The following is a 144,179-nucleotide window of genomic DNA, read 5'->3' as shown; positions in this document are numbered from 1 at the left end:
GAGGGCGGTCTGTCCGTGACCCGCGCCCTCTAAAATCATCTGCCGCCTGATTACCGCCGCTGCCCGGGGCCAGAAACACCTCTTCCCGAAGTGCCGTCCTGATCGGAGCTGCGGGGCCGAAGAACGAAGCCGCCGTGCTCCCATTGGTTGGAGGAGCCGAGCCCCCTCACCAACGGCGCGACGGGATAGGCCCGTGCGGCGCAGCGTCATCAGTGTTGTTGGGCCGTGATTGGCCGGAGGAGCGGAGCGTCATTGCTTGCCTGTCCCGGGAGCCGCACTGCCATTGGCTGACTCCCGGGTGCTGCTGGAGCCTCGCCCCATTTGCCGCGACAGGATTGGTCCCCGTCATCGGGACCTCTTCGAGTGCGATCTGATCACCGCCGGGACCAGGGAAGACTGACCCGACCTCGCCGAGGGAATCCAGCGAGTGCTCCCAGCCCCGGCCTGCCGTCTCTGCTCCCCGCTGCTCCCTGAAGGACTGAGAGCGGGCGGAGAGCTTCCTGAGACCGGCCGGGCCAGAGCGCGAGTGAGCGCTGGAAGGCGGGGAGCGTCTGAGGCCTGACGAAGTGCCGGACGAGGGGAAGGGAAACCCCCCCCCCCCCCCCAGCATTCCGGTGAGGCGCGCTTGTAGCGCATAGGGCCCCTGACGCTAGGGGCTGATTCTTTTGGTGACTTTAAGAAGCTGGCATTGTTTTCACAGCGCTTGAGGCCCATTGCTTTGCGGGCTGGGAATAATTCTGGCATTGCGCAGTATGCTCGTTTTTTTAGAGCTAATTGAATATAAATCAGTGGCATTATCTTTAATTACTGATTAAAGAGACTTGAGACATTTTTCATGAGAACGTCCTAACAATTTAACTGCAACCATTAAGAAGTGCAACATTTTTATAATGAAGTAATTATCGTGCAACTGCTTGATTTACCTTGCTGAAACTAGATAAAGATAAAGTTATATATTTTTATAAAATATACTTACCTGTGTGGTCTCAGTTTGTGGTGGATTGGGGATTACTGTTGGTGTTAAGTGCAAATGTTATCCACATTGCCTCTGTTTAGCCTAGACTGCTCGTGCCAAGCTACCTAGAGGGTGAGCAGGGGTTATCTCAGAGGGTTATTCCTTCACCCTGACTAGAAGCAAGGGTCCCTACTTGGTCTAAGGTACTTACCTGTGCCAACTAAGGACCCCCAGTTCTAACAACGATTATTTAAGGTTTGTTCCTTCAAAGTAATGCAGATGCCGAAGAAAGATAATCGTTTGAACATGAAATGTAATTATGTTTTTAAAAATTGGTTTTAAGACACCCAAAAATTGAGTACTAATTCTCAGGTATTCAGAACATAACCAAACCATCTTCAAGGAATAGACTTCTTTCATTTAGGTAAGATTTGAAACTAGAATAGTAAGATCAACTAGGAACAAGCTTTATAAGAATGAGATATTTAATCAGTTTTTTTCTCAAACTCTAGCTGGGCTGGAGAAAGTGTCAAGCTAACCACCAGTTAAAACCTGAGAACTGGAAGCTCAAAGGAGCATTGAAGTAGAATCTGAAGAACACCCTGAGGTTTTGCAGTTGGAGAGCTCTTGCTCTTCTCTTCCCAATCCCCTTCCCCTCACTGGGCTATATTCAACCACTGGCAAAAATAATCCATTGGTGGTGGGTAGTCCAGTAAAGGAACTGGAATCCAACAACTGATGGATCCAATTCACTCTCACAGGATCAAGCACATGTTAGAAATGAGCTGTTTTGACAGGGCGTCCAAGTCTTTCTTCAACGACTGGGAGAAGACAGATGATGATACAGTAAATACTTGTGTGAGTCTACAGGAATATGTGGTATTATAAGAGCGATAGTAGCTCCAACATCTTGCACAAATATATATGTGACCTTACCAGCCTTTTTTACTGGCAAATGGAAGCATTACACACATTTCCGGTGGGTACCAGGGACCCTTGCATTATGAAGGCAGATATGACCGTCAAATATCTTCTTCTGCTCCAGGACATAATGGGTACTTAGGAGCACGGGACAGTGTCTTCATAGGATTTACTTTAATGTGCACCAGCTCCGCTGAAATAACAAAATCTACATAATTAACATGTTCGGCCATAAAGCAGAAGAAACTTGATCAAGTATATCAAAGATTGATTTAGGTACATCAGTTTTACTTTTTAAATTATCTGTATAATCAGTAGTTAACTAAAATTAAGCACAAGATGTTTTTTTTTAATTATTTTTTGCCACATTCAAATTACACCATTATTAGTGAAACAAAGAGTACAGAATGAGAAGGCATGCTTATCAGTGATGGGAACTAAGGTTAAAGAGATGGGGTTGGTAATGTGGTGTGGGACACTCATATTTCACATGCCAACTGCATCATGGATAAGCCCAAGAGAGATGGAAAAGGGAATTCAGAGGTTTTGTAGGTGTATTGAGTAGCACCGATGTCGATAAACCATGAGATAGGTTTTCCATTTATCACACATTTCACATAGGGGCCATTTTGACTTACAGGCCTCAATGTATTTAAGTAGCAGTCTGCACCACTTGGGCAGTCCTAAAAGATATGATATTGTCTTTGAGGAAGTTGAGTAAACTTGGGTTGATCAGCTTAGGAAAGTACACCAGAATTTTAATAAGGACAGTTGTGTTTCCAAGGGACCCAGCTGTCCACAAATAAAACATTAGCCTCAAAGAGGAGCCGCATCTCTCTGATCCGGTCCCGGATTTCACCCAACTCATCCACCCCTTTGCCCACCTTCTCATTCAGTGTACTCATTCCTCTTCTTCCCCTGCCTTTTACGGTTTGTTGAAATTATGACATTGGTAAAGACATCAATCTAGATTTATTTGATTTAATTTTCCTTTCTTGTACTGCGTACCAATGGTTAGCGACAGAGGCCGATTGACTTAATACTTTATTCTGTACCCCAAATACAGATGGTTCAAAGTTGTTCTTGGACAGCTTGGAAACAGAAGCTGAACAAAGGCGGCACACACAGCTTTCTGAGCATTCTCAACCAGTTGGGAAATACCAGAGTATATCTCAAACATATCCTTTCTCTGGCAAAGATTCTCCTTTGTTTTGCTTGCAGTTTGAAATTTTGGTCCAATCAGTCTTCACTGGACATACTGCCATTTCAGGATTTAACAAACATCCTTTCCAGATGCAAGGACAGTGGTGTCATTAGAGGCATGTCACAGCAATTTTTTTGTTCTATTAATTGATCTCTAATTTAACTTGGTGCGGTAAATCGCAACAGGTGATTCACATCAGCCCAATGAGTGTTGTAGCACTCAAGTTTGGAGCTCCTCATGGAACTTCATGAGATTTTCACAGATGTTAGATCGAAATGTGTCTTAGTATCCACAAGGTACTGTAAAGAGACCGAAGGACATGAATGGTAACCCTTGCTCCCACCACCAGTCCAGACAGTGACAGGGTGCCAAGCATAACTGAATTCTATAAGTGTGTGCTGTGGTGGAGTCAGACTCTGGTGGCGCAAACAGTATGCCGTCCTCTAGTGCTTCATGAGTAGTCGCTTGCCTTTTTATATTTTTTTTGTCCACATGTGCCTTGTTTGCAGGCAACCCTCTTGTTTGCGCTGCCATTTCCAGGTGCTTCCCAAGGCACACCTCCCTCATGAGGAAACTCAAAACTTCTAGTAAATCCCCCTCCTTCTCTTGTACCTGATCAGCATTTTTGGATATGATTTGGGAAAATAAATATAGAGGAGGCCGGGCAGTAAGGGTGCAGGACATAACCTGTCCTTAAAGTGTTAATATGGAACCCGAGTCTCTCACCAGTCTGTTTCATCCCTTGTACCTGAGACTTATGTTTGCATTTATTATCTTCACCGTACCAATTTAGGAAGAATGGCCACTGTCCTGCATCTATCTTACTCTTGGTTTATTTTGGTCCTTTTCTTAGATTATTCAAGTGCTGCAGATCAAAGGTACTTTCCTCTTGAATGAATTTCTTCCCATCCCTGTTGGTGATTCCAAGGCACAGTTTTGTATGCCTGAAAATGCCTCTATCATACTTGTGGTACACAGTATGGGCTAGAGTCCATTTTGGTGGGGGTTACTCTGGTTTCAACTTCTTCAGACCATCCCTGTTACTGTTTCCACCTTCACAACCAGTAAGACTTTAAGGATCTTCCAGCCTTGTGCTGAAGCTCATCCCTTGGAGAGGAGTGGAGTAGAAGGGACGCAAATGCAAGTGGAACAAACAGTTATTTTTTAACTGGTTTTGTAGAGGGAGGGAGGGAGGGAAGTTACTTTCATGCTTGTTCACTCATCTCTTGATTTTGCCCATCTTTTATTCACACATTCTTCCACTAGGATCTGTGCTGGGGTCCTGGCAAGCCAGTCTATCTTCCTCTGCTTGCACTGTTCTAGCACCATCTGCTCTGCCCCATAGATTGGATTCATACCTCTAGCTCTTCATATTTGAGGGTGGGACTCCCCTGGTACCTACCCAAACCAGTGTGCCCTTTTGTCTATTGTCCAAACGACTATCTTGAGTTCCTTAAAAAGCGCTACAATTAATATAATCAGACCTCACACAATTCTTAGAGATTTAAAGGTGCCAACACTGTCTGACCTGATTGGAGGGTGGAGTGCTATGTCATTCTTCACCCAGTCCTTCTTGGAGAATATCTCCTTACCTTTTGGAGTCATGGTGTAGAGTCCAGTCCCGCTCTCAGTTCCCGACTTCAGCCGTAGCTGTTCCTGGTCAAAACACCAGCCTGTTGAAGAAAGATATGCTCTCCTGCCTACAGGAAGCTGGAACACGTTTATGTCATAAGTCTTTGAATCACAGAATCGGGCGTCAAGAGGTCTCCCTTGAACCCAGAGAGCATAAGGGCTAAAGCACACATGTACATAGTACAAATGGATAGGTTTTTCACAGGCAAGAGTAAATAAGAATCATGTGGCTGAAACTGAAACAAGGAGAGCATTGCAGGAGTGAAGATGCATCGCAAAGACCCCATGCTATAAACAAGCATTGGCAAAGCCAATTGGACAGGTGAGAGGGGATATAAAAGCACACGGACAACAGAGGTTGGTCAGGATGGTTTGGAGAAGCACACAGACAATGAAGGTCGGGTGGGAGAAACTGGGGAAGCACACAGACAATGGAGAGTGGGCAGAAGTGGAATAGGGGAGGACCATGAAGGGGGAGAAGTAAACTAGAGAGACAGCTGGAAAACAAACACACTATCGTAGCGTGATTAAACCAAACAAAGTGTGCATTGGCAGGACACAGTAATGTGCCCATGCTCCAGAGGAGGGACAAACACAAGCAGAAGAAGGCATGTCTATGGAAGATGACGAATTAGAAGTAAGGGAGAGCTACAATGAAATTAAACTATGGTAAGTAATGGGATGGTGCAAAGTCCACTCTCAGGCAACAAAATGTGCTTTCTATGGGGAGACCTAAAAAAGACTTTGGAAACCTCATATAATAAAGTTAGAATAGTGAGATCAGAGACCATAAGATTTCCAAGATTTCTCATGGGGTTGTGTGTCGAAGATACTAGTTCTGGAGGCTAATGAGTACTGGAGTGGTGTAAAGGACTGGTTCCAAATAGTGAGGGTCTTTATTTTTTATGACTTGACTTTCAGGCGGTTGTGTGACAACCATTGGCACACAGAAAAAAAGTGATGGGTGGAAGACCTGAAGTAATCTCAGCTTCTGGTAATTACTTGGGCGGCATACATTCTATAATTAGTTTTGCCCACTATGCCATTCTAGGCAGGGGAAAGCCATATTAAATCTGAATTGTTCTCCTCCAATATGAATATCCTAGTCCGAAATGCAAGGGCCAGTAACACTCCAGACTGGAAAGCAAGTAACCCAGACCTGTTTCTTATCCATCTGTACACTACTACCAGGCTAGCAACCTTAGAGGAAGAATTCGGGGACTGGATCTTTTTTTAATTTATCCAGTGTTTTTGTTTAAACAATTTTGCTTTCCTGCCTAAATATGGAGGGCTGGTATGTAAGCAGTAATCTTCTGTAAATACAGCTGCTGTGTTGCCTTACTCTCATCTGTGCCTGTGTGTTTTAGCATGCAGCAGGTCAAATGCCTTTTAGGCGTAATACGTCCCTGTTAGAAATGGCATTTCTGGTTGGCTAGGGCTTGCGCCTAAGCCAAGCAGAAACCACCACTCTAGTCAGGGCAAGGGAGTTACAGGCCAAAGATAACCCCTGCTCACCCCCTTGGTAGCTTGGCACGAGCAGTCAGGCTTATCCCAGAGCCATGTGTAAAGCATTTGCACAACCCACACAGCAACAACATACTAGGCACACCACAAAAGGAACTCCACACCAGGTTATATCAAAAATAGCCTTTGCACTATCATAAAACACATTAGAATAGTATTCACACAATATACACTGTGCCAACTGGCACTGGGCAATATTTACAGGGGATTATATACACATGACAGGGCCACCTGGACCACTGTCAGAACCATCACTTAGTAAATAGAGAACATATAATAAGCATAGAACACAATCAGTAATTACTGGCAAACACTGGACTCCGCATCATCCTGTAACATAAATCACATTATGCACAGTATCACATTAGGAGTGAAATATATCCTGCGCCAACCTCATAAGCCTAAACATATTTGACCATAACCTCCTAAGCATAACTCACCTTAGGAAATAATCTCACTAGCATAAACCACAGTAAAGGATAACTCAAACATAAATACAGTATGCAAAACCTCATAATCATAAACCACATTTATAGGCATAAAACAAGGTGCGTAAATCATACTACATAAATCACATTTCCTAGCACCACATCCATCGCATTAGGGCCTTGCTCCCTACAAACCTAACAGTCCCCCTGGCCAACTGACCTTCTCAAAGGGGTTCAAAATGCCCTATGTCCAAAGTGTCAGGGCGGCTGCCAATGCAGCAGAATCCATGTGCGCAATTGCGCAGACCTAAACGTTGCAGCTGGCACTAAGTGCTGCACAGCTGTGAAAGTACGGGTCTTAAAGGCGGGCACTCAGCGGCACAGCTCCTCAGCTGCAGCGGCTCACAACAGCGATAGCGATGATTTTTGTAGCACGGCAAATGCGGGCACCCAGCCGCACCGCTCCTCAGCTGCAGCGGTCCAAAATAGTGGTAGTGAGGATTCTCGTAGGACGGCAAACGCGGGCACTCAGCGGCACAGCTCCTCAGCTGCAGCGGTCCAGAATAGCGATAGCGATGATTCTCGTAGAACGGCAAATGCGGGCACTCAGCGGCTACAGCTCCTCAGCTGCAGCGGCCCACAATAGCGATAGCTATGATTCTCGTAGGACGGCAAATGCAGGCACTCAGCGGCCACAGCTCCCTAGCTGCAACGGCCCACAATAGAGATAACGATGATTTTGGTAACACAGGCAAATGAGGGATCTCAGCTGCAACAGCACCTCAGCTGCCGTGGCCCACAATAGCGATAACAATGACTTTGGTAACACAGGCAAATGTGGCTTCTGAGCGGCAACAGCTCCTCAGCTGCGGTGGCCCACAATAGCAATAACGATGACTTTCAGCCCGCATTCCATGCAGTAGAACCACAGGCTCTGGAATTCTCAACAGAGGCCTCACCTGCGAGGAGAATTCCCCTCAAATAGGAATCCGGATGGCTGATGGGGGAAGTCTAATGTCCCTGAGACTTCAGCAGGAGGCAAGCTCCAATCAGGCCCTTGGGTAGTTGCTTCAGCAAGATGGATGAAAGTTTCAAAGTCCTTTCCCTCTAATTACAGAGACAGTGGTCCATCTGGAAATCCAGAAGCAACACGTTCTTCCTCCAGGAAAGAATTAAAATATAGCGCACACAGGGCGCAGGGAGCCATGGCTCCAAAAGCAAAAGTCCTCAGCAATCAAGGGGGAAATGCAGGGCCCAGGGAGGCAAGCCCTCATGGCAGTTCCTCCTGGGTCACAGCAGCAGCATGTCCCAGCAGGATCAGGAACACGAACTGAACAATTTCATGGGGTCACAGCCCCTTTATTTATACCACCAAAAGTCTTTGTTCTCAAAAGTCACAAGTCACAAGTCACTGAACCCAGCCAGAACCAGTTCTGTGTGGTCCTGGAGCACTTTGTTTACAAGGCTGCATCCTGCCTTTGAGGAAGAGGGGTCTGCTATCAGACGCACAGTGAGAGGTGGAGCCATCATTCACCTTGCCAGGCACAGCCCTGCGCAGATCAAAGGGCCACCCATACTCCAACTGCAGATCTCTCTATTCAACCCACGTCTGGCTCAGCCTGCCCTGTCCCTCTCATAATTTCATACGTACCAGACTTGACCATACTGATACTCTCATAACAGGAATTACCGCTGCTACACACTGAGCAGGGAATCCTTCATGCATTCCTATGGGAGGGCAGGCCCCTCTCACTAAATGTACCACAGAGCACACACACTTTACACTGGACCACAGTGCTAAAGTGCCCAGAGGCCTAAAACCACTACCACTACACAGAGAAAAAGGCTGGGAGAAATGCAAAAAGTTTAGGGGTGAATCTGCAAAAACGGCCAAGTCCAACACAACCCCCTTCCAGCCAAAACACAGGGTAGACCAATCACTACCTTGATGGGCTTCCCTGTTTCGGGCGATAGAACACGGATGCGGGCCCACACTGCAGGGACACCCTCTGGTTCTACGGCACTCTGAACCCACGTGGTTCCCTCTGAAAAAAAACTCTCTACTAAGCTACCCCACTGGTACTCCCTAGTTGTCCACGGCCAGGACCAGGCTCTCAGCCATTCAGATGTCATTGGTCCTTGCCAAAACACAGAGTGGGGGCAGTAACCCCTGGCACATAATAGCCATTCTCCACTCTCCCTCCCAGTGTAGCTCCAAACTACCACCGATCCTTCAACCTAGGGTCCGCACCCTCAGGCTGACCAGAGGTCACGGGTGAAGCATCTTCTCACCCTATCTCTACTTCTGGGGTTCCGCAATCTCCCAGGAGAAGCACCCACCAGAACACAACTCTCCCACCAGTTCATGACCTCTCTCCATCAATTGGTCTACCACCTGGGATCCACATTTACCGGCTGCACAGGGTCAGAGGTGATGACTCCCTCCCTCTGCACCCCCTTCCAGAGCCCTATTCCCTCCCTTCTGCAGAGCAGGGTCCCTTCACTTAAGATGGACCCCACCTGCTCTCAGGGTAGTACTACCCCACTCAGCCAGGGACCCTAAAGATCCCGACTAGGCCTGTACCACCCTTCTGGAGTGGTGCCCCTAGAAGGCAGACCGGTCAGGACACTGATTACAGTTACCCTGCCGTCCAGGTCAGGAAAACGCCTGCTCCTGGCTTCCAAACCAGGGACGGTACCCTTTGGTCAGATGCCCGGCAAACCAGGACTTCATGGGGAGCACGCATGCCCTCCCCCCCAAGGGTGACACATACCTAATGTGTCGTGTGACAGTCTGCCTGGCGCAGAGATTGCGACCTCCTGTCTCTCCAAAAGTGCACGAACATGCCCCAGGACAGAAGTGGCGTCACCATGGCCAATCCTTGGTGTCTCAGCCCTCCTGGCTGGCCCCTGACCCAATGGTTCTTCCGCTGGGGACTCTTTCCCTCTGTCACCCCTCAATCTGGACTTCCACACCCTCCACTTAGGAGTGGCACTGCCAGACACCAGAACTGATGGAGGCCTGATTACAGACACCCAGCTCACCTAACAAAGGGGATATCCCCTTCAAAGAACGGTCCGAAAGGACAGACTAGGCTCCTTACCTGGTGTTCCCTCTAAGAACCATCCAGTACTGGAGACTGAGGTTGAGGCTCCAAATACGGCCCAGTCTCACACCTTCCACTGCGGGACAGGATGTGAAGCCTTGCAACCTCCTGACTTACAAGGTCACCTAGCTGGGCTACTCTGAACCACTGCCACCACTTTGGGTTGGAAGACACCTGCAACATAATTCTCATAATTCATACATACCGTACTTGAACATACTGCTACTCTCATAACAGGAATTACCACTGCTACACACTGAGCAGGGAATCTCTCATGCATTCCTATGGGAGGGCAGGCCCCTCTCACTAAATGTACCACAGAGCACACGCACTTTACAATGGACCACAGTGCTAAAGTGCCCAGAGGCCTAAAACCACTACCACTACACAGAGAAAAACGCTGGGAGAAATGCAAAAAGTTTAGGGGTGAACCTGCAAAAAGGGCCAAGTCCAACAGTCCCTATCAACGTTTCCTCATTACTGGGGGTCATACACAGTCTGAGCACTCTTACATGGCCTTTAGTTGATGCAAAATGCTACTTTAAATACCTCAGAGTACTGTTCAATCATGTAAGTAAGCCTTTAGACTAAAGGCCTTATTATAAGTTTGGCGGGCTGATGGACCGCCAAACCCACTGTGGCTGTGTGGCTACTGCCGCACTGGGGGTCCGAACGCCCTATCACAAGTAGGGCGGTTGGACCAGCATTGGACCGCTGCTGCAGCCAGGGATCTGCAATCCCTGGCGGTCTTGTAGCGGTCTGAGGCCCTAATATGCTGGTTTTGCCTCTGTGGCCCTGCCAAGCATACTAGCAGTTTACTCACGTCACAGTTTTTATGTCAGTGAGCCCACCATGAAAAGTGTTGCTGGGAGGAAACAAAGGGGGCTCTAGACGGCCCCTCTTGCCTCTGCGCCAGAGGATGCATGCAGGGGGGCACATGGTGTGCCCCCTGTATGCATACACCCCCAGTTCCTGCAGGGTATTGACTTAACAGTCCATGCCCTGCAGGAAATGCCGTTGATGCTCCCATTGTGGTGACTTTTTCATAGGCACCGTAGCGGGACCGCCAAAGAACAATCCACCAGAGAAAAAAAAGTTGTAATCTGACAGGCGATTTCTTATGGCTTTGGCGGCTTTGGAGCGGGGCGGCAGTGTGGCGGCCCCCCTCGAAGACCGCCAAAGTACTAATAAGGCCCTAATTCTATGAGCATTATTTGATTTTTTTGTACATGTATTTGTTTTTTTCATGATTTCAATGATATACCTTTTGGTGGTGTCATTAATTTGAGAGATTGTTGGCCATATGCTAAATAGCTCTCACTCCTGAGAATGTAAAAAACGTGCAAGCTCTGCAGTGGGTTGAGGAGCTTTTTGTGGCAGGGTGGAAAATTGCTATATCAATGGCAGCTTGGACCTTTTGCGAGAACCCCAGGTATAGAAACATACGTTTAAGACCCTCCCGCAGGGGGAAGCTCAGTATTGCCATTTGTTTGATTGGTCTGTATTATTCCACTGCCTATCTGTAAAATGTGGTTACAAGATGTTTATGTTTTCACTGGGTTTGGGTTTCAAAGAGTCAGCAAAGCAAATGCAGCATAGGAGAGCGATTTAAAACAATTCGGAGGAAATGCTGTATCAGGACCACCCGAATTTTAGTTATATCAAAGCAGCAAAACTCTCAAATTTCTCAGGTCCGTGGTTGAGCAGCTCATCCAGTGCAGATTTATGCTTTGCATTTGAGGCAAGTAATTAAGGTATTAAATAAACTAGCTAGAATGTTTTGTCTCTTGCCAATTAAAAAATTGGGGGAAAAGCAGTAAAATGTTGCATTGTTTACCTTTTGAAAACTAAACCTAAAACAGCAAACTAATGAAAAAAACACATAAAAGATTTTGACAGCAGTTCAAATAATTTTAAGGGGTTATTAAAAAAAACGGAGGGATACTTGCCATGTTGCAAAAGCAAACTGAAAATGTTATTGCTTTATTCTTATGCAAAAGTTTTTTTTAACTTTTTAGTGTCTATATGTGTGCCATTTCAGTGTCTTAAGTGTGGGATTTTGAATGACACATGATCATGAGTAGAATAAAGCAGCAATGTCTAATGAGATCAATTTCAGAAATGCATTGGAAATGTCGAGCTGCAGTATCTAGCATGCCCCCCCCCCCACCCCTTGTACCTATGCAAAGGCTAAAACGCTGTATACCACTCCACTCACTGTATGCCCACGATGCATTCTACATGTGTGCACCATGCACGCATTATGCAAGGCTAGTGAAGTCTATGTGCAGCTGTCAGTCCTCTGGCACCCTAATACTTGCAGTCAGAGTGCTGCAGCCGTTGTCGTGCTGTGAGATAAGATGCCACCTCTATTAAAAGTACTGGTCTGTGTAGGAGTAGTAGTGTGCACATTTTCCCATAAAATACAGAGGAAATATGTGTGCCTAGGCAGGTGACGCTTTGATAACTTAAAAAGCTGCCCTGCAGCTAAAGCGCCCCCCCCCCCCCCCCCCCCCCCCCGGCTCTCAGGGATGGTGTCTAGAGGCCATGGGGAGGGAGACGCTTCCTTGTTCCAATTGCAAGGAGACCATTCAGAGACACTAAGGGATGCCATAGTCCAGCATTTTAGCGCCCCCACAGTTTTAACTTTTAGCCCACACGCAATTCTCACACGTATAGGGCTGAGGGTGTGAGAATTGTTTTTGGGCTGGAAGTTAAAACTGTGGGGGAGCTAAAAAGATGGACAATGGGCCTCCCGCAGTGTCTCTTAATGGCCTCCTTGCAAGGGGCCACTTATCTAAATTGGAGGGGCCTCGCACATTCCCTTTTTGCCCAGGGCCTCGCAAATCCTAGAATCGGCCCTGACTCCATCATCCAATAAACCCAACAGTAAGGAACCCCTGGTACCCATAGAAGGCTGACAGCAGGCAGCCATCAAAGGGGTAAAAGGGGACACCCTGCCAGCGAAGGCTATTTGAGTAACCTCACATGTTATTAGATGAGTGTGAGAAGTAAGTAGTCTCATAGAACTACCTGTCTATTATGTGGCTGCAAAGATGCAAAGCGGACCTAGGTCATGTATCATATGCACGGCCACTGCTGTGTTTTTGCTCAATCACTCTTTGCATTCTGGAGTTTCTTAACCCATTCTCTATCCTATAATGAGAAGAGTCACAAGTAGACTTCAATGCCTGTGATGCTATGAGAAACAATAAGTTGAACATCCACTCCACTTTGTATAACTGACTCCATTTTCTCTGCTCTCATTCAGTTGCAAGGTGGGGGGGGGGGGGGGGGAATGTTTTAGCTCTTTACCTGTTTTTGCTCTCCACCGTGCAGAATAAGCTAGATCATATCGTGTGGGATGTGCACTTGGTACCGTTCACAGAGTCGAGATTGTTTTTACCTCAGAAATTTGCTAAATGTACAGCTCTTCCTAGAAGTAAACACGGGGGCCTGGCCAGCTTCTGTGAGTGACCTCTATGCAGACCGGTATGGCCAGCCTTGTTTTTGCAACAGAAGGAAGGAGGAGCGGTATCTATAAATCTCTCCTGGAGTTGAGTAAAAGGCATTAAAGACAGGAAATCTTGGCTCTCAGACAGGAGCTCAATGTAGAACAGACGTGTTGCTGCAGAGAACTATTGGTGGTCCCAGTGGAGACTTCTGCCTGACTGTAAGGGCTCCCCAGTCATGCTGGCCAGACTGTTGAAAGACACTCTTTCGTGATGTATTTCTTTTACCTATTTTGTGTATATATGCTATAAATTGCATTGCTCTGTGTATATATTTCATATGTTTTTATGCTATGAATACATACTCTTTATATTTGGCCTTTTATTTGACATCTGGTAAGAAGGTGCCTTGTTGAACATACATGTTGTCTTTCTTTTAAACGTGTGCTACTAATAAATACAAGTTTCATTTTAAATGCACCCGAATCAGTTTGCCTCATTTTGAGAGTGCTGAGTTCCTTTTCTATGTGTGTCATTTAAAGGTGAAGTAACATACATTTGCCTCATTTTGAGAGTTCTGAGTTTAAGCGTGGTCTATCGTTTTAAGTCAGAAACTACACAATGCTTCAGGTGGCCCGGCAGTAGTCCCAGTAGTCCACTGTTTCTAAAAGTATCTGTATCTGGGCTGCATTTGTTCACATTCAGGAATTGGAGGAAAGTGCTTTCACACAGTTGGGGAAATGCCCTTCTTTACCAGCCAAAGATCACAGTCAGAACAAATGCACAACTCTTCCTCACAAAACTGATGCTATGTGCATGACCCCATTGTAGACCCAATTATTCCAATTTTGCTTCCACAAAGACATCACATTCTTGCAAGAACACCATCTCTCTCCAAATAAAAATGTTGAAGGACATCACTTTTTAATTCTGAGCTTTTGTTTTACAATTTATTGTTTTTACATATTTGAGTCAGCTTAGTTTAATAGAAACAAACGAGACAATTCCCAGTAAGTATAGAGTGGAAAAGAAAAATTATTCTGACCTGAAGAAACATGGGCACCCAAAATAAAATACATAAAGCAAGTGCACCACCTCACATGCTTTGCAAATGTGTACCACAACCACTATACACCACAATTAAGATTGAAGAAAGGGCACAACCAGTGTTTGTGAGACAAATATTACACATGTGCTAAGTTCATCTTACAAAGCAAAGATTTACAAAATTATAATCAATGCAGCTGATGCTCAACACTAAACTATCAGTAAATGGTGCCACACAACAGGTACTTCTGTGATTGTTATTTCTGCTCTTCCAGCACTGGCTGATTTCCTGTTACAGACAAGTGTGAAAGGTAAAACTGACACAGAGTTTGTGATCTGAAAAAGCTGGGATTTAAATGGGTGGATAATGGGGCCTCCTAATGTAGATCTTCCCACTACTTCAAAACAATTATTTTTTTCAATCTCTTCATCGGGCAACAGATCTTTGTCACCATATTGTGAATGGAAGCTAAATTGAATCAATTCACATCATCAATATTAATTTACAATTAAGTTCAGTCAATGATGAGAGTTTTCAATGAGTTTTTAAATGTTTATTCTCTTTAGGAGATTAGTAAATGTATTTTTATTTGTCTTTTTATTCAATTAGTAAATCAGATAATCAATTTACAGAATTCATCAAGAAGGAATATAGCTTGGGTCATCAATAATGCAAAATAACAGCATCCTCCATAAATCATTTAGTCCCTATTCTAGCTCAAGGAACCTATGCTAACAGAACCCCTAAAGAGTTCCTGGAGAAGAGTCCGATCAAAGGAGAATCAAATTGAATTTTCTAGAAAGTAGTTGAACTCGTCGTAAAGAGTAGTTCTCGAAACTCAGACGAGTCCTGTCTACTCCAAAGGTCTCAATATACAGTTGCAGTAGCAGACTGTACAAAAACATTCTCAATCAAAAAAATAGGAAAAAGACACACCAGTAGTTGTACCTGTCAACGGGTGAAGGAATATTGTCACCTACAAAGTGTCAGTCAACAGCAATCATCATCAGCAGTGGCTCACAGCAAGTGGATAGGAGTGGGGAGCAGTCAAGGAAGAATGAGAGCTCTAGCTAACTACAGACACTCACTATATTAAAAGGCATGTGAATATTCCAACAACATTGTTGCATTTCAGTCTGCTTCGGTCCAATGAGAGGACATCGACCGACATCTTCAGCACTTAGTTCTTCATTCCCATGGCAAACTACATAACGTTCACTATTCACTAGTAAAATGCATCATATTACTTAGCACATTTGAATAACTGGGGCAAGCTAACTTTGGTTCCCAGGGAAGAACATTGCATCATTCATTCTACCATCTATCAAATGTTTCACTGAGGAACAATGAACTACACTAAAGACAGAAACATTGGCTTACAGATTCTCCAATATAATAGTGACATTCACATTCTTTATGAGCATACGTTTTGTTAAATGAATAAATCTCTATTCAATATTGTGTAGAAAGTATGGTGGAATAGGAAGTTCATTCTAGTTTGTTCGGAATATGAAGCTTCAGTACGAAATACATTTTATAAACTTGGCACATTCTATAGTTATAACAAAATCTATGTCATGTTAAGGGCAAGCCATCAAATTCACTCATGCATGGTTCAGCATTTCTTTAAAGCATTTATTTATTAAAGGCAAAGAGCAGATAAAAGGGAAAAAAAATCTAGCTGAGGCCTACCAGTGGAAATGAATGCCTCGTGTTTTCTGCACCATTTGTCTACGCCTCATTTTATATGCATTTTTGTGTTTAATATCTACGCCAAGTTAGCATTTGTGTTAATTAATTTTATACAGGAAGAGGTGTGATGCAGTGCCCAGGGTGTTTGACTCTGGACCACGGGGTTCACCAAATGATCCCCGGCGACAGTTTTGGCCCAGCACCATGTGACTTTGGGCAATAGCTCGCTTAATCTTCTTTACTTTTTTCGGAGGTAGCTGTGCGCTTTACAAATGCTGGTATTTCATTTCATACACATATTTTCTACATTATCACAATGATCTTTGCATTTTGATGTTTGTTGGTCATGGTACTTGTAGCCATTCCTATAGCTCAGTCGGTTGAATGCCTTCAGCAGGCATGTGTGTTTAACATGAGGGTCACAGGTATGAATTGCACTAAGGCAGATTGTACCTTCTTTTCTTGAGAGGTGAACAAAATAAGTTTCATGATTTTACTAGGTAATTTTGGCTAAAGGAAATTGACACATTTCATATTGTGTTTTGCTCTCTATCAAATGGTAAATTGAATTTTATTGCAAGACCGGAGGCTCCTATTATGCTCTCTAATCTTGCTTTATTTTTAATAGCAGCAGTCCTGATCTAAAAAAAAACAAAACCTACAAATCCCATAAGGCTTAGCCGATGGCATGAAAAAACATAGTGCATATAATCAGCCAACAGCAACCTAGCAACACCTATAATACCTAGCTTGACTGCGAACAGTCCTCTTTTCTTGCTGCTTGCAGTCAAGATAAGTATTATCATTTTACCTTTACGTTTACTGTTATGTATTCATGCATGTCACTGTCATATTTGCTTATTTTGACTTTTCATTGTTAGGATTGAGTTTGTCTTACTGTCTGGTGCTCCCTTCATGAGTCGGCACATTGCTTCATTAACTGTGAGTGCTATTCATTCGTGCTCTGATACATCTTGGACTGTAGTTGCCATTTTATTGCAGTCCGAGATACACATCCTGTCATCTCTGCTGGTCATTTCGCCTTTCCTGCAGGCTGTATTTGGGGTCTATTTTACTCACGTTTTCCCCCCCCGGGGGTTCTCCTGCTATCCTCCTTGCACGGCATCTGCCTCGCCTCAAGCTTCTGTGACATTTAGGGCTGCAACCTATGTTCCCACCTCCGCCCTTCCTCGTATAATTTCTCCCAGCCTCTGGTACACACGTATAGTAGGACCCTGGGTTTTTCTCCTCTTCCCTTCAATATTTGTATCCTTTAATCCACAGTTCGAATAAATATTCTAATGCTTTTTCCTTTTCTTTCGTTGTTTTTTCTACTTTTTGACACAATGGAGATTGATAGTTCTCCTATTATAGAAGATAATAATGAGGAAGAGAATTACCTCAAAGACAACTTAAATGAATTCATACAGACTTCTCAGTGGAGCAGACTGTTATAGCCCCTATGGACACTGTTACTAAAAACATAGAGAATTCAGCCATGAATTTAATGTCAAAGATGATTCTGGCCCATTCTGCGGGGGAAAGCATAAAGTACAAAGCAATGAGATTTACTCCGTTGGCTAATATTAAATACAAAATGAAAAATACTGCTGCGCTATTGAGTGGTGAGGTTTCCTCCCAGGCTTCTTACTCAGGAGGGGAATAGCCAAAATAAAATAAAAAATACTTCAAAATTGTCTTCTTCCAATAAAAAACAAAATCTAAGAACTTATCATCTCCCATAGTAATATCTCACATCCCTGTTACTGATGATGACTTAGGTGATCTGGAATCTGATCACGACAAAGATGGTGTTGGTGACATCTATCCTTTCTCTGCCCCTTCCCATAAAAAACCCAAGATGGCCTCTCCCTCTTATGACCCTTTTAAGGCCAAATTGGTTATCGACTTGAAGGGTGCTCCCATGTTTGAACCCAACCTCATTCATCACCCTAATTCCACTGAGTGGTTCCCTGCTGATCATGTGGGAGAGTATGTGTCTTCCAGATTGTGCTTGCCTCTGGACAAGCAAACAAGAGCCAAACTCAAGTCCGAATGTCCCCGTCCTGCCCTTCCTTCCAAAATTAATGCTACTCCTGCCATAAATCCTTCTCTGCTCACTTTCTTCTCGGAATTTAGGAAAGATCCACGCAAGGAGGTGGACAAAGCCCGGTCCACTTGCCAGGACAAATTCTTACATATGGTTGGTCCCTTGGCTCCTATTTTTGATTGGGCGGAGTCTGCAAAATTTGAAAATCCTCCCATTGACCCCGCAGACCTCTCCCTGTGTGCGCAATAAGCCTTCTGTTAACTTGGCAGCGCCAACTCTGCCACGACACACGAACGCAGGAAGGGACTTTTGTTAAAGTTGGAACCAAAACTGGTGAACCTTGCATCTATGGACCCCGGTATTAAAGCTGAGGGCCTTCTGTTTTGAGATTCTTTTATCAAATAATTGAGTAAATATGTGTCTACTTTTGCATTGTTGGACAAGGCACAACAGTCCCTATGAAAACTATTTTCACAACGTGTTTTTGCCAGGGCCGGTCAAGGCAGGAGTTGCTTTATCGGCAGCAACTACCATAACCAAGGCTTTCAGCGGTTCCTTCAATTCCTCTTATCAGGACTACGAGCCTCAGTTCTACCCCAAGAGATGTTGAGGCTTCCGTGGCCGGGGAAATAAAGCTTCCTGATACAACTCCCAGACAGGTGAGTCTCCCTTGTGGCCTTCCTTCCATAGAGGTTCCTCTTTCTTTGTTCCGACCGAAATGGTGTTCCATAATGTCAGATTCATGGGTGTTAAACACTGTTCACGGTTATGTTACAAAGCTTTACTCCAAGCCTTTCCAAAGTGTGTTTCCTTGCCTTCCACATTTCTCTTCAGAAATATCCAAACTCATATTTCTAGAGATTCAGACCCTGTTATAAAAACAAGGAATACAGCTTTCTCCTGCAGACCCCTCTGAATTCTTCAGTTCCCTTTTTCCAGTACAAAAGAAAAACAAGAAGATGAGATCAGTCATCAACCTCAGACAGTTCAATCAATTTGTCATTTACTGCCACCTCATAATAGAAAATATCATTCATCTCAGAGATTGCCTACTCCAGCATGACTGGATGGTTCGTTTGGATTTACAGGATGCCAACCCCATGGTTCCCATCCTTCCAGATCACAGGAAGTAGATCCTATTTCAATGATTGGGACAAACTTAAAATTTTTCATCTCTACCTTTCGGTCTTTCTTCAGCACCATGGCGCTTTACCAAACTTATGAAACCTGTTGAACTTGTAGCATCTCTCAGGGCCCAAGGTGTCAGACTGATCATCTATTTAGATAACATTTTCTTAATGAGCCAAAGCTTTCTCTCATTGCAATCTCAATTCCATCTAACATGCTCCCTTTTGTCAAACCTGCTCTGAGAAATCTCTGCTAACTCCTGCAAAACAAATAGAGTTCTTGTGTTTCCTTTTAAACTCGTCCACCGCCACTCTTCATCTTCAGTCCACGAAGGTGAAAACAGTAAAGTCCAAGATTCTCCAGACCCTTTGGAGTTCAGTAATTTTCCTCAGAACTCTAGCCAGAATAGTAAGTCTTCTCTCTTCTTCCATTCAGGCCATTTTTCCAGGCCCTCTTAATTCTCAGGCTCTTCAAAGATTAAAAATGTGTCACTTACAAAAAAGCCTCTCTTACTCAGACACCATCTCCTTAGATCAAGAATCCCATCTAGAACTTCAGTGGTAGATAGACCATTTAGATGCCTGGAACAGCAATACTATCTTTACATCATCTTGTGTTAGAATCAGATGCAAGCCGAACTTTCTGGGGCGCCCATTGTGGACCAATCTCGACTAAGAGTACTTGGCCACTAGAGGAGTACAAGTTGCTTATCAACTGTTTAGAGATGCTTGCCGGCTCCTTTGCAATCAAAAGCGTAGCAAAGAATAGGGTGCGTGGCTCCATTTCTTTTCGGATGAACAACATTTCTGCCGTCTGTTACATCAATCATCTAGGCAGCACCAGATCAAAACGTTTACCAGAACTGGCAAAGGGATTTTGGCAATACTGCCTCTTAAACAACATTCCTGTACACACAGAATACTTGGGAGGAAATCTCATATCTGTAGCAGACTGGCATCCCTGACATCTTGGAGATTCCAGCAATTGGAAACTTCACCATTCAGAGTTCAATTCTTTACTTCACAAAGGGGGCCCTGTTAGATTTGTTTGCGTCCAGACTGAATTGCCAGCTTCCTCAATTCTTCAGTTGGAACCCAGATCCCTTAGCATTAGCTTCAGATGCCTTTCTTCAAGACTGGTTCCTCTCGATCAATTGCACTTCTCCACCCTTCCTCATGATGAACAGGGTTTTATCGCAGGTCAGGCGTCAACAAGCAATTCTTGTCCTAGTAGCTCCATTATGGCAATCGCAGGTGTGGGTCACTCCCCTGCTGGTATCGACTATGGACTTTCCAGTTCTTCTCCCTTCCTTTCCCGACCTCCTCTTGGATCCCTCAGGCCTTCCTCACAATCTGGTGCTAGACAACTCTCTCATTCTTGCATCTTGGAAGGTCACAGGTTCTCCCAATCTTTCCCTCTCATTTTGTCAGAAGCTTCAAAGTACATTAATAAATCCTGGGCTCTAGGAACTACAAAAGCTTACAAATCAGCTTGGTCTCTTTGGGCATGCTGGTGTGTGGGAAAACATAGTGATCCCTTTTCAGCGGATATAACTTTCAACGTTAATTTCTTGACAGTTGAAGCTAGCAGTGGAAAAACGTACCATAATATCAATCTGTACTGATCTTCTATCTTTACCAGTCATTCCCACATCAATGGAAAACCAGTGGGAGAACATCTGCACGTTTGCCGACTGTTGAAGGGATTAAACTTTTGTAATCCTCGTATTCCTAAGTACAGTACATTGTTGGATTTGGATGCGGTTTTGAAATTGTTCCTTTCATGGCCCGATAACGCTCTCCTTCCCATGAAAATCCTATCAGCTAAACTTACCATGTTATTATGTCTGATTTCTATCAAACGTTTGTCTGATGTTAGAGTGTTAAATACATCCTCTCGTCAGTTTACTCCTACAGGAGTACTTCTTACTGTCCGTAAACACACTTAGACAAATTGATCCTCTGTTTTTTATCCCTACTTTCCAGGTCAACTGTGTTAGACATTGCCTCAAAATATATCAGCAGACTACTATTGATCATACAACGTCCTCAGACACTCAACTTCTTATTTCTTTCAGAAAACCCCACAAACCTGTCTCTTCTCCTACTCTTGCTCCCTGGGTCATGTCCTTGGGGGGCATCAATACCTCTATTTTTGGTGCCCATACTTTCAGAGGGGCCATGGCTTTCAAGGCATTCTGGGATGGCTCCTGTCTTGAGGACATTCTGAGGTCAGCTGATTGGTCTCATGATACTGTGTTCAGAACGTTCTATTTCAAACCTGTACTTATGGCTTCTTCTGTTGTAGTTAACATGCTTTAAACAAGCATGATAGGAGCCTCCGGTCTTGCAATGAAATGTAGATGTTCCTAGTTATTTATAAAGGATAGTCTTAATTGTATTAGAGACACGGAGGTGAGTATCATCCTGCATCAACATTGCTTAATTTCATGTTTCTTTCCCTCTCTGACAGTGGCTTCGGCTCCTCCGCCTTCTACCTCCGAAGGACTTCTCATCTCATCCTGGGTCGTCCCTTCAGTTTATTTCAGCTTCGGACATCCATGGTGCTTCAGCGTCTCCTACAACTTCCTCTATTTGCCTTGGACCTAGAGTTATGAACTTTTGTTAAGTACTTTTTTCCTTGACTATGGTATTCGCTATTGTGTTGGCTTTGTTTCTTTGTTTCATACTTTTTAACTTATCGCACAAAAAAAGAGGACTGTTCGCAGGTAAGCTAGATATTATAGGTGGAGGAGTGTGGCTCACTGATTAGAGCGGCAGACCCTGATGCAGAGGTCTGGCCCGGGACCAGGGTTCAATTCCCGACGCGGCAGGGTCCTGAGCCCAAAATGTCCACGGACTCGATAATTCTCGCCTCGGTGCCTATTCTAATCATGGGGTCCCACGCTGCAACTCTGGGCAATAGTTGCTTAATCTCCACTACGGCGGCCCACCCGCTGCGGGATGCCTGGCTTTCACCCTGGGGATACACAGTAGGGGTTATCTCACAGGGAAAAGCCAGGACGGGTTCCCAAGGCAAGCGCCTTGATGCCTTCGGGTGATACGTGCGCAATATGAGTCGCAATACATAGGTGTTGCTAGGTTGCTATTGGCTAATTATATGTACAACTTTTTTATTACCATTGGCTGTGCTAACTAAGCCTTATAGGATTTGTAGTTTTTTCTTCAGATCTTGACTGCTGCTATTAAAATTAAAATATTTCAAAAGGGGGTGGTGATGGACAGAGTATCTGAGTTAATCAGAACACTCCTACCCAGTCAACAGATCAGGGCTTGATCCATCACCATTTTTTAGCTCACTGCACCATCCCAGTTCAGAACCTGGATATATGCAAATTAGTCTGTCCCTGGCCCAGTGCATCATGGGAACAGGGCAGACCAAACTACCAAGCCAATTCTTCACTGGAAAGGAAACAAGCTTCCGGGGACCGGTTTCTGGCATTACAGCCGTCTTCGGCCCGGCTTGCTTGAATCCTGATGGTGCAGTGAGCAAGGGACTCATGTCTGAGCATACCCTTCCACACATGTGGTGGCCAAAATATTTCAAAAGGGGGTGGTGATGGACAGAGTATCTGAGTTAATCAGAACACTCCTACCCAGTCAACAGATCAGGGCTTGATCCATCACCGTTTTTTAGCTCACTGCACCATCCCAGTTCAGAACCTGGCTATATGCAAATTAGTCTGTCCCTGGCCCAGTGCATCATGGGAACAGGGCAGACCAAACTACCAAGCCAATTCTTCACTGGAAAGGAAACAAGCTTCCGGGGACCGGTTTCTGGCATTACAGCCGTCTTCGGCCCGGCTTGTTTGAATCCTGATGGTGCAGTGAGCAAGGGACTCATGTCTGAGCATACCCTTCCACACTTGTGGTGGCCAAAATATTTCAAAAGGGGGTGGTGATGGACAGAGTATCTGAGTTAATCAGAACACTCCTACCCAGTCAACAGATCAGGGCTTGATCCATCACCGTTTTTTAGCTCACTGCACCATCCCAGTTCAGAACCTGGCTATATGCAAATTAGTCTGTCCCTGGCCCAGTGCATCATGGGAACAGGGCAGACCAAACTACCAAGCCAATTCTTCACTGGAAAGGAAACAAGCTTCCGGGGACCGGTTTCTGGCATTACAGCCGTCTTCGGCCCGGCTTGCTTGAATCCTGATGGTGCAGTGAGCAAGGGACTCATGTCTGAGCATACCCTTCCACACTTGTGGTGGCCAAAATATTTCAAAAGGGGGTGGTGATGGACAGAGTATCTGAGTTAATCAGAACACTCCTACCCAGTCAACAGATCAGGGCTTGATCCATCACAAATTTTTAGCTCACTGCACCATCCCAGTTCAGAACCTGGCTATATGCAAATTAGTCTGTCCCTGGCCCAGTGCATCATGGGAACAGGGCAGACCAAACTACCAAGCCAATTCTTCACTGGAAAGGAAACAAGCTTCCGGGGACCGGTTTCTGGCATTACAGCCGTCTTCGGCCCGGCTTGCTTGAATCCTGATGGTGCAGTGAGCAAGGGACTCATGTCTGAGCATACCCTTCCACACTTGTGGTGGCCAAAATATTTCAAAAGGGGGTGGTGATGGACAGAGTATCTGAGTTAATCAGAACACTCCTACCCAGTCAACAGATCAGGGCTTGATCCATCACCATTTTTTAGCTCACTGCACCATCCCAGTTCAGAACCTGGCTATATGCAAATTAGTCTGTCCCTGGCCCAGTGCATCATGGGAACAGGGCAGACCAAACTACCAAGCCAATTCTTCACTGGAAAGGAAACAAGCTTCCGGGGACCGGTTTCTGGCATTACAGCCGTCTTCGGCCCGGCTTGCTTGAATCCTGATGGTGCAGTGAGCAAGGGACTCATGTCTGAGCATACCCTTCCACACATGTGGTGGCCAAAATATTTCAAAAGGGGGTGGTGATGGACAGAGTATCTGAGTTAATCAGAACACTCCTACCCAGTCAACAGATCAGGGCTTGATCCATCACCGTTTTTTAGCTCACTGCACCATCCCAGTTCAGAACCTGGCTATATGCAAATTAGTCTGTCCCTGGCCCAGTGCATCATGGGAACAGGGCAGACCAAACTACCAAGCCAATTCTTCACTGGAAAGGAAACAAGCTTCCGGGGACCGGTTTCTGGCATTACAGCCGTCTTCGGCCCGGCTTGCTTGAATCCTGATGGTGCAGTGAGCAAGGGACTCATGTCTGAGCATACCCTTCCACACTTGTGGTGGCCAAAATATTTCAAAAGGGGGTGGTGATGGACAGAGTATCTGAGTTAATCAGAACACTCCTACCCAGTCAACAGATCAGGGCTTGATCCATCACCGTTTTTTAGCTCACTGCACCATCCCAGTTCAGAACCTGGCTATATGCAAATTAGTCTGTCCCTGGCCCAGTGCATCATGGGAACAGGGCAGACCAAACTACCAAGCCAATTCTTCACTGGAAAGGAAACAAGCTTCCGGGGACCGGTTTCTGGCATTACAGCCGTCTTCGGCCCGGCTTGCTTGAATCCTGATGGTGCAGTGAGCAAGGGACTCATGTCTGAGCATACCCTTCCACACTTGTGGTGGCCAAAATATTTCAAAAGGGGGTGGTGATGGACAGAGTATCTGAGTTAATCAGAACACTCCTACCCAGTCAACAGATCAGGGCTTGATCCATCACCGTTTTTTAGCTCACTGCACCATCCCAGTTCAGAACCTGGCTATATGCAAATTAGTCTGTCCCTGGCCCAGTGCATCATGGGAACAGGGCAGACCAAACTACCAAGCCAATTCTTCACTGGAAAGGAAACAAGCTTCCGGGGACCGGTTTCTGGCATTACAGCCGTCTTCGGCCCGGCTTGCTTGAATCCTGATGGTGCAGTGAGCAAGGGACTCATGTCTGAGCATACCCTTCCACACTTGTGGTGGCCAAAATATTAAAAAATTAAAGCAAGATTATAAAGCATAATACTAGGCTCTGTGTCTTTAATAAAATTAAGACTTTCGTTCATGAATTACTAGGAAAATCTATATTTGTAATGCCTTGTTCATGTATGCCCATACATACCAACTCTCCTGATTCAGGCGGGAGACTACCGATTTCAAGGCTAATCTCCTGCCTTTTGATTCCTGTATGCAAAAACCTGATTGCTCTGCAGGCTTTTGCAGACAGAGACTGCTCTTGTGTGAATTGGCGTATACACTACCAGTAACCTGTTCCTGCAGGACAGTGCACAAAATTTTTGTCACGCTCTATCTGCCTGCCGCAGCACTTTCTCCGTGCTCCTGATAAGTAAGGAAAAAACCTGTATATGTACATTAAGTTCCATATATGACAATAAACCTGATCGAGGCCTTGATAGAAGTAATTAGGAGAAATACATTCTCCCGGTTATTTAAAAAAAATCTCCCACTTTCCTCTCCTAAAATGTTGGCATGTATGTATGCCTGTGGTTACACAAAAGAGTAATGGTACATCAGCTGCGGGTGCTTGGGTGCGGCATCTGCCTGGGGAAAAATGCGGAAACATATTGACATTGACAAAGCCAGATAGCTTTTGTCTTGCCGAGACCTATCGGCTTTCCCAATGCTTCTTCTATGTTGCACGAGTGTTGCATGGGGTTAGTTCATGCAGCTGATGGAAATTTGTAACATCGTACGTCACAGTACCATGATATGTAGATTTTCCTAGTTGTTATGACGGAAAGTCTTAATTTAATTAAAGGCACGGAGGTGAGTATTATGCCTTCTTATCTTGCATTTATTTTTACAGCAGCCAAGATAAGTGTAAAACTACAGTTCCCAGGGGTCCAAGGAAACAACCTGGCCAATGAGAATGTAAGAATAACGATATCACATAGCCAATGGCAACATAGTAATCCATAAAACGTCACAACTGACTGCGCAGCTTCCTCTTTTAGCTGACGAGCAGATCAGATAACATCAAGAAACAAAGGAACAATTGCTAGTATGATAGAACAAGTCAAAGTCCAGGAGCAAACTTTTTGAGCCACATTAATCCAGGAAACACGAACAGCAGGAGGCGGCGAAGAAGGCTCCGATCTGGATGGAGATGAGAGTTGACGGGGAGAAGACCATATCTGCAGAAGAGCAGGACCCTTACGACGATGCAGGTGGTAAGGCCGGAGTCGCTGAAGGGAGGGAGAACAAAGGTTATTAGTGTAGTGGTGGGATAATACTCGCCTCTGTGTCTTTAATAAAATTAAGACTTTCCGCCATAACAACTAGGAAAATCTACATTTTATGGCAAGACCGGAGGCTCCTATTATGCTTGTTCAAAGCATGTCAATCAGTAAAGAAGCCACATTCTCAACCGGTTTGCAATAAAACATGCGAAAAACACTGTCATTAGTCCAGTCTGCTGATCTCAGAATGTCCTCGAGACGAGAGCCTGCCCAAAAGGCCTTAGAGGCCATGGCTCCCCTAGTGGAATGAGCTCCGAAAACGGAGACATCAATGCCAGCAAGGGACATAACCCAAAGCACCCAGCGAGCAAGGGTAGCAGAAGAGACAGGGAGGTGAGGTTTACGGAAGGAAATGAGAAGTTGAGAGTGAGAGGGCTTTCTTTTGTTCATACATTTTTAAACATTGGCCAACACATAATTTGGGGTGAGAGGGGAAATAAGGGTAAAACACTGAATTTAGATTAGTCTTAGTTCTTCTATGAATCTTAAACACAACTCCCGTAGGAGAAAATTGCCAAGAAGAAACATCCAAAGCTTTTACATCAGAAACACGTTTGATGGAAACAAGGCACAAAAGCATGGTGAGTTTAGCAGATAATATTTTTAGAGTTAGTGCAGCATTGTCTGGCCAGTCAGAAAACAGTTTAAGAACCACAGAAACAACCCATAACTTGGTATAATTAGCCAATGGTGGTTTGGAACAGCGAACTCCTTTGAGAAGACGACAGATTAAAGGATGAGCACCTATGGGCTTGCCGTTGATAGGAGAATGGTTTAGAGAAATGGCAGACCTATATAGGTTGACAGTACGATAGGACTTACCTGCACTAGCTTCTGCAGCTAGGAAATTGACAACAAAATTCAGAGGGGCTGAAATGGGATTGATATGCCTTTCCAGACACCAGCTTGCCCAAAGAGACCAGGCGGATTTGTAGGCTTTAGAGGTCCCTGGGGCCCAGGCTTTGCTGATAAAGAGATAAGCCTCTTGCGAAATGATGAAGTCAGCAGGAAGAGGCCGGAAACTTTCCAGGCGGACAGCACTAGCGACTTGTCCAGAATGAGATTGTGTTGTAAGCCCTGCTGGTTCAGAAGTAAGTCCTCTCGGGCCGGGAGGAGAACTGGAAAATCCACTGACATCTCCAACAGGGATGGGAACCAAATTTGAGATTGCCAAAACGGGACTACCAGAACTAGAATGGTCGACTGGCGACGAACTTGGGAAAGGACTCTGCTGATCATGAGGAAAGGAGGGAAAGCATAATTGAGGTGAAGAGACCAATCCTGAAGGAACGCATCCATAGCTAAGGCTGCGGGATCCGGACGCCAACTGAAAAATCGTGGTAATTGAGCGTTGAGACGGGAGGCAAAGAGATCTATGAAGAAAGGGCCCCGTTTTTGAGAAATTGATAGGAAGACGGATGGAAGAAGCCTCCAGTAGCTGGAATCTCGTAGGAAACGAGAGTGCCAATCTGCCACGGAATTGAGATTCCCCGGAAGATATTCTGCTGTTAAGGACAGTTGATTGGCCGTACAAAATTCCCAAAGGCTCTTTGCCAACTCCGCTAGGGGTTTGGACATGGTGCCACCAAGATGGTTGATGTAACGGACCGCAGAAACATTGTCCATTCGAAGAAGGATAGAACAGCAAACTCTGTTTTTTGAAAAGCTTTGGATTGCAAAGGAGCCTGCAAGCATCTCTAAACAATTGATATGCAATTTTGACTCCTCGAGAGACCATGTACCTCCAGTCGAGATTGGACCACAGCGGGCGCCCCAACCCGGCAGGCTGGCATCGGATTCTAATACAAGATCTGGGGCCGAGGCGAAAATAGTTCGCCCATTCCACGCATCTAAATGGTCGATCCACCATTGGAGCTCTGTGCGAGATTCTAGGTCCAACTCGATAAGGTCCGTATAGGCCAAGATGTCTGATTTTTAGGCGTTGAAGGGCCCGGTAATGTAGAGGGCCTGGAAAGATGGCCTGAATGGATTTGGAAAGCAGGCCTAGTATTCTGGCCAGAGATCCCAGGGATAGGGGAGAAGTCCGCAGGACCTTGGAAATTTCTGTTTTGATCGTAGCCACTTTTGATTGTAGTAAGAGAAGAGAGGCTGCAGCGGAATCTACCAAGAAGCCCAAGAACTTGATGGTCTGAGAAGGAATAAGCATCGACTTCTCTACGTTGAGGAGGAAGCCCAGATCTAAGAGGAGGGACGGAGTGGTATGAAGGTCTGACAGAAGGAGCTGTTTGTCTGTGTTCATGATCAAAATATCGTCCAGGTAAATAATGAGTCTGATCCCGAGGGATCTCAGAAACGCAACCACTGGACGTAAAAGCTTTGTAAAGCACCAGGGAGCGGAGGAAAGACCAAAAGGGAGAGAGGTGAAGCGATAGGTCACGCCGGACCACTGGAACTGGAGAAACTTAGAATGGGAAGGGTGAATGGGAACCGTGAGATAAGTGTCCTGAAGATCCAGGCGGACCATCCAGTCGTTCCGACGTAGGGTATCTCGTAAGTGAAGAATGATCTCTATTTTGAAGTGACGGTACACCACAAACTGATTGAACCATTTTAAGTTGATTACTGGACACAATTCTTTGTTCTTCTTCTGTACAAGAAAAATTGAACTTAGGAACCCGGAAGGATCGAAAGGAGCGACCTGGATAGCTTGCTTGAGAAGAAGGGACTGAATTTCTGAAGAGATTAGAAGAGATATCTCTTTTGAATAAACCAGAGGAGGTGGAAGGACGGTTTGAAAAGGCGGCGAATAAAGCTCTATAAGATAGCCTTGTACGGTATTTAGAACCCAAGGATCTGCGCTGACAGTTTGCCACTTTGAAAGAAACAGTTTTAAATGTCCCCCTACAGGGGGAGGGGGAGCAAGACCTACCTTGTTGGTTGGAGTAATTGTTGTTTCGGTAATTCTTCTGTCCTCTACCGCGGAAACCTCTGCCCCGCTGGGGATAGAACTGGGGCTTGAATTCCTGTGAAGAGTTGTTAAAGGAACCTCTGGAGCCTTGGTTACCGTAGGAACGGCCGGAAGAGCGACCCCTACCTCTGCCGGCCCGTCCAAAAACCCGGGAGGGAAAGACCTTTTTTATGGACTCTTGCGCTTTGTCCAAGGAAGCAAAGGTGGACACAAATCTGCTCAGGTCCTTAACCAAAGTGTCGCCAAAAAGAAGACCATGTGCCTTGTTGCCGGGGTCTTGAGGAGCTAAATTGGCTAATTTTGGGTCCAATTTGATCAAAAGGCCTTTACGGCGCTCGTGAGTAATGGCCGCATTTGCATTTCCAAGTAAACAAAAGGCTCGCTGAACCCACATGGAGACCTCCTCAGCCGACAGATCCGAACCGTCTAAGCGGGCGGACTCAGCCAAGTTGAAAATGCGTGCCAAGGGGCCTACAACATCAAGAAGTTTATCCTGGCAAGTGGACCAGGCTTTGTCCACCCCCTTGCGAGGGTCCTTGCCAAATTCAGAAAAGAAGGTCAGCAAGGGCTGATATATAGTGGGCACCATGGTAACCTTGTCCGGTAAAGATGGCTTGGGGCAGTCAGACTTAAGACGGGCTCTGACAGAGGATTCCAAAGGCAGCCTCAACCTGGCCGAAATGTACTCCCCTACGTGAGGAGAGAGAAACCATTCGGTAGAATTTGGGTGTCGGATTAAAGCGGGATCAAACATAGGAACTCCGTCCACATCAAACACAGGTTCAAAGTCAAAAGAATCAGATTTAGATTTTTTGAATGGGGGGAAGGAGGGTCAGAGACAGCAAAAAGATCATCTGCGTCCTGCATGTCATCGTCCGTGTCCAAAATAGAAGTAATTACCAATTTCTGCGGTGGCTGTGCGTGCTTCGTTTTCATTTTGCACTTGCCCTCGGTACCTAACAACCCCTCCTGAGCAGGAGGCCTGGAAGGCACTTGGTCCTCATTCAACTGCGAGGAAACCTCGCCAACCAGCCTTGACGCAGACTTTTTTGTGAGCAACGCAGCAGAGGAACCCACCTTTTTGTGTCTGCTATGACCCGCAGACTGGGCCAGAGCCTTGGACAAGAGGCTCAACATGGAGTTTTCCATGCCCTTGGACATGCGTCTCATTGACACCACCACAGCATTCTCTACTGAAGTGTTAATAAATGTATTTAAATCCTTTTTGAAGGCTTCACCCTCTTCATTAACATGCCCCGACTCTGGAGAGCGATCTATCTCCATTGTACACCTAATGCAGGCAGGAGGAAGGAAAGGGTTAACCCAGGAGCTGGAGGAGGAGCGGAGAGAGAAAGAACACCTCCAGGGGCGTGTCCGAAGAACCGGAGCTTTACTGGGCTTCGAGAACGTGGCGAAGAACTGCAGGGACAAAACGGCTGAATACTGAAAGCGCCTCAGCGCTGCTGCCACCGGAGCAGAAGAAGGGGAAAAACTCCACACACCGTCCAGGGGAAAGCCGCGCTCGACGCTGACCAACGAAAACGAAACGGTGAGCGCGAGCGGGAGAAACCCGCGGGGGTGGGGAAGAGCGCGAAAACACTCCCTTGTAGCGCAGCGGAGAATGGGCACAGCAATAGGCGTGCAGCAAAGCGTGCAACAGTAAAGCAAGTAATTAGACCATAAGTAGACAATAAGCGTTACAATAAACAGTAAATATACATTAAAGTGGGAGCAAAAAGATGAGTCCCTTATCTGACTGCGAGCAGCAAGAAAAGAGGAAGCTGCGCAGTCAGTTGTGACGTTTTATGGGTTACTATGTTGCCATTGGCTATGTGATATAGTTTTTCTTACATTCCCATTGGCCAGGTTGTTTCCTTGGGCCCCTGGGAACTGTAGTTTTACACTTATCTTGGCTGCTGTAAAAATAAATGCAAGATAAGACGGTATAATAGGAGCCTCAGGTCTTGCCATAAAATTCTAGGCATTCATTTGAAGGGGTTATGTGTAGAATGTCGGGGGATTAATGACTATGAGGTCTTTATTTATACCTTGTGAATAAAAGTATATTTCCGACAAGATTCAGGTTTCTGAGCTATCATCTTGTCCCAACAATTATGGCGATAATTTGAGGATGATAACCTACGTTACGGGCCCACCAAGTGAACAACGCTGGGAGTATAACAAACTGAAAGGAAACACGAAGTCAGAAGGCAAGTGGTGCAGCGCTGTAAAATGTATGTACTATAATCAAAGGCTACCGGAACGCATAAATAATTATACGAAAATGTTTTAGAAATATTGACTTTAAAGAGTGTCTATAAGTTTTTACCTGTTTCTTCACACGGCGGCTCAAAACATTACCTCGCGGTAGAGCGCGCACACATTCAGAATGGCTTGTCTGAGTCACTGTGACTTCCGTTGTCCTGGCAACGCATTCAGCATGCGGAGTACAGCTTGAATGAGCAAAGCTACTGTGAGAGTAGCACACGTCTGCAGAAGAGTTTTGAGAATTGACAGAACCTGTACAACGCATGCGCATTAATTTAAATGCGCGTTGGGCTGTTAAAAGAAAGGTTAAAAGGCACAGACAATGGGCGTAGCCTAAATCTGACACCCAGAAGCGAGAAACTCTATAACAAATGGTGTTGGGAAGCAGGAAAATAAAGCAGATAGGTTTCTTTACAACTTTCAATGAAATTTAATCAAAAAAAGAGAGAATTATCAGTCAAGTACAAGAACAAAAATAACAGGAGTAATAAAAGTATATATGCAAGGAAACATTATATGCAGTGTTTTACAAGCTGAGCACAACATGGCTAGTTCTAGTTCATTTCAACAGCCAAATTTATTTTACAAACTCCTGGAAAACCAACAATGAAATTGAAGAATTGGCATAAGTCATTTGAAAAGTATTTAATAGCAATTGATGGAAAAAAATATGATCTTGAAAGGAAAACAGCATTAATGTATGGGTTACTTGGTGTTGCGGGTCAAGATGTTTTTGACAATTTGCCAGAGTATGAGGCAGCAGCTGGTCAATTTGCACCATTAAATGAATATGAAGCAGCTATAAAAAGGTTGGAGAAGCACTTCACGGAAGCACCAAGTGGGGTGGAAGACCGACATACGTTTTATATGAGAAAAAAACATGAACATGAAACAGTTCATGGTGTCGGATGAATTTGGAGACATGATGTACATTTATCTTGGGTATCAATTTGTACTTCATTGCTTTTCAAAAAAAGTACAGGAAAGAATTCTTGCATGCACAGACCGATTTTGAATAAAGTCATAGACATAGCGAAGGGAATCGAAAGATCTCTTATTTCAACAAAACTTTTGGCATCACAAAAAACACTCTGAGTCAAGCAAGTGTATGCGCAGTACAAGAAAAGAAATTTGAAATGAGAGGTGGGGGCCCATCTGTAGCTGCAGTTTCAGAACGAAACAAGTATGCCAAACCAGGTTATAAGAAAAATGTAATGTTACAGGTGTGGTTTAAAAGCACATGTAGGACATTTTGCTAGTTGTCCAGCGCAAGGAAACAAATGTTCTGAAATGTCATAAAATTGGGCATTTTGTGTGAGTTTGTAGAAATGCCAAAATGTATAACAAGGTTAAAGTAAATTCAATAGAAGAAATAAATAGAAGAAATGTGTTCTAACATAGTGCTTACAGTTGACAATAAGCAGGGTGGATTTAGAGGGCATCTAGATATAGTACAATCAAAAATACAGAAAAAATCTCCACCCTTATTGAATCAAAAGGGCGCTAAGGAGTCGCCAATAATTAACTCTCCCTCCCAGCGAGCACTGGCCTAAGAACAAAGATGAAACGTGTTCATAAATTCAACATTAATCAAAATGTATTTAGAAATCAGTTCATTGTTATTAATTGATACAAGATAACAGAAAAAGATAAACATCCCCACAAATCAATCATTCAACCATTCAAAACAAACACACTCATCACTCAATCATTTTCATTCGTTCTGATCCTAGAGGATCCTATCATTCCAGCAGCATTTAAAACTGTTTTGAAAAAAGCAGGGAACCACAATAGTAAATAACAATCATAAGTAACAATAAATGTCCTGAATGGATATCAATTTATCGAGGTGTCTTAAAAATCGATCTTTCAGGATGTCTCTAGGGTTCATTTAGTACAGATTATAGAGTCCAACAAGCTGACATGGATATAAACAATATAAAGAAAAAAATATAAAGAAAAAGCAACAGTTTATACTGATATATTACCTACTGGCGGTCGCCAGTAGGTAGTTATAGTAAGGACCTTGTTACATAGGAAATCCGCAACATTCTATTGGGAATAATTTGGCGCCGGTTGAGGAATTTGCTTGTACTTTTCCCAAATTTTGGCCAGCTCCGCTGCGCTCCTTCCCTGAAAGTCTCGGGTAGATTCGTCAAGCGGGGGCCGAGAAAAAAGGGGGGTCCCAAAACGTGTTTTCCCCATGTTAATTTCCATAGGACCTTTAGACACGGCTACAGCCCGAACCGCTGAACGGAATTACACCAAACTTGGCAAAATGGTAGAGTCTGGTATGCAGATCACGCTTTTGGTTAAATAGTGTAAATCCCTCCAGTAGTTCCTGAGAAAATTAAAGTTGAAATCAATTATATATCTATAAGCGCGCACCGTGCGCGCACCTTGCCGTGCACGAGCTTCAGGCTGATTGGCTGCCACTGTCTGTCAACACTCCAAAACAGAAATGGATGGCAGCCATCTTGTGCCTCAGTAGACTGAGGCACAAGAAAGCAGAAAAAAAAAGTGTAGAACTCAAAAAGGGGGCAGGGTAGAAGCACCCTGACCCCCTAGGCCTGCTCAGGAGGTCCCACAGGGACCCCCAAGGTGAAAAAAAGAAAAAAAAATGTTTCGAAAAATCGTGGGGTGCGCGCATGGTGCACCCCATGATTCCCCCCCCCCCCAAAATGTTGTTTTTTTTTGCCTTGGGGGTCCTTGTGGGAACCCCTGAGCAGGCCTAGGGGGTCAGGGTGCTTCTACCCTGCCCCCTTTTTGAGTTCTAAAACTTCTCGAGCACGAGCTGCATGCTCATTGGCTTTCAACACTTCAAACCAGGAAGTGTTGGCAGCCATCTTGTGCTCGGTATCCGAGGCACAAGAAATCAGAAAAACAAACGTGTAGAACACAAAAAGGGGGCAGGGTAGAAGCACCCTGACCCCCTAGGCCTGCTCATGGGGTCCCACAAGGACCCCCAAGGCCAAAAATGTTTTTTTTTTAAAACCCGGTATGTTTATTTAAAAATTACCCCCCAGGGGGACCAAATTGTGGGGGCATAGTGATAAAGAAGTGTGGGGGGTGCCCAATCCCCCCCACACTGCCCCGGGGACCGCCGCCCTCCGGGGCAAAGCAACGCAGCCCCCTGGCGCATACTGGAGGCTCCTGGTGGGCTAGTTGCCTCCCAGGGAATTAGTTCCCCCTCTGCAAACGCGCCCGTGGGCTGCGCTGCAGAGAGGTGTAAAAAAGGGTGTGGCCTTATTACACCTCTCTGCAATGCAGCCCCCTAGGAAATACTGGACGTTCCTGGTGGGCTAGTTGGCCCCCAGGGACCCCCAGTATGCAAGGGGAATTAGTTCCTCCTCTGCAAATGTGCCAGGGGGCTGCGTTGGTCACTTTTGTGACACAGCGGCGGTGCAAAAGATGCACCATGGTGCGTGTTATTTACAACGTGATGCATCTGGGAGATGCGTCACGTTGTAAAGCCCTGTGCCTTAATGAGGCGTTATGGTGCAGGGGGGGATGTTCCTGCGCAGGAACGCCTGCTATAAATGGCTAAGTGAAATCTACAAGATTTCACTCAATCACTTTTAGGCCAATGCTATGTCAAAACCCTGCACCTGATTGAAGCAGGCGTAAGGTTTGACGCAGCATTAGTTGAATGGGCCCCCCAGGAGCATTGCTGGAGCTGCATCGCGCATGCGACGCAACTCTAGCAATGCGACACCTTTACGGCACAGATGCATCACGCATCTGTGCCGTTTTTGTCCCATGGTGTGCCACATTATAAATGTGGAACATCAGTGGGCTTGGGTGGTTTTGCTTGTCGTAGGTTACTTGGTGCATCGCTGCTGATTTGCAGAGATGCACCATGTAACGTACATCTGCCTCATGGTTTCAGTCACTCTTTTACTTCACTTTCTTCAGTCACTATACTTCCTTTACCTCACTCATTTGCTCAGTCCCTTACTCCATTTTTGTCATTCATTTCAGCTAGCCATTTATACACTACACATTCATTCAAAAGAAAGATGACACAGTGCACAAGAAATAGAGCTCTTTTTTGAAAAATGAGTTTGTTCTGAAAAGAACTTTTTTTTTTGGTTTTGTTATTTTGTATTTTTTTTTTAACAAAGTTTTATACTTTTTTTGGGTTTTTTGAAACGCAAACAGAAATCCTGAACTTCAAAAGTGTTCAACAGGAACAACAAAAAACTGAAATTTAAAAAAATTATCGCCTTCTTGTGCACACATGCTCCATGATGCGCTTTTCAACAAGCATGGCTTTGTTCAGAGTATACAAGAATTTCGTTGCACTTGTTGCACCTCATGTGCACCTTCTTTAAATATGGCCTCAGGTCCAGTTCGGCAGTTGAAGGAGATGGAGGTGTTGCCGATGAAGTGCTGGCCACAGCTGGTGGCATTTGTGTGGCCAGAGCTCTAGTGGATGCCTTCGCAAACTGCGCAGGGTGCACTTGCCTCACATGTCTCATCATCGTGTGAATTGAAAATGAATATTTTTTCGAATGGTTTCCCCTAGAAAGGACAGTGTCACAAATGGTGCACTTGACTTTAGGTGCATTCACCTTCTTTAGTCCTTCAGGATATCGAAAAAATTGCCAAATAAAAGATTCCTTCACTCGCCGTTGAGGAAGTCGATACTGTTCATCAGAATCAGATGATGATGATTCCTGTCTGGCTGCCATTTCAGTTATTTCTCAGAGAAGCTGGAGAGGGTCCTTCTTCCACGAGATTGAAACAGATAAAGAGGGAAATGGGTGGGGTTTTTGAATATTCTAGAACTGAAACTACTATGAACCATTGAAAAGTGTTGTTTTTGGGTCACATGACTTGACGTGCGCACCCGGTCGCGCACGTCACTTTAAAATGGCAGTCTGCCCGATTTACATAAAAGTTTCAAAACGTAACAAGCATTGGAAATGCAATAGGTCTCGCAATAGAATAGTTAGACATTTTTCTTTTTGCAAATGGAAGAGTGGCGTTGCGTGGATGAGTGGCGTTGCGTGGATGAGTGGCGTTGCGTGGATGAGTGGCGTTGCGTGGATGAGTGGCGTTGCGTGGATGAGTGGCGTGTGTGAGTGGCGTTGCGTGTGTGAGTGGCGTTGCGTGTGTGAGTGGCGTAGCGTGTGTGAGTGGCGTAGCGTGTGTGAGTGGCGTTGCGTGTGTGAGTGGCGTTGCGTGTGTGAGTGGCGTTGCGTGTGTGAGTGGCGTTGCATGTGTGAGTGGCGTTGCGTGGATGAGTGGGGTTGGAATGCAATAAGTATCGCATTAGAAAAGTTGTAGTTATTGGTCTTGTAAATGACAATTTTTTTTTTTGTGATGTTAAAATAGCTATATTGATGGCTTTGTCATTTACAATGCCAATAGTTATAACGTTAGCAAATGTGACACCTATAGCAGTTTGAATGCAACATGTTTAGTATTTACGTGACTTATATGGCAGCTCTGGTCGTTATGCTACATCTCTAGATAGTTTTATCATCTGCAAATGTGACACCTATTGTAACACAATATGTGTTGTGAGGGTGAGGGGTTGAGGGTGAGTGATGGTGAGGGGTTGAGGGTGAGTGAGGGTGAGGGGTTGAGGCTGAGTGAGGGTGAGGGTGATTGAGGGTAAGGGGGTGAGGGTGAGGGGTTTAGGGTGAGTGAGGGTGAGGTGTTGAGTGGGGGTGAGTGAGGGTGAGTGAGTGTGAGGGAGGGTGAGTGAGGGTGAGGGGTTGAGGGTGGGTGAGGGGTTGAGGGTGAGAGGGTGAGTGAGGGTGAGGGTGAGGAGTTGAGTGTGAGTGAGGGTGAGGGTGATTGAGGGTGAGGTGTTGAGGGAGGGTGAGGGTGAGTGAGGGTGAGGGTGAGGTGTTGAGGGTGAGTGAGGGTGAGGAGTTGAGGGTGAGGGTTAGTGAGTGTGAGGGGTTGAGTGTGAGTGTGGGTGAGGGTGAGTGAGGGTGAGGGGTTGAGGGTGAGTGAGGGTGAGGGTGAGGCTGAGAGGTTGAGGGTAAGTGAGGGTGAGTGATGGTGAGGCTGAGGGGGTGAGGGTAAGTGAGGGTGAGTGAGAGTGAGGGTGAGGGTGAAGTGTTGAGGGTGAGTGAGGGTGAGGGGTTGAGAGTGAGTGAGGGTGAGGCGTTGAGGGTGAGTGAGGGTGAGGGTGAGTTTGGGTGAGGGTGAGTGAGGGTGGGTGAGGGTGAGTGAGGGTGAGTGAGGGTGAGTGAGGGTGAGTGAGGGTGAGTGAGGGTGAGTGAGGGTGAGGGGTTGAGGGTGAGTGAGGGTGAAGGGTTGAGAGTGATTGAGGATGAGGATTTGAGGGTGAGTGAGGGGTTGAGGCTGAGTGAGGGTGAGGGTGATTGAGGGTAAGGGGTTGAGGCTGAGTGAGGGTGAGGGTGAGGGGTTGAGTGTGAGTGAGGGTGAGGGTGATTGAGGGTGAGGTGTTGAGGGTGAGTGAGGGTGAGTGAGGGTGAGTGAGGGTGAGTGAGGGTGAGGGTGATTGAGGGTGAGTGAGGGTGAGGCGTTGAGGGTGATTGAGGGTGACTGAGGGTGAGTGAGAGTGAGGGTGAGTGATGTGTTGAGGGTGAGGGGTTGAGGGTGAGTGAGGGGGAGGCTGAGGGGTTGAGGGTGAGTGATGGTGAGGGGTTGAGGGAGGGTGAGAGTGAGGGTGAGTGAGGGTGAGGGCTTGAGGGTGAGTGAGGGTGAGGGTGAGTGAGGGTGAGTGAGGGCGAATGAGGGTGAGTGAGGGTGAGTGAGGGTGAGTGAGGGTGATTGAGGGTGAGTGAGGGTGAGGGTGATTGAGGGTGAGTGAGGGTGAGTGAGGGTGAGGGTGAGTGAGGGTGAGTGAGGGTGAGGGTGAGTGAGGGTGATTGAGGGTGAGTGAGGGTGAGTGATGGTGATGTGTTGAGGGTGATTGAGAGTTATTGAGGGTGAGGGGTTGAGGTTGAAATTTTTTTTTTTTATTAAAATGTCTGACGCAAAGCGCCACCTTAACGCTACCTACATTTACCAGGTTAGCGTTCTAGTTTTTTTTTTCTTTTCCCTACCGTTACGTATTTTTTTTGATGGACATTTTTTTTAGCCAATCGGAGCGCGACGTTTTTGACGTCGCGTTCCGATTTGCATACGTAATCGGTGGAATTCTGCAGAACATGGAGAATAGCCGGATGCGGAAGGCGTGTTCCTGTTCGTGTGCTGTTGGTGCGTCGTATGATAGGTAAGAGATTTCCTCGACGTGTTTTTTTAATATAATTTAAAGTAGTATTGATAGTATGCATAAATTAGTTAATAATTACGAGTGTATTTATATAAATAGTGACATATTTTGTTAGCGATTGTAATTATTTTAGTTATTTATGTAATTTATATGTAATTAAGTGTTTTATTTACTACATATAGTATGTTTAAGTTAACGAATGAATAGGAGTGTATTTTTAATAATGTTGACATTGTATTTTTTTGTTTGTAATATTTCGAAATGATTATTATGTCGTGTAATTAAAGTCTTGTTTTTATTATTCGATATGTAATGTATTTATTTTCTTAAAGTGTTATGTAATGTATTATTAGCAGTTGTTTGTTATTTGACGTACAAGAGCTGTTCTTTGAGTTTCTAAGTACTCTTTTCGCCATGAATATTGTACACTTAAAATGTATTAATTGTATTACGAGTTGTTTTGTGAAGCTAAGAGACATATGTAATGTTTATTGATGATGTTAGCGCTGAATCCAAGTTGCGTAATATGTTTTTAATATTTGATGTAATTCCGTGTGATGAACTGCTATTGTTATATGCCTACGGCTTTTTGTGTAACTCATGACAATTGTGTTTAATCCGTCCCATTTACGGGATGAATAGTGCTTGTTTATTACCCAAGTTAAAAATAGGCTGTTTTACTTTTGTGTTTGTACATCCTAGTCCTCGCATCCTGACTGATATTTCTTCGTTCTTTTGTTGGTGTTATTTTGTCCTAATAATTGTTGGTTTGGTGACCTGAAGCTTGATAAACATCATTGCGCGTATTTTTACTTTGGTTGTTATTTTCTAGGATGTCTTTCTGTTGCGTATCTTGAGGGTGTATTTGTAGGGTGAATTAGGCTGTTAGTTTATTAGGGTGAATTAGGACTCAGGATTTCTATCTTGGAGTTAGAGTGTGGATTAGGATAGTTTATTTCTATTCTTCCTTTTGTTGTTGTATGTGTGTGTGTGTGAGGGTGAGTGAGGGTGTGTGAAGCTGAGGGTGTGTGACGGTGTGTGAGGGAAGCTTGCACTGCTGCTGTCGGTGCTGTACCTGTTCCATGTGTAAGGGAAGCTTGCACTGCTGCCGCCTGTGCTGTACCTGATGTATGTGTGAGGGAAGCTTGCACTGCTGCCGCCTGTGCTGTACCTGATCTATGTGTGAGGGAAGCTTGCACTGCTGCTGCCTGTGCTGTACCTGCTCTGTGTGTGAGGGAAGCTTGCACTGCTGCTGTCGGTGCTGTACCTGTTCCATGTGTAAGGGAAGCTTGCACTGCTGTTGCCTGTGCTGTACCTGCTCCGTGTTTGAGGGAAGCTTGCATTGCTGTTGCCTGTGCTGTACCTGCTCCGTGTGTGATGGAAGCTTGCACAGTTGCTGCCTGTGCTGTACCTGCTCTGTGTGTGAGGGAAGCTTGCACTGTTGATGCCTGTGGTGTACCTGCTCTGTGTAAGTAAATGGAGAGGAGGGAGAGAGTTGGAAGAGAGAGTGAAAGAGGCAGAAACGTGGAGAGTAAAAGAAAGAGCGAAGGAATATGTAAGCTGAGAGATGTGGCATAACAGAAGGATTGGTAGTGCGGGCACTGCTGCTTAGGGTTTCTGCGAGATTTGTGTAAGTAAATGGAGAGGGGGAGAGAGTTGGAAGAGAGAGTGAAAGAGGCAGAAACGTGGAGAGTAAAAGAAAGAGCGAAGGAATATGTAAGCTGAGAGATGTGGCATAACAGAAGGATTGGTAGTGCGGGCACTGCTGCTTGGGGTATCTGCGAGATTTGTGTAAGTAAATGGAGAGGGGGGAGAGAGTTGGAAGAGAGAGTGAAAGAGGCAGAAACGTGGAGAGTAAAAGAAAGAACGAAGGAATCTGTAAGCTGAGAGATGTGGCATAACAGAAGGATTGGTAGTGCGGGTACTGCTGCTTGGGGTATCTGCGACATTTGTGTAAGTAAATGGAGAGGGGGGAGAGAGTTGGAAGAGAGAGTGAAAGAGGCAGAAACGTGGAGGGTAAAAGAAAGAGCGAAGGAATCTAAGCTGCGAGATGTGGCATAACAGAAGGATTGGTAGTGCGGGCACAGCTGCTTGGGGTATGTGCGAGATTTGTGTAAGTAAATGGAGAGGGGGGAGAGAGTTGGAAGAGAGAGTGAAAGAGGCAGAAACGTGGAGAGTAAATGAAAGTGCTAAGGAATCTGTAAACGGAGAGATGTGGCATAACAGAAGGATTGGTAGTGCGGGCATAGCTGCTTGGGGTATATGCGAGATCTGTGTAAGTAAATAGAGAGGGGGGAGAGAGTTGGAAGAGAGAGTGAAAGAGGCAGAAACGTTGATAGGAAAAGAAAAGAAAGAGCGAATGAATCTAAGCTGCGAGATGTGGCATAACAGAAGGATTGGTAGTGCGGGCACAGCTGCTTGGGGTATATGCGAGATTTGTGTAAGTAAATGGAGAGGGGGGGAGAGTTGGAAGAGAGAGTGAAAGATGCAGAAACGTTGATAGGAAAAGAAAAGAAAGAGCAAAGGAATCTAAGCTGCGAGATGTGGCATAACAGAAGGATTGGTAGTGCGGGCACAGCTGCTTGGGGTATCTGCGAGATTTGTGTAAGTAAATGGAGAGGGGGGAGAGAGTTGGAAGAGAGAGTGAAAGAGGCAGAAACGTTGATAGGAAAAGAAAAGAAAGAGCGAAGGAATCTAAGCTGCGAGATGTGGCATAACAGAAGGATTGGTAGTGCGGGCACAGCTGCTTGGGGTATGTGCGAGATTTGTGTAAGTAAATGGAGAGGGGGGAGAGAGTTGGAAGAGAGAGTGAAAGAGGCAGAAACGTGGAGAGTAAATGAAAGTGCTAAGGAATCTGTAAACGGAGAGATGTGGCATAACAGAAGGATTGGTAGTGCGGGCATAGCTGCTTGGGGTATATGCGAGATCTGTGTAAGTAAATAGAGAGGGGGGAGAGAGTTGGAAGAGAGAGTGAAAGAGGCAGAAACGTTGATAGGAAAAGAAAAGAAAGAGCGAATGAATCTAAGCTGCGAGATGTGGCATAACAGAAGGATTGGTAGTGCGGGCACAGCTGCTTGGGGTATATGCGAGATTTGTGTAAGTAAATGGAGAGGGGGGAGAGAGTTGGAAGAGAGAGTGAAAGATGCAGAAACGTTGATAGGAAAAGAAAAGAAAGAGCAAAGGAATCTAAGCTGCGAGATGTGGCATAACAGAAGGATTGGTAGTGCGGGCACAGCTGCTTGGGGTATCTGCGAGATTTGTGTAAGTAAATGGAGAGGGGGGAGAGAGTTGGAAGAGAGAGTGAAAGAGGCAGAAACGTGGAGAGTAAAAGAAAGAGCGAATGAATCTAAGCTGCGAGATGTGGCATAACAGAAGGATTGTTAGTGCGGGCACAGCTGCTCGGGGTATCTGTGAGATTTGTGTAAGTAAATGGAGAGGGGGGAGAGAGTTGGAAGAGAGAGTGAAAGAGGCAGAAACGTTGATAGGAAAAGAAAAGAAAGAGCGAAGGAATCGAAGCTGCGAGATGTGGCATAACAGAAGGATTGGTAGTGCGGGCACAGCTGCTTGGGGTATCTGCGAGATTTGTGTAAGTAAATGGAGAGGGGGGAGAGAGTTGGAAGAGAGAGTGAAAGAGGCAAAAACGTTGAGAGTAAAAGAAAGAGCGAAGGAATCTAAGCTGCGAGATGTGGCATAACAGAAGGATTGGTAGTGCGGGCACAGCTGCTCGGGGTATCTGCGAGATTTGTGTAAGTAAATGGAGAGGGGGGAGAGAGTTGGAAGAGAGAGTGAAAGAGGCAGAAACGTTGATAGGAAAAGAAAAGAAAGAGCGAAGGAATCTAAGCTGCGAGATGTGGCATAACAGAAGGATTGGTAGTGCGGGCACAGCTGCTTGGGGTATATGCGACATTTGTGTAAGTAAATGGAGAGGGGGGAGAGAGTTGGAAGAGAGAGTGAAAGAGGCAGAAACGTTGATAGGAAAAGAAAAGAAAGAGCAAAGGAATCTAAGCTGCGAGATGTGGCATAACAGAAGGATTGGTAGTGCGGGCACAGCTGCTTGGGGTATCTGCGAGATTTGTGTAAGTAAATGGAGAGGGGGGAGAGAGTTGGAAGAGAGAGTGAAAGAGGCAGAAACGTGGAGAGTAAAAGAAAGAGCAAATGAATCTAAGCTGCAAGATGTGGCATAACAGAAGGATTGTTAGTGCGGGCACAGCTGCTCGGGGTATCTGCGAGATTTGTGTAAGTAAATGGAGAGGGGGGAGAGAGTTGGAAGAGAGAGTGAAAGAGGCAGAAACGTTGATAGGAAAAGAAAAGAAAGAGCGAATGAATCTAAGCTGCGAGATGTGGCATAACAGAAGGATTGGTAGTGCGGGCACAGCTGCTTGGGGTATATGCGAGATTTGTGTAAGTAAATGGAGAGGGAGGGAGAGAGTTGGAAGAGAAAGTGAAAGAGGCAGAAACGTGGAGAGGAATAGAAAGAGAGAAGGAATGTAAGCTGCGAGATGTGGCATAACAGAAGGATTGGTAGTGCGTGCACCGCTGCTTGGGGTACGACAAACAGGAGATGGTGACTAAAGTTTCAACCATGAGGTTGGAAGGCAGTGAAGTGAAATGTGAGGAGGCACCTCTTCAAATTGTAAAACAGACGGAGGGCATTGCTGTGGGGAGGGGGTGTAGGAGAAATGCACACGGCGGGCAGGGGAGGGGGCGGAGCGGGGAGAGCGGCATGTGGGTGTGAAGAAGCCGGGGCCTTTGAAGTGAAGCTAAGCTTCACTTCAAAAGGTGTCGGAGGAATGCGGCTGAGGGAACAGACGGCGATTGCGGCTGAGGGAACTGATGTGCACGCGCTTTTAAGCTCAATGCACATGCGCATTGAGCTTAAAAGTCACGGGCACTGCAAGGAATCGCCAGGATTCCTTGCTTCTTAGTTAAAGGTTGTTTAAGCCGCAATAGGCTCGCAAGCTCGATGCGCATGCGCATCGACAGGCGAGACCTAAAAAGGAGGCAAGGTAGAGACACCCTGGCCTCCTAGACCTTCTCAAGGGGTCCCAGAAGAATCTCGACGGGCCAAAAAAACGTTTTTTTTTGTTGAAAAATAGCGGAGTGAGCGTAACTCGATTTACATAAAAGTTTCAAAACGTGAGAAGGAGGCTTGGTAAACACTCCCTGACCCCCTAGGTATTCTCAGGGGGTCCATTAAGGACCACCAAGGCCCAAAAAATCCTTTATATTTTTACTAAAAAGTTGCGGGGTGCGCGCACCCGGTCGCGTACGTCGGAATAAAATGGCGTTTTACCCGATTTACATAAAAGTTTCAAAACGTGAAAAGGAGGAAAGATAGACAGTCCCTGACCCCCTAGAGTTTCTCAGGGGGTCCCAAAACAACTCCGACGGGCAAAAACTTTTTTTTTTTTTTTAAATGTGCGGGGAGCGCGCACCCGGTCGCGCACCTCACAATTGAATTTAAAAAAAAAGTCATGTGACTCAAAAACAACATTTTTCATTGGTTCATAGTAGTTTCAGATCTAGAATCTTCAAAACCCCACCCATTTTCCTCACTATTTGCTTTATTCTCCTGGAAGAAGGAGCCTTTTTGGAGCTGGAAGCAGAAAAAAGAAAAGGATGGCAGAAAGACAAGAAACATCATCTTCTTCATCTGACTCCCACATGGAATATCGCCAGCCAGCTAAGAAAGGGAAATCTTCTTTTATTTGGAAGTTTTTTACTTTTCCTGAGCATCAAAAAAAGGTAAATGCCCCTAAAGTAACGTGTACCCTTTGTGGTACTGTTCTTTCAGGGGGAAACCCTCTTAAAAAATACTCTTTTTCTATCCATACCATTGTAAGACATGTAAAAAATGTGCACCCTGTGCAATATGCCCAAGCAGCCACAAGAGCTCTGGCCCAGCAGATTCCACCAGCTGTGGCCAGCACATCTACAGCTCCACCTCCATCGCCAGCAACAGCAGAAATGGACGTTAGGCCATATTTGGCACATGTGCATATGCGGTGCAACAAATGTTTTGATATTATTGTTTATGGAGAACAGAGCCTGAATCTAATTGAACGCAAGATTCAGAATCATAAATGCTCTGAAAGGAGATAATTTTTTTCTATTTTTCATTTATTTTGTTCCGGTTGAACAGTTTCCTTGTTGCAGTTCCTGAATTTTCTTTAAAAAAAAAAAAAACTCAAAATTTAAAAAAAAGGAAAAAAAAATATATAAAACAACAAAAGAAAAAAACCCAGTTCTTTTCAGAACTCATTCAATTCTCTAAAAAGAGTTATATTCTTAAACACTGTGTCGTTCATTTTTTTGAATGAAAGCGTAGTGCATAAATGAGTGATTGAAATGACTGAGGAAAGGAAGGGACTGAGGGAAAGAGTGAGAAAAGGGGAGTATGGTGAGTGACAAAAGAGGAGTTGAAGAGTACCTGTAAGAAATGGACTAAGGGTAGGGGAGTGAGTTAAGGGGACTGAAAAACTAAAGGAAGGGCAATAAAGAAAGGAGAAAAAAACTACTTTCAGTGTTTTGATGTTGTATTTAAATTCATAATAAAAAAAAGAATTTTACACGTTTTATTTAGGGGTTAGCATTTAAAAAACCTTGCAAATTCACAACAAAAAACATAGGTTTTACACACGTTATAGTTAGGAATTAGCATTTAAAAAACCTTGCAAATTCACTGAAAAAACCATAGGTTTTACACACGTTATAGTTAGGAATTAGCATTTAAAAAACCTAGCAAATTCATTGAAAAAACCATAGGTTTTATATCAGTTATAGTTAGCTGGACAATTTACTCATACAAAACCATTGCAATTCCCACGTTATAGTTAGTTGTACTCACTATAACTGGCGCGCCCGCAAAGCACTGCTAATGACGTCACATATTACATCACTCATGACATAGTCAGTGACATCACTCATGACATCACTGATGACATCTCAAATGACATCACTGATGACATCATCCTTGTGAAAAAATGGCAGACTCTCTCTCAGTGTAATGTAAGTTTTGATACACACATTGAAAAATAGAATCAAATAATTATAAAACAATGGAGAAACTAATTCCACTTACAACAATCTATTCAGAAATTGCAAAATCTACATACACATTCGCTCATTCACCAACATATCTATATAGTTACTCATACACATACTCAATCATCATAAATACTCATTCATCTATACATTTTGTTACAAAACGACACTCATCTTTAGAGTTACTCACACACATACTCACACAAGCAAATAAATTATAAAACAACCATACACTTGCTTATACAGCTATACATACACCACTACTCTTACTTCTACAGAAACGTACACATACTTTTTTACTAAAACTATCTCTTATAGGAACAAAAAAGTATTTATACAGAAACTCTTACAATTTCTCACTCTCACACATACTTACCTATATGCATCAATTCTTACTTATAGTAATTTAAAACATATGTAGTTACTCATAAAGAAATGATTCTGACAGTCATTCACTCACTAACACACCTATACACACACTCATCCATCCATACAGTCGTGCACACATGCTGTCTTCAAAACATATGCAAACAGTAAGGAACTCATTCATTCATATATGCACAAAGTAATACCTCCCACCAAACTTAACAGACACTCATACTAATACTCAAAAAACTAACTAATAACCCATATAGACAATCATGTAGTTACTCACCAACCTAAGCATCCGTCTATAGATAAAGGGAGACAGTAATACAGATATTTACAATTTTAAACAATAATTGGGAATACATATATTTAGTAACATAACTTAATAAATTAGTTATACAATCAATAAAAAAAAACATCCATTTAAACTCTAATTTAATCGTTTGTTTTTCCATCGATGTTTAGGTACACATATATAAAATATATATTTTTTTATCAGAAAGATACACATTCACTGGATGATGTCATCAGTGATGTCATTTGAGATGTCATCAGTGATGTCATGAGTGATGTCACTGACTATGTCATGAGTGATGTAATATGTGATGTCATTAGCAGTGCTTTGCGGGCGCGCCAGTTATAGTGAGTACAACTAACTATAACGTGGGAATTTCAATGGTTTTGTATGAGTAAATTGTCCAGCTAACTATAACTGATATAAAACCTATGGTTTTTTCAATGAATTTGCTAGGTTTTTTAAATGCTAATTCCTAACTATAACGTGTGTAAAACCTATGGTTTTTTCAGTGAATATATATATGGACTGTAAAATATACAACAGGCATTTAAGTATCATTTGACATTTATTCGTTAAATTCGGTAAATGTGACACACGATGTGAAATAGTTGCCTGCACATGCAGTAATATTTTATTATGCTAATATGCATGGTGTTTACTTTGTGTTATGAGATGTGATTACTTTGAGAATACCGTGAAAGTTGATTCACTGAAACATTGTAGCCAAACTATAGTGTGTCTTCTATGTCTATGTGCATGTGATGCATGACGTAATGCATTTCTTTGTTTACTTTAAAAGAATGGCGATCTGATGTGTACTCCACCCGTGACCAAGAGGTAGGCGTACCTCGAAACGCGTTGGGGCTGTTTATTTTTTCCGCCAAATAAACCTTGAGCACTGAAAACTTACTTGGGCCTCGACTCTGGTATCTTTCACAAAGGACTACACCAGTTTGTTGACACATTTAGGATTGGCGATCCTGTTGAGCGCCCGCCGTGTAAGCGGCAGAAGCACGCCGCTTTTTCGTGTGGTTTGGAAATTGAAACTATCACTGCCGGAATACTGGAATCGCATGGAATATATGCGGTAAGATCGTTGCATTACCGCACTTGGTGGACACTTTCTAAGGGAGCTGGAAGAAAAGATTGACATTTTTTTCAAAACTCCACGAGTCCACTTTGAAACATTCACGACCAGTAGAGGCAGACGCAGTAGCCGGGAGATCACGCCGGGGCTCTGCATCAGGCGAGACGGATCACTTTCAGTGCTCACAGCGGCACGCCGGGGGGCACGCTGTATAGGTTGGAATGGCGGAGCTGAGAAACAGCAGGAGGAGAGACGCGGCTGAAAAATTATTTTCCCATGCTGGGACCAGCAAGGAGGATACTGCTAAAGAAAGTGCACCAACTGGTAAAATAGTGGACGAGACAAAAATACTCTGGGATGCGCTGGGGAAAGCATTAAAACGGGAACTATCCAAATGGTGGGATGATGCAGCTCTCACAAAGTACGTGGAATGTAACCGTATTCCCCGAGGATTACGTATTTTCATTGTACCCACTTTTCAGAAACCGGACCCTGTTCTAATCAATGACTGGATGGAAAACAATCATACCTGCTCTATGAATATGTTAAAAATGCTGATAAAAGACGCAGAAAAGGAATGTGGTAAACTAAATGAAGAAATTGAGAATATAACTTGCAAATTGAAAGAAATATGTACGGAAACTGACTTTGCAACAGAGATGGCCAAAATTAATAAGCGCCTAGAAAAAACAGAACAGGAAATTAAAGAAAAAAAGCAAAGGAAATTCCTCCGTGACGAGGTTGACTACAATAAAGGTCAGATTTTGACCTTTGCAAAGAAGTTTGATGCCTTAAGAGACTCTGCCAACACGAAGGGGAAATCTAAGCGAGCCACCAAAAGCACAATAGGGGCTGATCAAACTGTAGGATTACAAGTTGAAAGAACCCTGGTGGTACATGAAAGTGAATCTGAAGAAAGCGACACCTCTGAGCAACTTGAGTCGGTCCAACCAAAAGACCGAATTTTAAAGGAATTTGCTCTAATGGTACAAGGTCGCCAGATGGGCACGCCCCCAAGGAATCGTGGAAGAGGCGGCAGAGGAGGAAACAAGGCCAACAGAGGAGGAAGCTCACACGAGGTGGCCAGTCCGGTGGGAACGCGCACCAGAGGAAAGATTGCGAAGAAATGATGAAGAAAACAGTGGTAAATCTTTCTAAACGTACATTAACGGCTGCTCAAATGCAAGTACTATCACGTGGTCTCTCATTTTGTCCCACAGCAAGATTTAACTTCACTAACTCACGTATTGACTTATTCAAGTTCACTCGCAAACTTAAATTAAAAAAATGGTTTGCAAGTAAAATTAAATTGAAGAAGGACAATACTGTTGATAAACCTAGTATGTTGACCCCTAATGATGCAGAAACACTACAAGCCTTTCAAGAACTGGCAGGTTGTGAAAATGTAAATACTGATCCTTTACTTAATCTGATGGAATCAGAGAGGGTTGACATGTGTAGTGCAAGCGGGTTCAGACCTAAATCGATATTTGTACCTAACATTGCCAATATCTACATTGATAGTTTTGAACAAGGGGTGCTGGATGAAATGCGTAAAATTGAAAAAAGACGACCTAAACTTAAACTAAATCTTACTAATAACCAATTCCTAGCATTGAAAGATATGGAGAGCTGGACCGATGTAATTATCAGGAACAGCGACAAAGGAGGTAATGTTGTTCTGTGGTCTGTTGAAATGTATTTAGAGGAAGGGTACAGGCAACTTAATGATCATGAGAACTATGTTTTGACCACGAAACAAGAATATAACAATATGAAGCAAATGTTTTTTGACAAACTTGGTGAATCGAAAGTTAGTGGTATCATTGAAGATGAGGAGTATAAATACCTGTTGTGTAAATACCCCATGGTGCCAGCACTGTACCTACTGCCTAAGCTACATAAGGATCTTGGTAAACCACCAGGGAGACCGATTGTCTCCTCAGTGGGTAGTTTATTAGAAAAAACTTCAAGGTACATTGATCATTTTTTGCAGCCACTAGTCCAGTCATTACCATCATACATAAAGGATACATCTGACTTCCTCAGAAAAATTAACAACTTTACATGGAATTCTGATTATTGGATGATCAGTTTTGATGTTGTCAGTTTGTATACAAGCATTCCCCAAAATTTGGGTTTAGAGGCATGTAGACACTTTCTCAAGGAACGGTCTATTTCCCACTGGAGCCACACTAACATGATATTGGATATGATGCAGATATGCCTTGAAAATAATTTTTTCATATTTGATAAAAAGATGTACAGACAGATACGGGGGACGGCGATGGGTACTTGCTTTGCCCCCAGCTTTGCTGGTCTTTTCATGGGCTGGTGGGAGGAGCAAGTGGTGAGCAACATCTCCCACTTCAGTACCCACGCCGTCCTCTGGCTGCGTTATATAGATGACATCTTCTGTGTCTGGAGAGGCACCCGCGAACAAGCTCATGAATTTGAAACGATTATCAATAATAATGGTCTGAATCTAAAATTTACTAGTTACATGAGTAAGACGCATTTGGAATTTTTGGATGTTAATCTTGAGGTTAAGGATGGAGTTCTAACAAGCTCCTTATTCCGCAAAAAAACAGCTGGGAATAGTCTCCTACACGCTGAAAGTTGTCACCCTGTTACACTCATAAAGAGCATACCATTGGGAGAGTTGACTAGGGCTAAACGAAATTGCAGCACAGAGCTACATTATGAACAGGAAAAAGAACTCATGATAGCAAGATTTCGTGAAAGGGGATATTCCAATGAAATCATTAAACAGGCAGAAAGAAAGGTAGATCAAAAAGCTAGGGAAGAACTTCTGATCCCTAAAGAACGTCCTTTGGATGACAAAATTCGATTCATAACACGTTATGACAGTCAGTCCTGGGAAGTGAGACGCAGTTTACAGAAGTTCTGGGATATCCTGAAATTGGATAAAGATTTATGTGAGGCCATACATGAGGCACCATCATTGACTTATATGAAGGCAAAATCACTGAGGGACACCCTGAGTACCACATTAATCAAAGAATGTCCCAAAGCAAATGCTATACAAGGATTTTTTCCTTGTAAACGGTGCAAAGCATGTAAAACAAGTAGAAATTGTAAATCGATAAAGATTTCTAAAGATCAAGAGGCACACAAGATCACCAAACACCTTAGTTGCACGACTGACTATGCCATTTATGCATTACACTGTCCTTGTGACAAATTTTACATTGGGTGCACCACAAAACAAGCTAAACTCAGAGTGTTAGAACACTTAAGAGCCATAAAAAACTTGAACCACCAGTACCCAGTAGCGAGGCACTTTGCTGCAGTACACAATCAGAATCCTAATCTGCTAACATTTACGGTGTTAGATTGTGTTGAAAACAAAGAAAGAGGTGGGAATAGATGGCTAGATCTACGAAAACTAGAGTCCAAATATATAATTAAATATAATACCATCCAACCGAGTGGGCACAATCTTGGGGAAGAGCTAGCAGTACACCTGTATGAGTAACTGGTGTAATTTGCGAAAAAATTAATTAATTGTTGTCGCGTCTCTGTAGAAATTTGCAACTTTTAAAGGAAAGTGATTTTAAAGAGCACTTGTGAATTTATCTGTAATAGTAATTGATGGGGGCACACAGGCTAAAAAGTATTGTTTCGTGTTTTTTTCAGGTATTGGACTTCATGCCCACTGGGGCAGAATTGGAATCATGCCTCTACACTTTGAACAATATACCTAAGTTAAAAGCCCACTTGGGCATGATTTGTTCTGGACTGTAAAATATACAACAGGCATTTAAGTATCATTTGACATTTATTCGTTAAATTCGGTAAATGTGACACACAATGTGAAATAGTTGCCTGCACATGCAGTAATATTTTATTATGCTAATATGCATGGTGTTTACTTTGTGTTATGAGATGTGATTACTTTGAGAATACCGTGAAAGTTGATTCACTGAAACATTGTAGCCAAACTATAGTGTGTCTTCTATGTCTATGTGCATGTGATGCATGACGTAATGCATTTCTTTGTTTACTTTAAAAGAATGGCGATCTGATGTGTACTCCACCCGTGACCAAGAGGTAGGCGTACCTCGAAACGCGTTGGGGCTGTTTATTTTTTCCGCCAAATAAACCTTGAGCACTGAAAACTTACTTGGGCCTCGACTCTGGTATCTTTCACAAAGGACTACACCAGTTTGTTGACATATATATATATATATATATATATATATATATATATTACCACCAACCAAACTTTCATCATCAAAAGAGGCGCTGACTCCGTGTATCTCAGTTCAAGGGTTTTATTTGTTACATCAGCTTCTGCTCAGACGCGTTTCGGCGGCTCTTCCCGCCTTGCTCACTAACATCAGACCCATTGAATCTGCGCTATATATACATACACATGTTGCACAATCACATGAGTCATAATTGTAATTTTCTAATTGGCTCTTGTGTCGCCATGGTGATTCTAGTTACACCCACATGCCTACGTGACCACTACCATGAATGCAACATTACTAATACAAAACATCATACATAAAATCATGTTTGACTAAACATTATCGTCATGTTTAAACAATATGCTGACGTTACTTCGTTATTTATTTCATCAAAATCCCGTGTTAAAATGATTTAATTAACCACATTGATTAAGGTATACAATGTTGCGCCCTACGTTAAATTAGTTTGTTTACGTCATAGCTCTTGGGCGTGATTGATGGGGGGGTGTGTGTCGCTGCCCAGGCCGGTGATTGGTTTGTATGCGGAGAACTACAAAGGGGCTCGGTAACACCGGAGATCGGTTTGCTGGCCTGGTGGCAGAGTCAGAACATGTTACAGCCTACCCAGTCCCTCCTCGTGTGTCTGGTAAGTGAAGCGTGTGATTATTAACTTTCACGTTCTCATTTTTAGGGCACATACTCACGTTAGCCTATATAAGCGACAGATTCCGCGCTAGTGCGCACCCTATTTGTTAAGTTTTGGGCAGATCCTGCTGCGTTGTGGTTCAACCATTAACACATATTATACCGGGATTGACTTAACTAACGATATGAAGTGTTTGGTGTGGATAGTGGGTGTGGATTACATGTGACTGCAATTGGAAATAGTTTAATGATGGCGCCATCTGGGTCTTAGTTAAAAGGTACTAAGGTACAGTAGGGGTAGGCTATTTAGATGTGCACACTCAGGGCTTCATCTGCGTTTAGCCCTGCGGGGATCTTGGAATTCAACAGAATGATATATCTGGATTCCAGACGGCGTAACGCAAGCTTGCGATTGCCGCCTCTTACATTTCTTGGGATGCTATCAATGACAAAATATGTCAGACCTTTTGCGTCCCCTCCATGCATTTCATGGATATGTCTCGCTACTGGGTAGGATGGGTCCTTGTTGGTGATAGCTCTCAGGTGTTGTAAGATTCTTACATGCACTTGGTGTATCGTCAACCCTACATATTGTTTACCACATTCACATACAAGCACATAAACGGCGTATTCCGTTTTGCATGTGAAGTGTTGCCTGATGGCATAGGGTTGTTTGCGAAAGGGTACTGTGACACTCGTAGTGTTTTTCCCATGGGTACAGGCTTTACATTTGGGACATTTTTTGAAACCCGTTTGTGACTGGAACCAATTTTTCTGTTTTTGGATGGCTGGGGCATTGTTGACCAATTGTTGACGCATTGATCGGGCCTTCCTGAAGGATACCAGTGGTTTGTCACCCACTTTATCACCTATGATTGCGTCATTACGGATCAATGGCCAATGCCTTCTGAGTATTTTTCGAAGGTTGGCATGGTGGCGATTGTAACCCGTAATTAGCCTCGGGGGTTGCCTTTCCTGTTGTTTGGGTCCAGTTTTTTCCACATCAGGGAATAGTAGCTCCCGTCTGTTTTTGGCGCTACATTTTACTTCCGCAGTTTTGCATGTTTTGTCAGTGTAACCTCTGTGCTTTAATCTCGTAAAGAGATTGGTTTTTGCTTCAGCTAACCCTTCCTTGGTGCTGCAGTTGCGAGTCATCCTAAGACATTCTGCGTATGGGATAGACTGTTTTAGAGGTGTCGGGTGGAAACTGTTAGCGTGGAGGATTGTATTGCCCGCAGTGGGCTTTCTGTAGGTGCGTGTCTGTATTGTGTCATTCATAATAAACAATTCTACATCCAGGAATTGTATACTTTCTTTGTTCACATTACAGGTAAATTTGAGATTCAATGAATTTTCATTCAACTGTTCAGTGAAACTCCTCGCACTCTCCTCATTCCCCTCCCACAAAATAAAGATGTCATCAATGAAACGTTTATAGATAACAACATTGTGGTTCATTGTTTGTCCATATAGTTTCTGTAGCACCTGCTCCTCCCACCAGCCCATATGCAGATTCGCATAGCTGGGAGAGAAGCAAGTGCCCATCGCCGAACCTTGGATTTGTTTGTAAAACAGTTTGTCGAATATAAATGTGTTATTCGTAAGGCACCACTCACACATCTCCAGCAGCATTTTAGTGTGTTCATATTGGTTGATAGGTCTTTTTCCCAAGAAATGTTTTATGGCATTTAGACCGTCCTTATGCCTAATGCTGGTGTAAAGAGCTTGGACATCAAGAGTCACAAAAATGTAGTTCTCTTTCCACTTTATGTCATAGATCTTTCTCAGGAAGTCTCCTGTGTCCTTTATGTACGCCGGTAATTTTCTGACCTCTGCTTGAAGGAAATGATCAATGAACACACTTGTGTTCTCGAATAGGCTCCCTATTGCCGAAATTATTGGTCTTCCGGGTGGTATGTTTTCATTCTTGTGTATCTTGGGGATCAGATATAGTTGCGCTGTGACCGGGTAATCAGTCTTTAGGAATTCAAATTCACTTTTACTAATTAGGCCTTTGCCTCCATTTATACAGTTCGTTATGGTACCTTTCTTGAATGCCTACCAGGTACGTAGGACTGATTCTCATGTAACACTCCCTGTCCTGTAGTTGACTCAGTGCCTCAGTGTTATACATTTCCAGCGGCCAGAGAACTATGTTTCCCCCTTTGTCGGACCATCTCACCACGATGTCCGACCTGGCTTTTATTTTCTCCATCAGTGCATTGTATTTTCTAGTGTGGTCTTCATTTTGTTTATAACGTAGTTTAGTGCTCATAATGGAAAGCTCTTTGAGGTCTTTAATCACATACTCTGCGAACAAATCCAACCCATCTTTTGGCATTATTGGCACAAATATTGATTTGGGCTTGAAACCTGTTTTCACCGTTTGCCAAATATTGATGTCTGAATTAAGGGCCGCCCCACTCGGTGTGATTTCTTCAGTACCATTTTCATTTTCCATTTCCAGATCTATAAGGTCTTGTAGTGCGTCCATATGTTCTACATTTAGCATTTCGGTCATATCATTATTGGGCATTGCGGCCACAGTACTCGTTTTAACGTTGTAGAAATATTTTTGCAGTTTTAATTTTCTCACATATAGGAACAAATCAATCCTTGTTTGGGTGTAATCAAAATTTGTGTTACTGCAGAAAGTCAAGCCTAATGATAAAATTTCTAATTCTTCCTTCGATAGCTCCATGTTTGTTAAGTTTATGACTGTGTTATCTTTGTTTGTCTCCATCATCGGCGTCTGTTGTATCTGTATTGTTGTTTTTTCTTTTGTTTTTCTTCTTTTTGCGCTTGTTGTCCCCCACCTCCTGTCTTTTCTTCTCCTGCTTGTTGTTTTTGTTTTTGGCTCTGATTGCTCCTGACGTAATGCATTTCTTTGTTTACTTTAAAAGAATGGCGATCTGATGTGTACTCCACCCGTGACCAAGAGGTAGGCGTACCTCGAAACGCGTTGGGGCTGTTTATTTTTTCCGCCAAATAAACCTTGAGCACTGAAAACTTACTTGGGCCTCGACTCTGGTATCTTTCACAAAGGACTACACCAGTTTGTTGACATATATGGATGTATGACGTTACAACGCATACTTTTACAACGCCTACCTTTACAACGCGGTTTTTACCACGCATACCATTACAACGCATAGCGCTTTGGGGTGCTGGATAGTGAATAGTTTAATTTACTATTCCAACTCCAGTCCCCGTGGATAGTAGGGAAGGTTATTGGATAGAAAATTAGCCTATTCCCTATCCTAGAGCGCCCCCCAGAGCAATGCGTTGTAATAGTTTGCGTTGTAAAAGTTGCGTTGTAATGGTAGGTCGTTGTAAAAGTTTCGTTGTAAAGGTTGTATACCGACATATATATATATATATATATATATATATATATATATATATATATATATATATATATATATATTACGCTCGAGCTTTTCAGGGCTCCAAGAAAAGAATGCAGCACTCAAGGAGTATGAAAATCACGGAAGATTTATTAAAGTGGGAAAAACGCACAGACGCGTTTCGGCGTGAGCCTTCGTCAGTGTGTCAGTCATGACTTACAAACAGCATGTTAATAAAGTTTCCATAAAAGTCATAAACAGCGACATAGGACTAAACCCTCAGACATTGCTATGGTCGCCATCTTGGAGTGTTGTTGTATTTTACACTATACCACGTGTGAGGATCGATTTAACATTCATTGATTCTCCTCATATTCATGTCACAAGAGGGTATATTACATATATATATGTCGCAAAACTGAAACGTAGAAAACGTTAAAAAACGTGCAAATAAAGCCGTGGATCGGCTAGTGTCCTATGTACAAGCTGTCACATTATGACTAATGTAATTACTGTTTACTGAAAGTGACACCACAGTTCATTGAAAATCCTCAAAGATTCTCAAAAATTAATTTAGAGATTTATACAAGATGTCCACCAAAAATTGGTGACATCACAATTCATCAAACATCAATGTTGCTGTTAGTCAATTCAAAATCCCAAACATTTACAAGATATTCAGGATTCGCAAGATACAGCACTCAGATAAAAACACACACATAAAGCAATGCAATGCAGGACTTGGCTAAATTCATATTCAAAAACTAGAATTATTATTCAGCATTGAAGGGAGAAATTCCCCAATTGGATTAAATGATTGCCCATTAAGATATTAAAGATATATAGAGACACATGAATCTTTTACATCCCATAATGGGATAGTGGGGGGGTGGTGGGGAAATACTTGTAATAGGTCACTATTACATTAATATTGAAACTAATGTTAAGAGGCGTCATTCCCACAGAGTGATCAGATCATAAAAATATCACTTTCCTAGATGAAATGCCATTTCCTCTCCACTATTGAGTCCTCTTGGATGTTTGGTAGAAGGATCTATGATATATCTTGATTCCAACCTGCGAAGTCTTCTCAGACGATCGCCTCCTCTTGCATTCGGTGGGACAGTGTCCAACCCAAAGAATTGGAGTTGATTGCGATCCTTTCCATGCGCCTCGGCAAAATGCCGGGCAACCGGATAGGCGGCATCCACTTTATCGATTGCCCGGAGATGTTCCAATATTCTCAGTTTGAGTTCCATAATTGTGCTGCCGATGTAGCGAAGGCCACATGGGCAGAGCAAACAGTAAACTACAAACTGGGAACTGCAGGTGATAAATTTCCTAATGGGCAATGTTCTCCCCGTGTCAGGTATAGTGTAGGTAAGCACTCTCCTGCTACCGGCACAAGCTTTACAGCGCCCACAAGGAAAGAATCCCATCATTTGTTTCAGAGTATTACTCTTGGATGTAGGTTTCTCCAGATGACTGGAGACTATATATATATATGGTCACTCCAAGAGTTTTCTTTGTAGCAGTGCCGATACGCGTTTTGGTGTATGACCTATTACAGGTCTCACCTTCCTCAGGGCGGATATCTCTGTAGAGACAAGTGTGGGGTGTACCTAACAACAATAATGGTTGGGATACAAATGAGAGAGGGTCATCAATACTCCGAGTTCAGTTATTCTAGTAGAAGGCCCGCACACAAGGTGCTGATTTATAATACAGGGTATAAGGGTTCAGCTGGGAGGGCACTATTAAAAGGCAATACTAAGAATAAAAAAGGAACCAAAGTACTAAACACATGTAAGAAGGGGTGGAACATAGGTCAAAAGTAATACACCTATCACCCATCAAAGGTGTGCAAAACACATATCTATTTCAAAAGGTGTACTGAAAACTGGTGAATTGAAGGAAATAGCCAACAGTGTCTAGTGGAAAGAAAAACATTCCCCAGCATAGAAACAAATAGAATAATCCGGAAACAGACATACATTTATGGATAGTTAAGGGGAAGGCGAATGGGGGACAAACAAACAATATAGGCGTAAATACCTTAGGGCAGATGCATAAAAGGCACAATAGCAAATTAAAGATCGGTAGGCTAAAACACAACAAATCTGAAAAACAGATAACAAACAGAATGGTTAAAAAAAAGGAGGAGGAGTGATAATGGATAGAAGGAACAAACACTGTCGAAAGGAGGTAGAGAGAACAGTATCTTACCGCTCTGACGGATAGAGGTTCTGCAGATTAGAGAATGCTGGGTAGAAGCAGTATCCATGAGAAAAATGGGATGAATGAAGGTCTATAAACACACTGAAGTTAACGTCCGGGTAAGTGACAGATCAGGGTCACCTCAATTGAAGGTCAAGGATAAGGTATATGGCTAAAAAGAAAAATGACAAATGCGCATCTATAAATAAATAAATAATCCACACAGAGTGAGGGGGCAGGACGTAAGTGGGCCAGCACTCAATTAGAGGGGTAAGTAAGCACATGACGGAAACAGAGAAAATTAAGGAATCTAATGTTTGAGGAAAAGAAAAAACTGAAAAGTCAAATGGGTAAAAAGATAAACTAAAAATACTGTCAATTGCTGAAATGTTCACCTTAGTATGGACGGGTGACAGGACGCGACTCCAGGCATATAGAAAAAGCATGCAATGCGCGAGGAAATGAGTGGCCAAGGGCCGCTGGGGAGTCTATGCGAAATCCTCAAACCCCCAGGTTTTGAGTCTCCGGTCTAAGAGCGAATAAAGGAACAAACAATAGGGCGTAAGTACCAGAGCGAGATAACCCGGAAAAAGCAAAGCTGAAGGCGGACACTAAATGTTTTCAAGTCGGGACCCGCTTACCTGCTGATGAATCAGCAGGCGTCTGAGGGCAACTGGATTCCATGGACGGAGTCCGACAGGGTGGACTTCCGGGAGGTTCAGGGGTTATAAGTACCACCTGAATCAGGGGATCTAATCAGGAGCGGAATCCCAGAGCCAACCGCATTATGGTACATAGAACCGACGCCCAGGGGAAAAGGGATAGTCTGCAAACTCTAGACTAGATCATAAGGGATAGAGGAAAAGGAACAAAGTGCTCCAACAGGTAATCCACGATGGGGAGAAAGAAAAATAAAAACAAAAACAAAAAGAATCTAAGCCAAATTCGGAAGAATTCTTAATGAGGCAAAGAGAATCAAGAGGTAACGATAAGCACTAGGGGACAAGGGGGTAATAACACGTATGGAATAAGAGACCAAATGTATAGAAAAAATGTATAGAAAAAAATAAAGGACATAAGATGGTGAGATGCTGTCTATGTAAGAAAACACGTATCAGGTAATGCCTGGTAGAGCCCCATCACAGGCAAGAGAATAAATTAAAGATAGGTATCAGATAATGGCATTCTCCCATGGGAGGTACTCGTTGAGTCTCTCGTTTTTAGGTTTCGACCTGGCGAGAGCACTGCGAAGCAGTGCTCCGCCCAGGCGAAAACTTTTGTTTAGAGTATGGTGGACTTGAATCCGCCCCTTCTTCCATTGGCTAGCTCCATAAATGGAGGCTAGCCATTGGAAGACAGAGGCGTCCGTCATTCACCGAGGCGATTTGTGGGCGTTCCTGGGATGTTTTTCTCATCCAGCCCCTTTTAGGACGTCAGTGCGGCGGTGGGCGGGGTTTATTTTTTGGCTCGTCGAGGTTTTATTTGGTCATTCCGCGGCCGACCGCCGCCGGAGGAAGTCCAGGTCCAGGTGAGTGCTTTCCGTGTGCCCGTTCGTTCCCGCACCCCCCTCCCGCTGTCCGTCTTCCCGTTCCTGCCCCCCCTCCCGCTGTTCGTGTCCCCGTTCCCGCCCCCCTCCCGCTGTCCGTGTGCCTGTATTGGCTGATTCACACTAAACAAAAACAAAAAGTTAACAGATACTATCTATGAGTACCATTTGCGTATATTCGGCCTACTCTTAAAGTCTGACAATCCATATTTGTACCTTAGAGTCTGCACTATAGTAAAGAACCCTGAAGCTGAAGCATGCGCTCCTGCAAAAATGAATTTAAGAAATATATGCTCAGTATATCTCCACGGAGATCCCAGCGCATACTCTGACAAACCTTGTGACACGGCATTTAATAAGAGAAGCACTTCCGACATCCATAGTTCTCCTTCATGAAAAATGCATGGTAAATAGCCTATGAAGAGATCCAGCCTGGCAAGACAGCTCAGAAGGTCGACTGCCTGCTGCCGATATCTGTGCGAGTCCTGAGGGCAACCGACTCAGCGTTTCTTCTTATAGAGCAGATAAAAGCCTTGTGAATGCCTTGCCTAACAGTAGCCCCCTTCCTAAGAGCACAAATTAATCAGTCCGTGTCTTTCGCTTTATAGTGGGAAACATTTTCTATACACTGAAGACCAGAGGTGACATGTCCTATAGGATAATATGCATATTATGACAGGACGATGCATCTGAGAGGCCCACAGACGTGGAGCATACGTGTGGGTGACCGGTCAGAGGCGTAAGGAAACCTTGGAGGCCTCCCTGCAAGGGATGGTGCCCCTGGCAATACCTAAACACTCAAGCTGACAAGTTGAGGAGGCCTCCCTCAATGCATAGAAGTCTGCCACCCTTGCCTCGCGGGGGCTCCGTTACGCCCCTGTCACTGAATGTACCCCACCCCTAACTATTGGCCTTATAAAAGCACCGTCCTATCGCGATACAACTCGATATTCGTTCACGGAGAGCAGTCTAGCACTCGTCGTGACCACAGGCGTGCGTCCATCCCTCTGTGGTTTCTTCCCCTCAGTAAAACCCCCCTCCTGAATTCTCTGGCGCGGGCCGTGTTGACACAGCCTGGCTCCTCTCGGTGGGGGCCCTGGGCAGTGCCTGGAGAGGGCCCCGTGCCCGTCTCCCGCCTGAGGCGGAGTGCTCTGGGCTGCAAAACGCACGGACAGGCTTGGCATCTCCTTTCGGCGCGGCGCTTCGAGACTGGACAAGCTCGACACTGAGCGCTATGCCAGCAAACATGCGTGCTCAACCCTATGGTAGTTAAACTGGGCTTGTTGTAATATTAATCCAGCATACTACTAACAATTCTAAATCATGCTAGTGATTAATTGATAATATTAACGCCAACAATATTACTGGTTAATAACGAAAAGGATAATGAACTGAAGCTTTAATGAAAAGTTTACATGCGATTTGTGGAGAGCCTTGTTTTTCCCTCACGCACTTCACGCACTCTGTGTGCCCGTTTGTTCCCGCACTTCTGTGTGCCCGTTCGTTCCCGCACCCCCCTCCCGCTGTCCGTCTTCCCGTTCCTGCCCCCCCCTCCCGCTGTCCGTGTGCCTGCCCGCCCCCCTCCCGCTGTCCGTGTGCCTGTAGTACAGAATGAGACAGAAGAGTTTTGTAGATCTAACTTTTCCAAAGGCGAAACCATTGCATTGTAAATGCTTGTTAGTGTTGAGGGTATAGATCCAAAAAACCTCTCTGTTGTTACGTATGGCTTGGGTGTCAGTCCCCTTATGGACATGGACTCTCTCCAGTATAGTCCATCGGAGGTCAGATTCATTGTGTTTGGTATCTAGCCAATGGTTGACTAGGGGGCCGCTCGCTTGCCAGTCCTGATATTTGATTTGTGTTTGTACATGCGAAACCTACATTCCCTGCCAGTTTCTCCAATGTAGTCCAAAACGCAGGGGCAAAGAATGACATAGATAACATTGGCCGTTCGACAGTTGGTCATTTCTTTAAGAGATATGGTGCGATTGTTGACAATAATCCGAACATTGACAATGGCATTGGGGCACGCTTGGCATGTACTGCATCTGTGAGGGGGTCCCTCACCCTCAGAATCAGTAGTATCTGAAAAGGTAGTGACCCTTCTGTTGCCCCAATTGCTATTATTGGGGGTGTCCTGAGTGATACTGCTGGACATATAGAAGTTCTCAGAAAGATAAGGGTATGTTTTCTCTTGCGAGAAGAGACAGATATCCTTTGTGAGTTTGTACGTCTTTCTTTTTAGCAAATAATCACTAAAGGAGTCTAATTCCAGTGAGATTTCTTCAGGTTTTTTCTTTCCCTCCTCTATGCTGTCACTTTGTTTGAGTTTTTCCTCAAGTTCCTAGATTTCTTTGTTTAATAAGTTAATAACTTCCCTAGCTGTTTCAATAATCAAAATCATCCAGTCCTTGGAACACCTATTGGAGATAAGTGCCCATTTTTCCAGGAACTGTCTGATTTCGACAAACAAGCCAGGGATGTTTCTCACTCTTAGGCCTATCGAGATAGTACCGGTGTTAAGATATTCCAGCATGAACTTAGCATGCGACTCGGTCCGTTTGGATTTCTTTTTTAAATTGAAAAGTTTTGTCCATTCATCTGTAAGTCCTTTAGATAGAACAAAGGGTTTGTCATTACCTGGGACTTGACCTAGAAGTCGGGCAAAGTCCTCGTCTGAGTAGCCAAATGTTTTGACACTTTCCATGGAGATGGAACAGCACTAAATGAGAACAAGAAGTAGAGAACAAAGAATCAAAATGGAGAAAAATAAAGAATAAAGAAAAAAAAGAATTACAATACTACACAGATTAATAAGAAAAAAGGTAAGTGTGTGTACAGTGGTCACAAAACGATAGGGTAATACACCCAAAGGGAAAGAATCTCCCACAGCTCAAGGCTGTGACAACAATTCCACTATAACAAGGGGGCCCCTGAGGTTTGATGGGGGCGGAGACGCAGGGAATAGGGCAATCAAAAATACAGAAAAAATCTCTACTCGTATAGAATTAAAAAGGCGATAAGGAGTCGTCAATAATTAACTCTCCCTTCCAATGAGCACTGGCCTAAGAACAAAGATGAAACGTGTTCATAAATTCAACATTAATCCAAATTTATTTAGAAATCAGTTCATTGGTATTAATTGATACAATATAACAGAAAAAGAAAAACATCCCCACAAATCAATCATTCAACAATTCAAAACAAACACACTCATCACTCATTCATTCTCATTAGTCCTGATCCTAGTCCTAAAACTGTTTTGAAAAAAGGAGGGAACCACAATAGTAAATAACAATCATAAGTAACAATAAATGTCCTGAATGGACATCAATTTATCGAGGTGCCTTAAAAATCGATCTTTCAGGGTGTCTCTAGGGTTCATTCAGTACAGATTATAGAGTCCAACAAGCTGATATGGATAAAAACAATATAAAGAAAAAATATAAAGAAAAAAGCAACAGTTTGTACTGATATAGATATATATATATATATATATATGTGGTCACTCCAAGAGTTTTCTTTGTAGCATGCCGACGCGCGTTTTGGTGTATGACCTATTACAGGTCTCATCTAGGTATAGTGCACATTGGAGATAAAGAATTAAATATTATGTTGAATTCAGGGTCACTCATTTCAATATTAGCAGATCAAACTTTTTATAGATTTTGGAAAAATATGAAACTAATTGAATCTAATGTTAATCCAAATGCTTTTGGAGAATTTGACATAGATATGTTAGGGTACTTCAATGACACTTTGGAATTTAAAGGACGCAGCATCTAAACCGAAATATATGGGGCTGTGCTAGGCAGGGACATTGTGGGATGGCAAGACCTTGGCAAAGTTGGTATTGTGCTCCGACAAGGTGCACAACAGCCAATTATATTGGGTGATTTACCTGTACTCAGTGTAGACGAAGATGTTGAGAAAACGAGTGTTGAAAATTTTTTAGAAAAACATTCTAAGGTATTTTCCCAACATATTGGGTGTGTAAAAAGGGTTTAAGCACCATATTAAATTAAAGGACAATGCCATTCTGATTACCCACAAAGATAGACAAGTTCCATTATCAGTAAGACACGAACTGAAAGAATTGTTGACTAAGTTATGCAAAGATGGTATTATTGAACTAAACGAATCTTCAGAATGGGTGTCAGCTGCAGTGATTGCTACAAAAATTGAGAAATCAGATTATGTGCAGATTTAAGAACATTAAATAAGACTATTGTGATTGATTGTCACCCTTTGCCAAAATACATGAAATGCTCAATTCCATCAGTGGATCATCATATTTTTCAATTATTGACTTGAAGTTTGCATACCACCAAGTAAAGTTGATGGAAAGCTCAAAAGATTTGACAACTTTTGTACACCTTTTGGAGCTTTCCAGTATTTAAGGTTACCATTTGGATAAGCATCCACCGCCAGCGTTTTCCAAAAATGAATGCACCTTTTACTTGATGGTATGCAGGGGGTTCAGAGTTTTCAGGACGACATCATGATCCATGCTAATAGTTTGAAGGAGCATAATGAATTGTTGGATAAAGTTTTAAGTATCATCAAAAGCAGAGGTATGACTGTGAGGAAAGCCAAATTATTTTTTTTTTAAACAGAGCTTGAGTATTTAGGACATAGTGTGTCATCAACAGGCATTAAACCAAAGGATGATTTGGTTAAGGCAATCAGGGAGGCACCTGTTCCCAAAACCAAAGAGGCTTTGAAGAAATTTTTGGGGATGAGTGAATATTATGCTAGTTTCATACATGGATATGCATTCCTTGTGGAACCATTAAGAAGGCTGCTAAAAAAAAACTGAATATACATTAGAGAAAGATCAAGACAAAGCATTTTTTGAAGGTTAAACAAGATATTTTAAGGGCATGAGCACTTAGACCATACGATCCTAATGGAAGAAACATAATTACTGTTGATGCCAGTGGTATTGGTTTAGGAGCAGTCTTTAGTCAGGTGGTCGACCGTAAAGAATATACTGAAGCATTTGTATCGGGAGGTTTAAAAGAAGTTGAGAAAAGGTACAGCACAATAGAAAGGGAAGTTTTGGCTAGTGTTTGGGCTGTTGAAAAATTGAAGAGCTATTTATGGGGCAAAAGTTTTGAAATAGTAACTAACCACAAACCATTAATCTATATGTTTAATGTTTGTGGCAGAGGCACAGCTACTGCTTCGTTCAGAATGATCAGGTTAATATCTAGACTACAAGAATACACTTTTGAGGTAAGGCATATAGCAGGAGGTTTGAATAGGAGGGCAGATTGGCTATCAAGAACAACAATTTTGGATGTTCATGAGGAAATGATTGCATTAGAAGATGAATGTGTAGTTGCAGCTGTAGATGCCATTGATTACTGTCAAGGAATAATAACAGAATGAATGGAATGAAGCAATGCAAAACGACACTGTTTTTGCAACAAGTTACTAAATATGTGATTAATGGTTGGCCACTTATTCGGAATTTAGACCAAACAATGAAAAGTTAGATACAAGTAACTGATGAACTGAGTATGAAGGGAGAAATACTGATGAGGCGTGATATGTTTGTACCACCTTTCATCTTGAGAAAGAAATTAGTAAAATTAGCTCATCATGGACATCCCAGTGCAACTGCTACTAAGAGATTGTTACAAAAACACTACTGGTGGCCGGGAATGGACTCGGATGTAGATGAAAATATTGACAAATGTGTTGAGTGTGTGAGATCAGATAAACACTGGAAAATCAGTAAAGAATAAATGCATTAGGTTAATATACCAGAGGTCCATGGTTAAAATTAGGCACAGATTTTTAGGGATGTTTTCATGTTCTTAGTGAAAAGATGCTGTACTCACAGACTATTACTCAAAATGCATACATTATGAGTTTCGTGCTTATATTACAACTGAGGTGATTATTTAACTTTTTATGGAGAATGTTTGCAGTAGAGGGAGTACCGAACATCATTGTATAGGACAATGGTACACAGCTTACATCAAGAAAAATGATGGAGTATCTTTCCAAGAATGGTATGAAACAAAAAAAACACTATTGTATTGTCCATCTTCTAATGGTCTAGTAGAAAGAGTCAACAGGTATCTAAAGGAATGTATTCAGGTGACATTAGCGTCCAATTTAAGTGTATAAAAAAAGATTTTGTGAGAAGGTTTCAAACTATAACAATACACCACATTCTATTACTGAGCATACTCCATTTTTCTTGATGAGAGGGAGAGATGGTTGTAATTTATTGATCCCCTAAGTTAAGGAAACAATATCATTGTTTCAAAGAAATAAAAGATTTGGAGTCAAAAGCAAAGGACGAGTTGACACAAAAACAATTTAAGGACAACATTTACCATGATAAAATGCACAGAATGAAAACCAAAAAATGTTCTGTTGGTGAATGGGGTCCTAATTAGAAAACCAATGAAAGTACGGAAAGGGAATTCTGTATATTATCCACCTAAACAGATCATTAGAATTGGGATGCGCATGAGCCCAGTGATGACGTACAAAATGAAAATGTGAATTTGTATGCACAGTACAGAGGTTAAATATCAAAAGGAAAATAGTGCTACCTGCTAAATGTAATGATTACATGTTGTACTAAAAGGTTGTTTAAGCAATATTGTTATTCACATTTCTGTCAGAAAATTTGGAAATGCTTAGTTGCATTATTATTATTTATTTATTTTAGCAAGGGTAAGGTGTTGCATGGGGTAAGAATGAGCAGCTGATGGAAATTCGTAACTTTGTACATCACAGTAACATGGAATGCTAGGCATGCATTCGAAGGGGTTATGTGTAGAATGTTGCGGGATTAACGACCAAGAGGTTGATGTTTTTTTATTTATTTATTTATTTATTTAATACATTTTTATAAAGGGCGGAATTTACCCGAAGGTGTCAGAGCACTGTACAATAGAACCAGTAACGTCACATGAGAGAACTGTTACAGGAATGGAACAAACAAAAATAGCATGTGGCGTTAGCTTGTGGGCCTTTATTTATACTTTGTGAACAAATGTATATTTCCGATAAGATTCCGGTTTCCGAACCATCATCTCGTCTCAAAATCAAGAACGACGCTGTCAGTTAAGTACTTCTTCCTTGTCCAGTTGCCGCCGCCAAATTGTAGTTTTATTTCTATGTCAAGCATTTACGGCACTTGCTATCGCTTTACGGCTTGCTGTATAGCTCTCTTCGTGGCCGGGGCTCCTTCCCTCCTCCCTTTCTACGCTTCACCAAGATGGCCGCCGGGGTAAGAATACGGAGCAGAGGGCCTGGATTAGGGAATCGGTTGCCATCCGCCTCCGTGAAAGCGGCAGCGGGTTCAGAAAAGTGTGGCGGTCACTCAGGGTAGTACTGATAAAGTATTTAGATCGGGGTCCCTCTGAAGGAGCAGACTGACTGGAAGAAATGAGTTGTTTCTGGGCTTGGAAATCACAAGTTAAGCTTAGGGACTATACTGTTGGGTAGGGTGCGCGAGACCACCGGTATACTGGAGGGCTCCTGGAGACCTTCTAGTTGGGTAGAATTTTAGTAAGTTCTCGCTTAGGAGATGGAGTCGATCCATTCAATCCTGGAAGATTTCGTTCCGGAGCTTCAGAATGCATGCGTGAAAGTTAACATTTTCCGGTGGCTTCTAGATGAAGCCACATACACAATATATGATAATGTGCTACACGCTGTGGTATCAAGTTGATTGACAACGGCACTTTAGCATACGAATGTTGTATACCGGTTCTTAAGGTGGCGTACCTTTGAGTTGTTAATCCCCCTTTTAAAAATAGTCACTTTAAGCCAGTCCTAGATTTTCCCCAGTTACACAGAGGACGCGGGAATATTTAGTTAAACCTTTCTCAATATACGTGTAACCTTGTAATTTTTCCCAACGTGCTTAAGGGGATTGTTTGAAAAGACGGGACTGGCTGAAAGTAGCCACCGTGACGTATTGGTAGATAGCACCATCAGTAAATGTGTGCACACGTTTTCGTTTGTCAGCACGAGAAATGGAGCTCGGCGCTGTATCCTTTTTAAAATATATATTTGCGCAAGGCGTTCAGCTGTGCTATTTGGCACCCCGTATGTAGGGTGATTAGATTTAGTGTATTTTACCGTAAAGGACCTAGCACACTAGTGAAACCAGGTGCTGTATGTAGCACACGGACATACGAATAAAGGGAATTTAAAACTGCATAGCTGCGCTGCAAGATGAATAATTCAATATGTAGTCTTAAATTGCATGTTTGTTTGTGCTTGTTGCGCGATATTGGTTGTGTTATAGATTGGACGACAGGTATGATGTGTGGTGTTGGAAAACGTGGATGACCGATTTTGAGATTGAATGTTATGATGTGGTTGACCGCAGGGTGTTGATTATGTTGGCGTTTGTTTTGAAATGACCTGAGTGGCATTAGGGTGCGGGGATTGCGATCAAGTGTGTTTGATTAGTAGATTGGTTTGGAAGGAGAAGGAATTGGCTGTGGTGTAGCTATTACCTAGTGAACTGCCAAGTACATTATTTGGGTAGACCTTGCTGTGTGATCACTGGTTAAACTTCGTTTTCTTTAATTTTTACAGACTCTTTACACATACCCTGACAACTGGAGGGCATTCAAGGCCCTTATTGCTGCTCAGTACAGTGGCGCAAAGATAGCTGTCAAGTCTGGGCCCCCCCAGTTCCAGTTCGGACAAACCAACAAGACCCCCGAGTTTTTGAAGAAGTTTCCTTTGGGAAAGGTGAGTGTTAAATGTTGGCCTTTTTTCTGTTTGGACGTTAAATAGGTACGTTTGAGAAGTGTAGCACAGTCGTTCGTTTCACCGAGTTGACTTGAACACAGTTACCCGATATTGACGCCCGTTATTTAAATAATGGTTTGAAAGCACTGGCCTGGTCAGGTTTGGGCGCTGACTTTGTTCACAGAAATATCTCTGGATGCAAAATACTTGTCACAATTGCATGTGAATTGATTTATTAAAGCAATGTGCCGTTTGAAGCTTTGTCGTGACGACGACAGCAGCAGAATTATGTGTTTAATTTAGTAATTCAATAGGCTGTTAAATAGTTTGATCTTGTTTGTACACCTTCCAACTTGCCTGGATTTTTGTCATAGGATTTTAAGCTTAATTGCATCCTAATTGCTGAGTAATGTTTGACTTAAGAAACCAACAGTACATACCAGAAAACCAATTTCTACCCCCAGAGATCCGCATCTCAAAGTAAAGCAGGCCGGTTCCAGGACTTGGTGTCTGGGAGGGACATGAGAAGCATGGGTGGGCCATATAAAAAAAATAGGTTTGTCCAGAGTCACCCATGTGTCTGAGAGCTGGGTCTGGGCATACCGGATGGCCTTGTACGGATGAGAGCGACATAATACACATACTGTATGCTTCTGTTCTATCGTTTTGACTATATTGGTAGAGGTTTAAAACTAAGAGCTGTATCTCTTCTTCCCTCTCCACCTTACCCTTCTTTCTCTCTGTCCCTCCCCAAATATTACCCTCCTTGCTCTCTGCTTTACCACTTACCTCACTATTCTCCACTTCTTCCCACCTACTGTCTCTCGATGTTATCTGCTCTATTCCCTGCTGTGACCTGGTATGTTCCCTGTTTAGGACCATGTAGCGAAACTTTTTTCAATTTCTTACATAGTCCTCTCTTTTTAACAATAACATTTCAACTGTGAACTTTTGTACACATTTGCACACACGACCATGTCTGATTCGTTTCTCAGAAACTAAATTCTTTACACAACTAGTTTTGCACAAGATTATTACGATGCCTCTAACATAGTGTACAAGGCCTTGTTAAGCACCATGTACAAATGTCGCCCTATCTTCATTCACTGGGCGTCAGAGCTATCTACATAGCCATAACATTGTTAATCTATAACATACATCGCAAGGCTGCTTTCTATTATAAATAATGAGCCTCCTGATAGATGAGCAGAGGAGGCACTTCAGCTGACAGTCCCTGCATGGTGGGACCTCACCACACAGCGGTCTGACATCTTGTAAGGGGTGTCCAGTTCGCAACCAAGACAAGGTCCTTAATTCTCCCCCGGCAGCTAATGGGGTTGGATCGTCCCATGGGGGATTCTTGGCTCTACATTTACACACGCTCTAGGTACACTTAGAGTGGGGTTTGCATAGTAGTACGCCTGATTACTGCCCTGGTGTTGAAGAGACTGGTAGTACCCTGGGTGAGTGCGGGTGTGGGTTGGAATCAAGTTATGGCATGGAGGTGCGCAGTGGAGGGGCCAATTAGGTCCAGTAAAGCTCACAGGGAAAGGTCATTGTTGAATCTAGACTGTAGGAAATATGAAGTGTCCCATTCCTGGGAGATTGTGTCCTTGTGTAGGTGACGTACCTCTTCCTAGCATAGGGCTTCATCTTCTGCTGCCTCCATTTACGCATTGCCCCGTACTAAGCTGCCACCGGTGGTGCAGAGGGGGCCTTCCATTGGAGAGTGGGTACCCTTTTAGCTAAAGAGTGCCACGTCTGCGAAGCGTGTCCTCTCCTCATAGCACTTGTTTTGCTTAAATATGCCTAAAGTAAAAGCCCCCGTGTGAAAATGTCAGTGAGCGCAGTGACCTAGCAGTGCGTCACGTATCGCCTGCCAGTATGTCACAAGGTCCTGGCAGAACCACAGCATGTGGCGGAGATCTGCCACTGAGCCTCCTTGGTGGCAACGTAGACACTGTAGGGGGAAAGTAGTTGTTTGTGTGTGTGTGTGTGTGTCGGATAAGCTGTGTGAATGGTGCTGAATTGTATACTTTTAAGACTGGTGTTTCTAGAAACTGTTAAGGAAATGCCAAGGCTTGTTCCATTCAGCACCCTCTCGGAGCTGTCCTCCCATTTGCCACAAGACCATTTGGGCAATACTGGTGTGGTCTCACAGTGCCCTATAGATTCAAGTGACTGCCCCCCCTCCCCATGTGAGCATTGTTTGGAGAACAGTGTGTTGCAGGTTCTTCGTCCTGGGTGAACCACAGAGCCTGATATGTTTTGAATATTTGCTGATAAGTGATGAATTGGGATATCAGTCAGCTTGGAGTTGATCTAAGGAACTGAGGCGCCCATTGGGGAAAAAGGTCACCAGTTATGACCAGGGATCGTTCCTACCTGCTTCGCAATTCTTTGATCAAGTATGGGCCAGAGATTCGTAAGATGCCTAGCAATGGAAATACTGGTGCTTTTTGGGGAATATTGCATGTGAGGAGGTGTACCCATGCAATACATCTACGGGCCATTAGCACCTTCAAAGACCAAACTGATGGAGGTATGACTTTAGGAAGCTTCTAATCGTGGTTGGTGCTAAATGGCCCGGCCAGCGATTGTGTCCTGCCAGTGAGCCACCCATTGCAGCTGAGCTGCCAGGTAATAGGCATCGAGTGACTGGGCACCGAGGCAGTCTCCTCCAGTTGGCATCTTCAGTTTTTTCAGGGTTATTCGGTGGTATTTTTTTCCCCAGATTAGATTCCCAAGTAACATATCCAGGTCTCAGAAAAAACCCTGTTGTGGGGGGTTCTACATTCATGTTCGTATAGTTGTAGAGAACCCTGGGCAAGATCACGATTTTAAATAGTGTCTTTCTAGTAGTAGCCAGCAGTCCGTGTGGTTTGCAAGTTGCAGTCGATGAGGTCTGTCGTGGAGTGATGGAGGCAAATGCCAAGGTACTGAACGGTGGTCTCCTGCTAGTTAAGTGGGGTACCCTGCCCCAGGTGCATCTTCAGTGGAATCGAGCTGGGGCTGAATGAATATACAGAGGACTTTGCCCAGTTGACGCAGACCTGCTGCATTTGCGAAGGCACGGAGCGTATTGTGTTTGCGGAAGCGATCAGTGCGGACCATGGAGGACAGGAGCAAGTCATCAGCATGGAGGGATAGTGCATGCGCTCTGTCCCCCAGGTGGATCCCCAGACCTGTTTTGCCACTCAGCCGGCTGGTGAGCGGTTTCATTGCCATCGTGAACAGCAGGGGCGACAAGGGGCACGGCACCACTGCCAAGTACATTATCCCACAGGAAAGGTTGGTGAAATGAGCCGACCTAAGTGGATTTGGGTGAAGGGCTTTGTCTAGTAACAGTGTATAGGCTAAGGGGCACCTACCCACCCCCATTCGATCCAGTACTTGAAAAAGATAGACCCAGGTTAGCGCATTAAGCGTCTCCTCCAAGTCCAATAGCTGGCATGATGCGTGATGGAATCTCTTGTTTGATCCTAGGTGTGAAATTGGCACCTGATGTTATGAGAGGTGCTCTACCCTGGGACAAAGCAGTTTTGATCTGGATGAAGAGCTCTGGGAGAGTAAACGTATCTGCTGGATAAAATATATACTGGGAGCTTGTAATCTGTTCCTAGTATGGCAATAGTCCGCTGTGAAACCGGGTGCTAAGCTGTTGACAAATGTCCTATAGTACTCTATTGGCTATCCATCAAGGCCTGGGGTTTTGCTTTTGGCATGGTCCTGAATAGATTGTTTGACATCTGTGGCTGTGATCACACCATGAAGGCTGTCTCAGCATCAGGAATCCTAGAAAGGGCAAGATTTGACAGGACCGGCTCCACCATGTCCGCTGTTGCTTGGGGAGGTGCCTCTTATATGGCAGAGTAGTATCCGAGGAACGCCTGTAAGATTTTTGTTGCGCATAAAGGTGACATCGGACTGTGAGGCGAGTTCCAGAGTGGGACTCTAGCAGCTTTCCGGATCAGCCTGGCAAGTGATCCAGCGGGTGTGCCAGGGATGAAATACTCCACACAATTCAATAGGGCCCTCACACATTTACCTCATTTTCATCACTTTCCCTGGTGCCCGCTGGGGGTCCAGTTTTATAATTCACTCTGTTTATTAGTTACTTTCCTGTAGTCCTTGAAATTTTCTAAATCAAATATATAACCTAACTAATCGACGCACTTTCCTCTGGTCGATGGACCATTAGTTGGGTTAGTTGATGGTGATAATAACAGTTTTCTAACTAATTCATATATCTTAGTGATATAAACACACTCTGGGTAAGATTCATAAGTTTTATCTAAATTTCAGTCCTAAAGGTGAACGCACTTTCAATACAAATTCACAGTGCAAACGCCATCATTTTCACATGGGAGAGATGAATGATTTAGCAGATACAGCCAAGGACACAAACTCATTCAATAAATCCATGCAAAGGAGTGGATAGATGAAGACGAGTTCAAAGGCAAAACTGCATTTGCAAAGAAATATGCAAATTATGAGTCAGAATATTTACCAGTTTGAAATACTGAAAACCACCCCTCTGGCCAAAGGAATTGTGGAGGTCCCCTGAGTTAGAATGAGGGGACAGGCATATATTGTTGCAACTTTTTAATAACTATTTCAATGCAGGCTTCATAGATGAGGCATACACTTCTTCGCTTTCCCACGTCCCCTGTCCTTGATATTTGGCAGCAGTTAATTTCTCCGGTCATTGGGTCATATTCAGAGTCTACTGAGCATGCACAACTCGTCGTCATTCGGCTCCATTTTCTCTCCCGGTCTGATGCGAAACAGGCCCAAATGCACACTATTGATAAAAGAATCCTAAACAGATGTTGTTTTCTCAAATATATAATTCGCACTGTTCACCACCCACTTCTACTCTATCCCATGTTTTTATTCTATTTCTGGGCAAAAACATTAGCATAAATGGCTTTCCTTTTAGTTCAGGCAAGCAGATGCTGGGCATGCAGTTCTTCAATACCACATGTTGTTCCAGAAGGGCAGTGTAATGGATTTTAGCCTTGGTTAGTTCAACGCTGTTAGCAGTTTTGTGCTCTGCTGCTCTCCAGTGTCTGCAAGCGCTGCTTCACCTCTATTTCGTTGGCAAGTGTCTTGCGTACCCCCACTGTCAACTGTATGCAAATCTCTCATCAAAGTGAAGGCGTCCCACTCAGTGGTCCTATAGAGGTTGAGTTATGGTTTTTGGCACAGTAGTTCCTATAAGAGGGGAAGGTAGCATAGGATACAGTGGAGTAGAGTCTGGAGTTCGGGTGTATGGCTCTCCACTTGTCTGCCAGCACCCATTGACAAACCCACCCTGCAAATCGCTTTGTGTGTAGGGGGGACGTTCGCTGTAGTGGTATGCTAGAGTGATCCAGAGGAGATAGAGTACAGTAATTGTCACCGCCCAGCACTCATGATATTTGGGTCCCATGTGCCAGTGCCGTGGAGAGCGTTGTCCAGAACGCTTCCGTATTGCTCTCCGCACTTTCTTTTTGAATATGCATGTCAGCCCTCGATCAATAGTTCCACCCTTCCCTGGTGGATAATGTTCGCCTGTGCCTATGTGGTGGCTTACACTGCCCCCACTCCCCTCATCGCTTTCACTGTTGCTGCAGCTCCCTGAGCAATACTATATGTGCATGCAGTCTCTTAATTTAGGAATATACAGAATAGTGTTTCCTCACTGTGTGCATGCCCTGTACTTTCAGAGTGGTGGAAAATCTAGCGTTAGTGAGTGGAGTCATAGCGTGGCCAGGGGTGCCAGCCTGTCCCTCGGAGCGTGCATTCTCCTGGGTCTCTCCCGGGCACTGACGTCCCACCGCCCTAACTATACGAGGTGTGTGATGCCTATCTATCCTGTTGAGACTGGGGTGGAAGGGGGAGTGAAAGTGCAACAGGTACAGACAACAATTTACAGAGCCTACCGCAACCGGCAGTATTTCCAAACTGAAAACAGTTAACCATCTAGTTATGCTGGGTGGTAGCCTAACGATGAGTTTCAAAGGTCCGAGAGCGGCATCGCCCTGCTTGTCCGCATCTGTTCTGTACTGGGCCCGATCGTAATAGCGAGGGAGTGGGCGGCAACATCCGCTAGTAGTCAAGTATGTAAGTAGGTGCTCAGTCCTGTGTTTTGACATTGGGGCCTACGATTAAATTGTCTGTCTGTGAAGTCATTAGTGTTGGAAACTGAGACTCCCGATTGGCGTTATGGGACAAGTCTAATTCTCCATCGTTGAGGGAAAGATGTGAGGGCCACTGTCGCCATCTAAGAGCCCACTCCTGCCCTCCAGGTTGGCTCCCTCCCAGAGGTTGTCAACTGTCTTCTATTATGTTCCAGGGCGGGGCAGAGGATTCCACTTTGATGGTGGAATCCTCTGGTTGGTCTTCACATGTGATTTCTTTGTTTCCGTCCCGGTTGCATCCCCGACCGGGGTGGGGGCGGAGGTAGAAACTGTAGTGTTCTTGTCCGCTCAATCCCATGGTCTGTAAAAAAAAAAAAACAAGCATTTACAATGCAATAGGTCTCGCATTTATGCAAGTTTGTGCTATTGGCATTGTAAATGACTGCCTTTTATTTGTTTTGCTTTTTAAAACATTTTTTTTTTAAAACATTTTTTCAAACACAACTTCCTGAAGGCCCACCCTGAAACCCCGTTTGTGGACACCTACTTCTCTCTGATCAATGGAGCCACGAGCACTGATATCATCCTCTACACTATATGTAGAGCACAATGGAGGAAAGCGCTCCTCTCCTTTCTCACTACCTCCACCACCAGAAAATCCGCGCATGGTCTAACACTCTCTATCACACCATCCCAACTCTTCCCAGGCAGAGCCACCATCACTATCTACAACAACGGGATCATCCTATTCCAATCCACAGATAGGAACCATGACCTACTCGACAACCTGTTCCCCACCTTCATAGAACATATCTCCAACCGTCGTACCTCCATTCCTAACACCTCAGACTACACCACACCCTCCACCCCAATCGTCAAGCTAACATTCCTAACGACACACATCTCTCCCCTCCCCCTAGCGCTCTAGTCAGTCACCCACCCGATGTTACTTCTTTACACCTCTCAATCACAGGCGTAGACCACTCCCCCCCCCCCCCCCCCCATACATCCCCCACCCCCTCCACCTCACACCTACGAGTCTCGCAGATGTCACTTCTTCACACCCCTCAATCACAGGCGCTGATCACTCCCCCTCATACATCCTCCACACCCCCACCCCTCACCTCACACCTCCTACAAGTCTCGCAGAACCCACCACCTCCCTGAACTTATCTCCCCCTCCCCACGGCAGGACCATCTCCCACCCTATCCCCCCCCACTCTCACTCCCCACTACCCCACTCTCTCAACTAGACTCTCAGAACACACCACCACCCTTACCTGCACCCCCATCATCTCCAGCCTACGCTCATCCCCCAACTCACCTTCGCCGCCCCCCACCAACGCCCTCACCTATGCCTCCAACCTCCCCCCTACTTCATCCACACCCCTCCCCCACAAACTCTCTCAACCATCGAATGCCATCCCACTTACTATTACCGCAGAGCCCTGCACTATCACTAGCACACCCCTCCCCCCCCCCCCCCCCCCCCCACTCCAGTCCCTTGTTCAACCAGTCGCCCACGGCTCTCATCACCAACACCATCCCCACTCCAACTCTGGACATGATCTTATCCACCCTCCTACAAGTCAAAGAAGATCTTCACACCATCAAAGAACTTCTTTTCACACACTCTAGACACCCCCTACCCACCGCCACTTCCTCGCCCAACAAGCTCTGCACCCTCCCCACAGACCCTCTCACTCAATACTCCCCGCGTTGGCCCTCTATCCCCACTCACAATCACACCTACTGCCCCCGTCGCACCCTCAATCCCCTTTCGGACCACGACATTCACACCCTCCTCCGCTCATATGTCCCAGGTCCCTTAAACCACACAATCACCACATACCTCCCCATATCCATGATTCCTTCAAATCCCCTTAGGCCCCCCACACAAAGCAACAGAAGCTTCGTCCCCAATAATCTCAGAAAAGTCCCCCTCTCTCTAGAACACTCAACCACCCCTCTTGTAAATGTAAATGTAGTTGAGCTTATATAGCGCACAGCTACCCGCAGTGGGTGTCCCGGCGCTTGCTTAGGGAACCCTTCCTGGTATTCCCCTGTGAGATAGCAGGGTATCCACAAGGTGAAAGTCAGGCATCCCGCCGCGAGGGGCCGTTGTGGAGATTAAGCAAGCTATTGCCCAGAGTCGCAGAGTGTGAACCCGTGAGTCGAGGAGGCACCGGGGCGAGAATTATCGAGTCCGTGGAATTTTTAGCCCAAGACCCGCCGAGGCGGGGAATTGAACCCTGGTCCAGGACCGATCTCAGCTTCCGGGTCTGCTGCCTCTAACCCCTGAGCCACACGTCCCCCCCCCCCCCCCCCCCCCCCCAGACTCAAATGCATCCTACTCAACTGCAGATCGGCCCAGAGACACTCCTCCGACATCGCGGATCTCATCATAACAATGGACCTTGACCTAGCCGTTCTGACTGAAACCTGGCTAACTGCATCCTCTACACCTATAATGGACATTCTAGTCTTCCCCCCCCCCCCCCCCCCCAACTACCACATCATTAGTCTCAACAGGACCGGCAAGACGGGCGGGGGAATCGCATGCATTTTTAGGAGCAACCTCTCTGTTACTATAGTCACCTCCCCCACCCTCACCTCCTGTGAACTCATCTGCCTCAATATCACCAGCGAGGGCAAACCTGTATGCTCTTTACATGTCATCTACCACCCGCCCGGGGACAACCTCTCCTTCACCCAACAACTCATGGACATGATTTCATCCAATGCCGGACGACCGATCACTCAAGTCTACCTGGGGGACTTCAATCTCCACTGGAACGATCAGAATGACGCAGTGGTGAATAGTCTCAAAACCTTTCTTAATGCGCTTGATCTCACTCAAATCTGCAACAGCCCGACACATGACAAAGGCTCTATCCTCGACCTTATCATCGCTAAAGAGGACTCTACCCAACTGGAGGCAATCCAACCCTGTGACTGGTCAGACCACCACATTATCACATTCTTCATCAACGAAAAAGTTAAACCTTACCCGGCTCAACCCACCAAATCCAAGATCTGGAAAAGGGACCTGAAGAAACTTAACCCCAACTCCTTGCCTTCCCACACCTGCAGTCTCCTCCTTCCCCCTTCGGATGCCTCTGACGTACAATCTCTGACCGACTTCTACCTCGACACTATGACCTCAATCAACGAAGCCGCCCCCCTGCAACTGAATCGAGTCCATCAAGAACTCGAACCCATGGTATGATGGTAGACTCAATGAAGACAGGCGTACCATGCGAATGGCAGGACGCACCTGGAGATCAGACCCCTCAGCACTGCACCTTAAAACTCTAAAGAATAAGAGAAATGCCTACTTTAGGAAAATCAAGCACTCGAAATCTGACCTTTAGCCTCCAGCTGGACCAAGCAAAAAACCGACCTAGAAAACTGTTCGAACTAGTCAAAAATCAAACCAAGGTGCAACCTTTACAATCAAGCAGCACAACAAGCGATATACCATCCTGTGAAGGCTTTTCTGCTTTCTTTAAGCTAAAGACTGACAATATAAGAAGTGATCTCCACAATGATGTAAGCCGATACTCCAGCCCCATCAGCATCACTACCACTCAACCCAAAAACAACGCGGCATGGTCGACCTTCGACACCTACTCTGAAGAATCAATTTACAAACTGCTCAGCACCTTGAAACCCTCTAATCACCCCTTACCTGCTAATGCTGTAAAAGACTTCACCCCCCTGCTCCTCCCACTCTGGACTAAAATCATTAACAGTTCCCTTCAACAAGGACTCATCCCAGACTCACTCAAGGTGGGGCAAGTCACGCCTATACTCAAGAAACCTACAGCTAACCCGGCCGACCTAAACAATTACCGCCCTATTACCAATATACCCACCTTGGCCAAACTGCTGGAAAAATGCGTACAACTCCAACTGACAAAACACATTGATCAGTTTGACCTCCTCAACCCTCATCAATCAGGCTTCCGAGCAAAACACAGTACGGAAACGGCTATGACGCACATAATTGATGACGCCCTCCAAATCCTTGATCACAACGATTCCTGCCTCCTCATCCTACTTGATCTCTCCTCCGCATTTGACACTGTCAAACATGAGAACCTACTGGAGCTGTTAAACACCAGAATGGGTTTATCCGGGACTGTGCTCAAATGGTTCACTTCCTTCCTACATAACCGGGCTCAAAAGTTCAAGATCAACAACGAGCTGTCCTCATCTGTGCCTGTAACATTAGGCGTCCCACAAGGATCTTCCCTATCCCCCACTTTGTTCAACCTCGTCTTGGAACCACTCACCACCTTGCTTCAAGCTTCTAATGTACACTTTCACATGTACGCCGATGACACTCAACTTTACCTCAAACTACAATCCCCGGATGACATCAAACTTCTGAAATCCACGCTCAGAAACACCCAATCATGGTTGGCAGATAATCACCTCAAACTAAATGCTCTGAAAACTGAGTTCCTGCTGATCTCTCCTCCTGCGAAAATCGCCATCACCCAAACCTGGCGCCAGCACCTAACTGCACTCCATGTCCAACCCACCATCGTAGACTCCGCTAAATCCTTAGGCATCACACTTGACGCCAATCTCAACATGCAGCAACACATTAGCAAAGCTACTAAAGGAGCCAATTTCCAAATCGACACCTTGAGGAAACTTAAGCCCTTCCTCCCAGCTAAGGACTTCCAAACTGCTGTACAAGCCCTAGTCATCCCTTGCATAGACTACGAAATTGTGGCTCTCAGCGGACTCCCCCTATCAACAACCGCACCCCTAAGAGCCTCCTTGAACGCTGCAGCGAGACTTATCACTGGATCAAGAAAACATTCGCATATATCCCCTGACTTAAAATCCCTGAACTGGCTGCCTTTTGAAGCCAGAATTCAGTTGAAAATTGCCTGTATGACACACTTGGCCATACACCACAAGTCACCTAACTACCTCACTAATAAGCTGACTATATCAGGAGGCTCAAGATCCAATAGAAGCACAAAAAATCTCCTGAAACCTCGAAGATTCCGGAAGGAAAAAACATACAAACGCTCCTTCTCAGGGATGCATGATGCACTGGGCCAGGGACAGACTAATTTGCATATAGCCAGGTTCTGAACTGGGATGGTGCAGTGAGCTAAAAAACGGTGATGGATCAAGCCCTGATCTGTTGACTGGGTAGGAGTGTTCTGCTTAATTCAGATACTCTGTCCATCACCACCCCCTTTTGAATCGTTTTGGCCACCACAAGTGTGGAAGGGTATGCTCAGATGTGAGTCCCTTGCTCACTGCACCATCAGGATTCAAGCAAGCCGGGCCGAAGACGGCTGTAATGCCAGAAACCGGTCCCCGGAAGCTTGTTTCCTTTCCAGTGAAGAATTGGCTTGGTAGTTTGGTCTGCCCTGTTCCCATGATGCACTGGGCCAGGGACAGACTAATTTGCATATAGCCAGGTTCTGAACTGGGATGGTGCAGTGAGCTAAAAAACGGTGATGGATCAAGCCCTGATCTGTTGACTGGGTAGGAGTGTTCTGCTTAATTCAGATACTCTGTCCATCACCACCCCCTTTTGAATCCTTCTCAGGGATGGCACCCAGGATCTGGAATGCACTCCCTCCTGAAACCAGACTTGTCTCCTCCACCGCATTTTTTAAGAAAGAGGTAAAAGCCATCCTTATGGCTAAATTCACTTGAACTCTATTTTTGTTGGATCAAAGACTTTGCACCATTTTGGTATTATTGGTTATCTGACTGTATCTGTTTTTAAGTTTTTATCTGACTGCTATCCTATGTTGTTACTCACGTACTACCGACTACTATATTGTACCTTGTTTCTGTAAAGCGCTCTGATATCTGCAAAGATCTTGTTCGCGCTATATAAAACTTTGAAAATAAATAAAAAGCATTGTCATGTATAATGCTAATAGCTTAAACTCTCACTAAAGCGAGACCTATTGTAAATGCTTGCGTTAGTAAAGCTGCCTTTCTTTTTCAAACTGAACCCCGTGAAATCTGGAGTTGTGGTGCTGGGAAATAAAGGGGGACATTTGGGCACTGTATGCTGTCCGGTTCCTACACTCCAGTTTTATTACTGACTAGTGGTTTTGGGCCACCCCTTAGGTCTCCTCAACGACAAAGCATTTCACACAATACATTAATGAGCACTGCGCGAAACGGATTCTGTGGTGCCAGACCTGACCAGACTAAAGGTGGAGATAGAAGTGACTATCCACCTCAGGCACACATTGTGTTGTGCCTACACATCTACGGCTCCCAGCTCCAGCCTTGCTGTGCGGTGGTAAACACAATAAAGGGACAAGTCGGCAGAAGAGGTGAGCATCACAAAAAATTGATCACGTTGCTGGAGACGCCCGGCCATTGGGGATTTCATTTAAATAAAATAAAACCACTTCCCCCTGCAAAGCTACCAAGTCTCGGCGTTAAGTAAATATTGCCCCGGTCTAATCTGCTCATTAACAAAGCTTAGCAGATATGGGGAGGGAACATTTGGTAACACTTATGAAGGAACATTTGGTGGCATCATGTTGAACATGCCACCCACCTTGTTCCTGAACAAGGCTCAGAACATAAAACGTAAACATTCTCAAGTAAAGTGCAAGAAGGCAGGCTTCGGGGAACACTACTTCATCTGAGCCTGGCTTCTTTCACGGGTTCGGGGACAAAGTAAGAGCCCGCCCAAGGCGCATTTTAAACTAGCTGTTGGCATAGTGAAAAAATATATATAGTGCGTCCCGACTAATGAAGGAGACTTTGTAAGTCCGCAAGCAAAAGATCCAGTCTGGATGGGCTGTCCTAGAAGGAGACCGGGCGGTAACAAGGAGGGACTAAAAAGCCTCATTTTACAATCAAAAGCCAGGGTTTACCATAAACGATGATGCCAACCAATCAAAAAACATGCATTTCACTGTAGTACAACAAATTAGATCACTGCATTGCGAAGCATTTATTAGAAGTGATCGTGTGTAAGGCTGAGTTTACAAACATTCATGCCCCCTACCACAATAATCTGTTAACTAAGAGGCAGGTCAGCTGTCGTATGCACCTTATGTGGCCTAGGAGCTTAAACATTTAGCAATATTATAGTTTTTAAATAAAACTAGATTTTTAGCACATCGCACACCCGAACTCATGTATTACAAGGTGTTCTAATAATGAAGAAATGTGAGGTAGAGTGACATAAAACTTCAAACATTACACACTTTGGTCGAGTGGGAAAGCCAGGACCGATTTTCAAGTTTTGCGAATTTCCCATTACGCAATAGATGGGCATCTTACACTCCTGTTTAAATCAATAGAATAGGTTCATACTTTGTCTTGAATTGCTAGCGAGTGAGATTCACGGGCAGCAAGCAAAGCCACTTGACGGTTCGGCTCGTTCCGGGCTTCAGGGCGCAACGTTACTCTTTCTCAGCCAGAGCCAGGCACCTGGCTCGAGCCTTCCAAGTGGCTTGCCTACCTCTACTGCATCTTCAGCCCCTAGAACCCCACTGCCGAGCACCTGCTGCTTGAATAAGTCTGTGGCTGAAACTTGGTTAGTGGCATATACACTCTGAAAATCCCCATTACATTTATACATATGCACAGAGTGCAACATGTATATATTCATTGTGTGTGGTAAGGCGTGACGATTCATGAGGCAAAGCCTTGAGTGGATAGTATTCCTATTCACATGTATGGTTTATTGCATTATCTTCATGCATGTGCGTTATAGACTTTTAAGCAGACCCTGCACAATCCCTTTGCATAGTACACAATCTCAATCTCTGTACCTCATCACCTCTTCGTGTCAAGATTCTAGAAGCTTTGTTGGTTACCCACTGGAGCCACAGTTCTGAAGGTAGCAGTGAGTTTTACAGGACTTATGATTAAAAAGATACCACCACTTCCACAACTGGGAATTGATTTTTAATATTGTTAGTGTTATAAGTGGGTTATACTCTACTTTTCAAAGTTCCCCAGACCATCACCTTTATTTGAAGCTTAAATAAGTGTGTATCCAGATCAGGGACTCGTAGCAGCTCAGAATGTTTATATTGAGGGTAAATCAAATTTTTTTTTTCTTTTCTTATAGTGTTTATTACTTGAGGTTGGTGACTGCCCACCTCAATGAATAACCCTTCTTGTCAGGCTGAACTTCAAATTCAGTAGATTAACTTGAGACCAACCCCCTTGGTAGCGATGGCACGGAGCAGGCCGGCTTAACTTTAGAAAATATGTAAAGTATTCATGCAATACCAAAACAGAATAAAGTAAAAAAATAATGAAACTCCCAAACTGAATTAAAAAATACAGTAAAATTCCATAAACAATGACACCAAAAACACAACTCCAATAAGAAGAACCAGAGTTTTGAGATTTGTACGTTTTGGTGCAATTTTCGCCTAAAGCTTTAAAAGTGGTAATGGTAGTCAATGGTCGCAGTAGACTGAGACCTAGGCGCAATTTGAGGCCAACCGTGGTGGAGCTTGTCAGATACACCAAGTGGGTTGGTCCTGATAAAAGTCTAGAAGTTGAAAAGGTGTTTTTTTTTTTTTTTTTTTTTTTTAAGAGGGGGAAGAGGGGTTCGCTCACATTTTTGGGGGTAAAACATCCTCTCAGTGCAGGCATCGGTGAAACTGTAGTCACTGCCATGGATGTGAATTCCAGATACCTGAAGCTTTTGAAGTCCCACCTCACATGGGAGTTAGTTTTTTCGGTGCGGAGATCTCTGTGGGGTATGAAGCTAAAATGTTGTCTGATGCTGTGGAAGTGCTGGTTAGATTCTGACCTTGGTGGGTCTCCATACAGCTCTGGAGTGCTGAAGGAATAGTTTTCAGAGGTTTCCGAACTGTTATGGTGTCCAAACAACCATAGGAGCACACTTCTAAGGCCTCCAGGACTTTTGGGGAGGGCACTTAAAGACCGGAGGGTGTCAGCCAGAGACCAACTGCAAAGTTCATTCCATATCCAAGTGGTACTGGTCAGCTGGCAGCTTATTGTGTCCTTGTAGCCACAGAAAGGTCACCCACCTGACTCCGAGTCCAATTTTTTTGTCATTTACTCAAGAAGAAGCAACTCTACTCCTTCAGGGCTCCTCTGAGGCCACAAACCGCAAGTCCAATCCTTTTCTGATCTTCCACTTGTGTAGACATTGTTCTGAGGAGGGTTCCTTGGGGTGCCACATTTGATTGGCACTAGCTAGTGGGTGGGAGTGATTCATCGGTGGGGTAAGAGTTGCCAGGTTCTGACCCAAGTTGTTCCTGTTTGCCTTACCGTAAACTTGCCCAAAATGGTGTTAGAGCAATTCCAAGGTAGCCCAAGTCTTCAGCTACATTAAACGTGTCCTCCCACATCTAACGCCAAAATCCACTTTGAAACTGGCCCTGTAGTCTGACAAAAATGAGACACAAGTTTAGTAAGACAAAGCAGGGACCTTCCGTAACCAAATAGAGAAACGCAAGAATTGTAATCTGATCCCTTTCAAGGGTGCAACATGTTTGTGCCTCAGGCTTTTCAGACCAGAGTTGCCACTGGTGTGCCAACAGGAGTAGCAATCCTCGTCCTGAATGTCTAGATCAGCAAAGTCATAACTGCCCATTCAATTTGACCTGACTATCAAAGTGGTCTGTTGTGTGGCTCCAGAGAAGGATTTCACACCTCATTAATCATGGTGTAAATTCCGTCACGGTGCAGGTGATTTTTTTTGCGCGGGCGGCCCGTGTCAGCCAACGGACGTGCGCAGCACTACAGAGGTGGTGCTTGCGACAGCTGAAGCAAACAGGTTAAAGGCTAAGTGCTGATTGGGCAGCTACTGGAGAGCTAGTGTAAATTAGCCTCCAAGAGCTTTAGAACTGGTAAATGTAACTTTCTGAAAGTAACTTTTCCTTAATACTTATCAATAATCTAACTTCAATTAATATGGATTTTTACTATCTATTAAAATAATGGTTTAATTATTTTCCTTGCTAATCCCAATAAGAAAGATAGCAGTACTGTTATTTCAAGCTGTACTCTGTTTTTGTGTATACGACAGGCCTGCCTCGTTGAAAATAGCTTTTGGAGCCTTTTAATTGTAGGGACATCGTGACATTATTTTCTGTGACACGCTTTTAAAATACCATGTAAGGAATAAGACCTTCAAAGGGCATCGCTGTTTCATATTTAAAAGTGGTCTTTGCCTGTAAGAAAAAAAAAATCTTTTAACAGGTTGCACTGCAGCAGCAGGTTAGTGGTAAGCCTGAAGCCATGTTTTGTAGGTCCACTCTGGCTTGCCAATAGGTGCTGCAGTCCACAAGTGACATTTAACTTCCAAGCCAAAGGCATATTTTCTAGACCATATAGTAGGGGCATATTGGCAAGTTAAATGTTTCAATTGGGAACACGCCAATTTAGCTATGTTTTTAAAGGGGGTGAACAGGTACTTAATTTCTGCTGAACACTGGTAAAGCGTTCAGAGTTAAAAAAGCAGCAAAATAGTTTCCAGAAAAAGGCAAAGTCTAGGGTGGACTGCAAAATGGCAGATTTCCTACGCTCTGTCTCCTTTTTCAGAAATGGAAGGTTGAGTAACCAGATTTGAACTTGTGAAGCCACTGATTGTAGGATCAGCAAGTACTTTAGAGCAGTACATTATATCAGTGTAGGGCCGAAGGAGTAACAGCAGCACTATAATCCAGACTACTAGAAATATGGTATTGGGGAGAATCAAATTATGCAACAGGATTGACTAAATTATGCAGCATAGTGTGAGATGGTATTACTTATGTTAGAAGGTGGTTCTGACACTAAGGGCCGCCCGGATTTTCTTGTTGCTTTTTGAGCACCTAATTGAGCTTTTACTGTGGGGGAGCCTCATAATCTGGGACTCACCCACGGTGAACTCATAATGAAGCAGACTGCATGGGGATTTTACTGGTGTCCCCCTGGCTTGACTAGTATGGGGCACCGTGCTGGTTACATGCAGACACAGGTGTACAGGCGTGTGCACACGTGTAGGGGCTGCACAGGGGAGATTCCTAGCGTGCGCAGTCCAGGAGCAGCTACAGAGTGAATGGTGTGGCAGGACTTGTGCAGAATTGGGTGGTGACATGGAATAGGCTTTATACCCTGGGAAGGAACATGCCAGGGAAAGTCAGTGTGTCTTACTGTGTTTTACTTCATTATTTCCCAATGGGGATGTGGGGCCCATGGCTAAAATAACTTCCACAAAGCCTACAGATTCCAGACACGCACTAATGTACAGTGTAGCAGATGTGAAAATGAGTATTCTGCTAAGTCCAAAGTCATATTTGTACTAATTTTGGGTCGTCCAGAAATGTTATATTTCTCGGAGTCCCTCCCTGGCTGGGGTCTGGCCATGGCAGGTTAGATTAATGACCTTTCTTCCCAGAGCAAGATCTTCCCTCCAAGGAGAAAAGATAGGTCGAGCTAAAGCCAATCCATCAACTGTTGTCGCTGGGTGCCAGGCACCAGGTTGCACCCAGGAGACAAGGCAGTGAAGGGGGAAGGAGTTTGGTTTCAGAGGCCATGTGGCCAGAGACACTGGACGACTCCATTTTGAACAACCCAGAGGCTGAACAAGAAGGAGGGAGGGGGCAGGGAAGTGATGTGTCGCTGTGTGATTGGACACAGAGACTTCCTGCCAGCCCCCTACTCCACTTTTAAAAAGTACTTGCACAGGAAGAGAAGCTCTCTGGGGTGTGGTCTGCGGAGGCGAAAGGTGCTGGAGCCTGGTGCAATGGGCAGTTGGAAGGAGAAAACCCCTGACTGCCCCCCAGGCCCCTAACAGCGCCAGAAGAAGAGCCCAGGATCGTGGCGCAGAAAAAAGAGGCGCAGGGAGCACGTGAAAACCGCTCCCTGCAGAATGCACCCTCTTGGAGACCCAGAGGTCGAAGGAGAGTGCTCCCAGTGGCTGGGGACGCCACCAGGAGCGAGAAGACGCGAAAATGGGGCAGATCGGACCCCCAGGGGCTGAGATAAGGCACCCCGAAGGTGAGCGACCTTTGACCCCTAAGAAGACCGACGAAGCGCGTAGGGCTCCGTCGCCGGTCTCAGAGATGCCCCCGGGGTGAGTCAGGTCCCGGGGGCTGCCCCCCCAAAGAAGTGAAGCCGGGGTGAAGATACCCCGCGGGGTGCCAGGAGCCCACCCTGGCGCCCCGCCGAAACCTGCGCTGGGGAGCGCCGTTGCGCTCTCCCTGAAGCGGTGCAGGATTGGAGGGGCCCGGGAGCCCAACTCCGGGCCCTGTGTGAGGAGACTGGGGCGGGAGGTGCCGTCGCGCGCCCTGCTAGGGTGTCTGACTGTAGATACTTAAACCTGTGATTTTATCTGTGATGCCTTTAGGGGCTGTAATTGCAAGGCATTCTAATGATATCCAAATGTGCTGAGTACTGTCATTCTAAAGTGTGCGTAAACATGTATTATTGCTGCTGCGCTTAGGTGAAGACCCCAGACTGCTAGCCCTTAAGATGAAGAGGTGAATACTGTATGGTCAGTAGGAGATGCGCAGTCAGGGTCATGTGTCACCAAGGCAGTTGTAGCCTGTTTAATGCTTGTTGAGGTAATGGGGGGGGGGTCGCCACTGGGATGGTGCCAGTGCGGAGGGCCCTCGCTCCAGGTTAAGACCAATTCACCGCATTGGGGGCAAGATGACGTGCATACATGGGAGTGATGGTACTAGACTCCACCCCCCCTGCGGGAGGGGTGGAGATGTTATGCAATGTCACAAAGTAATTCCATCATCATTATGTATATTTGTAAATTGGTGCGTAGTATTGAGTGGTGTGTGTGTTTAATAAATGTACTCTTACTTTTATAAAGCAAAGTACAGACTGGACATTATTGAGTATTATTTTTGCACACCTGCAAATGGCGATTACTAGCCCACACCACCTCCCTTGAGTAACCCTCTGACTGCTCTGCAACGCTACCCTCTGAGAGTCAGGCGCTGCCCCAGTGAAGGACCAATGTGTCATGTTATTTGTGCAGGCCTCACAGATGCTGCCTCGTTTTCCAACAACTTAATTTTGTCGCGATCATTTTTTTACGAGTTTATGCGGTCTGGAAAGAAAGTTCAGCTCATTGGGTCTTGTTTAAAATGCAACCACAGCAAAAGGCAGCTGGAAGGTGACCAGTAAACCTTTGTGAAGGGCCTTCTACTGTGCAGCAACAGGTTGCTTCCTTTTTTTGCAACTTCTGATCTGTCTTTAACGTTTTTTTTTGTTAAAATCTGCAAATTGCGCTGCAGATGGACTGTCAAATATTACAATTTCATAATTGTATATAAAGCGCTACGCCTGCAGTCTCATAATTGCAGTGGCCCTTACTGTAATCTATTTGTCTATTCATGTGACAAAATGAGAGAATTTGTTTGGAGGAGAAAAATGCAGTCACCGGACTGCCAAATACTGAAGTAACACGCTGAACCAGCCGGAGTCTCATAATTGCAGTGGCCCTTACTGTAATCTATTTGTCTATTCATGTGACAAAATGAGAGAATTTGTTTGGAGGAGAAAAATGCAGTCACCGGACTGCCAAATACTGAAGTAATACGCTGAACCAGCCGGAGTCGTATCCAACTAAACATTCTAAACTACGATTGGGATCTGCCACCAGTCAGAAGTAGCGGCTGACGGTCAGTAGCGGCTGGCGGTCAGTAGGAAAACTGTGCAATATGTATTGCTCCTGATATATTCCAACTCTCCGGGATCAAAATTTATCAGGTGCAATTATTGCTCGAAACCTGGGTTGTAATAGTGGGATTTTTGGTGCTGATATTTATTAGTCTTTTTTTCACCCACTAAATGTTGATGGATTTTTCCTGTAGAAGTCTACTGTGGGGAAAATGTTAGGAGTGGGGTTTTTATCATACAAATCCTAATTGCGATGTGTGTGGCAACAGGAGTTGTGCACATATTGCATTTTAATTGGGCAAACCATGAAAGGTGGTCTGGTCTGTGACCCGGTGTTTGGGTTCATGGTTATCGAGTCTGTAAACCACTCACAATTGGGAGTTTGCCCCTCCCCTAATGGGGGGAAATTGAGGATTTTAGTACTTAATCGCCAAATCCGCTTTTGCCTATTTAGCCAATAAATGTTGGCAGCTTTGACATTCATACATTAACTACAAGAGCATTTTAACTGGCAGGCTCCTGCTTGCCATGGGTGGTATGTATGGTAACCAGAGTTACTGCACAGATCAGTTAATAACCAGGACATTCTGGATTAGGGTCTTTCCTTTACAGCCTGCACATTGTTCATATTGAGTTCGACTGAGCTTCTGTCACCTTAAAAGTGACAAACTTTTTGCATCGGTGATGGGTGCCAGTTTGTCTTGTGTAGTGGTTAAAAAAATGCCTTCTTTGAATGTCCTGTAAGGAACAGGAGATGTTGCAGTTTTGTGGGCAACAGTCCCTCTGGTGTGGGTAATGTGTATTGTAGACCAAGTTATGTCACAAAGTTTGCTTTCGTACTGCTTACAGTCCAAGGAGGTGGTGTTTTACCCAAACTTACCACGAGCCTTATGTCTGAGTAGATGCTTGCTATGTATAGGACAAAACACACAAGATGGTTGATGGAATGTTGCACAATGGCAAAACATTCACCCCAAGTAACAGATCAGGGTTTAATCCATCGGTATTTTGCTCACCAAGCCACCCCAAATCAGACATGGCCATATGCAAATCAGTCTTGACCCTGTGCCTCATGGGAACAGTCCAGCCCAAACTGCCAAGCTATGTTCAGGAATGCATACCAACCCCAGTGGATTTCTGTCCAGGCTCCACAGAGGTGGTAGATGGTTGGGAGCTAGAGAACTTCAGTTCCAGTCTCAAACCGTGATGAAAATTCTTTGACCAAGTCATCCCTAAGACTGTGGGACATGATGAACGTGAGCCATGTCTGCTGGGAGCATTGATAGTGGGATAATATGGAAGAAAGTAACATTTCAGGAGTTAAACACCCGTGCCCAGGTCCCTCCCATCAAGTGTGTTCCGTTAAGATTTTTGTAAACTGGTGTGACACTTGTAAAGTTTATCCTTCTCCCACCCACTGCGCCCTGAATGTTTTGCAGTGGCTGCATCCTTTAGGCTACTGAGTCACGACTCCGTATTTTTATTAATTCTTCAATGTATTTACTTCAACTTTGGGCGACTTCTTCAAGGTCGCAGATCTGCGTAAATGGGTTAAACTTTGTTCCAGAGGAATGTAGAAGTGGACGAGGGGCTGTGCTTCGATCTAGGGCTTGGCATTCCAATCCCAGTTTGCCTGCTTGATCGAAGTGACATGGGCAGATGCCTTCATTTCATGTGCTTTTACCACAGCAACCAAACGCAGGTTGCGACTCCCCTGTTTCCTTTTGCATGGCACTATACCACTGGAGTCCCAGCGTTTAGAAAATCAGTTTAGCTCCACTTCTGTCCCTAAGAAGTACATATTGTAGGGGGTGGGCTGGCTTGGTTTTGTATTGGTAGGTTCTTTATGGATTACTGTTAGCTGCCCATATCACTGTGGTGTCTGAGGAAACTGGGAATTTATACGTTGCGGCAGATTATGGGTTTGCTTTGGGCCTGTGGTTGCTGCAGTGTTGTCCCAAAAGGAGACAGTGCCTGTTTTGTCCACGTGCAGACTGGCTGCGTTTCTTGCTTGGCTCCCTCAAGGAAGTTGTCCAAGCGACAGTAAATTTAATTCAGTCCTCTAGCGTAGTAGTGTAGCCCATTTGCTAATCTTTGTGTTTCTTGCTGAGTGACAGTGTAGATTCTGACTGCATTTGTCCCCCTAGGTTCCGGCCTTCGAGGGAAATGACGGATTTTGTGTGTTTGAGAGTAACGCCATTGCTTACTATGGTAAGTCCTTTGCTCGGCAGTAATGATTGCGTGTGAAAGCCTATGCTCTCGTGTCCCTTTAACGCAAGGCTACTCTGCCTTCTTCCTTCAGTCAGTAACGATGAGCTTCGCGGCATTAACAGGGAGGCAGCTGCCCAAGTCATCCAGTGGGTCAGCTTTGCCGACAGCGAGATCGTCCCTCCCGCAAGCACCTGGCTGTTCCCCACCTTTGGGATAATGCAGTACAACAAGCAGGTAAGGTGGGGTGCTGCTCCTCTCTTGATCGTCTAGCACCACAGCATCCTACTCGCCCCTTAACAACCGCCCCCCCCCCTCCCGTGTTGCACTTTGTATTCATTTAGCTCGTTGGTTTTTCCATACCCTCTGATTTCTCTTACAGGCCACGGAACATGCCAAGGAGGAGGTGAAGCGTGTGCTGAGCACCCTGGATGAACATCTGAGGACGCGCACATTCCTCGTGGGGGAGAGGGTCAGCCTGGCTGACATCTCGGTGGTGTGTGCGCTCCTCTGGCTCTACAAACAGGTGAGGACTTTGTCTTCGATCTCCTCCTTCCCTGCGTATCTTCTAGGGAGGGCCCAGGATCATGTGGTGGTGGGCAAAATTGCTTGCTGGAATGCGCAAAGGTTGACTGGTAATTCTGCTACCTTGTGTTGAGGGCATGAGATCATGATTAAATGTCTGAGGCTCTACTGTCAAGGCCCGGGAGAAGGCTTGACAATGTTTGCCTCTTAATATTTTACATAAAACCTGATCTCCGCCACTAATAAGCTCATTAATTCAGTGGCCAGTTGTGGTGGGTAGAGTATGGTGAGCCCTATGCCTTTAGAGACCCCTGCTGGTTTTTAGGGGTGTGCCAAATCGAGGGCTTTGCAACTTTGTGTAGTTTTTTTTTTGTTTTTTTTTGAGTTGCCAGCTTGGCGTGTAAAGGTTGGAGCTATAAAATAGATCTCTACACGGCAATTTGAAAATATTCCCCTTGATGCACTGGGCTGAGATCCCCCTGCACCCCCAACCCAGCTGACGCACCTCAACAGTCCCCTCCAAAGTATCTACCATCTGTTCACAAAAGTCCTTGTTTGTAGGGTGAAGTGTGTACTGGAAATGGAATCGATGGGGTGCAAGTATTGAGTTTTCCCTTTCTTTTGCCAGGCACTGCCATGGACAGTTCTTGAGTGGTGGAGGGTAAAATTGCTCCAAATGTGCACTGAGGTGCCTGCAGCCCCCACCCCATTGAGCAATACAAAAAATGTGATGGGACAGGAATAGTGCTGCCTGCACTGCAAGACCAGGTCCCCTCTGAAGAGGAACACAGTCCAGCCCAGACTGACAATGGCCTATATGGTCCTTGTCAGTAGTGTTGCTTTGTTCCAGTAGTACAGCGAGCAATGGACCCATGTTTAGGCATACCTGTCCAGACCAATACCTGGTGCCGGAAATTCATACAAGCATTTCTTCGATCACCTTGTTGGTTTGATTGGATACCCGAAGTGCGACAGGTATGCCCAGATATGACTCATACGCTAGTACGACAGGTATGCCTAGATATGACTCCTAGGCTCACTGTGCCAAATGTCTGAACCTGCACCCTACTGACAAGGCCCACGTGAGCCACAAGATATGGGGGTTGCTTGTGTTGCCTTCTGAAGGCAGACTTGCTTCCCAGTTTGGGATGTTGTAGTCCCATGAGGAGCAGTGTCTGTACTGATTTAGGTATGGCGACTGTTGGCTAAAGTGTCATGGTGGGTGGCGATCGCTCTGAACGCATTTCACCCATAACATTTGTGTGTTGCAGAGGTTTGTCAGTGTTGTATGAGGAATACAAAATAATCCACCTCCAGGCTGTATAGCAGACCGCTTTCTCTCCATTAAAAAGCATGAGCCATTCTGGTATTTTAAAAGGGGGCCATATATAAAATTAACTGTTGATTCCTTACCACTGTTTTGCGTTTTTGGTACATGATATTTTGCAGTCAAATTGGACTACGGGTTAAGTACCATGCAGAAATAAGAGAGCCTGCATTTGAATGACACCTAGTCCACGTTTGTTTTCGCTTGCTGAGAACCCCCCGTTTTGTTTTAGGTCGTCATGTACACTGCCCTGGTAAAACCTATTTGTCAATTGTTTACATCTCACTCCAGGTCCTGGAACCATCTTTCCGGCAGCCATACGTTAACACAAATCGTTGGTTTGAGACCTGCGTAAACCAACCACAGTTCAAGAGCATCCTTGGGGAGGTGAAACTCTGTGAAAAGATGGCGCAGTTTGATGGTGAGATTGGGTGATGGTTTTACAGTGGCATAGGTCCTATGTTCATAGGTTTGAATTAGTAGTGACATGCTAGCTCTTTGACTGGTGCACATTTGAGTTTAAGTTTTTTGTAACTCTGAGGTGTTATGGAAACATCCTTCAATAAGACCACAACTTACCCAGACGTTTTACTTGCGTAATGCACAAATGATGCATAGGCGCAGACACTTTATTTCAGCATGTTTGTGCACCACATGGGTCACACAGTAAAGCTGCGTGACTGATGGAAATTTAGTGGCCATTTCAATGGAAAATGTTCTGTATGTAAACGGCTTTACCCCTAATGCACTGTGCTTTATTCATTTATGTTGGACAATGTGCTGCAAAATACACCACTGGGCATAAACTATTCACAAACCCTTCGGTTTCACGGATATAGCATTGATCGTACCCCCAGTGTGTAAATTGTTCTAGCACAACTGCTTGTCAGCCTAACGGCATTTGGACCTCATTTTTGTATCCTTTAACATACTGAACCAATGCTGTGGTACTTCTTGTTTTTTTTTGTTTTTGTTTTTTTAATTTAAGCTTCATCCAATGTTTTACATTTCCCTTGCAGCTAAGAAGTTCTCAGAAGCACAGCCCAAGAAGGAAGCCCCCAAAAAGGAAAAGGAGCCCAAGAAGGAAGAGAAAAAGGAAAAAAAGAAGGAAGAGAAGAAGCCTGCTGCTGAGGATGAGCCTGATGAGTGTGATGAGGTGCTAGCTTCAGAACCGAAGTCAAAGGACCCCTATGCCCACCTGCCAAAGAGGTGAGAGCAGCCATGCTAGGAGTGTTGGCTGATACTAGTATTGCACCCAGGGAAGAGTTGACTTTGTGGAATGGGGGGGGTGGGTATGATCTTTAATGGTTTATCGAAGAGCATTGTTTGCTGGTCCTGATTCAGGACTGTGTTGACACTCAATGCTTTGAGGAAGAGGTGGTGGTCAGGAAGTGTGTGAGATGGGGAGAAGTGACTGACTCTTGGTAGGGAAAGCGAGCTTTCAGTGCTTTTACTGTAGGATGCTGGAGGGGTTTGAAACTCAGGCCTACTATAATGCAGTAAAGGATGTAAACCAGTACTTTATTGTTAGGAAAATGGCTTTCTACTTGTGAGGTTTGTAGATGGATCAGGTAAAAATATGATTTTTAAACTTTTTATTTTGTTTTATTTGTAAACATAAAAAATGGTTTTTGCCATGTGTTTCCTAGTTGGTAGCAGTTAAATCATAAGTCTATGGACAAGTTCTCCCAGCCCCCCACTTGTCCATTCAGTCCATTTCCGTCCACGCCCTTTCTTAGTCTGAGGTAAAATAAGATTTATACAGAATACGTGATAGTCCTTTGAGGTGCAAAGATACCTCCTATGTTAACCGCTTCTACACTAGGCAGTTCATTTCCTAGAATATTGGCCCAACTGCCCTGTTAGCCTAGGGTTAGCTATGCTCAGGTAGTCTCTTTTCAACAGACATGCCTCAGTTTGTGGTCTTCCGCAGACTTGTCCTCTCTAGGGATTTGCTTTTGTGCAAGCCCTAGAACTGTAGATGCCGTGTTATCACATCTGCTACAGGTTTAAGCCGTTATCACCCGGGACAGCTGTTGGTTGACAAGTACAATAATGGCTAAAATCCTAAAAAAAATAGGACTTGAGCGGGTTGCTTAATTGACAGTATATTGCTATTTGGTATTTTTGTTTCAAATCTTTCCTTGTCCTTTTACCATCAGAAACTGAAAATAAAGGCATTCTTTAGTTTTCAAAAACATGCAGTTTGATCAAAATCCGATTGATTAGAAGATTCTCCCATTCTACTGACTTGAAGGATTACCTTTCAAATAAAAAAATAAAAAAATTAATGCCTACAGTAGACTGAAAACTGGACGTAATTTTTATCTCTGCAATCATAATTTTCTTTTCAAGCTACCCGGTTGCATTTGGGCTAGATGGTTCATAAATTTAATGGAAACGCCCAATTAATGCTTCAGGCAGCAGATACATAAGGCAGCCTGGAATACTTCTTGGTTGGTGTTGAATGTGAAGGCTGTTCATTTATTTTTGGAGGACTAGACTGTCTGCTTCGAGGAGGATGAGATGGAAATCCGGCGGACCAATCGACTCCTGTCCCTGAAGAGCTGTCCCCAAACGTATCCGAGGGAGAAAACCAAAGTGGGGTATCCTTAGCGTCAAATCCTGCAGGGCCCTGGACAAAACTCCAAGGGCCTGAGTATAGCTCACATCATAGCAAAAGTAGGCAATGAAACCCCACTCTGCAAATTGTCACCAGGCTGAGGCAGAGCCTACTCTAACTGGAGTCTGTATTGAGCAGGCGGGCATAAACATACAGCCTCTGGGTCACTGCTGCCCTCTGCCTAGAGTCCGCAAAAATACGAGGCTTTTAAGTAAAGCATGCTCATAGTGAAGGGTGTCTAGCTACAACAGTTGTCCACTCACACCTTGGCTGAAGGGTGCAGCGCGCGCTCTGTTTCAGAAGCACGGTCACCGTCTGAGGGCCCCCACGATGCAGAAATTGGAGAAATCTTAAGACCCCCATCCTGGAAAAGCAGGTGTAGGAGCTCTAGAGCCGCATAAGCGCCTCCTAATGCACCCATAGCCTGGCAAGATCACTGCAAAGCCATCCCAGGTGCGCCTGACAACTATCGAGTCCCGAATTCCAAAGAAATTGAGGTTAACCTTTGAGAAGGAGCAAGACTTAGATTCACAAAGGCATCCGAAGGACAAGGCTACAAGCTTTTCAACCCAATCACCTACACCCAGGCAATCGCCACTACCCTCCTCCACCATAATGACACCCATACTCTTTGCCCTTTTAATGCCACCAGTGTCTTCTGACATCTGTGTATTGTTACTCTGACCTTTTGAGGAGCGTCCTCTTTATGACCCCTGAATGGGGTCCAGTCCCAAGGATAATTATAGGCACTATGATCTACCCTGACGTGCACCTATTCTCTGCCAAGCCTTCCCCGCCAGGTTGATAACGTCACGTATCCGCACAGCATACTTCTGCCAGATGACATAAAGGTGCAAGAGAAGAAATGGTATGTAACTAGCGTAATCCAGAAGTACACACATTACCCTGTTGTGTTTAAAATTTCATAAACTTTTCAACAACTTATTCCCAGTCGAGATCAGGGTTTTTCAGTCTTTCTTTTGCTCCCTATGCTACCCCAGTTTGGACCCAGTTGAATGCAAATCATTCGTGGCCCTGCTTCTCATGGAAACAGTCCAGCCTGAACTGCCAGGCCATGTCCTCCTTGGACTGGAAATGAGCATCCTGGGACTCATTTCAGGGTATCACTCAGGTCTGTGACTGGGGTGGGTATTTGAAAAGTTTAATCACTGTCCATTTTATTTTCTGATGTTGCTAGTGCGCCCTAAATGGCTAAGGGTATTCCCAGATGTGGGTCCCTTGCTCTCCACCACTGGATTCAAGCTAGCCTGGCTGCTGAATGGGGTGATACCTTCCAGAATGCTTGTTTCTAGTCCAGGGAGGATCTGGCTTGGCAGTGTGGGCTGGACTGTTCCCATGGGAGCAGGGTCAAGACTGATTTGCATATGGCTGGGTACAAATTGTGGTGATATGGCAAGTAAAATGATGGATTAAATACAGGTCTGTGACTTGCAGTAAGTGTTTGAAAAGTTTCATCACCAATAATGTGTTTTGTAAAGAGCACAGATACGTCCATAGACTTGTACCAGTGCTGAGGTGCAGTACCTCCTTTTTGAGCGTTAAAGCGAGAGAGCCAAGCTAGATGGAACGAACTAGCCATGTGTTCGAGGCATGTGGGCTGCTAAATTCATATCTATTGCATAGATCGCCGCCTAGTGTTGGGTCCGGATGATTGCACATTGTTGTCCTGGAAGAGTCTTCGAAGTATCACGAGATAGGTGGCTCCTCCCCTGGACTACAGTGCGCATGGGCATAGACTCCATCCCCAGATTGTTTTTTTCCGCCATTGGGTTCGGGTGTGGTTTCGACGTCTCCGTGTCGGAACCGAAAAACTTTGTTCTTAAGGCCAAAAGGCCTTCGTTGCCTGCGTCGGTATTGTTTGCGTACGGTCTCGAGCATCCTCCGACTCTCGGAGCCGGAATTCTGCGGAGTAGAGTAATTCTTCAGACATCGAGGCCCTCTTGTCTCAGCAAGACCCGGGCGAACTTAACATGGAGCGGAGCCCGTTCAAGTTCTGCCCCGTCTGTGGATCCAAATAACCACATATCGACGTTCAGCCGGTCTGTAATAAATGCCTCTCGCCGGACCACAACGAGGAAAACTGCATGGCCTGTTCAAAATTCAGGTCAAAGAAGACGCTCAAGCATCGGCGTGCCTCTAGGCCCAGAGAGCGGCCCCGGCACCCGACGACATATTCGACGACCCCGCAGAAGAAGGCGGTAGCCATCATCTTCAGATTTCTCCACCGTCGACGGAGGTTGAGGCAGAGCCCGAAGAACAAGTCGAAGGACAGGCCCTGGACCTTGAATACGTCGAGGAGGTAGGGGGCGACGAAGAAGTTTATGGGGCCGCGGAAGATAGCTCAGAGGAAGAGCTATGCCCCGAAAGCTACATGACTCGGGCTCAGGTCACGGGATCGCCACTCGGCCTTACCCACGACCCAGCACCGCTATCCCCGGCCCCGCCTTCTGGCCCGGCCACGGACACTCAAGCGGAGCCGCCATTACACGTATCGAAACCAAAACCTTCGGATTCGACGGCACCAAAGATGGCCGACGTCCCATCCAAACCGAAACCATCGGATTCGACAAAACCTAAAATGGCCGACGTACAACAAAAAATAGCGAAGCCTGCTCCTTCATCGACTCCGTCGACCTCCGGCCCACAGAAGTCTAAGAAGGCTGTCGAGTCGACAGCGCCGCAAAAGGTGCCCAAGGAACCATCCTCTAAGAAGGACGTCCATCAAGTGTCAAGCACAGTTGCTCCTGCGCGGACCTCGAAGACTGTGGACACGCCTTCGGCCGCCACTGCGGCGCCTACCAGTAAGCGCACAGTCGAGTCAAAGTCAACTAAAAGCCACGACCCGAAGACAGGGGGCACTACGCATCGGCACAAAGATGCCGGATCGGCAGCAACGGCGTCGGCGCCAAAGGCTGCAACTGAGCCGCGACCCGTTAGTAACGAAGATTCGTCGGCGGAAAAGTCGTCGACACCGAGGGACTCCGACGCTACCGATCATCGGCCGTCGGTTTCTAAACCCTCTGCTTCCTTCACTAAGCAGGTCACCGACTCTCTCAAACGTATTCGGGAGAAGACTTTGTCGTCAACGGCTCCCACGCCGTCGGCTCCGAAATCGGTGGACACACCTCCGAAGACCTCGACCAAGCTTCTCTACTCTCTGCCACCTAAGGTGGCACCGAAGGCATTTGCACCCAGATCGGTGCCGAAAATCGCTGACACGTCGGACACTTCCACGCACAAAAGCTTGGATCAACATCACGCCTCTGAAGACCAATCGGAGCATTACATCGATGCCCAAACGGGGAAATTGACCCTCTACAAAAGGAAAATCACTTCCCAACCACTGGAATCCTATGTCATTGCACTGAAAAAGAAAAGGCCGGCACAGGACATTCCTGCCCTTGTTGAACCTGTTCTGCCACCACCAAGGAGTCCATCACCTTCCCCCAACCAATCAGGTGGAGAGGATGATGACCAAGATGACCAGTACAATTTCCCAGTTGACAATGACCCTGATGTTCAACTGGACTCATATGGCGATACTGGGGACCAAGGTGGACATCAGGTGGTACAAGATCCACAGGGGTTTGGGGCACGTACATCACCAACAGAGGATTCAGCAGCGTTTAATGCTTTGATAGAGTGGGCAGCGGCAAATCATGATGTGGACATGCATGCTGACCCGGTAGAGGAGGATTTTTTGTTTGACACTTTCTCTGTCTCAGACAGAACAGTTAAAATACTTCCTATGCTCAAAGGTGTCCTTAAACATGCACCAGAAATCTTTAAAGAACCTACCAGGGCGAGAGTGGTAAACCCACGTATCGAAAAGAAATACAGGCCAGCACCTGGAGACCCTGCATATATTCGGGGACAGTTGCCTCTGGATTCGTTGGTGGTCGCCAATGCCCGCAAGAGGGCGAACTCCCAAACAACGGGTGAAGCTCCTCCCCCAGACAAGGAGTCGAAAAATGCTTGAGGCATCCGGCAAAAGGGTGGCTGCGCAAGCTGCCAATATCTGGCGTATAGCAAACACACAGGCACTATTGGCACGATACGATAGGGCGCATTACGACACCCTAGAACAGCTCCTTCAACACCTACCTGATCAGTTTAAGGAAGGGGCCGAAATGCTCATACAAGAGGGAAAGCTCATCTCAAACGCAGCAATAAAGTGTGCACTTGATGTGGCTGATACAGCGGCTAGGGGAATTAACACTAGCGTCATGTTAAGGCGACAAGCTTGGCTTCGCATATCTGGATTTAAACCCGATATTCAAACTACAATACTCAACCAGCCCGTCAATCCAGACAGACTGTTTGGTCCAGATGTTGACACCACCCTGGAAAAGATTAAAAAGGACAATGAGACTGCTAAGTCCATGGGGGCGCTTCAGTCTCAACAATTCAGGGGAAGCACTTTTCGTCGCTCAGGAGCACGTGGTGTTACCAGAGGACACTTGGGTCAACAAACACAATTCGCAAAAAGTGGTGCACAATCCTCGTACCCCAAGCAGGGTAGAGGGGGTTACAGAGGTAACGGTGCCAAAGGCAGGGGCAGAGGGATCAACAACTCCCGTTCATCTGCCGCCAACAAACAGTGACTCTCTGTCACTGCCCCCCGACCATCCAACACCTGTCGGGGGGAGACTCCAGCAGTTCCTGCCAGTCTGGACGTCCGTCCACCACGGACAGGTGGGTGAGAAAACTTATCCAGTACGGTTATTGTTTGGAGTTAACATCCACTCCTCCCAACATTCTCCCAAGACACCGTCCTATGTCGGCAGAGCACTTGCACTTATTGCAGCAGGAAGTTGTGGTGATGCTGCAAAAAGGCGCAATCGAGCTCGTACCAGTGGAGGAGGAAGGAACAGGAGTCTATTCCCTGTACTTCCTCATCCCAAAAAAGGACGGATCCCTCAGACCCATTCTGGATCTACGCCCTCTCAACATGTGTATATACTGTCAGAACACTTTCACATGCTGACACTGCAGCAAATTCTTCCCCTGCTAAACCAAGGGGACTTCCTAGCAACCTTGGACCTCAAGGATGCTTATTTCCACATCCCACTCCATCCATCCCACAGAAAATACCTCAGGTTCACCATTCAAAACAGGCACTATCAGTTCAAAGTCCTACCCTTCGGGGTGACTACTGCCCCCAGAGTGTTTACAAAGTGTCTGGCGACAGTGGCGGCGCACCTCAGACGGCAAAACATACATGTCTACCCGTACCTAGACGACTGGCTTGTTCAAGCAAAGTCTGAACAACAGTGCGCCGCGGACATGTCCCACACTATTCACCTCCTTCACAGTCTGGGGTTCTCGCTAAACTACCCAAAGTCGCACCTTCAACCAGCCCATGTGCGGCAGTATCTGGGCGCGACAATAAACACCCTGACTGCTATGGCTCAGCCAAACCCAGTCAGGGTCGACACAATTCAATCGCTGATCCAAAGGTTCAGACCGCAACACTCCCTACCAGCGAGAGTGTTCATGCAGTTGATAGGCATGATGGCCTCCTGCATCTTCATAGTCCCGCACGCGAGGTTGCACATGCGTCCGCTCCAAGAATGCTTGGCAAATCAGTGGACACAGGCTCAGGGACAACTAACAGACCTAGTGTTGGTGACCGGTCGGGCATACAACTCTCTGCATTGGTGGAATCCACACAACCTTTGCAAGGGACGACCGTTCCAAGAGCCGGTGCCACAGATTATCCTAACGACGGACGCATCTCTCCAAGGGTGGGGAGCCCATGTGCTCCACTACACTGTGCAGGGACTGTGGTCCACCCAGCAACAGAAGTTGCACATCAACTACCTAGAATTGATGGCAATCTTCATGGCGCTAAAGTCCTTCAAAGTACATCTGTGCAACAGTCGTGTTGATCCAGACGGACAACATGACAGCCATGTACTACATCCAAAAACAGGGAGGCACTCACTCGCCACAGCTGTCATCTGGCTCAGAGCATGTGGAAGTGGGCCATTCAGAGGAACATTTTCCTCATGGCAGAACACCTCCCGGGCAAGGACAATCAGATGGCGGATCTGCTCAGCAGATACAGCCATCAAATGCACGAGTGGGAGATACATCCATCAGTACTCCACCCGTACTTCCAGCAGTGGGGTCATCCAGAGATAGACCTGTTTGCCACAAGGGAAAACGCAAAATGCCAAAGCTTTGCCGCCAGGTTCCCTCACCCGGAATCGCAAGGGAATGCGATATGGATGAACTGGTCAGGCAAATTTGCGTACGCTTTTCCCCCAGCGCCTCTCATTCCGCTGGTGGCAAGAAAGCTAAAGCAACACTCGATGACTCTCATCCTGGTTGCTCCAACATGGGCACGCCAACCATGGTACACCACGTTTCTAGAACTTTCCGTGGTACCGCATCAAAGGCTGCATCTCACATCCAGGCTCTTGACGCAGAACCATGGAGACATTCAGCATCCAGATCCGCAACAGCTCAATCTGCCGATCTGGCTCCTGAGGTCTTATAATTTGGCTACCTCAACCTGCCTCCAGAATGCATGGACATCATCCGGGAGGCAAGAAAGCCCACTACCAGAGCTTGCTATGCATCAAAATGGAAGCGGTTTGTCATTTACTGTACAGACCACGATATCAACCCGCTAGATGCATCCATTCCTAACATCTGCTATTTGTTACATCTTTACAAATGCAATCTAGCGTACGCTTCCATTCGGATACACTTATCCGCCATAGCGGCTTATCTCCAGAATAGGCAGCATCTCTCTGTTTTCAGGGTGCCTGCCATTAAAGCCTTCCTGGAGGGACTGAAGCGAGTCATTCCTCCAAGAACACCACCAGCTCCAGTGTGGAACCTCAATGTGGTCCTCACTAGGCTGATGGGTCCACCTTTCGAGCCACTGCACTCCTGCGAAATTCAATTTCTAACATGGAAAGTGGCTTTTCTCATTGCTATTACATCGCTCAGACGTGTTAGTGAGCTGCAAGCGCTCACAATCCAAGAGCCATTCATCCAAATACATTCAAACAGGGTAGTGCTCCGCACTAACCCCAAATTCCTTCCTAAGGTAGTGTCACAGTTTCATATCGACCAAACTATTGACCTGCCCGCATTCTTCCAAAACCCACAAACGGTAGCTGAAAGAATGCTTCATACATTGGACGTTAGGAGGGCGTTGATGTACTACATTGACAGAACGCAACACTTTAGGAAAACACAACAACTTTTTGTTGCCTTCTCAGCGCAGCACAAAGGCAACCCCATTTCCAAAGCAGGAATAGCCAGATGGATTGTTAAGTGCATTCAAATCTGTTATCAAAAGGCTAAGCGTACTTTAACAATACCCCCAAGGGCGCACTCCACACGCAAGTTGGGGGCCTCCATGGCTTTCCTGGGGAACATTCCTTTGGAAGACATTTGTAGAGCAGCCACATGGACTACACCACACACATTTACCAAACATTACTGTGTTGATGTGCATTCCAAACAGCAAGCAGCTGTAGGACAGGCTGTTCTCAAGACACTTTTTCAAGATTCTGCAGCTGGCACGGGCAACCGCCCTTAATGGAGGGACTGCTATGTATTCTATGCAATAGATATGAATTTAGCAGCCCACATGCCTCGAACTGAATATGCTACTTACCAGTATGCATCTGTTCTTGGCATGTAGGGCTGCTAACATTCATATCGCCCGCCCTCCTCCCCGGTGCCCGTAGCGACTGCAGATACTCTTGCATTCATCATTAGCATGGACATCCTTTACACTATTTCACTCCATCTCTGCCACAATGGCTAAAAACAATCTGGGGATGGAGTCGATGCCCATGCGCACTGTAGTCCAGGGGAGGAGCCACCTATCTCGTGATACTTCGAAGACTCTTCCAGGACAACAATGTGCAATCATCCGGACCCAACAATAGGCGGCGATCTATGCAATAGATATGAATGTTAGCAGCCCTACATGCCAAGAACAGATGCATACTGGTAAGTAGCATATTCATTTCTTTTTTTCCGGAAAGAGATCTAACTTGTGAAATCCCCAATTTTTCAGTATTAAAGCTAAACTAGCATCCTCATAAGCACGTTTTTCAAATCTAGGGATGAGTTGTAGCTAGTCTTTGGCTGATCTCAGATCTTTATGGTGAGTAGGCTGAGATCATAGGAGGCAGGTAGCTAGGACCTTTGCCATTGAATTCTGTAGCAGAGAGCTTTAAAGGAAACTCGTTCTTTCAGAGGTAACCAGTGCAGTTTGGCTAAGGCAGGTGCTGATGACGTGTCTGGTCAAATTCAGCAGTATGCATGTTCTGTACCATCTGGAGTTGCATAATACATGCTTGCCAGATTCCTAGATATAACACGTTGAAATAGTCCAGTCTAGATGTGACAAGGGACTGGACCAATGTTTCGCAGTGTGAATCTTTTCTGGATTCACATGCTGGGCATTATTCCGCCATCTAGAGGTTGATTCCGGAACTGTTGTATTTGTCCTTGTGTTTTTAGGTCTCTCCTACGCAGCGCGCAATTGCTGCTTAGGAGGGGACCTTTTGTCATCGCTCACTACTTTTGAATAAACGCGTGCACCTTTTGCATTGCTTTGTATTCCAACTTGTGCACGTTTGGTGTTTTCCTTGCGGGAGCGAGCAGCAGCGCCATCTGCTTTTGATTATCTTCAAAACAGATGGTGCCGCTGCTCGCTCCCGCAAGGGAAACGATGTGGGTGTCTGGTCCCTGTTAGCAAAAATTTCCTGACACTTTACTACAGCTGCAACGAGAAATGCAGTGTTCTGATTCGGACTCTCACGCTCAAGGTTGTTGTTTTCACTACCTGTTTTTCCGCGACTGAGGCGGAAGGTGTGGAGTCAAGGTTGGTGAGTGTGCTGTTCCGATGCCCATCCCATTGTGCGCTTGTGGGCTGCTCTGTTGGCTCGTGCGCTCATCTCAAATGTTGCACCACCTGACTGAGGCCAGGCGCTCTCTGCCCTCTCTGGGCTGAGCCACCTTTGTGCAGGGCACCGTCTTAAAGCGAGGAGTCGGGAGCTGCACGTCAGTCCGGGGGCCGGGCTAGACTAGCACCGGTAACAAGGTCTCGAAACACAGGATGCTGCGGGACGGTCGCCCGTTGACTAGAGCTGCCTGTTGACTTTACACACCAGCCGAGCCTGTGCCTTGTCTGACTGGAATGTAAACATCCGACTCGCCCCTGTGACTTTATGGCTGAGTTTTATGGAAGAACGAGGCATCCTGACGCCCCATGGTGACCAGCCCAACGGCGACAGGCTGAGGTGTAAGGCGTGAATATGATAGATACTGCATAGACCATTTTTTAAAAAACAAAAAATGATTGCTGCTTTATATGAAAGAGATTTGAAAACTTTCTGTGAAATACTTTATATTTTTTTGGATTTTACACTTAAAGCCCGTTTTTAGGTCTCACCTACCTTTTGCCAGCGACGTTATCTTATGCATCTTGGGGGCTTAAGGATAGGTGTGCATAGGAAGATACTTATGCGGTTTTAAGTGTTTATAATTTTTATAACGAGCATTGGCATAGCCAATAGGTCTCGCCTTTGGGACCTTACAAGTGTTTAATTATGCAGCACAATACCCTTGGTGCAACATACTGTTGCATGGCTAAACACTTCTAATGTCCCAAAGGCGAGACCTATTGGCTATGCCAATGCTTGTTTCTCTTAGTTTGGGCTTGGGCGTTGGAAGACGTCCTAAAGTATCAAGCCACCACGCTGTGAACCAAATGGAAAGTTGTTTACAGATGATGAGAACCTGTTTTACCCCATATTAAGTCGGAGACGGCTATGACTCATCCATACTGTTCTCTGTCAAGCATGAGCTAAGTCTTGCTGCAGAGTCGGCAGATTTTTGCGACAGAGTAACTCGTCCGCGTATGAACCAGTAAGGAAGCCATATCGCTCGACCATGTCCGCTAAGAGGCGCATATACAGATTAAAAAGTGCCTGGCTCAGAGAAGAGCCGTCACTGCCGAAATACGAACCAAGTAGAAGTTTGTAGGATGCATTCTGCATTGTATACATTTTCCCTAAATAAAAATTTCATTTCGCAATCTTAATTTGCTGGTGGCAGCTTTTCAAGGTTGAACGATACTGGGTCTTGTTGCAGGGATCATAGTTTTTATGCCAAAAGCGTTCTAACAGTTTGCAGCCTTTCTTAAAAAAATAAGTAGTTCTTCAATGAACCATTTAACCAAGGGTTTGCCTTTTGATCACATGTCCAGTGGTTGGCACAATCTGATCTAGTGCGCCATTAATCCACTCTACTACTCTGAAATAGGCACCTTTATGCTATGCTCCGGAACTGGGCAATTCTCTTCTAGTACTTGTGTAAAAGGCTTGGTAGTCACTTGAGCCTATCTGCGGGTTTGGGTTGGCTGATTAGAAATGGCTGGGTGCACTGACAGACGAGTTAACCAACGTATGGGGACTGCAAAATGAACAGTCAGTTCAAGTTCAAAAGACCTCTATTCGAATTTCTTAAAATTCATAAAAGTACCGATCATAACGTCAACAAACCATGATAATATATATACATACAAATGATTAGTAAAAATAAACATATGACATTACATTCCATACAGTGACAATACAATATATTTCAGAACAATATGCTACATTTCTATAATGACACAATTAAAACTGATTACTATATTCAGGGATTTTCCATCGTCTTGCGTGCTCGTATGGCCAATCTTAAAAAAGAACTGGTGCGGAAAGTTAATTCATCACTATCCAGAGCAATCAACATACTATATGAGTCTTTGAGAGTCAGTGGTCTGGATTTTTTAAAATACGGAGTTAAAAACCATTTAATGAATTTAAGATAAAATTTACAGAAAAATAAAAAGTGCAAATCATCCTGAGTACTCACACCATCACAGGGACATAAGATAGAATCAGTACTGTGACAATAGCCTAGTGGAAAGGACAACATAAATTTTACAGTGCCTGCCCTTAAACGAAACAATAATGATCTCTCCCAGCTGGTCATAGGCAGGGAGAGATAGGGCGGCAAAGTCTGTCTACACAGTCCATTTCCTATATATTTCATTACAGTTGATTTTTGCGATTCACTTCTTAGCCTTTCACTATTGCAAAGTGCATATAGCGCATTTCTGACCTCAATTTTATCCTTTAATTCTATAGTCATGGGATCGATAAACAAAGTGCCTCTGTCAACTTCATTTAGTGATTTAAAAACTTCGGACAACCATGGGATCCTCATTCCGTGATCACTACTTAAGCAGTCCTTTATAATATTTTGAGTAAGAGCAGCAGCATCATTCCTCCAGATTCTAATCCAGAAAAGTGCAGGTCTTGCTCTAATAAAATCCCTTATATGTGGAAGATTTAATTCACTATGACCGATGAAATTGGATGAGGAGATCGGTGCACCCAACACTTTCCTGCAGAAGCGATTTTCCTCCCTTTGGATGCAGAGGCTGTTTCTTGATCCCCATACCTCTGCTCCATACGTGGCAACAGGTGAGCACTGTAGTTTAAAAATCTTTAAAATAGCCTTAGTGGCACCTATTTTCTTTGGGCGGGGGAGACTCAAAACAGAGTTGTTGGCCTTCGAGAACTTGCTCGTGGCGTGGGCCAAATGCCCACTCCACGAGCCGTTCGCAGCGAAAACCAACCCTAAATACGGAAATATAGGGACAGATTCCAATTTGTCTGTGCCTAACTGTATAGTATTGAAAGTCCAGATCCTCCATGAACTTAACAAAACTATGTACAAGCAGACGAAGAGCGTTAGGAGTGCGGGCCATAAGCACCGCATCGTCTGCATATAGGAGCACTGGAAGTGGTTTCCCTAAAATGATTGGGACATCTGTGGTAACTTTTTTCAGGCAGGTGGATAAACCGTTAATATAGATGATTAACAGCAGGGGTGCTAAAACGCACCCCTGCCTCACCCCCCTCCCAATATCAATGGCTCCTGATACCTCGCCGCCCATCCCAATACGTACCCGTGCTTTCAGGTCAGTATGTAGATAGGCCAAGAAATTTACAAGAGTATTATCAAGGCCATTGGTTGAAAGGATGGACCAAAGCTTTGATCTATTAACAAGATCAAAAGCAGATGAGAGGTCCATAAACGCGAGATAGGTGGGGGAGGAGCGGGCAACACTATATTTATCAATTAGCAATTTTAAGTTTAAGCATTGCTCCACTGTTCCTACCCCACTACGGAACCCCATCTGACATGGATCTAAAAAGTCAGTGTCAGTTGCCCATTCCAGAATTCTATGGAAAATTATACGACCCAATACTTTTAAAGTATTGTCCAAAAGGGAGATAGGTCTGACCCTGCGAATTATCGCCCTATCTCCCTTTTTATAAATTGGGACAATAATACTGGTAGCCCATGTAGTCGGCATGGCTGTTTTTGGGAGACTATTAAAAATATTGAGAAATATGGGTGTCCACAAGTCAGCGTCCCATTTAATAATATCAATGGGGAGACCATCGGGTCCGGGTGCCTTATTTCCCAGACTCTCTTTTATAGCTGTTTTAACTTCATGATCTAAGATTAATAGACCACCTGATTGGCCAAAAGTAGGAAGGGGAGGATGCTCCTCTAAGGGGGCTGCATAAATACTAGAGAAATGGGCCTCCCATGCTGCGCTTGTTATATTACAACTGATTTGGGTAAGTTTCTGTCCCATTTCCCTTGTTTTTCTGACAGCCGACCAAAAAGAACCGCTGCCACCCAAGTTTGCACTGATTACCAAAGAGTCCCATTGATCAGAAAGTAGGTTAGCCTTCCGTTCTGATATTTTGGCTTTGTAGTTTTTCCTGGCTAATTGGACGGTGGCTTTACACCTTGGTTTTATAGAAAGAGCCTTTCTTAATTCTCTGTTTGCCAGGGAACATGATGAATCGAACCACCTTGGCTCTTTACCTTTCTTAGGTAATGGAACAGACAAAAGAGTTTTGATAGTTGAGCACAAAACTTCAAAATCGGCAATTATTTGATCATAATTATCACTTGGAGACAAACAAGAGTCAATCAGATGTGGGTATAGCGTTTGCACACTGGCTAAAATAGCCTCACAATCCACTCCCCTCCATTTTAACCGAAGGCCATCAATTGACGGGGTAATGTCCCTTGCACCATTTAACTTCGCAAAAATCGGACTTGGAGCAAGATCCAAAATTACAACCAATGGATTATGGTCACTAAGGGGTGTTTGTACCACAGACGTTTTTACTATACAATCTGTTAACAGTGGTGATGTGAATACATAGTCCATGGTAGAGCTACTATGTCTACCAATAAATGTTGGAGCATAAGGGGAATCAGGTTTATGTCCTATTCTCAGAGCATCATCTAAATCAAATTCAGTGAGTAATTTGGACAATTCCGAACCTCTACGCTCAGCTAGATCAGAATAGATCTGATTAGCAGATCCAGCACTCACTGTTAATTTTGCATTGAAATCACCCCCTATTATAATACCTGACTTATTGTCTACTGAAATGGAACATTCCAATTTACTTAAAACCTTGGATAATGCCAGAAAATTCTTGTTCGGTACATAATAAAAATCATTATTATAAAAGTTAATTAAATAAACTGTGGTCTTTGACTTCAACTTATATTCAAGAATCTGGATATTGGAATTACCAGGACCATCGTTCTGCAGGTTTCTAATTGTACCACCTGCGAGAATCTTAATCCCAACAAAGAGGCCACCCACTGCTCGGCCAAAACTCTGTTTAGGCGATGTTAGGCTGAAACAGTGATAGCCCTCTATATACAGATTGCCAACAGCCCATGTTTCCTGAAACATAAGAATATCTGCATCATTCATTATCTCGATCCATGCAGGATCCGATAGTTTGGATTCCAATCCTGCGACATTCCAACTTAAGATTGATAACCCATGGATATTACATTGGTTACCAGGACTTACCCTAATGCTCCCTGCTTTTTCAAAAGTAGTATTAACAACAACAGGGACATTGCTATGAGCGGGCATCAATTCCATGGTTTCCAATGTGCCATTCAAAACCTGACAGTCTTCAGCTAATGCTGAATATCCCTCTTGTGTAATGACTGTGACTTGGCTGTGGATGTCTATATTGGGCATTATATCCAGTCAATCCTGGTCATCTAGGTTGGAAAAATATTCAAAACGATTATACGTGGGAATGTTGAATGTTGACCTTACTTCAGTTATCGGTTGAAACTGATGAGGGTCAGGAGCAGGATAAGACCCATCTCTATAGTTGTATTGGTGCATGTTTGAGAGTTGAAAATGTTGCAGAGGGTAAGAAGGGGGTGCTACTGACATTGGGATCTGGTTCCGCCAATTATTATGGCCGTTCAGATGACCAAAATCCTGGTTTTGTAAGAAAAGCGGTGATTTGATCCTTGCACCAAAATTCGAATCTTGAAAAGAGGTAGTGGGGTGGCTCACCATGACTTGTAAAGAGGTAGTGGGGTGGCTCACCATGACTTGTTTTTGGGGTATCAAATGTCTATAGAAATAGCCTAGTGGAAGGAGTGTGGTGTTAAATTCCCAAGTTGAGGGTGATGGGGCACTTGCTAGTGTTTTCTCTGCCCATTTTGGGTTCTTAAAGTTGATTGTAACACAATCCCCCTCAAACTTTTTTCTGAGTGGGCCTATCCATCCCACCCTCTGAGTATTCATAATCTCCCTGGCTCCTTCTATGGGGAAATTGCAATTTGCAGTTAACCAGTGAAGGGTTTTATTTTTGAGGGATGGAAGAGTCTCCTCTTGGTCCTTCCTTAATTTGGGAACATTAACTAAAACAAGGACATAAGCCCCGCATTCTGGTGGTAAATTAATGCGGGAAGGGGCCTGTCTATTTGTTTTTTGTGGTGGTTGGACCAGAGTAGAGCCACCTATGGAATTGGGAGGCTGGCCCGCCATGGGCACACTTGTCTGTTTGATATTCTGGTCCTTCCTTATAGATAAGGCTGCATTATTACAATTAGTTGTTGGTTGGCTAACACTTATCCCCTTCGGTAGGACTGGGGCTGGTTTGGGTAAGATAGCTGCGTTTGTAGATAGTGCTTGAGAGGTATTGGAATCGGGACCTACTGTTTTGGTGGAAATAGATTTAGTTACATCATTTGCAGCATTTATTTTAGATAGATTCTTAATGGGGATGATTAGTTCAGCTATTTGCTTTTCTATCCGGGTGAGCCTGCTTTCAATGGGCGATAGATAAATACTAAGAAGTTCACCCAGTTTTGCCAGCATGTAATCATTTGCTGTTTCAATGCGGTCATTTGTTTTACCATCCTTTTCTACTATCCCACCCTGCTGCTCCCCTTCTCTTTCTTTGTCCTCATAATCCTTAGTAGTCTCCTCAGTCCTACTTATATTTGGATTAGAATTAGGGTTAGCATCTTCCCCCGTTTGATTTTGGGGCGGGGCATGTTTACTAATCTTTGAAGATTTAGGTGCATATTGTTTTTGTTGTTTTCGAATGGCACCCTCTCGTCTGCCCCTTAGTTCCCTAGTATTTTCTACTGATATAGTTTCAGGGGAAGGGGTCATATGTAGATCAGGGGTCTTCTCTAGATCCATACTGATGTATGTGTCGGAATCTATGAGGGGAATAGAAGCAGATAGATTTACTTCGTTTGGGATGGTATGAATTTCGACACACGTATTTAATAACGGTCTAATGTTAGAGGGCAAAACCTGGATAGGGGTAGTTGCAGAAGCAATAAGTCCCAGGGAAGAACGTTTGGCATGGGCAAGATCTTGTGAGACCCTGCGTTCTAGAAGAGATATACCCTGGTTTATAGCATCATTGGCCTTAATTATAAAGTTGTCGATAGGGCCAGTTTTGCAACTACCCCCAGCAGCTGCTGTTCTACTACGGCTCCCCCTTGGGGACATGCTGACAATAAGTAGTAGTAAACTGATGCAGTCACGTAGTAGGATCACAGATGATAGAAACCTGTTAGGCACTTCAAGATTCAATTATACAAATACCCGGATACCTAGGACATATTATACATGGCCACGTGGTCGGTAAATCAAATCACACCAGATAACCAATGTTTGTTATGTTCTTTCTCCCAATCCAAGTGTTAAGCAGTTTACTCCTTAGTCCTTAGTGCAATGTACCACACACAGAGTCAAAATATATAGTCAGATACCTTGAAATGAGAACGTTAGAGGGCTGCACCCGTCCCGTCCCTGGTCGGCCACAGACGGCCCGCCCTCTGCCCGGGCTCAGCCCGCGCGCGTCCCGCGACGCGGAGGGAGCGTCCTGTTTAAATAGCGCCTCCGGGTGCGCAGCGGCAAGAAGTGGCCGGAAGTGGTCGCACGGCCCTCTGGGAGCTGTAGTCTCCAGCCGCGAGATGTGGAAACGCGGCAGCGGCGAGACCTACAGCGTCAGGGCCCCAGGAGCAGGAAGACGTCCAGCAGGTTAGTGCCCCACAACGTTATGGCTGAGATTCCCCCGCTCCACCGAGGGAGCGTCCTGTTTAAATAGCGCCTCCGGGCGCGCAGCGGCAGGAAGTGGCCGGAAGTGGTCGCACGGCTCTCTGGGAGCTGTAGTCTCCAGCCGCCACCAGCCGCGAGATGTGGAAACTCGGCAGCGGCGAGACCTACAGCGTCAGGGCCCCAGGAGCAGGAAGACGTCCAGCAGGTTAGTGCCCCACAACGTTATGGCTGAGATTCCCCCGCTCCGCCGAGGGAGCGTCCTGTTTAAATAGCGCCTCCGGGCGCGCAGCGGCAGGAAGTGGCCAGAAGTGGTCCCACGGCCCTCTGGGAGCTGTAGTCTCTCCAGCCGCCACCAGCCGCGAGATGTGGAAACGCGGCAGCGGCGAGACCTACAGCGTCAGGGCCCCAGGAGCAGGAATACGTCCAGCAGGTTAGTGCCCCACAACGTTATGGCTGAGATTCCCCCCAGTCCATATAAGCAGGATTAGTGGGGGACGGATCAGTTCTTATATTCACAAAGTTAGTAAAAACAGGGTCCAAGTTGTGGCCCAATCTGAGGCTGGCATGTACCAATTGCCTCAGTTGAAGTCTCTCTAAGTAAATCCGCTTCTAACGTGCTAGATGTCGGGCAATATGTATCTACAGCAAAGAGATTCAGGTCAGCAATAATGGTGAAATTAGGGCGTAGAAGGCATACTCTGGTACTATGCTAACTAAGGAGGAACAGAATGCAGGACCAGGTGGCCTGTTGATCAAAAGCCCTGTTAAAATATGGTTGCCTGCGAGCGTGAGGTAGAAGATTGCTGCCCGCGATTGCAATCTTGGAGGGTGTACAATAAAAATTATTTAAAAAAAAAAAATGCGATTCCAGCCTCCTCTCAACAGAGGCCTGTCAAGCCTAACAATGGTATAGCCATGCTGGATAGCCCTGAGAATATAGGGGGTTGAACTTTGACAGGCAGGTTTCTGTTAGAAAAATGGCATCCGAAGAGCAGTCGTTATAAAATCGAACAATTCCAACTTATGCTTACCTAACGAGCGGCAGTAGAAATGTGCAGGCATGGGATCAGAAGGTGGTTCTTACCCCCGCGATTTTGTGCCCCTAGGGCATAATAGGTTTGAAACCGCACTTACCGCAGCAAGAGTTGGCTTGTGTGAGGTCTAAAATTTCACTGACTGAGGTGGTGGGGGCCAGAACCCTCTGTTAATTGGTAGAGTATTGTAATATGGCTGGTGTGAGATCGACAAGGGGGGTCTGGCCCCTGGCTGGCGCCGTCCAACAGCAGACGGGCTCGCCTTAGGCATCATTAAATAGCTTTCCCCAAAGTGGGAGCGGCTACGCTGTGTGAGCTCTAAAGCAGGGGGGGTGAACCCAGCAGCCCTGCTTCTTCTGAATGGCTTTCCTAATCCGGTAAGAGCTACAGGCGAAAGTAAAAGCAAACATAAATAATTTAGTGAGAAATTAACACATAAAACAATTAAAACGGCTGGTAGCCAACCTAAGATGGCTGCCAATTGACCGGAGCCAGGCAACTCCAAACATGCTAGAGTTTACAATGAAAGGTAAAATATAAGGTTGCCTAGCAACTGACAGCAACCAAGGCCGATTAAGTACTCCTGGAAGTAGTAGGAACCTACAGCCGCTGCCTAGCTGCCATCATTGAAAAGCTGGTCTCTAAAAGGGGGCGTGGCTAAAGCAGGGTGGCCAACATCCCTGCTCTTCCTGAATGGCTTTTCAGCCAGGTAAGAGATATTGGCAACATTTAAAGCAAACACAAATGGAGTAATGAACATACAAAATGATTAAAACAGCCAGTAGCCAACCAGCTGTTTTAATAGTTTTGTGTTCATTTCTCATTTATTGTTTGCTTTTAATTTCGCCATTAGCTCTTACCTGGTTGGGAAACCATCCAGGGGGAGCAGGGCTGCTGGGCCCCAGTATGTCCATTTCATATTGTGACGGTATTTAAAATTTCACCCCAGCCTAGTTCCGAAAGGCTACGGTAAAACAAGCCTTTTGTCCATTAGCATTCATATTTAACATAACCAGCATATTTGTAGAGCGGTAGTTCAATCCAGTGGAGTCACTTGGACCATTGCCAGATGTCTGATGGTTGTTACCCAACTCTGTGATACTCTTTTATGGACTCTGAAGAATGAAATGCTGAGTGGACCTGCCAGAATTTTAACTGTATTGCAATTGCATTTATATAGTTCTTACTACCCCTGACGAGGCGTTGAAGCTCTTTATCTGCGGGTAGCACGCTACTCCGGGACCCACAGAGGATTAGTGTTGAATTAGTATAGTGAAACATGCAAGTACATTTTAAGTGGTGGATAGGTTAGTCAGTTATTTGAATTTGGAATGATAGCAGAAGGATAGAGTAGGACAAAGGTTTGTATTTATTTATCGCTCGCTTGTTGATGCATGCTATTCAGGGAGCCTATAAAGGATTAGTGGTGAATTAATATGGTGAAATATGAGGTAATTTCAGTGGTGGATATTAGTCTGTTACTTGGAGTGAGAAGGATAGCGGATGGATAAAAGGGGAAGGAAGATTTGCATTCATATAGCACTTGTTACCCCTGATGGGTGTTGAAGCGCTTATTTGGCGAGTAGCACGCCACTCTGGAACCCATAAAGGATTAGTGTTGAAAATTAGTATAGTATAAATATGAAGTAATTTGAGTAGTATATATGTTATTCTGTTATTTGGCAGTATATTAGTATAGTTGAATATGGAATTTGAGAAGTGAACATGTTAGTCTGTTAATTTTGATAGAAAAAGGATAGTGGAGGGATAAAAGTGAAGGATTTTTTTTTTTAAGGTCAACTGATGGAAGGATCATATATTTGTTAGTGATAAAAGGTGGACTGTTGGGTGTAATTACAGCAGGGAGAGTGTGTCTGAGTGGGATGTAGTTATTTATGGTGTTGATTGGCGTTGTTAGTAATGAGTGTATTGGTTAGTGGTATAGGATAGTTGTGTACTGTTTGTGGGTGCTGGTGGATATGTGTGGTAGTTGGGATAGTAGGGTGTGTAGATGTGGTTTGATTGGGTTGGCGGTGCATGCTGGTACATTAATCTGTGCATAGTGTTGTGTGTGGTGTATATTTGGTGTGAGTGTGTTGCTCTGTTTCTGGTTGTGGATGGTGTAGGCTGGGTATTGTTAAATGAGAAAAAGGGCAGCATTTCTGGCCCTAGTCCCGACCAGTCTCGCACAGGCCCAAACAGGCAACTACCCTTGTCCTCTCCACCCTTGTCCTCGACGCCCGGGCTGAGACGCCCTTAGCCTGGCATTTTTTGTAGCCCTAGTAATCGGGTGACCCCTTCAGCCAATGGGAACCCTAACACTATCCAATCACAACACTAGCCCTAACATCTAGAACCAATAGAAGACCAGGATCTTGCAGCCAATCTGAACCCTAGTCCAAGCACCCAATCGGTTCAAAAACCCTGATCTCTACGTCCAATAAAGGCCTTAGCCCTACCACCAGTCCCAACCTAAGTCCAAGCAGCCAATGGTACAGGTAGCCCTAGTCCCTACTTTCATTAGAAAGCCTAACCCTACTCTTAGTCCCACAACTGGTCCAACAACCAATCACACCAGAAGCCCTAAATAGCTACATCCAATTAAAGGTCTAACCCTAGCCCTAGTCCCACCCTACTCCCAACAACCAATAACATAGGAAGCCCTAGTCCCTACTTCCAATAGAAATCCTAGCCCTAGTCCCAACCCTGCAATGATTGAATCACAGACCGAGAAACCAATCGGAACCCTCAAATACCCAACCAATGAGGACATTAACCCTAACCCAATAGAAACACCAGATACAACCACCAATCAGTCTACACATGTGCCAACCACTAGCACACCATATAAGGTCCCAGCAACCTCAGACAAGGTTTGCTGGCCAGGGAGTTACAATACTGTTTGAATAAAGCTTTACTCCCCCTGCTGGCCAAAAAACGAAGTGCACAGGCCCCAGTAAATACAGTTTAAACAGCTCACAGATGCACCCTCTGGTGTAGAAAATCCCTGTTGCGGGGGGGGGGTGGGGCAGGCCTCACTGGCTTGTGAACACAAAATGGTGGCTGGGGGTGCACTGTTTGAGCACACAGGCCTAAGCACAGAGCAAAGGAGAAATTTGGAGGGAAAACCGATGTCACCAAGGAATGTGAGGGACAAACTACAGAGGTTGGACTGCAAATCGCACAATTCAACACACTAAATGAAGGCAATCATGGGCAGGGAAAACCACACATTTAAAACACAACACAGGTGATAAAATATGCAATGGCAGGCTAAAACTACAATTTTTAACTAACAACCACAGGCATAGACAGTAAACACAGAGTGAAAATCGTTTTTAAAACAACTTTTTGTCTTGGGACGAGACAGCATTAGTCTGTCTCCTTACCACTTCTGGACTCTGCTCACTGCAATCTGGGGCACATGTGACCATGAGGTCAACACAGATCCCTGGAGTGGATACATGAGTTCAGTGAGCCACCAGACTTGACATCAGCCCGACCTTACAGTCGTCTGACCTTTATCGGGGAAACATAAGAGAGAACGAGCTACCTCTGTGCTGCCAGGGGCTGTGGAATCGGATCATTCACCTAGGGCACTGATCATCTCTGGGTCCTCTTGTCCATCTCTTATTTTACTGAGAAGGGGGGGGGGGGGGGGCTTGGTTTTCTGAAACCCATTTGCAGTCTCTACAACTATGGGTGTCTTGGGGTAAGCCTAAGAGAACGCCCTACTTCACTCTCTAAATGTGAGCTACCTGTATGAAGGCTCTTATCTGGGTGACCTGCATCATCTAACTGATCTTGGTCTCTGTCCCATCTCAAGTACCGGTTCGTTACAGCCTCGGGTTCTTCACTAGCTCCAGCATTCCATTGTAGATGTCACAGGAGTTTTTGTTTTTGTTAGCATTTCAATTTTGTGCATAAAAGCATGCATACTACTGTTAAATGCAGACCCAAATAAAGAAACTGAGAAAATTCAACTCCTAATTGTAAACCAATGTTCTGGTAAATACTGTCTAGACCACTGGTCTTCATAGTGTGGAGCACGGACCGCTAGGAAGGTGCCAACCCGACGACAATACTCGCAGGCTTTCTTCTCTGTCTTCGGGGTATATCTTCCAAGGATACCCAAAAAAACAGTAATAAGTCCAAAACGAGCTTAACCCACATAGTGGTGGTGATATGTCATTGTGGGGGCTGGTTTGGGTGTTCTTTCCTCTGGCAGTTGGGCTTAGTCCAAGATACTCATTGCTCATAGTGAAGATTGATGTGGCTGAAGTTGAGGAGGTGGCTGAAGTTGGTCTGATTAGTAAAAGGAAAAAAACCCAAATGAAATTGTTTCTGCTGTGTAATGTAGAGATCAACAGGGCAATACATAAAGATTTGTTCCTGTGAATGTACAGTAGTGCTGAAGAATCTGTTTCTTGGCAGACTGGGTCTACCCAAGCACCAGCTGCAGTACACCGCTATAGTGGGCTGTTGCTGGGAAGGGGGCAGAGTGGCAAGACGGGGGGCAGCAACAGAATGGGCGAGGAGCAAGCTTTCGGCCAGTACAACACCAGTATTGTACAGGATGCCGCAGGGTGAAAATCCTGATCACACAACCTGCGTAGCAATGGCAGTAGAGCAGGAGTGTCTTTTGCGGTCTGTCCCTGAAACACAACTGCCCTTTTAACTGAAAGGGGGGTTTCATCTCGGAGTTTGAAGACCTTTGTATAGGCTAAACACAAACAGTACGGTTTGTATTAATTTACTCCCGCTGCTAGCCTTTCCTGTGTATGCATCATGTTTTCCTCGTTTGCACGACTCACCCGCGCATGGATCTACAGCAATGGTTCTTGAGCAGCTAGGCATGAAATCATTACCTGCTTGCGTTCCAAAATAAGGAACTTAGTAGACTTGAGCAGTTTGGAAATGGTGATTCTGGTGGGTTGGACTCCAAAAGCGCATGAAGCCTTGTGTGTGACCACCAACATGAGTGCAGAGTTTTCGCTTTCAGCACTTTCGAATTTAAGCTACCTGGGTTCAGTGTGGACTGTGGTTGCACTGCCCTAGGTGTGCTTGGCAAAGTGTTCTGTCCTGGGAGTTGTGGACCCGAAGCTTTCCCAGTCCTGCTGCTATAATGGGGAAGCCCCCATAATACTGCTGTAATTCGTCTGCACCTATATTGGATCTAGTAATTTCATTAGTAGTTTAGTCCTATTTGTATATTGTATATGTTGTAAGTTGCACCTATATCACTGTGATCCCTATCACTCACGGATAGCTACCTCAACCATTTGGTTATCATTGTAAACTACTTTCATCTCACTTTATCACTATGATGCACTGATTATTACCTCATTTACACTTATCTACCTCAACTATATGGTTATTATTGTATACTACTTTCATCTCACTGTATCACTGAGTACTACCTCATCTATCTTGTTTACCTCATGCAAACTGCACCCAGCCACTCTCGACACTTGGACTACACAGCTGCTATTTCGTACATTATGATGTGTCAATTTGGCTCCACCTAACTGGTTTGCTACCTCTCAAATATTGTACATTGTGTAAGCTGCATCTACGCACTGCTTGACCTTGGATTGCTTCGACTTCTACCTCTATTCGTTTTGCTACTTTTGACCACTCACTAACGTCACTCCTGTGCCCTTTAGCCAACGGCTGACTGACTACTGTCGTCTTTTCTCCCACACCCATCCTTACAGCCATCCTAACATGGATCTCATCAGTAAGCACACATACAGAATCAATTACCCTCCCGCTCTCACCAAAAAAGCAGCTAAACGTTTTAAACATAGCTTCCTGAGGTCGCACCCTGAAACACCCGTTGCCGACTCCTACTTCTCTCCGGGCAATGGAGCCCTGAACACTGATTTCATCTTCCACACCTCACGCATAGCCCAATGGAGAAAAGCATTTCTAACCCTACTTACCGTCTCAGCCACCAGGAAAACAGCTCATGGCATAACCCTCTCCATCACACCTTCCCAACTCTTCCATGGCAGAACCACCATCACCATCTACAATAACGGGATTGTCCTAATTCAATCCACGGACAAGAACCTGGAAATACTAGACAACCTGTTCCCCAAGTTCAAAGAACACCTCTCCAAGATTCGGACCACCACCCAGAACTCCACCTGCACTATCATCACCCCCGACGACGCAGCCCCCACCCACAACACTACTAACGTAGCTCAGCGCCGGATCTATACGCACCTCACCTCTTCCCCTAGCACCCTAAACAATCACCCACCTGCTGTTGCCACCCCACGCTCCCCAAACGCAGTCACCAATCTCTCCCCTTCATACACTAGCCGCCCCTCTAACATCACCCCCCATCCCTCTCTCCCATGACATAACAACCCCCACCCACAACACCTCCTACCTAGATCAGCGCCAGAACGGCACGCGCAATGACAAATCCTACCCTTTGTTCCCCCCCATTCTCAATACCCATGTGAGCACACCCCCTCCCATACCTCCTTGATACACCCACATCCTCGACTCCCCCACGCCCCCTTCCCCCCACGCTACACCCCCATGAACGCTTCTGAACACGCCACCGTCCGGAGTTTATCTCCCCCCCCCCCCCCCCTCCCCCCCCCCCAAGGCAGATCCATCTCCTTCCCCAGCTCCCTCCCCACTCACTCCCGACACCCCCACCCTCGCATCGAGTCCCACAGAACATACCGCCTTTCTTACCTTAACATCCCCCTCTCTCTCTCCTCCCACTCTCAGCCCCCACTACCTTCCTGCCACCCCCACTGTCTTCAGCCTTCACTCTCTTTAACTCACCTGCACCGTCTCCCACTGTTGACACCACTTATGTCTCACACTCTCCACCTACTCCACCCACACCCCTCGTCCACAAATATGCCCACACTTCGAATAACATCCCACTCATTATCACCGCAGAACCTTTCAACAACGCCAGCATATCCCCCCCCCCCTCCGATACCCTGCCCGCTTTCCAGCTCACTACTCAACCATTCACCAATGGCTCTCACCACCAACGCCATCTCCAATACTCCTCTTGACCTGACTTTATCTACCCTCCAACAAGTCAAAGAGGATCTCCTACAAGTCAAAAAGGATGTCCACGACATCAAAGACCTCCTCCTCACGGCCCAGCCTACCTCCCACCATCCCACTACCCTACAAACGACGCACCCTCCCTACATACACTCGCCTCAAACGATCCCCGAGATGGCCGACTATCCCCGTTCGCAATAACTCCCACCGCCCCCGCCGTGTCCTCAACTCACTGTCTGACCGCGACCTATGCTCTCTCCTACACTCCTATGGCCCAGGTCCTGTAAAACACATATCCAACACACACATCCCCATACCCACAACTCACTCAAACCCTCTGAGGCTCCCAACCGATAGCAACAGAGGTTCCATCCCTAGCAACCTCAGAAAAATCCCCCTATCTCTAGAAGGTTCGACCACCCCTCTCACTCCCAAACTCAAATGCATCCTACTCAACTGCAGATCGGCCCAAAGACACTCCTCCGACATCGCTGATCTCGTCTCAGCAATGGAACTGGACCTAGCCATTCTGACGGAAACGTGGCTTACTGAAGCCTCTACCCTGTTAATGGACATATTAGTCCCCCCCCAATTATCACATCATTAGACTGGATAGGCCTGTCAAGACGGGCGGGGGAATTGCATGCATTTTTAGGAGCAACCTCTCCGTCACTAAAGCCGCCTCCCCCTCCCTCACCTCCTGTGAACTCCTCTGCCTCGATATCACCAGCGAGGGCAAACAAGTTTGTGCTTTACATCTCATCTATCACCCGCCTGGCGACAACCTCATATTCACCCAACAACTCATGGACACGATCACCTCCAATGCCGATCGGCAGATCACCCAAATCTACTTGGGTGACTTTAACCTCCACTGGAATGATCAGAAAGACACAGAGGTGAACAGTCTTAATGCGCTTGACGTCACCCAAATATGTGATAGACCAACACACGACAAAGGCGCGATACTCGATCTCATCATCGCCAAGGAGGACTCCACCAAACTGGAGGCGATCAAACCCTGTGACTGGTCAGATCACCACATTATCACCTTCTCTATTAACGAAAAAGTTAAACCTAACCCGGTTCAACCCACCAAATCCAAAATCTGGAAAAGGGACATGAAGAGTCTTAACCCCACTACACTGCCTCTACCACCTCGACAGTCTCCTCCTTCCCCCTCCAGGTGTCTCGGATGCCCAATCACTGACCGACCACTACCTTGACTCTATGAAACTAATAGTCAATGAAGTCGCTCCACTGCAACTGGAGAGTCTCCAACAAAATTTCTAACCCCTGGTACGATGGCGGACTCAATGACGACAAGCGCACTATGCGAATGGCAGAGCGTACCTGGAGATCTGACCCCTCATCACTGCATCTAAAAACGCTTAAAAAGAAGAGAAATGACTACTTTAGGAAAATAAAGCGCACAAAGTCGGACTTCTTTAGCCGTCTACTGGACCAAGCAAAAAACAGGCCAAGAAAACTGTTCGAACTAATCAAGACTCAAACAAAGGCACAACCCTTACAATCAAACAAAGCAACAAGCGACACCCCACACTGTGAAGCCTTCTCTGCTTTCTTTAAGCAAAAGACCGACAACATAAGAAATGACCTCGTCATGGATTTAAGCCGATTCCCCAATCACACCAGAATGTCTAACATTCAACCTAAAAACAATGCATCATGGCTGCACTTCGACAGCTACACGGAAGAAGCTATACACAAACTACTCTGCACTCTGAAGCAGTCTAATCACCTCACAGACCCCCTACCTGCTAATGCAGTAAAAGACTTCACCCCCTTGCTCCTCCCTCTTTGGACCAAAATCATCAACAGCTCCCTTCAACAAGGTCTCATCCCAGACTCCCTCAAGGTGGGGCAAGTCACACCTATACTCAAGAAACCCACAGCTGACCCGTCTGACCTGAACAACTACCGGCCTATCACCAATATCCCCACCCTGGCCAAACTGCTGGAGAAATGTGTTCAACTCCAACTAACAAAACACATTGACCAATTTGACCTTCTCAACACTCACCAATCAGGCTTCCAAGCGAAACATAGCACGGAAACAGCTATGACGCACATAATTGATGACTCCCTCCAAATCCTTAACCGCAATGATTCCTGTCTCCTCATCCTTCTTGACCTATCGTCAGCTTTTGACACGGTCAAACATGAGAACTTATTGGAGCTGCTAAGCACTAGAATGGGTCTTTCGGGAACTGTTCTCAAATGGTTTTCTTCTTTCCTTCATAACCGGTCGCAGAAGTTCAAGATCGACAATGTGCTATCTAAACCAGTGCCTGCAGATCTAGGTGTCCCACAAGGATCCTCCCTCTCCCACACACAGTTCAACCTCGTCATGGAACCACTCGCCACCTTGCTCCAAGCATCCAATGTTCAATTCCATATGTATGCCGTGACACACAACTTTACCTAAAGCTACAATCCCCGGAAGATATCAAACTACTGAATTCCACACTTAGCAACACTCAATCCTGGTTGGCCGTTAATCACCTCAAACTAAATGCGCTGAAAACTGAGTTCCTACTCATCTCACCCCCGGCGAAAACTTCCACCCCCCAAATGTGGCTCAATAACCTAACAGCACTCAATGTCCAACCTACTATCGTGGACTCGGCGAAATCCCTAGGCATCACAGTTGACGCCAAGCTCAACATGCAACAGCACATTAGCATAGCCACAAAAGGGGCTAATTTCCAAATCAACACACTGAGGAAACTCAAACCCTTCCTCCCTGCCAAAGACTTCCAAACTGCTGTACAAGCTTTAGTCATCCCTCGCATAGACTACGGAATTGTGGCCCTCGGCGGACTCCCGCTATCCACAACAGCACCCCTAAGAGCCTCCCTGAACGCTGCCGCGAGACTCATTACTGGCTCAAGAAAACATTCGCATATTTCCCCAGACTTAAAATCTCTAAAATGGCTGCCTTTTGAAGCCAGAATACAGCTAAAAATTGCAATAATGACACACTCGGCCGTGCACCACAAAGCACCCAACTACCTCGCGCAAAAGTTGTCTATATCAGGAGGGTCGAGATCCAATCGTAGTACAAAAAATCTACTTCTGAAACCTAGTAGATTCCGGAAAGAAAAAACATACAAGCGCTCCTTCTCAGGAATGGCACCCAGGATCTGGAATGCGCTCCCTCCGGAAACGAGGCTTATCTCCTCCACTGCACTCTTCAAGAAAGAGGTGAAGAGAATCCTTCTGGCCAAGATCTCCTGAACCTTACAGAGACTGGAACCGAGTCTCTGCATCGCGCTGTATCACTGATCACCCTGCCCTTTGGCGCTATCCTTCTACCTAGGGGGTCACTACTACGCTACTCTCTTTCTAACGACCAATATATGCTACTCTTTGTTGTATTTATATTACTTGTTTACCTGACTGTATTTTGATAGGTTTTGATATGTTTCTGTACATTGTTATCTTCTATGTTTAGTGACTACTATATTGCTCCCATTATCTTGTTCATTCCTGTTGCCCTTGCCCCTGTCTCTGTGAAGCGCTCTGATATCTGTAAGGATCTTGTTCGCGCTATATAAAACTTTGAATAAATAAATAAGCCGTGCACTACAGGGTCCAGGTGGGCATGGGCCTGTTCGAGGCATGTGGGCTGCTAAATTCATATCTTAGCATTAGATCGCCGCCTAGTGTTGGGCTCGGATGATCGCACATTGTTGTCCTGGAAGAGTCTTCGAAGTATCCTGAGATAGGTGGCTCCTCCCCTGGACTACAGTGCGCATGGGCATCGGCTCCATCCCCAGATTGTTTTTTTCCGCCATTGGGTTCGGATGTGGTCTCGATGTCTTACTGTCGGAACCAAGAAAAACTAACTCTTAGCGGCCAAAAGGCCTCGATTTTCTTGCGTCGGTATTGTCTGCGCACGGTCTCGAGTCTTCCGTCTCTTGGAGCTGGAATAAGCGGAGTTTTCTTCGCTCTCGGAACTTTGAGGCCTTCTCATCGCGACACGACTGCAAAACTTTTCGGACATGGAGCGGAGCCCGTTTAAGTACTGCCCGCTCTGTGGGTCCAAGTACCCACACATCGATCTACACCCCGTGTGTAACAAATGCCTTTCGCCTGACCACGACGACGGCAAGTGCAAGTTGTGTGCACAGTTCCGCTCAAAGAAGACTCTCAAGCTTCGGCGCGCGGTGCGCATGGAAGCTAAACAAGCGGCCCCGGATCCGGAGAACATCTTCGGCGACCAGGACGAAGAGGACCAGGGTCATCATCTCCAAATCTCCCCACCCGAGACGGAGGTCGAGGCGGATCCGAGAGACGACGACGGAGTCGCGGGTCAAGGCCTTGAATACGTCGACGAGGTAGGAGACGACGATGAGATTTATGGGGCAGCGGCAGACAGCTCGGGGGACGAGCTCTGCCCCGAAGGTTACGAGGATACCGACCGGGACACGGGATCGCCTGTCGGCCTTACCCAAGACCCGTTGCCGCAAGCCACAGCCCCGCCTTCGGGCCCGGCCACGGACTTACTTGCTGAGCAGACTGTTTCGAAACCGAAACCATCGGGATCGACAACACCTAAAATGGCCGAACCGAAACTTAAGGACTCGAGTGTCCCTAAGATGGCTGCCGTGCCGGTGAAAACGACGGTGCCCGCTACCCCATCGACTCCGTCGACCTCCGGTCCGCAGAAGTCGAAGAAGTCCGTCGATTCCGATGCTGCAAAATCGAAACCGACGCCAGAGGAGGGGTCCTCCAAAAAAGATGGTCGGCACGGGTCAGCGGCTACGACGCCGTCCAAGCCCGCCAAAGTCGGCTCCAAGGAGGCTACGCAGGCACACGGAAAGAAGTCTGCGCCCCGAACACAGGAATCGGAGGCGGTAAAGACAGGATCCGCGCCCAAAGCGCACAAGGCCCTCAAGGACGTCGGATCCGAGGGAAAGATAAGACCATCCTCGTCAGTGCCGAAACAAACAGTGAGTGAGCCGTCCCTCATAGCCGAATCACTGCAAAGAATCAGGGAGAAGGCCTTTGCCCCGTCGGCTCCGATACCATCGCCGCAAAAGGACACTCCAGCGAAGCCCTCTGGGAAACTTCTCTTTATTTTGCCGCCGAAGGAGGCGCCGAAAGCATTTTCAACCAAATCGGCACCGAAAAAGGTGATTTCTTCACCGACTGGGCCGCTTCCACGTCGGGTACTCGAATCAGAGGACGATTCAGAGCATTTCATCGACGCTGACACAGGCACACTGACCCTCTATAAGAGGAAAATCACTTCGGAGCCAGTGGACTCCTATGTCATCCCACTAAAGAAGAAGAGGGTGCCCCTTGACGCCTCAGGCCTCACGGAACCAATCCAGCCTCCTCCGAGACGGAGCCCTACTCCCTCCCCAGAACACTCTGCGGGTGAGGGGTATGATGAAGACTAGCAGTACAATTTCCCTATCAATGAACCTGATGCACAACCGGATTCCTATGATGACACTGGTGACCAGAACACCCAGGGTGTGGGGCAGGACCCGCAGCTTTTTAATGCACGTGCATCCCCGACTGAGGATTCAGCAGGTTTTCATGCACTACTCGAAAGGGCGGCAGCCAATCATGATGTGGACATGCATGCCGACCCGGTTGAGGAAGACTTCCTTTTCGACACTTTTTCAGTCTCTGAAAGGACAGTAAAGACACTGCCTATGCTTAAAGGAGTCCTCAAGCATGCTGGGGACATATTTAAGGAGCCTACAAGAGCGAGAGTGGTCAACCCTCGCATTGAAAAAAAGTACAGACCTGCACCTGCGGACCCCGCATACATCCGGGGACAATTGCCACTGGACTCTCTTGTGGTCGCCAATGCCAGGAAACGTGCCAACTCCCAGACAACGGGTGAAGCTCCTCCCCCGGATAAGGAGTCCAAAGTGCTAGAGGCAGGGGGCAAAAGAGTAGCTGCACAGGCATCAAACTTTTGGCGCATCGCCAATACACAGGCACTCTTGGCGCGTTACGATAGGGCGCACTACGACACCCTAGAACAGATTGTACAACACCTGCCTCCACAGTTCCAAGAAGCCACCCACCTGCTCATTGAGGAAGGAAAGCTAATCTCAAACGCAGCCATCAAGTGTGCACTTGACGCTGCGGACACAGCTGCTAGAGCTATCAACACTAGCGTTATGCTGAGACGACAAGCGTGGCTCCGCATCTCAGGGTTTAAACCGGATATTCAGACAACAATCCTTAATCAGCCAGTCAATCCTGATAGTCTGTTTGGTCCAGATGTTGACACCACCCTAGAGAAAATAAAGAAGGACACAGAAACTGCTAAGTCCATGGGGGCCCTGCAGTCACAACAGTTTCGTGGCAGCAATTTTCGTCGCTCAGGTGCACGTGGATTCACCAGAGGACAAATGGGTCAACAATCCCAGTTCTCTAAAGGTGGGGCACAATCCTCGTTCACAAAACAGAACAAGGGAGGTTACAGAAATAACAGCAACAGAGGTCGCGGCAGAGGAAACAACAGCTCCCGCTCCTCTGCTCCAGCCAAACAGTGACTCTCTGTCACTGCCCCCCGACCACCTAACACCTGTCGGGGGGAGACTACAGCAGTTCCTGCCCGTCTGGAGAAACATCACCACAGACAGGTGGGTGCGACAACTAGTCCAGTATGGTTATTGCCTAGAGTTGAGGTCCACTCCACCCAACATCCCGCCAAGGCAAAGGCCTATGTCCGCAGAGCACTTGCTCTTATTGCAGCAGGAAGTAGTGGTGATGCTGCAAAAGGGAGCAATCGAGCTCGTGCCGGTGGGAGAGGAGGGCACAGGGGTTTATTCCCTGTACTTCCTTATTCCAAAGAAGGACGGATCTCTCAGACCCATTCTAGATCTACGTCCCCTCAACCTGTACATACTATCAGAACATTTCCACATGCTTACACTGCAACAGATTCTTCCATTGCTAAACCAGGGAGATTTCTTAGCAACCTTAGATCTCAAGGATGCTTATTTCCACATTCCACTACACCCGTCACACAGGAAATACCTCAGGTTCACTATTCAAGGCAGGCACTACCAGTTCAAGGTCCTACCCTTCGGAGTCACCACAGCCCGAGGGTGTTCACCAAGTGTCTGGCGACAGTAGCGGCGCACCTCAGGAGGCAGAACATCATTGTCTACCCCTACCTAGACGACTGGCTCGTGCAAGCCAAGTCAGAGCAACAGTGCGCCGCAGACATGTCGACTACAATTCACCTTCTTCACGATCTGGGTTTCTCTCTGAACTACCCAAAATCGCATCTTCAGCCGGCACATGTCCGGCAGTTCCTAGGTGCGACGATCAACACCCTGACGGCCATGGCTCAGCCAAACCAAGTCAGGATAGACAGCATGCAGGCTCTGATCCAAAGGTTCAGGCCACAACACTCGCTTCCAGCGAGAGTGTTCATGCAGTTGATAGGCATGATGGCCTCCTGCATCTTCATAGTCCCTCACGCACGGCTACATATGCGCCCGCTCCAGGAGTGCTTAGCGAATCAGTGGACACAGGCTCGTGGGCAATTGACAGACCTAGTGTTGGTTACCAGTCGGGCGTACGACTCTCTGCATTGGTGGACTCCACACAACCTTTGCAAGGGCCGACTGTTCCAAGAGCCTGTGCCGCAGATTGTCCTGACAACGGACGCATCTCTCCAGGGATGGGGAGCTCATGTGCTCACTTACACAGTGCAGGGACTATGGACGACGCAGCAACAGAAGATGCACATCAACTATCTGGAACTGATGGCAATCTTCATGGCGCTCAAGTCCTTCATTGTACATCTGTGCAACAAAGTCGTGCTAGTCCGGACAGACAACATGACCGCGATGTACTACATTCAAAAGCAGGGAGGCACCCACTCGCCACAGCTGTCTCATCTGGCTCAGAGCATGTGGAAGTGGGCCATTCAGAGGAACATTTTCCTCATGGCAGAACACCTCCCAGGAAAGGACAATCAGATGGCGGATCTGCTCAGCAGGTACAGCCATCAAATGCACGAGTGGGAGTTACACCCATCTGTCCTCCACCCGTACTTCCAGCAGTGGGGTCATCCGGAGATAGACCTGTTTGCCACAAAAGAGAACGCAAAATGCCAACACTTTGCCGCCAGGTTCCCTCACCCACAGTCGCAGGGGAATGCGATATGGATGAACTGGTCAGGCAAATTTGCGTACGCTTTTCCGCCAGCCCCTCTAATACCGCTGGTCGCAAGAAAGCTAAGGCAGCACGAGATGACTCTCATCCTAGTTGCTCCAACGTGGGCGCGCCAGGCCTGGTACACCACGTTCCTCGAACTCTCAGTGGTGCCGCATCAAAGACTGCGCCTCACGCCCAGTCTCTTGACGCAGAACCATGGAGAAATTCAGCATCCAGATCCGCAACAGCTCAACCTGGCGATCTGGCTCCTGAAGTCCTAGAGTTTGGATACCTTAACCTACCTCCGGAATGCATGAACATCATCAAGGAGGCGAGGAAACCAACTACTAGAGCATGCTATGCTGCAAAGTGGAAGCGTTTTGTCATTTACTGTACGGCCAATGACATCAACCCGCTAGATGCATCTATCCCCAACATCATCTGCTATCTGTTGCATCTTTACAAGTGCAATCTAGCGTACACTTCCATTCGGATACATCTATCCGCCATAGCGGCTTATCTCCAGAACAGGCAGCACCTCTCTGTCTTCAGAGTGCCCGCCATTAAAGCCTTCCTTGAAGGTCTGAAACGAGTCATTCCCCCAAGAACACCGCCAGCTCCGGTGTGGAACCTCAATGTCGTTCTCACCAGACTGATGGGACCACCATTTGAGCCACTGCACTCGTGTGAACTCCAGTTCCTTACGTGGAAAGTAGCTTTCCTTGTAGCTATTACGTCTCTGAGGCGTGTCAGTGAGCTGCAGGCGCTCACAATCCAAGAGCCATTCATTCAAATTCATCCAAATAGGGTAGTGCTACGCACAAACCCCAAATTCCTTCCGAAGGTGGTGTCAGTTTCATCTAAACCAAACTATTGACTTGCCAGCATTCTTTCAAAACCCGCAAACGGTGGCGGAAAAAATGCTCCATACCTTAGATGTACGGAGGGCGTTGATGTACTACATAGACAGAACACAACCCTTTAGAAAAACAAAACAACTCTTTGTTGCCTTCGCACCACAACACAAAGGCAACCCGATTTCCAAAGCAGGGATAGCCAGATGGATTGTTAAGTGCATCCAGATATGTTATCAAAAAGCCAAGCGCACTTTAACAATACCCCCCAGAGCGCACTCCACACGCAAACTGGGGGCATCCATGGCTTTCCTAGGGAACATTCCTTTAGAGGATATTTGCAGAGCAGCCACGTGGGTTACACCACATACCTTTACAAAACACTACTGTGTTGATGTGCATTCCAAGCAGCAAGCTGCTGTAGGACAGGCTGTTCTGAAGACACTTTTTCAGGTTTCTGCAGCTGGCACGGGCAACCGCCGCTGATGGAGGGACTGCTATGTATTCTATGCTAAGATATGAATTTAGCAGCCCACATGCCTCGAACTGAATATGCTACTTACCAGTATGCATCTGTTCTTGGCATGTAGGGCTGCTAAGATTCATATCGCCCGCCCTCCTCCCCGGTGCCTGTCGCAGCTGCAGATATACTATTGTATTTATTCATTAGCATGGACATCCTTTACACTTTTCACTCCATCTTCTGCCACAATGGCGAAAAACAATCTGGGGATGGAGCCGATGCCCATGCGCACTGTAGTCCAGGGGAGGAGCCACCTATCTCAGGATACTTCGAAGACTCTTCCAGGACAACAATGTGCGATCATCCGAGCCCAACACTAGGCGGCGATCTAATGCTAAGATATGAATGTTAGCAGCCCTACATGCCAAGAACAGATGCATACTGGTAAGTAGCATATTCAACTTTTCACCCAGAAGAGGCTGTTTGCTCGTATGGGGACCTGACTGGGTAATGTAATTGCTGTACTTGTGGAGAAGTTTGTGTGTGGGTGGTGAGGTGTTGTGGTGAAGTCCAGCCCCTGTCATGGAAAATATGAATTTTGAGTAACCTCTGTACCTGCTCACGAGACACTTACTGTGCCTTCCTTCTTCCAGCGCCTTCATCATGGACGAGTTCAAGAGGAAGTACTCTAATGAAGACACAGTGGCTGTGGCAATCCCATACTTCTGGGAACACTTCGACAAGGAGGGCTGGTCAATCTGGTATGGAGAGTACCGCTTCCCTGAGGAGCTAACACAGACCTTCATGAGCTGCAACCTCATCACAGGTAATGAGGTGGGATGTGGGTCTGATTAGGGCCTCAGTCCTTGGTGTCGCTCTACACTGCTTTTAAGGGCTGCGGCCCTTCCGAGTTCTACTCTCGTGTATGGGGTGCCTGACTCGTCTTAATTAAATCTAATAAAACGTGCCTCCACCTGCCTCAAAAGTAAAGCTTGGCTTGCCTGATTTTTGTAGAATTGGGTAGGTTCGCGTGCATCCTGTGCTTTATCCTGCCTCCTTGTGGTCGGTTCTGGAATTATCCTTTAATGTCCTGACACTTGACTTTTAATGTCGGATTAAAAAAAGAAAAAAACAACCCTCTGTAGGACTTTAGTGGGGTTCACGAACATTCCGCAAGTGCATTTGAGATTTTATTACAATGCTGGGGATTGATTTTCAAACTCTGAGGCTACTGTCTGGCTTGAGTGAACTATTTGCCTTTTTTGTGTGTACTTGGCAAAGAAATAGCGGTTTTGAAGTGGCTGTGTCCCTGTCGAGCCCAAGAATTTTAAATGGAGACCTTGTGCCCAAAGCGGTCCAGTTACTTGATCACCTCTAACGCAGTTTTGAATAGCTGTCCTGCATCGTACCGGACTGCAGTTTAACAAACCCCTGCATGCCTCGCATGTAAAAGATGGTGACCGTGTAAACATTTTGGGTTCGATCTGCAGAGCTTTCAGTTGGAGCTTAAGAGCATCCGCACTAGAAGGGAATCTTAAGGCAATGCGGCAGAGACTCTACTTTTCGCCACTGGGGCTATCCTACTGAAACCACCCCTGTTAAGTTTTTGGAAACCGCAGAGGGAAAGTAATATGCACAATTTCCTTGTATTGAGCCATTCTTTCCAATTTGTAATGCAGCACAGTCCGGGATTTGGGGGAAGAAACCAGCGGGAGAACATCTCCATGAGCATGTATCGTGGTGTCGACTATGGCCTGCTCCAAGCTCGGGTTCGTGGGAAATTGCCTAGGTGTAAGTTAGGGTCCGTGGGAGCTGACCTTGTGTAATGTAGGGTTAGTGGGAGCTAACCTAGGTGTAAGGTAGGGTTCGTGGGAGCAGACCTAGGTGTAAGGTAGGGTTCGTGGGAGCAGACCTAGGTGTAAGGTAGGGTTTGTGGGAGCAGACCTAGGTGTAAGGTAGGGTTCATGGGAGCTGGCTTTGCTTGGGGACTCTGTGTGAGTTCAGGTGCACTGCTCTTGCTCTGACCTGGGACTCTCTCCCTTAGTGACTCTGGGTAGAGCTGGTGGTCCAGAGGATTCTCTTGTGGCTACAGCCAGCATTACCTGAACCACCGTTCCACTGAGGTTTCTATCCCCTTTGTAGAGCTGTGGTTTACTGTCCTCTTGGCTCGTTCTGAGCTGTGCTTCAGTGGATACCATCCTTTTTGGGTGAAACTGCTGCCAGAGTTAATCTAAGGGGCTTCTTGTGTCATCTCCACTTTAATCTAACCCAGTTGTCTCTTCCTCCAGGAATGTTTCAGCGTCTGGATAAACTGCGCAAGACTGGCTTTGCCAGTGTCATACTCTCTGGAAGCAACAATGACAGTACTATCTCTGGCATCTGGGTATTCCGCGGGCAGGACTTGGCTTTCAAGGTAAGCTTTCCTGGTTTGTGTTTGAAGGACTGTTGATGTAATTGCCTGCTGGGAGTATCGTCTGAGACTGTAAGGGGCTTGGGTGGGCTTTGATTAGGTAGAGGTGAAATTCTTAACAACCACAAAGCAGTGGGTCTGAACAAGTTGTAGGGTTCGTCATCCAGCTGGCCTTTCTATGAACCTGTCTGTAGGCACGCATCTCTGATGTGTCAGTGGGTGGGAAGATGTACATACATGGTACAAGTAGGACCTTGTGTTGTGGAAGATGATCCTCTTTATAGTTCTGTTGTGGGGATGAATGTTCTCTGGATTCTGCTGCAAGTGTTCTTGTTCATGATTTTCTTGGTCACTCTTGCCACAATTTAAGATATTGTAGTTCAGATGGTTAGTGCACCAGCAGCACTGCTTGCATCTTATGCCTGTTTGTGCAAACGGAATGCACTGTTGCTTACAAAGATGAGCAATTGTATATAGCACTCAGGGCGGAGCCTTTGCTGAAAATTTTAGCTGCTCTGAAGAGTTAATGCCTACATAAAACGGATTGCTGAAAATACATTGATACTCTGCTAAAAACTCGTCTAAACTACTTTAAAATGATTTCCCTTACTTTAATCTACCTTCATTTTGCTCTTTGAGGGTACAGGTCAGAGTATGAGGCTTCTTACTAAGATTCGCAGTTGGGCACTGTTAGAAATGGGATTTCTGGTTAGCGAAGGCTTGCGCCAAAGCAGGCTGAAACCACCACTCTAGTCTGCAAGGGAGTTACACGCCAAAAAGAACCCCTGCTCACCCCCTTGGTAGCTTGGCACGAGCAGTCAGGCTTATCCCGGAGGCCATGTGTAGAGCATTTGCGCAACATGTGCACCGCAACAACATACTAGGCACACCACAAAAGGAACTCCACACAAGGTTCTATCAAAAATAGCCGTTGTATTATCATAAAACACATTAGAATAGTAATCACACAATGTACACAGTGCCTACTAGCACTGGGCAATATTTACAGGGGATTATATACACATGACCGGGCCACTTGGACCACTGTCCGACCCAACACTTCATAAAGATAGTAAATGTAGAACATATAAGCATAGGACACAACCAGTAATTACTGGCGAACACTGTACTCCGCATCATCCTGTAACATAAATCAAATTTTGCACAGTATCCCATTTAGGCGTAAAATATATTCTGCGCCAACCTCATAAACCTAAATATATAAGACCATAATCGAATAAGCAAAACTCATGCGGGGAAATCTCACTAGCATAAACCACAGGAGAGAATAACTCAGACATACTCCGTATGCAAATAACCTCCTACCTACACCATATTTAGAGGCATATATCGCAGTATAGAATAACTCACATAAACACAGTATACACAGCCTCCTAAGCATAAAACCACATTAGAGGCATAAATCAGGGTGCGTAAATCAGAATACATGCATCACACTTCCTCGCACCACATAAATCACATTAGGGCCTGGCGCACGATAAACCTAAGTCTCCCTTGCCAACTGGCCTTCTCAAAGGGGCTAAAAGGCCCCGTGTCCAAAATATCAGGGCGGCTGCCAATGCAGCAGAATCCATGTACGCAATTGCGCAGACCTAAACGTTGCAGCTGGCACTAAGTGCTGCACAGTTGTGAAAGTACGGGGCTTAAAGGCGGGCACTCAACGGCACAGCTCCTTGGCTGCAGTGGCCCACAATAGCGATAGCAATGATGCTCGTAGGACGGCAAATGCGGGCACTTAGCGGCCACAGCTCCCCAGCTGCAGCGGCCCACAGTTGCGATGATTCTCGGAGGACATCAAAGGCGGGCACTCAGCGGCCACAGCTCCCCAGCTGCAGCGGCCCACAATAGCGATAACAATGATTTTGGTAACACAGGCAAATACGGGCTCTGCAGCAACAGCTCCTAGGCTACGGCGGCCCACAATAGCGATAACGATTACTTTCAGCCTTCGTTCCCTGCAGTAGAACCAGGGGCTCGGGAATTCTCAACAGAGGCCTCACCTGCGAGGAGAATTCCCCTCAAATGGAAATCTGGACGGCGGATGGGTGAAGTCTAATGTCCCTGAGACTTCAGCAGGAGGCAAGCTCAAATCAGGCCCTTGGGTAGTTGCTTCATCAAGATGGATGAGAGTTTCAAAGTCTTTTCCCTCTAGTTACATGGACAGAGGTTCGTCTTGGCATCCAGAAGTAACACGTTCTTTCTCCAGGAAAGAATTAAATATAGGGCGCAGGGAGCCATGGCTCCAAAAGCAAAAGTCCTCAGCAATCAAGGGGGCAATGCAGGGCCCAGGGAGGCAAGCCCTCATGGCAGTTCCTCCTGGGCCCCAGCAGGGTCAGGTACAGCACATCATCCTAGAAGAGCACCATGAAACTGAACAATTTCATGGGGTCACAGCCCCTTTGCTTATACTAACAAAATTCTTTGTTTTCAAAAGTCACAAGTCTCTGAACCCAGCCAGAACCAGTTCGGTGTGGTCCTGGAGCACTTTGTTTACAAGGCTGCATCCCGCCTTTGAGGAAGAGGGGGGGGGGGGGTCTGCCATCAGACACAGTGGGAGGTGGAGCCATCATTCACCTTGCCAGGCACAGCCCTGCGCAGATCAAAGGGTCACCCCTCCCCATACTCCATCTGCAGATCTCTATTCAACCCACGTCTAGCTCAGCCTGCCTGGATCTCTATTCATCTCACATCTGGCTCAGCCTGCCCTGTCTCTCCAAACAGACATGCAATTCTCATCAGGCAGACACATAGCACACCGAAATGCCAACTTCTAAAAGTGGTATTTCTCACATAGTCATAATAATTCTGCGCACATCATTGCGCAACATTTATTCTCATCATTTCATACGTACCAGACTTGACCATACTGCTACTCTCATAACAGGAATTAGCACTGCCACACACTGAGCAGGGAATCCCTCATGCATTCCTATGGGAGGGCAGGCCCCTCTCACTAAACGTACCACAGAGCGCACGCACTTTACAGTGGACCACAGTGCTAAAGTGCCCAGAGGCCTAAAACCACTACCACTACACCGAGAAAAAGGCTGGGAGAAATGCAAAAAGTTTAGGGGTGAACCTGCAAATAGGGCCAAGTCCAAAAGGCCCATGTTTGGGTAGTTCTGAAGGGCTTGAAATTGATTCTTGACTCCCTTTAAATGTTTCTCCCAGGATTTTTGCAGTCACCCTGTACAGATCTCGTAAAGGTGCGACAAACTGATTTACTCAATCCTTCACTAGTCTTCCTTGTTCTCGTTTCAGGACAGTGTGGGCGTGGTTATTGTTGCCTCCACATATATCTATAGCGAGGTCAACAGTAAGACAGGTGGCACGCTTTAGATAGGAAAAGATTGTTTTTTTTTCTTTTCATTTTGAGTCGGAGCAGCTTAGCTCGCTCACATTTTTCCCAGCTGAAGGTTATTTCTTATTGTTAAGCAAGATTTTGTTTTATGCAATGACACAAACGAGACCGAGAATTTACTTGTTAATTAAATTGTCACACCTATCAAGGTCTGTAACAAATGACTATAGAATTGCGAAGGAAGTTAAAGTGGAATCCACTAGAAGCCACGATCTCTCAAATGATTTGTGGCCCAGCCTGGGTTAACATGTAAAGCAGACTATATGGTAAGCCTTTACCTGGCAAGCAATACCACTTGGTCTTGGTACCGAAAGAAGTAAAGTACTCTTGCACTGAATGGGCAAATCTTGACACAAGGTGCTTGATAATGGAGTTGCTCTTTCCCAGTTAGTACATATTCTTGTGATACTGATAATTTTCTGCCATGTAGGCTATTTTACCAAATTTATTTTACAATCTTGACAATCTTCTTTTATTTACAGCTCAGTGAAGACTGGCAAATCGATTATGAGTCCTATACTTGGCGGAAGTTGGATGTGGACAGCGAAGAGTGCAAGACAATGGTGAAGGAATACTTCACGTGGGAGGGAGAGTTCAAGCACATCGGCAAGCCTTTTAACCAGGGCAAAATCTTCAAGTGAGACCACGTCTTGTAAGCTTGGTACATTCAGGAAGTGAAGGGAACCATTGCACCTGGCGGTAGTCGCACAACTCTACTCCACCACACAGCGTCCTACCACTCTGCCCAACGTGGACTATGCATAAATGGAGCCTATCACGTTTACAATTAACTGATCATGAGAAATAAAGAAAAGTGGCCTGTTTGTGCACGTGTACATTCATTGCTCTGCTCAGGGAGGGGCTGGGTCTTTCTACAACGGGCTTGTGTATTGGCTGGGGCACTTATAGATGGAACTTATTTTGTGGTGCATTGCACCATCTTTCCTTTCCTGAAAATTGAACAATAAACTAAGTTGGCTTTGTTTCCAGTTTACCAGTTGTTTCATTACCAAAAGCGTTGGTGTTATATATCAAATTTGGAATGTGTCCACCCCAAGGAAGTGTTCTATGAAAGCCTTCATGTAGGTGTGACCTTTCATGTCTCCTATATCTCCATAGTGATAAAAGCTTCTTTTGGATTAGGACTGTTAATCTATCAAAGTAGACAGTTGTCTTACTGTAATTTGTACTTGATGTTGGTATTGCCTGTCGGTTGATATGCACAGTTCCTAAAGGGCCTAGGATTACATGCAGACTAGTGTCTAGTTGGTGGGGGGTGCAAGCTGAGGAGCAATCTATTTTTTTCACTACTTGTTACATGGAGAGCAACTTTGGTAAGCAAAGTAGTCTACTGGAAAACACCATTATGTGCTGACTAGCTAGAGTATACTGGGTGTCTGGTGTTGGAGAAGAGAGAACTCGCTGTGTGACCATTTGGTTTACTATTCTGTGTATGCGATTGATGGCAATTTCTGTTCTATGGGATTGGTTGTTGCTTTGTTTTAGTATTCAGTTGGGTTGTGTAGTATCTGAAGTATCTATGAACCATTCATGTGTGTGAAGTTGATGGTTGCTCGACAAGGAAGAGTTTATCTAGGGTCGTTTTTTGTTGCTGTGTGAGTGATAAGTTATAGTTTTTGCTATTCATGTGGTGTTACTGTCTTTTGTGAGCAGCCTATTTGATTTTGTTGTACAGTTTAGTGTTATTTCTCATTAATTATGTAGTGGTTGTAGAAGTCTGTGTTAAATGTTGACTCTATGCTATCCATATAAACCCTGACTGTTGGGTGAGATTGTGGCATTTGCATATAGTATCTTTATTGTAGGTCTTGGTTTTGCAAGAGTAGACGTAGGTGATCCGATGATGATATACTTGGAATAAGTTTTGGTGCTGCCCTGTTCAACAAATATTAGTGTGTGCGTTTTCGTTTTTTTTTTTTAAACTAGCTCCAGTCAGCCATTGCCTGGAGACTGCATCACAGCTCTCCTCTGCCCAGACTAGCATTTCTTGCTCAGCTGGTGCTCCTGGCTATTGGGGTCTATCTCGCCATCTGCAAAGCTTTTACATCGTGCTGCATTAAAGACTACTTGGCAAATGTAGAGCTCGGCGTTTGCTCCTTCTGCATCCCTCAATGTCAAATACCTTTTTGGGGTACTATGTGACTCTTTAATTATTGACCAGATAGAGGAACCAGCAACCCATGCGTTCAAGAAACATTTCTACCTAAAAATCCAGATCTCAATGAAACTGAAGCTATTGAGCATACTGTATATTGTGCAAGAGGAATTAAGTTACCTGCTAGACCGGCAAGTGTGTGTGTGAACAAAAGTGGTATGAAGATAACAAGGTATCTGTCCAACAACTTAGTTATCTAAAGTATTTTCTGATGATTTCAAATTGAAATATTTCCAAAATATGGTTACTGGAAACTTTAAAGATATATTTGTGTTGCAGGATGCTCTCTGTGTTGTAAGTGTGGCAAGAAAGGTTGTTTTGTTTGTAGGTTTCCTTGCATACATGTACAAGACCCTGGGAGAGAAATAAATTGGATTGGTTTTCCACCTTCTAATGTAAGGGATGTGCATCTTGGTTGTGAAATAAATCTGGATGGACGCGCGATGAATGTTCTAGCGGACTCCTTCATATAGTGGAGCAGTGACCTTTTCCTGAAAGATTTGTCATAAGAAATGTGTACCATCTAGGTTTCTTGTAACAAATGGGAGGGTACGTTAAAGATCCCATACTCTTGAAAGTATTTTGGTTAGTGATTTCTTTTAAAGTAAGGTCAAAAGTAGGCAACATTTATTAGAGAGAGGACCAGATGTGCTAGGACTGGGTCACCCAAAAAATTGGGTCATAAATGCTTGAGCCTGATCCGGTCTTAGTAGCAGAGAGAAGATTGTCACTAAAGTGTGTCTGTGTAGTGTTCACAGAAAGACAAGGGTATTTAAGAACCTTTAGGCACTGCAGTAAAAGTCATTCTAGTTGTATTGTAATATCACCGTTGGTTACGGAGTACAATGGAAGTGCAAAGCACTTTCTCGAGAGCCCCTTTTTTCACTGCAATAGGTTTGTCTTCAGCTTATTACCAAGTAGTGCTGCACCCAGAATTGCATCCCTTTTTTGGGGCGATGCTCTTTGGGTTGACTTTGGTGGCAGTCGTATTCCAACTGATAATTGCTAATATTCTGGCTGGTCTTGAATGGCCTGTTTTTCCAAGAGGAGATTCTGATATGGGTATCATTCGGAACACCATAAACTCTTGAGGGAAGTCCTGGGCAGGTTAAGAGAACTGTTAGGTTGCAGCACTCGCAAAAACGTGACCCTCGTCTTTCCTATGTAGGCATCTCCAAGGAAGGAGTCAGACGTAAAGTAGACCTTGTATAGGCTAATAAGGAGGCTGCAACAACAGGACATATTGAGTTGGGATCCTTTATAGGATTGTCCGAGAACTATTGCAAGTTTGTGCCAAGGGAATGCCAACAGCTAGGAGTGCAAAGACTCTTTAAATACAATTAAAGTAAAACTTTTTAGAGGCCCAAAGATTGGTAGGTTTGTTATTTCTGGACACCAAATACTTTCCACTGACGTAAGCTGCAAAGGTTTGGGTGCAACCCTCAAGTTGTAGGTGGAGAGAGAAAATGTGCCTAGCGTTTCCTGACGGGAGCAGTTGTACATTATTCTGTAGTGGAACATTGGGCATTAGCATGCTTCTTGGCTAGTCAGCATTTTAAATTCGACTTGTGGGACATTCAATTGTGGCACTTAAATTCATTGATTAAGGGGTGATTGGTTAACTCTAGGTTAGGAGTGCACCATACATTTTCAGGTGGCTTCTAGGATTAGGAGCTTTTAGCTTTAAGAATTAAATGGACTTAGGGATGTAGCAGCTGACTGTCTTTCTATTTTACCTATGAACTGAATAGTCATGAAGGTGCGTGTTGGAGCTATTTATTTTTCTTTATTTGGATTTTCATTAATATGACTGCTTTGCAAGAAACGCAGCATTGCGAATTGGGCAAATGTTAACCTTGCATTACTAAGTCGTTTTGACAATAAAAAAATTACTGACTTGGGAGAACAAACGTTATTCTAGCATTTGCTAGAAACGGGTGATATGAACTGTAGGGGGTACGGGGATAGGAGCCTAGGGAACTGGGGCATTCTCTACTGTTGGACAGAATTATTTGGTAGTCCGGACTAAACCTTTTGCTGTCTGCAGCATACTGGGTAGTGCAATGTGTGGGCACCTTGTTCTGTGCCCCCCTGTGTGTAGGTGGCACAAATAAGGAAATCATAACAGGAAAAGAGGGATTGTTATAATGGATGGTCAGCGTGTAATGCTATCTTCACACCCTCCATGATGATATCCTGTTCCTTGGCTATGGGGTACTTGCAGAGACCTGACTTCCTCGATGTAAGGCTGCTCTCTGCCTCCATTGCCAGTTTTTAGGATGGCGTTGCTCCAAGCCAGTTACTGATGATAGCCTGATTAGCAGGGCACGGTTAGCAAAACGTTACTTTTTAGGTTTCACCTATATAGCTCTGGTGATATCTCGTGTAAACAAAAAACTTGAGGGTTTAGAGCTCAACCATTACTTATAATTGGTTGACTTTCACTTCACCTCAATTTTCTTGCTTCTCATTGGGCAGCGGCTTGGGTTCTCACTGTCTTCCTGATTTTCGGCTGATCTGTGGAGCATGGACCAAGCACTGCTTCTGTCCTGTCCTTTCACGTAGCCCGGAGCTTTTTGGGCGTTCCATTTTTTTGTTGATTACTTTGTCGCACTCCTTAAGAGTCTCTCCTGCTCCAAGTCCTTGCTTGTGCCGTCCCTTTGCCTACACTGTTACCTGTTATTTTTCATTCTCCCTGCTACCCCTCTACCCCCTCGCCCTCTTGGTGCTTAACCCCTACCACCGCTGTTGGTGTAGTTGCAGATTTTTCTTGTGTGAACTCGACCCGAAGGTATTGGGGCACTTTACATATGTACCAGTTACATTACAAAAGTTCACATTTATTTTTTGTAGAGAGATGAAGTGATTTACCCAGAATTACAGGACGTCAATCCGATGCAGAGACTCCAACTAGATTCCCAGGTACCAAAGTCAGCAGCTCTGACTGTTACGCCTCACCCTCTTGCTTTTCTGTGCCCACAACCTTATTGGTCAGTACTTCAGATGAGGAAATAAGAATTCTTTGTTTAGTTTGCTGTTGTAATAAAGCTTGCAAGCTACAGGGCACAGTGAATTGTACCTGCAAAAAAGACCACAGCCAAACATAGTATAATGGAGACGTTTTTGCTGCAGTATTGAATTACAAGCAGCCTAAACCTCTGTATATATGTCCCTTATTCAAAATATAAAAATACTATTAAAAGCACCCTCGTACTCCTAAAAACTCCAGAATTACGGGTCAATGCGGTGACCTTATTTCAAATCTCTAGAGCAAGCAATTATTCACTAATGTCAAACAATAGTGGCTAATCAGTGGTGTACAAATACTACTGGAAAAGCAGAGTCCACATCGTTGGATTACTTCAATAGATTTGATTTTATTTTCTTGTGGTCGTAAATCCAAAAAACAAAACTGCCACTGAGCCAACACGTTTCATCTTCCCTTAGACTTTGTCAAGGCTTCAATACAAGATTGTACAGTATAAATTGTGACCTCAAGTAATTAAATCATATCTGCACTCAGACATAAGCTACATCGAGACTAGTAGCTGATGAACAATAATAGGGTTTTTAACACAATTGCACATAAAGAGTCACTCTTATAGTGCGATGTTTAATTAACTTTAGGCGATGCGCCCAACCAACATATTCATAATTGCAAGCTATGTACATTTCTTAAATTTATGTTAACCAAAACATTGTTGTCACTAGCATCATTACTTCTCTGGAAAATATCTAAATCAAACCATAAAGATCCAGAGAAATTGATAAAAGATGCCTTGAGTGAGTATGTGTATTCAGTAAAAGCCCTAAAAGGATCAACAAGAAATGCACACCGAGAAAAAAACAACCGAAATTGCTTGAAAGAAAAGCTGTGAAAGACCTCAAATCCTATGGGGGCCTCCTAGCAGGCTGTGTTACTGCCCTTTTTACGCCCAAAAATTTGAACAATTGAAAGACTAACGGCCACTAAATGGAAAATAGACTCGATCAAATTGTCAATGCAGCAGGAAATGTCTCATAGCACTGCCGCAGTAACCGCAACTGTACGAAATGAGAGGTAAATCTGTCAACTAACCTACCAGGAATATGCAACAACACTGTCTATCTTTTAAGCAGTTAGCATTAGTAGTCACACCTGGTAAATAAAGACAATACTTCTACAGAAGTATTTTCACATCGTGGGGTACCAAACTTAAATCTGTGCTGCAAAATAACACAAAACTAACATTTTGGCTCCGCAACCTAGTATCACTAACCCAGGAAAATACTCTTCAGACTGCCTGAGTGGGGATATTAACATACACCTTGTCCCTTCAACTTTTGTTGTCCTGGACGTACAGATCACCTATGTGACCATGATCCTTCTTGTTCGAGCAATTCCTCAGAGGCAGATCTGTGAACTGGATCGGTCCTCCACCCATTAATATATAAAACGGCTAGCTAGTTTTGATTTGCTCAGCCAACATTTAGACAGTCTTAAATCGCAATCTTTCTGAACTCAGTATAGCAATCTGGTATCCAAAATCTTAGAACCTGGGTATTTAAAAAAAAAAGAGAATTCGTTGGGGGCATATGAATGTTATGACTGCAGCACACCTCCCAACCACAACAGCATGCCATCTTGTCATATGGGAATGCATTGTCAGCAACCTTAATGGTAACACAAGGTGTTGATACGCTTTATGCAATTGTGTAAAAGGTTATCAATATCTTTCGGGTTTTCAACAACCTGGTTTAGTCCAGGTTTGTCATTATGCAGCAGATGTGGCATACTCACAAAACGGACAATATATATAATGGCTGGTGTAGAGTTCATGGAGGACCTCAAGTGAGTCCTGCCTATTTCTACCTCTGATATTGCATAATAGATTGCCCAAAGCATGGAAGTATGTTACATATGGGCATTTGAACACTTCATGCTTGCCCCAATGTAAATTAATAAAATAATTTGTATAGTGCAATCAGCTACTCAAAATTGAGTGTCCCAACATCATCCAAAAATCGAGCAAAAAGCTAACCACTCAACTAACCAACACTGCACTCAAGGACTCGCTCCCTAGCGGTGAGGAGTTATCCAGTATTGGGGTATCTTTCATAGATTCACATGCCTGAATCCTTCCCCGTCGCCAAGGCGAGAGTCCCACGATAAATTACAAAAGTAGTGCCATAGTAAATAGTAGTAGGCTAAAAGAAAAAAAGCCTAAGGCTTAAATCTTAGTAGCCTATCTAAATCATTATGGTAAAAAGAACCAAAAGTTAGCTCCAATCAATCAGCTACCAGCACCCTCTAGAACACTCTCAGCAGAGGCACTTCTCAGATTTTCACAGCACGTCGTGTGTGAAGAGTCTCCCTGAGCTCTGCTCAGTTTCTTCAGCTATTACTACTTTTTGGATCATCCAAGATTATATTTAATTTCTCTGACCCTAATAAGGCAGTAACATGGCAGTGGCAGAAATAGACTACGAAATATGTCTAACCTTTTCCTCAAAACTCTCACGTTCTGAGAGATGAAGGCTATTATTGGGACTACAAAGACTAAAATCTGCCACTTCTGATGCGTACAACGAGGATTCCTTCACCACACAGGAGAGGTGATGCCAGGAGTCTCCGGAGGGCGTGCAAAAAAGCCATTAAAAAAAGACTGAACTTGAGTCTTGATAGGCACTTCTCACAGAGAGGCAATTGGAAAAAAACATCCTCGGAGGCAAATCCTAAAACTCCCTTTTCATCTACGACTGTCGTTGACAACTGCCTCATCTACGACGGCCTCATCTATGATGTCAGTCTACAACAGCCTCGTCTATGATGGTCTCACCCACGAATGGGCTCATCTACGATGGCCTCATCTACAATGACATTGCCTTGGACCGCCTCATCTCGACAACCACCTCATCTACAATGGTCATCTACGACGGTCGTCTATGACCCCCTCATCTACGTATGGCTCCCTCTACAGATGGCCATCATAGGAGTTGGTGAGGATGAAACTAATTTTGTCAACTAACATTATTTTTCAAGCTAACAGCGAAAAAACGAGACACAATTTTACAACTGGCATACCCTCTACACATCAAGGAAGCACAAGATAGTCGCGACTACAGAAAGAAGAGAACTGCTCAAATTAAAACAAGTATTCACATCAATGGAACAAACTGTTTTTGTTTCAACATTTTCCTCCCAGAGTTTTGCAATTAAACGAATAATCATAAAAAATTGGCCATTACTTCAAATGGAGGAGGATTTCAAAGGCATTTTTCAATCAAATCCTATTTTTGCATAACAAACCATAAATCTCAAATGCTAACCAGCAACCCACCAATTACTGGAAATATCTACAGAGGGACTACTCCATGCCACAATTGTGGAAATTGTAACAGTATAATTTGTGGCAATACACTCATGCACCCCACACAAGGTACTTCAATAAAGCGGAGGGTGAATGTGACGTGTGACACAAACTTTGTAGTATACCTACTCAAATGCCCATGTGGTTTACCATTTGTCGGTAAAACCGACCGAAAGATTAAGACACGTCTTGTCGAGCACAAGCGCAACATCAGGAACAAAAATCCTAAATCCACAGTAGTGATACATTTTGCTGAAATCGCACAATCCCAGCCAACTAAGGTATATGATCCTGGAACAAGTAGAAATTAAAGAACGACGAGAATACATTTCTTCTCCAAAGTGAACTATTTTGGATCCATAAATGGAATACCATACACCCTAAGGGACTTAATGAAAGATTGGACTTTAGCTGCCACTTATAAATTTGGTCCTGTACCAATTTAAGTAGAATGATTAACAGAATGTTTTATGTATTTTTTCCAACCAATATGATACTTTTTCACCTAATGTGATGTTTTCTGTATAAATTGCTAAATACCTGGTTTATTTAGGTTGTACCAGCTGGAAATTGTTTGAGAGCACACACTGACATAAATAGTGAATTCATACAGTATAGTATCTCTTCCATATCTATGGAAGATTTAAACTCATGATAACAAACCTATTTCAAGACGTAACCTTAAATTAAGGGAAACTTCATCATAAACACACCCATGTTTGTTATATGATTAAGGATATCTATCTAATTTCCTTCAAATATCTCCGCTTGAATCAACCACGGCGTCTGTACACCGGAAGTAATCGGCGCTCTGTTTACTAACAACATTGCGTGCAAACTGGAAATAATACACCAGATACCTGAAATGTAAACGCTGTTTCGTCAGCTTCATGTCACCTATGGACCCGTAACGGACTGTGAACGCCAAACACCGAAAGCTTCACCGGTATGACAGCATGAAGCGTTATACTCCAAGACAAAGGGGAGCACTTATACCGATAACGCGCAGCACCACCGGGGATACTTTTTAAGAGGTGTATACTTTTCTGTCAATGTGTTTAAAATACATCGTAACCACACAATTTGAGATGCACTCACCACCCAT

General features: G+C 45.2%; 1 protein-coding gene across 1 annotated transcript; it reads left to right on the top strand.

Annotated features, from left to right (window-relative positions):
- The first annotated feature begins 66,653 nt into the window (after window positions 1–66,653).
- On the top strand, window positions 66,654–135,372 carry EEF1G (eukaryotic translation elongation factor 1 gamma). Its single transcript, XM_078660577.1, has 10 exons — window positions 66,654–66,791; window positions 68,114–68,272; window positions 90,171–90,234; window positions 90,326–90,468; window positions 90,614–90,757; window positions 92,375–92,504; window positions 93,103–93,292; window positions 129,410–129,582; window positions 131,045–131,169; window positions 135,031–135,372. Exons 1-10 carry the CDS (start codon window positions 66,780–66,782, stop codon window positions 135,187–135,189), a joined length of 1,299 nt encoding a protein of 432 aa, XP_078516703.1. The 5' UTR covers window positions 66,654–66,779; the 3' UTR covers window positions 135,190–135,372.
- The last annotated feature ends 8,807 nt before the right edge of the window (window positions 135,373–144,179 follow it).

This window comes from Lissotriton helveticus, chromosome 9, assembly GCF_964261635.1.
Source record: "Lissotriton helveticus chromosome 9, aLisHel1.1, whole genome shotgun sequence".
NCBI lineage: Eukaryota > Metazoa > Chordata > Amphibia > Caudata > Salamandridae > Lissotriton > Lissotriton helveticus.
Note: the sequence above shows the minus strand (reverse complement) of the source record. Positions and strands in the feature narration are given on the sequence as shown.

Coding starts and splice junctions, on each gene's coding strand:
- EEF1G (XM_078660577.1), top strand. Junction 93,293..129,409: donor TATGCCCACCTGCCAAAGAG/GTGAGAGCAGCC, acceptor TCCTTCTTCCAG/CGCCTTCATCATGGACGAGT. Junction 129,583..131,044: donor GAGCTGCAACCTCATCACAG/GTAATGAGGTGG, acceptor CTCTTCCTCCAG/GAATGTTTCAGCGTCTGGAT.